At 45.5% G+C, this 144,179-nt stretch overlaps 1 protein-coding gene across 1 annotated transcript; it reads right to left on the reverse strand.

Annotated features, from left to right (window-relative positions):
• Positions 1–20,481: 20,481 nt before the first annotated feature.
• Positions 20,482–105,351, reverse strand: LOC130121962 (matrix metalloproteinase-17-like). Its single transcript, XM_056290954.1, is given in 10 exon segments — positions 20,482–20,807; positions 31,089–31,346; positions 31,551–31,703; positions 35,325–35,370; positions 35,373–35,409; positions 40,291–40,393; positions 43,705–43,881; positions 61,641–61,927; positions 104,733–104,868; positions 105,297–105,351. Coding segments are annotated over 10 exon segments (1,563 nt in total). The 5' UTR covers positions 105,337–105,351.
• Between the last annotated feature and the right edge of the window lie 38,828 nt (positions 105,352–144,179).

The following is a 144,179-nucleotide window of genomic DNA, read 5'->3' on the forward strand; positions in this document are numbered from 1 at the left end:
CTAAAGGACATTTCTGTCTTCGGTCTTCACACTTTACAACACTTAAACCATACCCATTGCATTAACCCCCGAGCATGGGACATGTAGATGAGATGAATGGTACCCTTCCATACCCTTTGGCTATACACAATCCATGGCATTGTTAAGAGGGCTATCATAATCTTCGAAAGTAGTTTTAAAATAGTAGTTTTGACAAGTGCCACCCTAATTAAATGGCTGGGCCCAGCTGCCCCCCCTCAGTAAAAAAGTCCTGGCTATGCCCCTGCACCCCACGTCAGGGTGCTCCACTCACACACTGAGTTTGGTTTCAACCACTGATGCCAAAAGGGCAATTAAAGACAATCCAACTCTCTCCAGACTGAATTATTCATCCCTAGCAAAGTGTTCAGCCCTACGGAATGCTTCGGGCAGACCAAAATATGCAGAAATACTCACTGACTTGAACAACCAGCAACTGAAGACACCCTACATTTGTAGGTGGAATTCTCTTTATGACTGTTTGAGTCAGCTGACATTTCTTCAGGAGACGCTTCCTGAGATCAAGCCTACCTTGAAACTCCCACCGTTCAAAGAGGTAGAGCTTGATCATTATTATTATTATTATTATTATTTGAGGAATACTGCAGAGTCCTCGAGCCAATTGCCACTGCAATTGACCGCCTTCAATGTCAGACCTCATGCTACTGTGGTAAGCTCATACCTGCCCTCTTTGCTGTTCAGGCTAAACTACATGACCTGCAAGCTTCAAACCTGCGGTACTGATCACATATCTTGCAAGCCACCATAGCTGAGCTTTCATAAAAGGTTCTGTAGCTTCTTACAGTTTAAGACTGATGTCAATGAAGCCATCCTGGCTACAGCAACCCACCCGTTTTTCAAGATGGGGTGGTTGCCTCCCAAACTAGCATGGTCCAATGACATAGAGAACCAAGATGATTGGGGGACCACCCTCTGCTGAAGCCTTCATCCACCTTCACTGCCATTATGAACTGGAGACATCTTCCACCACTTCTGTCGTTGAGGTATTTGTTGGATCGCGCTTTGTCTGGAACCTCCCCCTTGACCTATCCGCCTTGGGTGACCCCACCAGGAGCCAAGCTCTGGATGGCATAGCTCTTGGGATCATCAGTACACGCAAGCTTCTCCACCACGGCACAAATGATTGTACAAGCAGTCATCCCAGAACTTTTGCTGTCAAGTTTTCTGATCACACTGCCATGTTGGGAGTTATGGATACAGACACTGGCATTTCTGGCTTTAGTTTAGACGTTGAAAAGTTTGTATGATGGTGTGATGACCATCATCTCCTTGTAAATGCTAAAAAAAACCCAGAAGAAATTATTTTTGATCCAGGACACCTGGGGAATCGTTCTCCACTACTGATACATAATGCTTGTATTACCCAGGTTCATTCTTACAAATACTTGTGTGTACATATTGACTGTAATCCGTCTTGGAATGTCCACGTCAAATCTGTATGTACTAGGATCAAACAGCGACTCTACTTTTTTTGTGCAGACTCTGGGTGTTTTGGGCTGGACAGAGGGTAATAATGTTATTTTATCATACTGTGATAGAGGGTATATGACAATATGGAATTTCAGCTTGGTAACATATCATCCATCCATCCATCCATCTGTAACCCTTCTTTAATAAGGATAGAATTTTACCTCAAGGTCAGGTATAGTATGAGTTGACTGTGTGCGAATAATCTGGACAAGGCACAAGGTAAGTAGAGTTGCATGGAATTATACTGTAGATAGATGTAGATAGGGAATAACAGTACGTACCAATACTCATATGATGGTTCGCAAATAAAAAAATATATGAAAAATACAAGTATGAATTACACACTGATATGTTGCAGGAGATATCTCGTTGGGGCCTTTAACTGGAAGTTTTACTTGAATAAATCCATGAAGTGAATGGCTACTGGAACAATCTTACTTGAATAAATCCGTGAAGTGTTTCCTGGCTCACAGTTCATCGAGTTCGCCAACAGGAGGCGCTAGGCAGTCAATGATGGACGATTTAGGAAGTATGAATCTGCTGACCACATCCGGTCCCAAAGTAGAATGGCGGGAAGACGCAACCTTAATGGCTAGGTTGTGGGCCGTGTCCAAACACCAGTTCGCTAATATAAGAGATAAAAATGTTCAGGCTTGTAACCACGGTAACGACTGGTGATCTGCCAGCTCGCATAGAATGTAATGCAGAAGAATACAAGTTTAAATACGTCAACCTCTAGAAGATATTAAAACCACAGTACAGCAAAGAATTACATTCACATGTTGCGGCTAACGCTAGCTAGCTACACATAGTGTGGTGAAGGCTAGTAACCGTAGGCTAGTCACATCCACGCTGCAAATATATTTATGAACCACGACATTTAAACTTTTACTTTTCAGGGTACTTAAGATATTCAACACAAAATATGTTACACGTGGTACCGATAGGTTTACACATGCTTACCTAATATAAGAAATAAACATGTTCAGGCTTGCCGTCACGGTAACGACTGGTGACCTGCCAGCTCGCATAGAATGTAATGCAGGAGAGAACCGCCCAGCAGGCCTGACGTAATCACGGTCTCTTAAAGTGACAGTACCGAATTAGGCATACGTACCCATTAATGTAAAGGAACTATTGTAATATGACAGGGGGTTACACATCCGTCATCCGAACCGCTTATCCTGCTCTCAGGGATGCTGGAGCCTATCCCAGCAGTCATTGGGCGGCTGGCGGGGGGACACCCTGGGCAGGCCGCCAGGCCATCTCTCTCTCTCTCTCTCTCTCTCTCTCTCTCTCTCTCTCTCTCTCTCTCTCTCTCTCTCTCTCTCTCTCTCTCTCTCTTATACCTGGGGCAATGTAGTGGCCGCGTCACCTGACCTACATGTCTTTGGACTGTGGGAGGAACCCGGAGGAAACCCACGCAGACACGGGGAGAACATGCAAACTCCACACAGAGGACGACCCGGGACGACCCCCAAGGTTGGACTATCCCGGGGCTCGAACCCAGGACCTTCTGCTGTGAGAGGCGACCGCGCTAACCACTGAGCCACCGTGCCGCCCAGTAACATATCAGTTAAGTTAAAATCACAAATCAACACACTGGTCCACACAGCCAATGAACGTGATGGGGGCGAGGAAGCGTTAACACTGGGCTGGTGTAGGTGGAGAGAGCTAGCAGCACGTGGCTAGTTAGCAAGAGCCGCGGGATAGCCGATTAGCTCAGAGTCGACAGACTACGGGATGGGGATTTCCACGCCGCTACTTTACTCCACCATACATACATCGACCATGCGATGCCAGGTCCCCAGGGCACGATGTTCCCCGGTCGAACACGAACAGTAAAACACAGAAATATAACCTGCACCGACTTGTTCCGGTGGGAGTTCGTTCTTCCGGACGTCGGTCGAAGCAGCGCTGAGTGAGAACGGCGCCACTATAGTGCGTCGCACCAAACAAAAGCAGGAACCACCCTGTGGCGCTATTTGGCATTGCAGCACTACTATATTTATATTTACCGGACTCCGGCTGTTACAGGAGCGTCCCCAACCTCCAAATGTTGTTTGAGAAGACAATAGCTAAACAGGCTGGAAAATCATCACTGGCCCCTCTCATGCCCTGTATTCAGAATACCAACTGCCCCCATCAGGTAGACTCTACAGCAGTGTTTCTCAACCCAGTCCTCAAGGAACCCCTATCCTGCAGATTTTCACTGTAACCCTGCATAGGTAGCCCTGCTTGTACTTACTCAACCAGTCATCTCATAGCACTTAATTATGCAAGGTGTGCAAACTCAGACATTCATTGCTGATTGGTTGAATAACTACAAACAGGTACCTATTCAGGATTGCAAAGAAAATCTGCAGGATAGGGGTTCCTTGAGGACTGGGTTGAGAAACACTGGTCTACAGGGTTCCCATTAAGTACAGGGAAAGATACATGAACAGGTATAAAAGCTCTTTCACCCCTCTCTCCTAAACTCAGGACATGAGGAGGGGGTGAAAAGAGGGGGGGTGTTGCATGTATTTGAATGCGCTTTGTCTCTGCAACTGCCTGTGCTATGTACTTCATGTCTGTTACTGCACAATATTTGTAGGTATTTTTATGTGGCAGCTTTTATGTCCAAAACAAAGTCCCCTCGGGACAGGTTAGAATGATCTTGAATCTTGACCGTGGATGCAAGGTGACACGATGCGGTGGAGGAGGTCAGTATGAGGCTATCATACCATGAATAGCAGTGAACCACCACTGGATTCAACACACAAATACCTGAAGGGGGACTTTTTCAGTCACCATTCAAATCCAGGGCCATTGAATTTAGATTTACGTCCGCTTGCGCGCGTGCCAACAGCTTTATTGCTTAAGGCTGGAGGAGCAGCTATGGCTTCAGGCCTACTCCTTCCTCAGTGTATTTTGAATCGTCATTCCACTTTAATCTTGAAAATTCAACTTTCATCACGAGAAAGTTGAGGCTGAGGTAAATCATTTGACAAACAAAAGTCAACTGAGAGGTTTTCAAGGTAGTCTTCTTTTGTTTGGTTCTCACTCACGTACTAAGAATTGTGCAGATTGTTCTTCTCTGTCTGAAGGTCTGAAGACCTTTTAACATTTTCTAATTTTCCATTAGCCTCCCTTATTTCATGTTTACCTACCCGTCTTTGTTGCATGTGTGTGTTCGTGGGTATGTTTGTGTGTGTTTGTGTGTGTTTTTTTCCTTTTGTATTTGTTCCGCGTTGCTTTCATCTTCCGCCTCCATCCGCAACCCATCTATGACTCAGTCTGTTGTGTGACTCTCAACCCTCTCCACCCTCCACGTACAAGCCACAAACCCCCAGAGAGACCTTGAGGAAGACTTCCTGCGAGAAAAAAGATTTTCTTTAAACTTGACAAAGCATGAAGGATCCTTCCCTGTTGAATAAACGGCCCCCGTCTCCGCAGTCATTTGCACCACTGTCGATAACAACACATCACTCTGAACAGACCGATCACTTCTGAGGAAACTGGTCTGAATAGCTCTTCGTGTGACTGCGTACCTCCTCTGGGTGTTTTTTTGGCCTTTCTCAGTCATCGTTGCGCAACCTTTAAAAACAAGCAACAAAGGCGCGAACTTTGTGTCTTGGTTTGATGGCGCTGGATCGGCTGGGAGAGCCTGGTCTGCTGCGTCCTGTGGGCCCAGGGACCACGGCCCTGCCCGGAGCTTCGCCAGAAGAGAAAACACCGAGGGCGGTCTGACAGGATGCAGAAGCGGAGCAGGCTAAGCTAACTGCTAGCCCATGCAGACCGGCAGTGCCGATAATCCCGAGGGAGGTCTGGCGGCGGCCTCACCTGGCCTTGACTGTGTTTTTAGTGTCGTCGTGTGGAGTGCGGGGAGTTGTGTCGAAGGCGTCTGGCTGGGAGAGCTGGCGCCGGATCGGCTGAGGGAGCACTGTCTGTTGCATCCGGTGGGCCCGGGGACCAAGGCCCTGCCCGGAGCTGTGCCCGAAGAGGGAACACCGAGGGCGGTCTGACAGGACGCGTAAGCGGGGCCCATGCAGACCGGCAGTTCTGAAAGTCATCCTGACTGGCATCCGTTCTCCTGGACGGTAATTTGTTGTAGTTTCAATTCTTGTAGTTTTTGGATATGTTTTTGTCTTTGTGTTGCACTGGTGTGGGCTGGGGGAAACGATATTTTGTTTCGTTTCATGTACGCAAGTGTATATGAAACCAAATGACGAAGTGTTCCTGATTCCTGAAAGGTGACGACATTGCTGCATTAAAAATGCTGCTGTCCTACTCCGCGGTGGTGTAGCGGTCTAAGCAGCGGCTTTGTGTCGATGCAGTTGCCCACCGGGGACCGGGGGTTCGCGCCCCGGTCTCGTCAGATCCGACTATGGTCGGACTCGATGAAGCAGCAATAATTGGCAATGCTGTCTTCGGGAGGGGGGCGGAGTCGGCTTGTGTTCGTCACGTGAATGCGTCTCTGGGCGTGTCGGGAAAAGCAGTGGTTCGGCCTGGAGTCGCCTTGTCACGGAAGTGGCAAGGCGACTCCTTCGAGACTGCCGGCCGGAGAGATGCAGTTGGCGAACGCATGCAGTACCAGGGTGGGTGTTTGAGCTAAAATAGGGATCGATTGGCCGCTAAATTGGGAGAAAAAAGGGAAAAATCAGAAATAAATCTATGAAAAATGCTGCTGTCCTCTTTTTTGGCGACTTTGTTGATTTATAACAACTAACTTGGACTGGTTTTATACCAGACAGCAGTAGTGGGTTGTGGCGTGGGCCAGCGGATAGTTGTGAAATGAATATGTCACCATTAGCCTGTTTATCTGTCAAGTGTCATAATGCATCATAGCCAACTTGTTGTGCTGAAGTTTTGTAGAGATGCATAATGAGACTTCAGTGCTATTCCACAGTCTTCAGCCATAGCCGTTAGTCATTGTAATACACATTATAGGAAAGTATGGGCGTTGAGATGCAATCGGTGCTTATAGGGCGTTATAGATGCTTATAGGGCGTTATAGATGCTTATAGGGCGTTATAGACGCTTATAGGGCGTTATAGATGCAATCTTCGTAGAAAGTGTTACCGAAATTTCTACAGGTGTGTTTTTGTTTTTGTTTTTTGTTATAGCAAATCCATGCAAGCATGTATGTCAGAGTGCTCTTGAGCAAGATGCCGAGCATCTACGGTTGTTGCCCATGCTCTTTTCTTACATGTAGAAAATATCTAAATAAATGTGGCTCAGTTAGATGTATAGAAGCACAAGTTACTAGTAAGCCTTAACATATATGCAATACGCAGACTCATATGAAAGCTACAAAAAGGTAAATAAATCATGAGTCAGGTGGGTTTAAAACTTACTCAGAGCTCAAACCTTACACGTGTTCATGCATGCTCAATAATCCAGGCAAGGAAATCTCAGGAAGTTGGACCAGTTCTTCTGGACACAATAGCCGTCGTGGTCCAGATAAACTGATTCAACTTTCTGTGATTCAAAACTTGCAATTGCGCCCAAAAAGAAAGAAACAAACAAAAGGTCCTACGCGTGCAATGTGAACACAACTGATTGTGTTGTTTAGTTAAGTCTGGTAGTCAATATAATTAGGTTCAAGGTACAGCTGGTTCATCATTGTTGGGAAAATGTTAATTACTTTCTTTATATTGATGTACCAGTAGGGGGCAGTGTAGGACTACCGAGGAGAAATCCCGAGTACGGCTTGGACAGCCTTATTACTTTTAAAGCTCCCGAAACGACGATCTCCATAACTCATCTGCTATCTGATATTCAGTTTTCATGCGCTGCTTTCCTTGCAGGAGGTGAAGAAACCAATCAAAGGAGGCGTTACTGCTCCTTAATCAGCGGTGCTGAAACGGGGTTCGATATCCTGAAGAGACGCAGCGTCTGCTGTGAGGTTTGTTCAAGGCAATGCCACTAAACTAAGATAGCATCAAAAAAAACAAAACACGAAAAGTCAAATTTTAGTTGAATGTCACTGGAAACCAGGGAAGTCGTCTCCTCGACAGAACTTGAACTTTGTGTGAGACAAGTTTTTTTATTGCGGCAGCGGAAATAAAGCCATCCATTATCCAGTGCATCCATAATCCAAGCCGCTTAACCCGACCGGGGTCGCGGGATGCTGGATCCTATCCCAGCAGGCGGGGAGCCCCCCCCCCCCCCACACACACACACACATACCTAGGGACAATTTAATACGGCCGAGTCACCTGACCTCCATGTCTTTGGACTGTGGGAGGAAACCGGAGCCCCCGGAGAAAACCCATACAGACACGGGGAGAACATGCAAACTCCACACAGAGGACGACCCGGGACGACCCCCAAGGTTGGACTACCCCGGGGCTCGAACCCACGACCTCCTTGCTGTGAGGCGACCGCGCTAACCACTGCGCCACCGTGCCGCCAAACTACTGGTCCATACGGGGAAAATCAAGACATTGCGTTTAATTAGCTGGCAGAACCACCACAAATGTACTGAAACAATGATGACCACGTCACAAAGGGGCTTCAGAACACCACATCTCCCTCAGCTGTGGGGGTTGGTTTACTTTAGAGGGCGGCCATGTTAGATCAAAATGCCGCTGCGTTTGCTGAAGGGAGTGCTGGGCTGGTGAGACCGCTGTGGCGGGCTAATGGGGATCGCTCGGAGTGATTTGAGTCCGCGGGAAGAGTCTGATTAAACGTGCCGCCGCCAGGACAGGTGGTGCGTCACTGTAATCAGCGCGCCCCCTGCAGTCGGCTACGCCTCACTACACGCGCTCAGCTCGGCAGGCAATTAGTCTGGTCCTGAATATTTTAGCGGAGGTGCGATCCCTAAAGGGCGACTGATTGGTTCTGCCTGGCCCATGGAGCTCCCGCTGCTGACAGGTGGTCGCACCAATACCACCCCATGCGCACACACACACACACACACACACACACACACACACACACACACACACACACACACACACACACACACACGCACACACACACACACACACGCGCTGAGAAGGGGCTGTGTCAACATCAATGTTTTAACAGATTCCAATTAAATTATTTTTACGGCTTCCGGTACTTGCACGTGTCTGAGTGGGCTCGGTCGGTCAGCGTGTCAGCAGTTTCCTGCAGGTGCACGAGGATTACAGACTACATTTCCCTTTTCAGTGCAAGTGTGGCGTACTAGACATTCTCTCTCTCTCTCTCTCTCTCTCTGTCTCTCCCTCTCTCTCTCTCTCTCGCTCCTCTCTCTCTCCTCTCTCTCTCTCTCCCTCTCTCTCTCTCTCTCTCTCTCTCTCTCTCTCTCTCTCTCTCTCTCTCTGTCTCTCCCTCTCTCTCTCTCTCTCTCTCTCTCTCTCTCTCTCTCTCTCCTCCTCTCTCTCTCTCTCTCTCTCTCTCTCTCTCTCTCTCTTTCTCGTCTCTCTCTCTCTCTCTCTCTCTCTCTCTCTCTCTCTTCTCTCTCTCTCTCTCTCTCTCTCTCTCTCTCTCTCTCTCTCTCTCTCTCTCTCTCTGTCTCTCCCTCTCTCTCTCTGTCTCTCTCTCTCTCTCTCTCTCTCTCTCTCTCTCTCTCTCTCTCTCTCTCTCTCTCTCTCTCTCTCTCCCTCTCTCTCTCTCTCTCTCCCCCCCCCTCTCTCTCCCTCTCTCTCTCTCTCTCTCCCTCCCTCTCTCTCTCTCTCTCTCTCTCTCTCTCTCTCTCTCTCTCTCTCTCTCTCTCTCTCTCTCTCTCTCCCTCTCTCTCTCTCCCTCTCTCTCTCTCTCTCTCTCTCTCTCTCTCTCTCTCTCTCTCTCTCTCTCTCTCCCCCCCCCTCTCTCTCTCTCTCTCTCTCCTCTCTCTCTCTCTCTCTCTCACACACACACACACACACACACACACACACCGCACGACCCGGGAGTGCTGCTCTTTTACTCACACCGACCAGAACGAACCAGAACTGACAACAACGTAACAAGCCCCCCTCCCCCCCCCATGTCCCAAGTCCAGTCACGGTCCTACAGTCAGTCAGTCAGTAAACGGTCTCCTGCTTGGTCTGAGTCGAACCCCCAAAACAACAACAGAAGAATGACCACAACCTGAACACCACATCATTCAAGCACAACTCTAAAATCTACCACTGACAGTCCCATCAGTCATCGCGCTCCCCCAGCGCAGAGACACTGCCGACAGCGACCGCCTCCCCCGGTCGCTACAGTATGACGTCATTGTTTTGTTTGTAAGGCGCGTGTGTAGCAGCCTGGGGATGGAGTGTTTATTCAGGTTATTATTAAAACTGTTCCACTCAGCCCCGCCCACTGTTTAAAATAAAGGTATTGTAACGACGACTAGACTCGCTAGCCCCTGGCTAGCGGGTTGGACCCTTTGGTTGACTGGTTAGCGCAGTCGCCCGTGGTGCGGAGCAACCCGGGTTCGCGTCCCGGCTGCCCCTTGATTGGCTACATTGGTGTCAGAAGTGGGATGGTGAGACCGTGAGGCCATCGCGTGCGCCCTGCGCCCAGAGGCGTGAGGGAGTTGATATGCTGAACATTTGTACGTTAGGCATACTGTTGGGTCTAAGACCCTGTTTACACTTGGTTTTAAAATGTGTTTCGGGCGATCAGATCACAAGTGGACAGCGAGACACATCGCCGTTTACACCTGTGTCTATCATACATCTCCAAATGTGTCCTGCTGACCGCTTGTGGTCAGATTTCGTTACGCCGAAGAAGAAGAAGAAGAAGAAGACGATTTCCTGTTATGTCCTTGTCCGGGACGCATTAGCATTTACACTACAAAAGACATGTGGTCAAATGTATCCCAGACCACCTCAGCAAGCGGTTTGAGTAACCGGTTCACAAAACGTTTTGGTGGTCGTTGACACTTGTGTTTAGCGCCGTCCACTGGTGATCCGATCGCAAGAAAACACATTTTAAAACCAAGTGTAAACGGGGTCTAAGATGTTACACAGCCATCTGCCACTATTGGTGGGTGGAAGGCTGTACCCCGCCACTACGGGGAGCTGCAGCCCCCCCCCCCAGCTCCCCATTTCCCGCACTAATGCACACACACACACACACTCGCCGCGTGCGCGCGCACCCTACCAAAGCAAATGGAATTGCTTTTTGTTAGAAACAGTTTGGATGAAGACTACAGAGAATGAGTTCATCTACAGAAGTAATTGACATTCTGCTGCCCTTTCCTGCTGGCGGCGGCGGCTTACGTTGCCTCTCTGCCGGGACTTGTGGGAGAGCAATGGTTTTCGCTCCTTATAGACCATGTGAACAGCTATGAAATGACTATTTCACAGCTTCTTGGCGTGCTGTTCTACTTACCTGCTGTGCTTCCTGTTCCAGCTCCCTGATACTAGTGTTCAAATCTTTGTCTTTCATGGTCCGTTTTTGCCTTCTTTCCTCTTGTAAAAAGTCTGTGTTGTATTTGCCCCAATTTATGTGTCTGCTCCTGCCACTCTATGAATGAATGTCTACTGAGCAGCACTTCCTGTCTGAACTGTGACACAAATCATTTCAAACTTCGGCTACAACTGGTGTAAAATGTAATTGTGTGATCTCAAGTCTCTCTCTCTCTCTCTCTCTCTCTCTCTCTCTCTCTCTCTCTCTCTCTCTCTCTCTCTCTCTCTCTCTCTCTCTCTCTCTCTCGCTCTCCTCTCCTCTCTCTCTCTCTCTCTCTCTCTCTCTCACACACACACACACACAGATGGCAGATTTTGGTGTAATAAAGTCCCAGCAAAGCCTCGACATAGACCTTCATCTACGTCGTCTTCATTGACAAACTGTCACAAGCCATCACTGTGTCTTCAGACGACAGTCATTTCATGAGCACTAGAAAACTATTAGACCCCTCCTGGAGCCACACCTGGGACGGGACCTTGCCGGCGAGCGTCTGGTGGCTGGGCCTTGGCCCATGGGGCCTGGTCGGGCCCAGCCCGAAAAAACAACATGGAGCCACCAACCCCGTGGACCCACCACCCATGGGGATGAGCATTGGCGTAGGGTGCAATGCAGGCCGGACGGCAGGCAAAGGTGGACACCGCGGCGTGCCGACTTCCAGCACCACAGACTGGTCCAGGAGCGCCAACTGGGAGGAGACCCCGGGGTAGACCCAGAACTCGCTGGAGGGACTACATGTCCAATCTGGCCTGGGAACACCTTGGGATCCCCCAGGAGGAGCTGGAGGGCGCTGCTGGGGAGAGGGACGTCTGGAGTGCCCTACTTAGCTTGCTGCCACCGCGGTTTTGGCCAACTTTTTCTTCTTTATGCAGAGCTGCACTTCTTCCTCCCACCACCAACTTTCCTTCCTTTTTACCCCCTTCAGATTCTCCTAGTGCTCGCCTGCCTGCTCCCCTTAGTCCTCCTCCTGTTCCATCCCAATCTAGTGGCAATCTGTCACCCAACAGCTCTCTCATCTTCCTGCTGAAGCTTTCTCTACAAGGTCCCTCTGTCAGCTTCCACCAGTGACTCTCCCATGCTGCTGGTCTTTGTACTCTTGAGTTTGCTTCTTGTCTTCATTTGGCATATCAGTGGTCTATGTTGTTTTGTCACACACTCGCTTGGTATTTGCAATTTACAGCTTGACTCAAGTTCTGTTTTCTGCATTAAATGTAGTCTATTTGCATACTTCTGCCTCCACTCTTGTAGGTTGCAGTCTGGTCTTCCCTCTTTTTGAAATATGTATCAACAATAGCCATATCATTCCTCGGAGCAAAATCAACTATCGATTCCCCATCTGCACTTCTCCTTCCAAACCTGACTCTTCCCATGACATCCTCATCGCCACCATTTCCATCTCCCACTTGCCCATTTAAGTCCGCTCCAATAAAAACTCTTTCACCCGCTGCTGAATGAGAAGAAAAGAAAAAACAAAACCTTGCAGTGTGAAAAAAACTAACTCCTGCATTTAGACAGGATGACCTGTAGCTAACGATTAGCCAGCTAGCTAACGTAAATATTATCAGTCTCAGAAAGATGGAGAAAGAGCTTTTTGAATTCCTCCATCTTTCAGCTTAAAAGGGACAAGGTCAGCAAAATTGGAAAATTGAGATCCTGTCTGTCCATGAGTAACACAAACAGAATTGGAGACAATGGACAACCTTGGCGGAATCCGACACCCACCGAAAACGTGTTTGACTTTATGCCGAGAATACGGACACAGCTCTCACTTTAGTTATACAAGGACCGGATGGCTTGTAGCAACTGCCCCGGTACCCCATACTCCCGCAGTACCCCCCACAGAGTGCCTTGGGGTACACGGTCGTAAGCCTTCTCCAAGATCACAAAACACACGTAGACTGGCTGCTCAGACTCCCATGCACCCCCCCCCTCCCCAGCACTTCCTCAAGGGTAAAGAGTAAAACATTTTATTGATTTCAAAACTATGCTTCCCCGGAAGCAGGGGAAACACCAAGTTCCGGTTTCAGTCAAACACTGTGTGAACATCACAACATTTAGGCAAAATGGACACACTGTCCATGAATGACTACATCATGTCCCAAACACCGCCTTCTTTCTAGTCAAGTTTGACACTCTTCCAAATGATAAAAGGGCGGTAGATGTGTGGTGTGGTTTAGATATTCACTTCTATCAACCACCGGAAATAAAATATCAGGTTTTCATCGGTCATCTAGATGTCAACTGCTATAATGTACCCTCTTGTTCTATATATGGGGAAAAGTTAAAGAATAAAAAAAAACTCAAATAAAAACTGCTATGAGGGGAGATGAGTGTTTTTCATTGGATAGCAAACTTAATTCATAACAAATTAATTGGATCTATTTCTTTTTCTGTGCAGAGTGACAAATCGGTGCTGGTGGTGCTGACTGATCAGCAAGGGTCTGATTCTATTGGGTCATATGGTGACCGAGTGGCTGTGCTGGCCTTTTGGAAACAAAGACAGCCCAGGGTTGATAAAGAAGACCTTCTCTGAACACTGAAAGACAAGACTGGCGCAAGAGGAAAGGGATCAAAGGCCGTAAGAGCCCTGCAGCGAAGGGCTGCAATGGGTCAAAATGAAAAGAACGCAGAAAAAAACAAAAACCTGAAATTGGATGGCTTCATTTTGCGGCCAATGAGTAACATCAGGTTTGGACCAGAAATGGAGGAGGCAGAAGATGTGTATCGATAGATAAAAAGGACACAGTTTCAAATGTTCCGGAAATGGGGAAGAAACCTTTTCCACAAACGGGCCAGCCACTGAATTCACTTTTTCGGTGTGTGATTTCAAAAGAAACCCAATTCCCATAACCGACAACAACTGGCAAACATTATGAGGAGACAAAACTTGGAATGTTTAGAGTTTATATATATGCACAGATGAGATAGGAGGAGAGGAGGAATCCCCGGATGAAACAATTGCACGTGAAGGTGAAGCATGTGGAGGGAAACAAACGGTGACACACGGGGAACGGGTGCTCAGTTAGATCACCACACAGGATGTGACGCTCTGGACTGGAATCCGGAAGACTGGACAAAATATTTCGGAGGAATGGGTGATGATGTTGTGTTTGTCGGAGCTTCAGCTTTGTCGGAGCTTCAGCTCTCTCCACTGAAGGCCGTCCATTAAACCTGTCTACTGACGAGGACATTCAAATGTAATATGTTCTTTTGTGCCCGTCAGCTTTGTGCCAGCACAGGAAGCCCCCTCCCAATAACCAAGACTTATAAAGATTAAAGTACATAGAGGACATGCATTTCAAGACCCGAATGCAGCCTTTCAGAGTGGTCTTGTGTAAATCGATGACCTAGTTGAGGTAGAAATGGTTCTGCCTAATGGCTCTAGTGAGAAGAGGGAAGACAATGGCGGTGTACTTTGAGAGGCATTGAGTGAATATCGGGACACATTTATGATGACGTGTACAACGGTACGCATGGTCAGAGTTCCTATGACTCGACACAACATGAGAAACACATGGAAAGGTGCCGCTGAAGTGTTGATCCTAGGGTATAACCTTGCAGGCTACTTCCCCATTGCTTTAGCAAAACCATTCACGCTGCATTGTCTGAGGAAAGAGGCGACTCCGGAAGGTCTCTGGGAAACTTTCTTCAGCACATTCAAAACGAGGAGGCACATTTTTTTCTCCTTGGATTTCTTTCCCCCTTTTTCTCCCCAACTGTACCTGGCCAACCACCCCACTCTGCCCCACCCCCTCTGCAACGGAATAGACTCACTCACTCACTCAGCCTACCTGTTTGAGTTGGTCAGTTGTTCTGGTCTTCTCCACTAAACAGGCTAATATGGACCGAGACGTACTGAGTTTGGAAGCCTGTTCAATGGGAGTGATTGTGCTCTCTCTCTCTCTCTCTCTCTCTCTCTCTCTCTCTCTCTCTCTCTCTCTCTCTCTCAGCCTGTTTGATTTGTCAACTTAATCCTGGTTAGGATGCATGAAGAATGACCACGACATATATGATTTGGAGGCCTGTTCAGTGTGAGTGGCATCTTCAAAGACTTGTCATTGTAATTGCTGTTTCCTCTCTCACCAACACCCTTTCACCTATTCACTCAGTACTGCACCGATGGAACACAATAGTTTTGCGTAACCAAAGCAATGTATACGTTAAAATGATGGCACCCGCTACTGGGGGTGATTCTGTCTCATAACAAGCTCTCCTCCTCTCCTTTTCCTCCACTCTCCCCTCCTCCATGGAGCTAATGTTATTCATGGCCGATGACTCTCCAGCTGTGTGAGGTGGATCGGCCAACACTCATCTGAACGGTGCCAACGCTCACCCACCACACAACAACAAACCCCCACCCCCCCCAACATGTGGTTCTTCATGAACATTTATTCCATCGAAAATAAAATGTTTGATTCGCCTAAGTTTATTGGTTCATGTAGCCAATTTATGCTGCAAAGATATGTAGATTTTACTGACAAATAGCGGCCGCGCACGACTCTGGCCTCGAGAGTTTTGGGGTAGACTCCCTGTGCCAAGTTCTGTTAAAATCAGTGAGCTGGCCTGAATCACGTCTGCCTGGTCTTTACATGGACCTGCTCTTAACGCCACAGTATCAAAGGGATGCAATGGTGGCATCTCTTAAATACATGTATATATTGTAGCGAATTCGGGGGACGACGCAACCACAGGAACTGCCGCGGCCGGGAAGCGAACCCGTGTCGCCCGCACCGCAGGAGACGTCGCTAACCGCTCGACTAAAGGGTCAGACCCGCCAGCCGGCGGCCGGCGTGTCTTCGTATCCATGCACGTTACAATGTTAACAGCTTGGTAAGGGTCTCTGGGAAGATTCTAACGAGACTCGGCCATAAGAACACTGCATAACTCGTAAACAACTGGGTCTTATGGTTATGGGTAGGCGGAAAATGCATTGATTCCTGCAGAGCTAAAGATCGTCATTTTGAACTGGGGCAAGGAAGTCTGGTCCTGGAGAGTTCAGGCAATGCCTACTTCACATTGGGCTGACCACTGGGGACAGTGGCCTTCTCTGATGGTCTGACGGTGTGTGCATCCTCCAAACCCTTACCACGTCACAAGGCCCATCACGTGAAAGCATTCAACAAAGCAATTAAAAGCTCTTCTGTGCAAAAATATCAATGCATTAACAGTCACAGCAAATCATTTGCATTGATCCCTCCTCTCCCCCCCCCTTCTGACACACTCCAGCGCCAGCGACGCGGCGGGCGTTTCCCACACGTTTTTAGACGCAACATGTGGACGACCCCTAACAAAACCAACATTTCAGGCGACATCCAGTCTCACATCACAATGTCGATACATGGATATACTGGCCAGCCCCCCCCCCCATCCCACCCCCCAGGCCCACATAAATGTCAACGTCTTGTTGTTGGCTTTCTGAGCAGTCCAAGGAAATGCACCAACTTACCTGCACACACCATTTTAACACAACACCCCCGCTCCCCCTCTTCATTCACCTTGTAAGGTCACCTGGACCCAAACTGGCAGAATTAGTTTGTCGTCAATCACAGCTAGACTTAATCGCTTCGTTCAAGAGACATAAAAATGTCCTTTTCCAGGTCTACCTTAATCCATAAATGGTCTCTGATCGTGACTATTACCAGTTTGCATTAGCCAGTTTGATTTACTTCATCTTCCATCTCATTTGCATCCCCTCACAGCACTGCTGGTGATCTACCTGCACACGTGCGCGCCTATACAATTCGCTGTAGACATGCATCCTGGCTGTGACATGCCTGAGATACCGATTTGTGGCCTTGTCCATTTAAGTTGTAACGTGATTCTTGTTTTTCATATCACTATGGTTTATTATTCATTATTAAGAACTGATTGCACTTGGCATAACGTGCACTCTTGGCTATCATTTCTATTTAGTGCTCTAGGAAGTGTGTAGGCTGACACAGTATTTGCTAATTGTTGTCTGTTGTAAATCGCTCTGGATTAGGTTGGCCGGCACGGCGGCCCACTGGTTAGCGCTGTCGCCTCACAGCAAGAAGGCCTTGGGTTCGAACCCCGGGGTTGTCCAACCTTGGGGGGTCATCCCAGGTCGTCCTGTGTAGAGTTTGCTTGTTCTCCCCCTGTCTGCGGTGGGGTTTCAGCGGGTGCTCCGCTTTCCCCCACCATCAAAAAGAAACATGCATGTTAGGGTTAATACTCCTGTCTGTGCCCATTACACCATGTTAAAATGGTGTAAAATTACACCATCTTTTCCCCATTTCCAAGGCAATGAGAAAAGAAGTGGAGCTGGTCCCCGGGCGCAGCATGAAGGCGGCAGCCAACTGCTCCTAGCTACACACATCCCAGCTAGGACGGGTTCATCTGCAGTAACTACATTTCCCCAAGGGGATCAATAAAGGAAACTTCATTAATTAACTCAATTAATTAAGGTGTCTGCTAAATCTGAAAATAGAGGGAGAAAGGACTACAAAGCAAAAGGACTTAATGGCATTTTAACTTACAATCTTTGATTTACCTCAAAAGAAAATGAAGTTTTTGGTGGTCTGCATATTTTGGCTGGGCTGGCTGTGTGTGTGTGTAAACTGTTGATTGAAGGTAAATCTTGTCAATAACACATCATTTTGCTCAGGTGTAAAGTTTGTATGTGTGTGTTTGTACTTCTATCATGGTGAGGACCAGTTTGAGTGTTTAACCATCAGAGTGTAGATGAGATCTCACAGTGAGGACATTTTGGCCAGTCCTCACTTCCTTAAGGGTGTATTTTAGGGTTAGGACTTGGGTTTAGGGTTAAGGTTAGAATCAGGATTAGGTTAAGGTTAGGGTAAAGGTTAAGGTTACACATGTAGACTGGGCGGCACGGTGACCCACTGGCTAGCACTGTTGCCTCACAGCAAGAAGGTCCTGGGTTCGAACCCAAGGTTGTCCCAGGTCCTTTCTGTGTGGAGTTTGCATGTTCTCCCCGTGTCTGCGTGGGGTTCCTCCGGGTGCTCCGGTTTCCTCCCACCATCAAAAAGACATGCATGTTAGGGTTAATACTCCTGCCGGTGCCCCTGAGCAAGACAATGGATAGAGGAAATGGAGTTGGTCCCCGGGCGCTGCAGCTGCCCACTGCTCCCACACAACAGGGTGGGTTAAATTCCTTGTAAGAATAAAATGTCAAATAAAGTGGTTTTCTTCATCTTCTTCATGTAGTTCTGATGGTTAAGGTTAGTGTTAAGGGCTAGGGAACGAATGTAGTTAGTGAGGGGTCCTCACAAAGATGGACGTACAAGGATGTGTGTATGTGTGCATCCAGCTTTTGCACAATATTATCCTTAATTTTGGTCAACAGTATCTAAATGTTTGTATCAGATAAAAACAATTCTCTCATGACAAAATGTGGGTAAGCGATATCATTCTTTTTTTTGGGGGGGGGGGGGGGTTCCCCCCCTTTTCTCCCCAATTGTACCCGTCCAATTACCCCACTCTTCCGAGCTGTCCCGGTCGCAGCTCCACCCCCTCTGCCGATTCGGGGAGGGCTGCAGACTACCATATGCCCCCTCCGATACATGTGGAGTCGCCAGCCGCTTCTTTTCACCCGACAGTGAGGAGTTTCACCAGGGGGACGTAGTGTGTGGGAGGATCACGCTATTCTCCCCTGCCCTGACCGACCAGAGGAGGCGCTAGTGCAGCAACCAGGACACACACTCACATCCGGCTTCCCACCCGCAGACACGGCCTATAGGGACGCCTGACTAAGCCGGATGTAACACGGGGATTCGAACAGGCAATCTCCGTGTTGGTAGGCAACGGAATAGACCGCTACGTTACCCAGATGCCCAGCTTTGTCATTCTTACTCAGCAAGTCTGATCACGACCCAGAAACTGGCTTGGAAGAACAAGTAATGGCGTGATTGACATGTTGAGATTCATTTGGGATGAGTTTCATTTGGGATTAGCTTCATTTGGGATGAGTTTCATTTGGGATACCATGACAAAAACCGGACCGGGAACATCAGAGAGGAAAGCGGTTGAAATTAGGTGCCTGGGAGTTGTCAAGTTCCTTTACAGCCCAGATCCTCAGCTTCCTTCGATCGACAATAAATCACTACTGTGTCGCTGCCTCTCTCGCGGACATTTTCAGGGTGAATTGTGAAACGTTATGTCGACATTGTGCAGCTGCGAACCAATGTCACCCACACAAATCTACAGGCACTGATTGTACATGTGAACTGATGTATGGATTTTTTTACAAAAATATTTCACATTAGAAAACACAGCTTAAAATGTACACGGCTGAATTGTTTTTGCAACAGCTAAGGAATATTTCAAGGTCAAATATATTTGCTTATTTGTGTTGTATGTAAATATATCTTAACAATAAGAACAAGTTCGGTTGCCATGTGAACTCTATAAGACACCCCGTGGTCTTATCTCTCTTATCCTGTCAATCATCCATCTCTCATCTAGTCATCAGGGGGGTTTGGGTGGAGAGGGGGAAACAATCCAGTGTTCTCTGGTTATGGTTTTGTTGGTCGAAGCATCACGAAATAAGCTAAAGCCCCAATCTTCCATTACCTGGCGATCACCTGTGGATATTATAAAAATACAACAAAATCGATGCTTGTAGCCGCCACCGTCTCTGATGGGAGGAGGAAACAAGCGGATGTCCTCTGAAAGGCTTTGGGGTGCAGTCCAGAGGCGAAGGCATCGAGAGTCCATCTCCTATTCACTCGTCCGTCCTTAGAGAGCCCTGGTATTACGGGTTTAAATGAGGAGAATCATCCATGAGAGCGGACATGTCCATCCAGCCGGTCCAGACGTGAAAGCAGCATTTCAGCCAAGCTCCCTCAGACCTCACACTGAATATCTAATGAGTCTGTCTGTTGTGTAAGTGTGTATCTCAGCTGATTTAAAAGCACTTGTATTTTCAAGATAGGCAACAGGGCTTGTGGTAATATCTGGAGAAGCTATTCACCTTTCTACATGTCTACGTCCCAGGATGCAATTCACCTGTCTATCTGTCAGCATCCCTGGATTCTACTGACCATGTCTATCTAGCTAGCCGTCTGTCTCAGGATTTCACTCCCCTGTCTGTCTGTCTATCTACTCAGTGTCAGTACTGACGTTTTTTTGCTGTATACTCGGTCTGTATAAAGAGAAACTTCACTATCGATGCCGTTGTCATACTCAGCCATTGCAGTTTAACATGACTCCGATTAGTGCCGTTAAATTATGTGTTCATAACAAAGATGATTTACAAAGTATCTTGATCCAGCTAAATGTAAATTAATAGACGCAAGGTGTTGCACTGCGTGAACTCAACTGGTTGGCATTAACAGTTTCATGATGAGGGAAATGCTCTGCTCTCGGGACGACTGTATTAAAAATGTCTTCACTCTCCCGGTGGCAGCGTCCACCAGAATGAAACAGGGAATAAATAACAGCCACATGAGAAAGAAAAAAAGATTCCAACTGAGACATACTGAGACTTAAGTGCAAGAACAAAATCTTCCAGTTGGCTTGATTCAGAGCCCACCGGCCGTCCGCCACGGAGTCTCAGATGGTCCGCTCACCTGCCGCCAGCCGAGCGGCCGTCACGCCTCCCGTTTCAGCTCAACACTTGTCTGTCTTGTTTTGGCATCAAAGTGGTGCAGAGTTGAGGACCAGAGAGAGCATCAGGAGGAGCGGCAGGAGCCAAGGGGAGGAGGGGGATGGGAGCGCCCCCGCAGGCGAGGCGGTGTCGGAGGTGCAGGAGCAAACCTCGTAGCCGTTCTCGGCGTGGTCGGGGCGGTGCTGCCCATTGACCCGTGTCTCGGTGCTTTTGGCCTCCGTGTCTGGAGAGTCCGACTGCATTTCAGTGCACACAAGCCAGTCTGTGGCGATAAGCCTTGGGTACCCGGCCTCCACCTCCATATCACTGCCCAGCACACGCCAGTACTCCTTCCCTTTGAAGAAGTAGGAAGAGCCTGAACAAGGAGGGGGGGGGGGGGGCGAGAGAGAACGAGAGAGAGTAGGTGTTAGTTTGTACGTATGTAAGAGAGGCAGAGAGAATGCAGAGTATATCAGAACAATGAAGGGAATCGAATCAAATCAAATCAAATCAAATTCAATCAAAAAGAACAAAACAGAAGGGAACAGAATAACAAAACCATCAATAACAACAACATTAATAATGATACCAACTATAAACTTCATTTCTCCAACACCTTTAAAAACCAGGTTACAAAGTGCATTACAAAGCAATAAGAAATCAACACAATTCAATTCACATAACAGTGACATTAGCAGGGTTTCCATCAAGCCAGTTTATGTGACATTTGACATTTTGAATGGGACAATCCTGAATGGAAACACCAAATTTTGGAGAAAAAAAAAAACCCCTCCAAGTATCACAAAAAAGTGTATACGCCAGCCTGAGGTGTTGTTGTTTTTTTTTTGTCTGATTATTTTATTGTGTTTACTATAGTACTATTCATTATGTTTAACTAGCCTAGCAGTACTGTTAATTATTTATAGATTTTATTCCACATTTAGCTTCCTGGAGTGTTACTATTCCTAGTTTGTGTTGTTTGTTTCTATGTTACTGTGTTTGGTGTACAACAAGCTGGGGCATGAAGGACTGTTGTGTGTTCTGCTTTACAGAGAGTTGGCTGGGCCGCAATGCACCTGATAGGGCTACACAACCGCAGGGTTTTTCTGTGCACCGCGGGGACCATTCCATGATGACTGCTGGCAAGGTAAAGGGAGGTGGTGCATGCTTCCTTGTTAACTATTCATGGTGCACTGATGTGGAAACAGTCTCTCAGTCCTGTTCACCAGTGTTGGGAGCAACTAGGGTGCAAACCATTCTATCTCCCAAGGGAATTCCCATGTGTTTTGGGAACTGCTGTCTACATACCACCACAAGCCACTGCTGCAGCCGTGCTGGATGTACTGGCAGGAGGACAGGCAGGAGACCTTACACGCTGAGGCAGGAGAACTTGAGCAGGCAGGAGAACTTGCATCCTGAGGCCATTCCAATTGTGGTGGTGGACTTTAACCACCATGACCTGAAATCTGTGCTATCAAAAATTTACTAACATGTCACCTGCCCAACCAAAAGCAGTAAGACTCTCTACTACTGTTACCCCACAGTCAAGGCAGCGTAAAGGTCTATCCCATGACCTCACTTTGGAAATCTGACACCTATCAGTGCTCTTGCTTCCTGCCTATAAGCAGAAAGTGAAGTGCGTGGAGCCCACTGTGAGGAGAGTACGGCGCTGGACTACAGAACATGAATCCAAACTTCAGGAATGTTTTGAATCGGCAGACTGGTCAATCTTTAAGGATTGAGCCTCGAGTGTGGATACGTATGCTGAATCGGTCACTGGCTGTGTTAGATTCTGTGTGCATAACTGTGTCCCAATACAGACTATTAACTCCTACCCCAACCAGAAGCCTCAGATTAACAACAACATTCGCCTGAGGCTGAGGGAGCCTACCACTGTTTTTAAATCAGGGGACAAGTATTGCTACAAAAACTCCAGGTATGACTTATGGAGAGCCATCAAAGCCGCTAAAACACAATATAGGGACAAACTGGAAAATGACTAAAGCGGCTATGACTTGTGGTGCATCTGGAGGGGGCTGCAGGCGATTACGGATTATAAATCTAAACCCAGTGTGGCTATCAACACCTCTGCCTCTCTTCTGGATGAGCTTAATAACTTTTATGCCCGCATAAAAGCAGAGGCACACAACTTGGACCCAGTGACAGCAGCATGGTGCCCACCCATTGAAGTCAATCTACAGACGACAGAGGTTGATGTGAGAAAAACTTTTAAAAGGCTAAGTTAAGGCTCGTAAAGCTGCTGGCCCAGACGGCATCCCTTCCAGTGTCCTCAAGGCATGTTACACTCAGCTAGGTTTTATTGACATTTGGCAGTACGTTGGCCCAGTGGTTAGTGCTGTCGCCTCACAGCAAGAAGGTCCTGAGTTCAAACCCCGGGGTTGTCTAATCTTGGGGGTCATCCCAGGTTGTCCTCTGTGTGGAGTTTTCATGTTTTCCCCGTGTGCTCCGGTTTCCCCCACCATCAAAAGAAACAAGCATGTTAGGGTTAATACTCCTGTCTGTGCCCCTGACCCATTGCAGTTACTCCTGTTGATACTCCTGTCTGTACCCTTGACCCATTACAGTTTGCCTACTGTTCCAATAGATCTGTAGATGATGCTATCTCATTTGCTCTGCATAATGCTTTAGTACACCTTGAAAAGAAAAATACCTGTCAGAATGTTGTTTATTAATTACAGATCTGCTTTTAATACAATTGGACCATCCAAACTGGTGTTGAAACCCAAGAGGTCTTGGTCTGGGCAACTCTGTCTGTAATTGGCTCTTTGCTTTCCTGACAAGCAGACCCCAGACTGTGAGAATAGGTAAAACATAGTCATCCATTTTAGTTCTTAGGATCGGCGCACCTCAGGGCTACTATCTCAGCCCCCTATTGTGCAGTCTGTTTATACATGACTGTATTTCCAAATATGACAACAGCATCATTAAATTTGCAGATGACACCACAGTTATTGGACTAAAAAGTGACAATGATGAGAGGGCCTATAGGAGTGAAGTGGAAGATTTAACCATATGGTGCATTGATATCAACCTCTCTCTAAATGTCAGTAAGACAAAATAAATAATTGTTGCCTACAGAAAGGTCTGTGGAAATCACAATCCTATTTCCATCAATGAGTCATCTGTTGAATTTGTGGACAGTTTTAAGATTTCTCAGTTTACACATCACAGACACCCTCACATCGTCTCTCAAAACCAGTTACATCCTCAAGAAGGCACAGCAGAGACTGCATTTTCTGAGGCGTCTCAATAATTGTAGTATGCAGTTGCCCACTGGGGACCGGGGTTCAGGCCTCGGTCTCGTCAGATCCGACTATGGCTGGATTCAATGAAGCAGCAGTAATTGGCAACGCTGTCTTTGGTAGGGGGGCGGAGTCGGCTTGTGTTCGTCACATGAATGCGTCTCTGTGTATGTCGGAAAAAGCAGTGGTTCGGCCTGGACTCGCCTCGCCACTTGCGTGACAAGGTGTCTCCTTCGAGACTGCCAGCCGGAGAGATGCAGTTGGCGAACGCATACAGTTACGAGGGTTTAGTGTTTGAACTAGAATAGGGAGCGATTGGCCACTAAATTGGGAGAAATCAGAAATAAATTTATAAAAAAAAAAATAATTGTGGTATGAGTACCAAAACCCTTGAACTCTTATCACAGTACCATCGAAGAGTATCTTGACAGCTCAGGACTGCAGCCTGCTTCAAAGAACTGTAAAGACAGCAGCAAAACACCACTGGCATGGAACTACTACAACTCTATAATATTTACACCTCTCACTGCAAATGAAAGCCCAAAACATCATTATGGACACCAGCCAACCTGCTCATCTTCTGTTCTCACTCCTTCATCTAAAAAATGCTACCGGAGCACCAAATCACACACCACCCATCTGAATAACAGTTTTTTTCCACAGGCAGTCAGGTTGCTGAACAAGTGATGCACACATATGCACCTTACATTGTTGTGTTATCGTGTACTGTATATTGTGTACATAATGTATGTGCTCACTGTGTATGTAGTCTGTGTTATTTTTCTTTTTTGTTTGGGGGGTTGGTGGTGGTGTGTCCTTGTGCTCTTTGCATTAAGGCAGAGAGAGACAGAGCACAACAATCTCATTGTATTCTAATACATAGGGCAATAAAGTTGAGCTTGAACTTAAAAAGGCCTCAAAAAAGTACATTTTAAGAGGAGACTTAGAAGAAGAATCTGATTTTGAAGCCTGGGTTCTCCACAGCTGAGTAGAATAGAATAGAAACTAAACATGACGCGACTGAATCTATTACAAAAATGCAGTTTTCACATAGGATGGATTGTGTTATATATGAGACACTGCATATTGAAACTGTGCAAGCATACAGTATAAAAAAGGTAACACAAAGAGAGTGAACTGGGGAAGATGACCCACGTAAACATTGTGGACATTTTTTTCTTTTATCCCTGTATGCTCACAGTATCTTTTCCACCTTTTCCACCCTCCGGCCCTTTCCCCTACACACACATCCTTGCTCTCTCCCTTTCATCATCTTCCCATTCTCTCTCTCATCCTCAGGTGTTACCGTATCTTCTCCCTACATGTCCTTTCTCCCTCTCTTGATCTCCCCTTTTCTCTCGCTTCATCCTAAGCTGCTAGAAGCAGCCTGAAGACAGCGAGCGAGGGAGACAGAGAGAGAGAGAGAGAGAGAGAGAGAGAGAGAGAGAGAGAGAGAGAGAGAGAAGGGGGGGCTTTGTGAGGCTTTGATGAGGCTCCAGATCCTAGGCTCCAAGGTCTGTAAGTGAGCATACTTGTATGTGTGTGTGTGTGTGGGGCGGGAGGGGTGTCAATGTGCAGACCTCAAGGATTTGTTTGGATTGCCCCGTTCTCTTGTATTTGTCCTGTTCTCATGAGCATTTTATTTCAAATCATGTGCACGACCTGTCGGTTTACATTAATCTGTCTTCCTAACTGAATGTTTACCATGTGTTTACTTTTCCTTGAGCAAAAAACCAAACAAACTGCAATACAATACAAGAACACACTGAAAGAAGTAAACGTGTCTCAGCGTGTAGGTATTTTTGCGGGTTGTGTGTGGATTGTATTCACAGTAATGGAAAGAACCCAGGGAGAAAATCCATACCAAGAGCCACCAAGGCAGCAACATTTAGAAGAAATCATAAACAGCATGTGTAGGAAAACGAGCCATATCCCTCATGGTCTGCTCATGAAGTCGTCATGATTGTCAGACTCTTAAACTATTTTTCTTCTTTTTGTTCTTTGAATTGTAAAAAATCAATATCTAATTTACACTAATGAATTACATTGGGTTTATTTAGGTTATTAACAATTAAATTAATTAATAACTAAATTATAATTACATCAAATAATTAATACTTTATTTAATTACTAATTCAATTTACTCTTAAAAAGATGAAAGGGGAGAAAAAACAAAAAAAAAGAAGTAGAAAGACAAACAAAGAAAAGTGTGATATTAAGGTAAAAAAAATATAAGAACAAAATATAGCCTACTTTTGTTTTAATTTGGTCTGCATACTAAGCTGTGACACTCACACTTCTTATATATATATATATATATATATATATATATATAATATTATATATATATAATATATATAATTCTTCTTCATCACTGAAGAAGTTCATTCAAACACTACACGCAGCAAATCTGTCCTTAATGTTAGGTTAAGTTACTGTATGAAAGGAGGTCTCTCGTAAATATAAATCTGTATAACACGAGTTTTCATTAAAACAATCATATTGACGTAACACTGACAGTGACAAGCTGTGACAAGGATAAAAGAGGGGGAAATGAATAAATAAGAGAACGAACACAAAGTACACCATGAGAAGGCCTTCGTGTAATTTACTTGAACATGATGTCAAAGTAAATGAGGAAATCTTCTATTTAAATGCCTGAGCTGGAGTAATGTCTTGTGGGACACTGGCTGCTCTGGAGGATAGAGAATGGTGACACAGGTACGGATATATAAGTTTTCTAGCTAATCAGAAATGCATATTTGAGTAAACGGAAACTTACACGACATATTGAAGATGTGTAGATCTGAAAAGTCTACTTCAAAATCACCCCACGTTTAACAATAATTTTTGTGACCACGACACATACCCGCATCGGGCTTCCCACCCGCAGCCAATTGTGTCTGTAGGGACGCCCGACCACGCCGGAGGCAACACGGGACACCACATCTCATGTTACTGTCATTTTGGGTTCCTTGTTTGGAGTATTTTGGAAAATCGGCATGGACGTTCAAGGAAAGGGAATAGTGAAGAACAGATGTTGTTGAGGTTGTCAAAAGGGCAACAACCCCCATCACATCTGTGTCAGACTGCAATGAATGAAAGAAGTAATCTTACATTTTGTTCAAGTGAGTAGAGCACAATTTCTGTATACATAGTAAGCTGCTTTTAGTAAGAGATCCATCCATCCATCCATCCATCCATCCATTCATCCATCCATCCATCCATCCATCCATCCATCCATCCATCCATCCATCCATCCATCCATTATCCAAACCACTTATCCTGCTCTCAGGGTCACAGGGATGTTGGAACCTATCCCAGCAGTCATTGGGTGGCAGGACGGGGAGACACCCTGGACAGGCCGCCAGTCCATCACAGGGCCAACACACACACCTAGGGACAATTTAGTACGGCCGATTCACCTGACCTACATGTCTTTGGACTGTGGGAGGAAACCGGAGCCCCTGGAGGAAACCCACGCAGACACGGGGAGAACATGCAAACTCCACACAGAGGACGACCCCCAAGGTTGGACTACCCCGGGGCTCGAACCCGGGACCTTCTTGCTGTGAGGCGACCATGCTAACCACTGCACCACCGTGCCGCCGAAGCTGCTTTTGCAGAGAGATCCATAACTCGTAAGTTTTAAGCGTCCTCGATCGTACTCGATATAAGAACATGTCCCACTCCCTTAATCTGGTTCCCATCCTAAAAAAATATGAATACATTTTGAAGAGAGCAACCCCCATCCTTTACTTATTTATAGCAAAGACATAAGTAAGTATATGAAGCGAGGTACCGACAGGGCATTAACAAGACCAGTGTTCACTATTATTAAATCCTGGCCCTGCTAGGATATTTTAAGTACACATTTTTCTACCTTTTTATTGAAAGCAACTGCCAACAAGTCGTTCACGCGCTTCAGAATACAAACGCCAAGTATATTAACTGGTCCATCTGTCTGTGTAATTGGACGGCAATACGGCATACGAGGGTGAACTGGCACCGAGGAGTCAGAATACAAATAACACAGGTTCAGTATCATCAGAAGGTCGAAACAAAAAGATCAGCTCGTGTTAAGACTAAAACCATATGACTGTATGAGTTATGGATTCATATCGGTGTGTAACTATGTGCACTGAAAGCAACTAGTACATTTTACTGTTATCCTCATCTTTAAAATGCCACATCGGTGCTCTTTGTCAAACCATCCATTCTGAATTCGGTGGGACTCAGATACTCTTATCGGGACTAATCCTCCAGCTCACGGGGCTGACAGAATTAAAGCGGCAGGACCTCCGCCGACATATTTACCTTTACACTACATCTCTTGTTACTGTTATTTCAGGTTCCTTGTTTGGATATTTTGGAAAACTGGCATGGATGTTAAAGGAAAGAGTATAGCCAAGAACTGATGTAGTGGGGTGTCCGGGTTGCGTAGCGGTCTATTCCGTTGCCTACCAACGCAGGGATCGCCTGTTCAAATCCCTGTGTTACTTCCGGCTTGGTCGGGCGTCCCTACAGACACAATTGGTCGTGTCTGTGGGTGGGAGGCCGGATGTTTGCTTCCTGGTCGCTGCACTAGCGCCTCCTCTGGTCGGTCAGGGAGCCTATTTGGCAGGGGAACTGGGAGGAATAGCGTGATCCTCCCACACGCTACGTCCCCCTGGCTAAACTCCTCACTGGCAGGTGAAAAGAAGCGGCTGGCGACTCCACATGTACTGGAGGAGGCATGTGGTAGTCTGCAGCCCTCCCCGGCTCAGAAGAGTGGGGTAATTGGCCAGGTAGAATTGGGGGAGAAAAAGGGGACAGGAAAGAACAGATGTTGTTGAGGTTGTCAAAAGCACAGCCCCTGCAGAGGACTCCATAGCGAGTGATGAGCGTCGACCTGACATGACCTGCTGAAGATGCAGCACACAGCAAGGGGAAAGGAGAGCAAGCCTCAATGACCAATGTGCACGGTTGTGTTTCATAAGACTGGACTTCAGCTTTTAGGACAAAAAGGCAAAAACATGAAGGGGTAAAAACAGCGGCCATGGACTGGGAGAGATGGAGAGTGATGCAGGGATGGAGAGATGCAGCAAGAGGTGTTGCATCGAGGCTGCTGAAATGGATATTTTGTCACTTTTCTTCTACGCTACACTATCAACATCCACCATGTCAAGTATGACCACCACATGGCCAGCATTTAGTGAAAATGTAAATAAAGTTTAAGTTATCAAATCTTTTTTTTTATAATGATAAATTATCTGTGATGAAGAAAATATAAATGTTTAAAGGTTCCATGAAACTTCTGTGATTTAGAATATATGCGAATAAAAAAAGTAGTGTGGGGCGGGATTTTGTGTGTGTGTGTGTGTGTGGGGGGGGTTGTGGTTTGACTAACAGCCGATAACAGTCAGTCATTTTTAGAAGAAGGAGGATATCGATATGCTAATGGCTCAAATCAATGGTCTTCTCTCAATTTTGCTCTCTTTCGACATTTTTTTCTAGTGTGTGCCAAGTGCATCGCTTCAGGTAGAGAAAAATATTCGAATAAAAACAATCCCTAGTTTCTAATTTCTAGCGGTGAGTGCTTCCAGGTGCTTTCCGGGGCCGCTGGGTGGTGGCTTGTCGTCATGAGTGTGGGCTGCTGAGCCGGGGGCGGCTGTCGGAGTTGGTCCTGCTGTTTGGCTTTTCTGTGACGGTTGCTATGGGTGGGGATGGGGGCGGGGGTGGGGTGACACATGTCTGGCTGACTGTGGGTGCTGGTGGAGTCCTGTCCACCCTGGGAGGGGTTGCTGTCAGGTGGCCTGGCCCAGCTGTATTCGGCTACGTGGGTATATGCTCGGTACGTGCGGCCATGGGGGGCATCTATCTGGTGGCAGCACAGCGGGGATCACCCCTACATCAGGCATGGATGGGCATGCCAGCCTGCTGGGTGGGCGGCTCCAGCAGTCTTCAGCAGTGCGTTGGTCTGTTGGTTGCAGTTGGCAGCTCATGTCCCGCGCCTGTGGGTGTACCGTTGTAGGGGTGTGGGCATGGCTTGTGCTTTCGGGGACTGGCTTGTGCTCCTAGGGGGTGTGCAGGGCTGTTGTTCTGTGGGCTCCTGGGCCCCCTGTGGGATCGATGTTCCTCTGGGGTTGCCGTGCTTTGGGCTCCAGCTGTTGTCTTGATCTTAGGGTGTCTGCGGGGCCCGTGGGTGGCTGCAGAGTCTGTCTGCTGCTCGAAGGCACTAGGATAAGTCCTGGATCTCAGCTACCAGAATTTATTGGGATTAATCCCCACGCACTCACAGGTGGACACCACACATACAAATACACACTGCTAGCAACTGCCACGCACACTCCCTGGATAACAACGTTCTTCTTAGTCCTTTCTCCTTTTTTAACATTTTTTCCTTTTTCTGTCCTCTCCTTTACCGCTATAACTGCTATCCTAAACGGATACTGATGAGCTCAATTTATCAATGTCTATTTCTATGTCTGTGTTTTATCACATACATGCTGTCATTTTTTGTTTCTGAGGCTCCTTGTTTCACTTGTTCCCCCCTCTTGGAAAAGCGATGCTGACTGGTTGTTTAGCTGATCAAACATGTGGACAAGGGGGACCAGCTGCGGTGAAACTGTAAGTAAAGTTTAACTTCCAGTTGCAGAACTCCTCAACCGCCTCCCTGGCTGGTTCGCCAAGTGTCTTAGCAAGTGCCCGCACCTCGTTTTCTCCATACAGGAACAATGCATTGTGGTCTTGTGGCCAAAAGTGCTTATCCAGAGGTTCTGGCATTTGCACAAGGTCTGATTCTGGCATTAGCTTTGTGAGGCTGTCAAGCACAGATTGATAAAACACTCCGGATAATCTTGCCCGTGCCCTCAAGGAGTTCAACATCTGTAAATAGGCCCAGGGACGTGCGCTGTTTGGCCTTCAGTGTGGATTTACCTCCACTCACTTTAATGGCTGTCAGTATATCAATAGTCTGCTGAATGTGGCGACTGGCGCCCACTAGAAACATGTCTCTTTGCTGAAGTTTCAGTGTGAGGTCCTGCAGCTTCCGGAGTAGGTCTTTCATGTAAGCCAGATCCAGTAAAAACCTAGAGTTTGTGAGGCGTTTGTGTAGCCCCAGGAATGTCTTCCTCTCGGCGTCACCGCGAGATGCGTCCTCGCTTGCTGTTTTGAGGTGGCGCGCTAAAGCAGGGCAGTTATTCCAGACTGCTTTTACAGTATTAAAACTACTCGCCACCCCACCTGATGTTGAATATCTGTCCAATTCTCAAAATCTGCATAGGCTTTGCAGACTACATGTATAACCAAAAACCCTGCGCTCTTGTAATACCACAGATCATCCAAAGGACAGAGTTCTTCAACAAATAGGGGAAACACAATATACAATTGTACATTTGTTGAGGACCACTTACCATCAGACCACCTCATGGCATCATCTAGATGTGGTGGTATCCCTTTCCAAAGCGTGGCGTCTTTAGGGTAGCCCAGGTCCATTCGTCTCAGGTGGTCATCGTAGCGCCAGTAGCGGTTGTCCTTGAAGAAGTAGGTCTTGTCATTGTGCAGCCAGACAAAAGCTGCATCCACGCCCTCCATTGGCAGGCCGAAGTCACTGATTGGACGAGGGTAGCCCTCCTCCACGTTATTGTCTTTAAACACCCAGTACTTTAGACCTGCAGGAGGCAGGACATGGACATGTCAATCAAAGAAGGGAATGCGGCAGGGATGCTGTGAAATCATAACCGACCAAAAAGTACAAGTATACATAAAAAAATATCCCGAGTTTGACATGAATATGTTCTAATCTGCTTGAAAAGTCCTTAACTGGTCCTGGTCCTGCCTGGACCTAGTGTCAAAATAGGCTGTAGATTTTGTACCTTTGAAGAAGACTATCTTGTGGTCACCAGGCCTTTCATAGACAGCATCGACACTGTCCAGGTTGGGCGGCAGACCTCTCCAGAAACGATGGATCTGAGCGGGACGTAGAGACACCAGGTGTTTTTCTCTCGTCAGCCGCCAGAAATACTTCCCTAAAACAACGAGACAACTTGGAGTCAGGACACACCCACAGACAATCTACACAAAGTCCCTAAGACGCCTCGGATAGCAACAACTATGGTATTACACAGGCTCTGATTTGCATACTTTGCAAGTGCAATGATCTATCTACCAACCCTCCTTGGCATGGGGATTATGTCGAACCTGCTGAGTAGGCCTTTAAAGGCTTAAAAGAAATTGGAAACTAAATTAAACTTGCATTGTTGTTGTTTTCTTCATCATATGCAGACTATGTTTTCATTTAATGTGATTTAGCAGTAATCTGGCTCTCAATCTACAGAGGACTTAGAAAAACAGGTGGTTATTTGAAAATGGAAAACTTTAATTAACCGGCAGATGTGGCGCTTAAACGGCATCGTGTTAAGATTTCATTCATTCATTCACTCACTCACTCACCCATTTGTTGGTTCATTTGTTCATTCATTTATTTTGTTAATTTATTCATTCATTAATTCAAATGTGTTTGTTGATTCATCTTTCTTCTATCCATTCTTTATCTCTTTCTTTTGTTCAATAACTAAACACAAAAAGACATTTATGTTTGCAGGTTCTTCCGGAGAAACAAGTCAACAAGCTGTCTTTATAGGCGTACACATAGTGATACACAAACACTAACACATATTGGCATATACAAAGTTTGCAAATGTCTTGATGCAAGCTTAATAATCCAGGTAAGGAAATCCCAGGAGGAGTCTGAAAACTACATATTGTTCATAATAATTTGACAATTTGAAATATAAAGACCGAACGCATTTTTTACTGAAATCTGTACTGTATTTTGAATATAACAGTTTATTAACAGGAGGCAATGCCAATTGGCATTGGCATGCTGTAAGGTGGGGCGGATTGGGTAAGTGTGTTGGATATTTAGTTATCTGGATGCTTGCCACATAAAAATAATGTCTCATCATCTTCAATCAGTATGAAAAAAATATTGGCATGAAAAACAAAAAGCTGACTTTATTTTGAGCAATTTAACAGACATCCTAGATTTTAGCATTATTGTTATTGCCAAGAGGCGGCACAGTGGGGCAGTGGTTAACGCTGTCGCCTCACAGCAAGAAGGTCCTGAGTTCGAACCCTGGAGTTGTCCAACCTTGAGGGTCGCCCCGGGCCGTCCTCTGTGTGGAGTTTGCATGTTCTCCCTGTGTCTGTGTGGGTTTCCTCCTGGTGCTCCGGTTTCCTCCCACAGTCCAAAGACATGTAGGTCAGGTGAATCAGCCATACTAAATTGTCCCTAGGTGTGAATGTGTCGGCCCTGTGATGGACTGGCGGCCTGTCCGGGGTGTCTCCCCGTCCTGCCACCCAATGACTGCTGGGTTATGCTCCAGCATCCTGCGACCCGACTTGGGAAAAGTGGCTTGGATAATGGATGGATGGATGCTGTTGCCAAGTGAAAACCAGGGGGCACATCCCTCGAGAGGGTTAAGATGTACTTAACGCCCCACTTTCAACTGGATGACGGGGCCAAAAACTCGATGACTGCTTCGCTTTGTTTTGACCACGAAGGTCTGACGCACCCACTCTAAAATTAGACCTAGCCTGCTATGAGGGTGTATGAGTGATACCTGTTCTTGCTTGAAGCTTAGTTTTGGTACTGAGTCATATGAGACTTGTTCCAAATTGACATAAATATTGAATATGAAACTTTCTCTGACTCACACATGATATGTTCCTCTTTGGTTATTTTTTCATATAATCAACTCACTCTTAAAAATTGAAGAGGGGAGTCAGGGTATAAATTAATCAATATATTTATTAATTTATTTGTGCAAATGGGCAGGCATCTTTGTGTTCAGAATTTCAAAACACATGAGATGAACAAATTTATGATTTTAAAAAAAACATGTTTTTTTAACTTCAAGCATCCATCCATCCATTATCCAAACCACTTATCCTGCTCTCAGCGTCGCGGGAATGCTGGAGCCTATCCCAGCAGTCATCGGGCGGCAAGCAGGCAGACACCCTGGACAGGCCGCCAGTCCATCACAGGGCCCACACACACACACACACACACACACACACACACACACACACACACACACACACACACACATTCACACCAAGGGACAATAGGCTCGGTGCATTAATGTCACGCTGCGGAACTTCCGGGTGTGTCTGTTTGTATAAGAACTTCCGGTACAACCGGATGCTCACGTCCCTACTGAATTATTAGTTAGCTGCTAACTTGTCCGTCTGAAAACGTAATTTCGTCCGAAAAAATCAATGAATCAAGCAGGGCAAAAAGGGATGTGCAAGTATCAATACCGTGACTCAGGCTCCACTGAGCACTGTTGTGTGCCACAGTGTACGAATTCGGCGCGCTATAATTCTCTTTTAAGTTTCCATTCATTCCCTGGTAACTGCGAGGAAAGAGCTAAGTGGCTAGCGAAGATTTGGAGGGATGCATCTACCATCACCAAGAGTACAAAAGTGTGTAGTCGGCATTTTCAACCGTGTGATTTTGCTGTGCCAGCTACAGGTGTGTTAAGGAGGCTCAAGAAAGGAGATGCCCCCACACTCTTTGCGTGGAACGAGTACTCCAAACCTGCACCCAGGCCATTTAGTACGGCCGAGTCACCTGACTTACATGTCTTTGGACTGTGGGAGGAAATCGGAGCACCCGGAGGAAACCCACGCAGACACCGGCAGAACATGCAAACGCCACACAGAGGACGACCCCGAAGGTGGGACTACCCCGGGGCTCGAACCCAGGACCTTCTTGCTGTGAGGCGACCGCGCCTAACCACTGCGCCCACCGTGCTGCCCTATGAATGGCCAACTCATTCATAATAAACTAGTTTCCAAATCAATCATTCTCTACCTTTAGCATAACGGAATCATAATCCAACAAACCTTGAGTAACATTTACCCTCCCCACTTGCAACAAGGTGGTATTTATTACAAGAGAGCATTCCCACTGCTTTGGCTCCATCATATTAGATGACATCCAGCTTCAGCAACTTGCCCTACAGACAGAAGCTAGCCTAACAGTAAAACTTAAAATAAAAAACAAAAAAACTCAAGTACTTGAATCATTAATCACTAAATAAAAAAAAAAACCTACATTTTATAATCAAACGTTTACACAGGTAAACTTGATTTGTTTCACTGCGTTTTGTCATGTAATGAACGACCTTTTGTTCAGGCTGAAAAATGTGTGAAGCCGCACGAATCGATTAGTAAAGCGTAGGGGAGCCACGCATGACTCTTTTTTATCGATTACCCCCAAAATACACCCTAGGTCTTTTCCTCATCCTCTCCCTTTCTCTTTATTTGATTCTCTCTTATTGTCTTTCATCACCTCCCTTTCTGCTCTCTCATCATCTCCCTTTAATAACCCCCACCACCACCTCAACTCACTCCTCTCTCTCTCTCTCTCTCTCTCTCTCTCTCTCTCTCTCTCTCTCTCTTCTCTCTTCTCTCTCTCTCTTCTCTCTCTCTCACTCTCTCTCTCTCTCTCTCTCTCTCTCTCTCATCTCTCTCTCCTCTCTCTCTCTCTGCCCTTCTCTCTCTCTCTCTCTCTCTCTCTCTCTCTCTCTCTCTTCTCTCTCTCTCTCTCTCACTCTCTCTCTTCCTTCGGGTGTTTGTACCTTTGAAAAAGAAGGCCTCTCCGCGTATCTGGGCCACTGCATCAAAAGTGACTGGTGCAATCTGTCTGGGGCATCTCGCGCTAGCCTGAGGAAATGACAACAAGAAGAAAAAGTAAAGGGCGGAGGGAGAAAGGAGGTGGGACGAGAGAGAAGAAAGAGGGGAAAAAAGTAGTAGGAAGGGAAAGGAGAGGGCAAAATGATTCATGAGGGGAGAAGACAGAAGGAGGTGTGGTGAGAGGAGAATTTGGGACAAGTTTCCATGTAACATCAAATGACCCTAGCAGATAAAACATCTAGCCTTTTACACCCGGTACTACAATGTGACCTGTATCTGGATACACTATCTGGATAAGGAAAAAAATAGGTGCTATATGAAAGTGTAAACACACACAGTGCTGTTAAAATGGGGCTGAATCTGTGGGCGTCTGGGTAGTGTGGCGGTCTATTTCAATGCCTACCAACAAGGGGATCGCCGGTTCGAATCCCTGTGATACCTCTGGCTTGGTCAGGCGTCCCTAAAGACACAATCGGTTGGAAGCTGGATGTGGGTATGTGTCCTGGTCGCTGCACTAGCGCCTCCTCTGGTCGATTAGGGCACCTGTTCCGGGGAGGAGGGGGGACTGGGAGATTAGCGTGATCCTCCCATGTGCTACGTCCCCCTGGTGAAACTCCTCACTGTCAGGTGAAAAGAAGCGGCTGGCGACTCCACATGTATTGGAGGAGGCATGTGGTAGTCTGCAGCCCTCCCCCCCCCCCAGATCGGCAGAGGGGGTCGAGCAGCGACTGGGACGGCTCGGAAGAATGGGGTAATTGGCCAGATACAATTGGGGAGAAAAAGGAGGGGGGGGGGAGATCTTGGGTAAAGTGCACTGACTGAGCATTTTCTGGAGAACTGCTGAAACTCATAAATAATTTTTCTGATATCTAACCGTCATGGCTGATGCCTGGAGGGGGGGGGTTTAAACTAACTGTCCCTTCACACCTCTCGAATCTATCTGTGACCTCTTTTGGAGTCACAAATATCTTCTAAATTTGGGCAACGGGGCCTTTAGCATGTCGTGGTGTGTTACATACATGTGACATCATTCACAGCCACGTCACATACAAGCAATATGTACAAACACACTCATCAACTTTAGCAAGGTATGAATCAGGACGAGGGACCCACCAACCAGAGAACTTGCGTGCACAGCAACGGCTGCTATTCACACGAGCTCTCCGACTGGTGGGTCAGCAGACCAATCAAAAGACTGACAACAGGTCACCTGTCCAGATTTCAGGCGTGAAAACCGAACATGTCTGATATCATGGTAACAGCTCCGCGTGGTCACATGCTCAACTGGGAGGCAAGCGACTGGAACACTGAATCCCCAAAATCTACCAGATGTGTGCCGACTGTCCACGGTGACGACACTAGTTTACAGACTGACGCCGAGTCTCCAGAAACTCGATAATCAGTTGTCACGGTCACAGTGGGGACGTAATCAGTCTTTAAATGGTCTACCAGCTTACGTGTCATCATGAAGTGTTTTATTTCTGAACCTGTTAGTGCGTCCTCTACCTTGCCCATTCGGCACTTAGTAAATGCTTATCCATCTCTCCTCTAATGAGTTTTGTCCCATTTCTATAATGAAGAGATTTTCTGTGGCGTTTTCCCTCATCCAAAATCCAGCTTCTAACTCTGGAGGGTATTGTTTATTGTCATTTACTGCATTGACCCGTTTTTCATTGTGTAAATGTAAATGAGAACGCGGCTGGGATTTGAGGCAATGTAAATAAACTCCACTGTCACGCCCGCCGTGACAGTGAAAAAGTGCCATTAGTTTTTATTGACAGTGGACAGACATGCTACCTCTTCGCCTCCTCATCTGCTCTGAAGGGATGTAAAATTAATGAAACCTAATCAAGGTAGCCTATACAAATGCATGATCAGATTATCTATTACCCAGAAGCATACCTAGATACAGGTCACATGGTAATGTTAGCCACTGCTTTTGTCCTTGTACAGTTGTTTTGGTTACAATACATTTTGTTCTCTGCATTTAACCCATCCTAGCTGTGTAGCTAGTAGCAGTGGGCAGCCGCCATGCAGCACCCGGGGACCAACTCCAGTTCTTCTTTCCATTGCCTTGCTCAGGGGCACAGACAGGAGTATTAACCCTAACATGCATGTCTTTTTGATGATGGGGGGAAACCGGAGCACCCGGAGGAAACCCACCACAGACACGGGGAGAACATTTAAACTCCACACAGAAAGGACCTGGGTTTTGGGGCGTCCGGGTAGCGTGGTGGTCTATTTCATTGCCTACCAACATGGAGATCGCCGGTTAGAATCCCCGTGTTACCTCTGGCTTGGTTGGGCGTCCCTAAAGACACAATTGGCCGTGTCCGCGGGTAGGAAGCCAGATGCGGGTATGTGTCCTGGTCGCTGCACTAGCACCTCCTCTGGTCGGTTGGGGCACCTGTTCGGGGGGGGGGGGGAACTGGGGGGAATAGCGTGATTCTCCCACGGGCTACGTCCCCCTGGCGAAACTCCTGGTTTCAGGAGTCAGGTGAAAAGAAGCGGCTGGCGACTCCACACGCATGAGAGGAGGCATGTGGTAGTTTGCAGCCCTCCCCGGATCAGCAGAGGGGGTGGAGCAGCGACCGGGACAGCTCAGAAGAGTGGGGTAATTGGCCGGATACAATTGGGGAGAAAAAGGGGGGGGGGGGAGTCTAACTATTTCTGAAATAAAGATAGTTTATGTGTTTAAATCGAGGATATCTTAACTGTCACTATAACCTCATTAATCCCTATTTTTATTTATTGCACAATAGTATTTGTTGATCCAATGTATGATCGATTTTGTTTATCCCAACTATTTGTGACATATTGTTTTTGTTCCCTGTGATTATAAACTTGCATGTGGACCAATTAAACCTGGCCAAACATCAGCAAGGATGCTATCGACTTGACGGCGAGGTCTCTTAATATATTCATGCTCAGGGCTAATAAGAGATTGAAACCACTGACGTGGACAGCCTGTCAATAACGAGGCCATTAGCACCACAGGGCCGCCACTGTGAGTGGGAGCCTGCCAGCCCTCATATCAACAAAGATCTCTATTCAGAGTATTTGGACTTTTAACACAATGCTTAATGCCTCGTGGTCAATATTGGCAGCCATCGTCGGGCGCTGATTCACCTTTTCCACACATCCCTCCCAGATGGGGGTGGATGAAAAATGAGCGGCGACTGCAGTGACTAGCTGATGGGAGATAAGACAAAGAGGGTTAAGTGTCCCGCTTGTTCTGACTCAACCGTTAAATCTACTCTCTGTTTGGCACTGTCTCTCTCTCTCGCCCTCCTTCTTTCCTGTGTGTGTGTGTGTGCTTATTGTCTTGATGCATCCCCAATAATCCGGGTAAGAAAATCAAAGATGGTTTACTCAGTTTATCTGGATACAATGTTTATTGACAGATACGTTCTATCGCTCAACTAAGTGACCTCTTCAGTCCAACAGAAGATGTCGCTGGCTGCGTTTACATGTACAGTTAAGTCGAGCTACAGTTACAGCTCAATTAGGCCGTGTAACTGGACTACGGCCATTGTCCCAGTATACAAGAACCGGGGGAGAATCGATTTATTGGCGGAAGTACGTCCGACCCCCGTATGGTAGGTGGCGACATGCCCCCTTTCAGCTATTGGATCGTGGGAACTATGGATCAGGCGCAGAACGCCTAGGCCAGTTCGGGGCTGATTGAAGCATATACATGCCAGAGTAAATCCATCCCAACTGCATTATCTAGGTGTGATAGTCCGACTTTGAGAAAATCGATTTAGTACGAGTTCAGTCAGACTAACACGTTTACATGTATTTTAAAAGTCCAGTTTTAGTCGGACTAACACAATAAATCCACTTTTTCTTACATCACGTAAATGTACTGACTGAAGATGCCACCTCAGTCAGTATGTTTACATGTACTTACGTCACTTTTTCTCGACCAAGCCAGAGGTAACACGGGGATTCGAACCGGCGAGCCCCGTGCTGGTAGGCAATGGAATAGACTGCCACACTATCACACTACCCAGATGCCCCTTTTAACTTGCACTTTTATACTTCCCAATATGTGATTTACATGACGGGGTTAAACTGGACTTGCTGAAAGAAGTCTGTCAAGACACGGTTGTAAAAGTTTAGCAGTGGTCCCGTATCCAAAATCCTCACAGCGAAGCCAGCGAGAAAAATAACACTATAACCAATGGAAGCCCTGAGAGGCAAGAGAGGGGAAAAAAATCTGGTGATCCATTTTCTAAGTCTGCTCTAAATTGTTTTTTCTCCTGTGTTTATGACTTAAGAACTGAGGGGAAAAAGGTTTTGCCAGGATAATCTTTCTAAGGTACCTGGTTTTTTTCGTCTGTGAAACAGGTGGGAAAAGGATTATGTAAATGCAGTCCATTTATCTTAGAGCGTGAGCTGTGGACTGAATGTAAATATGTCGAACAAGTCCAAATCCTCCCCCTTCTCTTTTTTTGGGAGGTTTCTCGAGGCAAAAACTTGCTATCATTATTGCAACTGCATGGTTTGTCTTTCTATGAGACCATTTTGAAATTGACTTAGTCACATCATTCAACCCAATATATGAAGTGACAGTCGTCTCACTTCAACTCGCGCAGTCTGTCAAGAGGAGTGTATCAAGATTCTACAGTTTCTTCAGCAGACGCTTTTATCCAAGGCGACGTACATCTGAGAGCTAGTTGGCTTGTATAGCATTAGGAGTCTAAGCCACGGACTCTTACCGGAGACTCATCCCAGCCAGAGTTTGAACCCGATCTGCGGTGGGAAAGCCGGCGTTCTTACCTACTGAGCTATCCAGCTGCTAGAGTTTACTTTTTTCCCCATCATTCAAATTAGATGTACAATAAACATTCAAAACGGCCACAGCGATACTACATAACCATGGATCCGTGTTAATATTTTACTTACAAGACGGTGGATCTGTTCTCAGGAAGGTCCAACAGGACGGGTGGTTCAGCTGTCTGAGAGGGGTTTCCTGGTGGACTGGTGTGGGACACTGACTCTCTGACCCCTAGGAGGACAAGGGGTCAAAGGTCAGCTCACGTGGATCTACTATATGCATACCAGTCTTCTACTGCTTTCCATCAACATGTTTTGTGCTAAGGTGTGAGTGAATAAGAAACACTACGCAGAAATACCACATTTCTATGAAAAAAATCCTACATACTGCAAAATAATTTTTTTTTATATGTTCTTGAGGTGGAAAAGTTAGCATGACCATAAAAAGAAGATGCAGCAAAGGTAATGGAAACTGTATGTATGACTAAATGATGATGAAGTAGTTTAAGTCAGTAGCCATTGATTTAGCACTTCGCATGTTGGATTTCTTCGTCTTCGTCTTCACGGCGTGCAGTAAGACCAGCTGACATAAACATAAAATGATAACTTTTCTATTGTAAGTAATGATAAGTCTTGACAGCTCTCCCCTCCTTTCTCCTTGGGATTTAGCGCTTTGTTAGCTTTTGTGCTAGCTGTTGTTGTAAGCAACAAGTACCGGTGCTCTTTTGATGACATAGTCTCGTCGCACCCGGCACAAAGGTGGACTGTGTATTCATATAAATCTAATTGATAGAAACCCACAATCGAGTTGCCATTTGCATTTTCTTTTCCCCAGTTGTATCTGGCGAATTACCCCCACTCCCCCTCTGCTGATCCGGGGAGGGCTGCAGACTACCACATGCCTCCTCCGATACATGTGGAGTCACCCGCCGCTTCTTTTCACCTGACAGTGAGGAGTTTCGCCAGGGGGACGCAGCGCGTGGAAGGATCCTCCCTGCTCCCCCTCCCCCCCGAACAAGCACCCTGACCAACCAGAGGAGGCGCTAGTGCAGCGACCAGGACACATGCCCATATCCGGTTTCCCACCTGCAGACACGGCCAATTGTGCCTGAAGGGATGCCTGACTAAGCCGGAGGTAACACGGGGATTCGATTCGGCGAGCCCCGTGTTGGTAGGCAACGGAGTAGACCGCCACGCCACCCGGACGCCCTGCTATTTGCATTATCTTCCGTTGACTCTTCAAAACTAACCTTAACATTTGTTCATCATTTGAATGGAGGCACAGTTTAATTCCTTTTTGTGTTGTTGTTCTCTGTCTTGCTCCCCACATCTCTGTTCACTTTACACATTTCAAATTCTGGTTATTTAACAGGAATTCAATTCAGCTGAATTCAAGTTACTTTAGAAGACAACTGTTGACTTTGCTCAGCCACCCCGTGGTTTCTGTGTCCATCGCTCCATCCTTATTTCCATCCCCGACTGTATTTACTATCTCACTTTCCTCCCGTCACTCTCTGTCGCTCTCTCTCTATTTCTTTTTCCATCTCTATTAAACCTCAGTATGATATGCAGGTCTTGTGCCATAGGGATGGGCAATTAACTCCACTCTGACCCCAAATGGCAGGGTAATTAAATCAATAACCCTCCTCTAGAGTCCTCATCAATTCTCACTTCCTGCGAGGAAAGGCCTGTGTTCTCTCCATCTGTACAACTCCAGTTCAAGTTCAACTTTATCATTTGTATTGAAATACAATGAAATTCTTATGCTTTGGCTGTCTCTGCCTTAACACAAAGGACACAAGGACAAAAGACACAAAGGCACACCATCCCTACACCAGACTATGTACACAGTGAACTTGTACATTATATACACAATATAAAAAAGTATACAATAACACAACAATGTAAGGTGCGTATGGGTGCGTCAGCTGTTCAGCAACCTGACTGCCCGTGGAAAGAAACTACTATCGAGATGGGTGGTGTGTGATTTGATGCTTCACTAACGTATTTTAGACGGAAGGAGCAAGAACAGAACATGAGAAGGATGGGTGGTGTCCTTAATGATGTTTTGGGCTTTCCTTTTGCAGCGAGTGGTGTAAATATTGTGAAGTTGTGGTAGTTCCACGTCAGTGAATTTTGCCGCCGTCTTCACAGTCCTTCGAGGCAGCCTGTTGAGACTCTATTGATGGCACTGTGATAAAAGTTAACAAGAATTTTGGTACTCGTACCAGAACTCTTGAGACGCCTCAGAAAATACGGTCTCTGCTGTTCCTTGATCAGGATGCAATTATTGTTGAGAGACCATGTGAGGGTGTGGGCAACTGACACCAGCAGGGAAGATGGAGTACCGGCACCTCGCCAGGAATCATAAGCATTTACAGCACATGCTCATGGGGCAACGGTGAGCGGGGTAAAGGGGAATTTTGTGTACATAGCCAGTGTGGGTCTCAGGATGGCACTTCGTTTTTTATGGGGACGTACGTGGCAGATTGGCAGGATGCCTGGAAACGGATGATTTGGAGAAATGTAATGATTGTGTGAGAGGAGGATGTGGACGGAAAGATAATGGAAAGGTTTTCAGATGAAAAATAGGGTGGACCGAAGAGTCGGTGGGGGTATAGGGCAGAGAATGGTGGAGGACATGCTTGAAAGGAAGGAGGAGATGGAAAAGAGAAGGAAGGGATGGGTGCTAGAAAGGAGATGTGGGAGTACAGGAGGACTGGAACAGGAACACACACACACACACACACACCCACCCACGCACACACACACACACACTGAAATACACACAGACAGAGGTGCCTATCAAGCAGTGTTGTGTATGTTTTTGTTTGTATTTGTATTTAGATGGATGGACGGTGTTACTTCATACCATACCATACCATACCACACACACATACACACACACATCATCATCAGCGGTCACTTGGGGTCGAGTATGATCATCCCCCCTTTGGGTCCCTCTGGGTCCTCAGGTGGACGTAGAGGCTGATCCTGGAGCCGCATAACAGGAGGACACCTGTGCATGACAGCTTTTTGCGTGAAGTGGCTGATGAGCCTGCGGCTATCACACAGGCCTTGGCAGGGAGTGGCCAGAGTCCAATGGCATGGAGAACCAAGACAATTGGGGACCACCCTCTATTGCAGCCTTCATCCACCTTCACTGCCATTGTGACCTGGAGACATCTTCTGCCAGTTCTGCCATTTAGGTCTTTGTTTGATCTTTGTTGGATCGTGCTTGACCTGGAACCTCCCCCTTGACTTGTCCACCTTGAGTGACCCTACCAGCAGCCAAGCTCTGGATTGAATAGCTCTCGGAATCATTGGTACACGTAAGCTTCTCCACCATGGCAAGGTCCAGGAGAAGCCACACACACACATGCACAAATAAGCACACATGCACAAATATGTACACATGCACAAACACGCATGCATGCACGCACACAAACACACAGACACACACACAGACTTACACACAGACAGAGGTGCCTATCAAGCAGTGCTGTGTTTGTATTTAAGTGGGTGGACGGTGTTCCTTCATACCGTAGAGCTGCCAGACGCGGACTTTGTCTTCGTAGGGTAAGTCGTATTTCAGAGGGTCGCCTACAGGACCTTGGTAGTACGGTCGCATAATGGACTCCATGGCTGAGGTGTGAACCAGGCCGATGGCGTGACCAAACTCATGGACCGCGACCGCGAATAGATCCATTCCATGAGAGTCTGAGAGAGAGAGAGAGAGAGAGAGAGAGAGAGAGAGAGAGAGAGAGAGAGAGAGAGAGAGAGTGAGAGAGAGAGAGAATGACACTTGATTTTAAATGTGAATACCGTCTCATTAGAGAATAGTAACTAAAACGCCTTACAAGAAGGAAAAAGACAAGGAGAGAATGATGCAGAATTTGTAAAGACAGATGGAGGTGTGACGGTGGGCCGGTTAGACGGGACAGGAGAGAGATGGAAAAGAGCAAGCGATGTTGGCATTTCACTAATGATAATAATAATGATAATATTTACTTACGTAGTACCATTCTTAACGAGATTACAAAGTGCTTTACAATAAAATAAAGAAAATTAAGACAAATGATAAAATAAGACAATAAAACACCAAATACCAATAAAAGATAAAATAAAACAAAGCTGGAATGTGGCAGCAAACGCAAGATAAAAGAAAGGAGCTCAAAGGCAATTCATAACCAGTAAAGAACAGTCACACTAAGATTAAGACATTTAAAAGGGCTTGATGTAAAAACAGATCTTTAAAAGACATAATTGGAGATGACAATGTAGTGATTTCATTGGGCATCAAAGTATCCGCATCTATCTCATTTCCTCTTTGTAGTGCTTTGATGCTTGAAGTTTGTAACATGTGTTAATTCGGCCTAGCCCCCTCTCTGTTGCGAGGAGCGGGCCTGTGATTTATCCCCCTCATGACTTATTGCCATATTGTGAGTTCAGAGGCAAGGCACATGACTCTGCAAGTTTTAAGCACTCTTAGGCATGCAGTGCTTAGCGATAACTATGGTAATTTTGCTTTAGCCCCTGAACTGTCAATCAAAAATCTGAGTACAGAGACACACCTAGAGAGACTGCAGGCTATTAGAAGACATCCCCCCTGGTATTTTGCTAAAATAAGAAAAAAAAAAAGGGAAAAAATCCTCTGGAAACCTCTGATCTGGTTCTGCTAACTAGACAAAACCTGTGGCTTGGAGATTCAGATATGCAGAAAAGTGGAGCGCTAGCATGTCACGGCAGGCTAGCTTAGCGTCCCTCGGCGGGAAGGCTCAGGTCCACATGCTGTCAGCCTTCGGCTGGACTTGGCTTGGGAACATCTCCGCTGTGCCCCGTCAAAGACACATGACAATGGACCACATGCACACATGGTTACAAGAGTCACCTGGGATGTTCGCAAGCCAAATGCCCCCGCTAATCTACAGGAGCACATGGTGCATGGTGTTAGGGTGAATGAAAGGAAGAAAGAAGAGAGATTTAGACGGGAGGAGGTACAGTCCATCACCAAGGTGCCAGCTCTGAGGTGACAGGGGAGGACTTAGTGCCTGTGGCCAAAGTCAGAGCTCAGAGATTTGGGTCGACAAACTGAATTCATTTAGAAAGAAAGACAGAAAGAGAGAAAAGAAAGAAAGCAAGCAAGAAAGAAAGAAGTACATGCAGAAAGAGAAATTGAGATAGAGCGAGACTGCCAGCAGCATCTGTTTTGCAAGGCAAATGCTATTATTGTACGTGGGATGGATGGAAAATCATTTATTCTAGTCCAGCTGGTAGTTTGATTGATTGAAGGCTTCAAAAGTACCAGTATTAAAAATTCGGAGAGGCTTCAAGGTTATTACGATGTACTCCCAGTTTTTCATGAGACTTATTTAAAGCGCAACTGAGCATCTTGTGAATTCCTTTAGAAACAAAGAGAGAATACAATCAGTAGTAGTAGTGGTAGTAATAGCAGTAACAGCAGCAGCAGTAGCAATAATAGCAGTAGTAGTTGTAGTAAAAGTAGTGGTAGTAGTAGTAGTAGTAGTAGCAGTAATAATTGTACAAAGAGAGAATATAATCAATAGTAGTAGTAGTGGTAGTAATAGCAGTAACAGCACTAGCAGTAGCAATAATAGTAGTAGTAGACCAAATGCTGGACCTCCAGCACAACAGAATCTGTTTATATACTTAGCCTATTTTAGTCTTTTATGTATTTACTCGTATTCTGTGTATTGAGTGTAAAGCACTTTGTAACCGTATGTTTTTAAAAGTGCTATGCAAATAAAATTTTGCTTGCTAGTTGTAGTAAAAGTAGTTGTAGTAGTAATCATAGTCACAGAAGCAATAGTAGTGATAGTAGTAGTAGTAGTAGTGGTGGTGGTGGTGGTAGTAGTAGTTAGGCATAGGTGCCGAAACCGGTATTTAACGGGCACTGGTGCTGAAATATTAAAAATTGTAGTGTTGACAAACTCCGACGTTAACGGTTCTGCTATAGGTATTGGAGAAATTAAGAAAATAAACTTCCTATTTATTTAGGCTACATAAACTTTACCTTGCACCTTTTATCTCGCCAACTCCCTTTCTAATTCGCGATAAGATTAAGACATTTGTCTACGGTGTATTTTCGCTAATATAGAGATCCGTCCCTCGGATCCTGTCCTATGTGCTCGCTGGGGAGCGGGGCCTACTATCTCTGTCGCACGCTCTCAGGCATGCGCACAGTCTGCTCTTAGTGACAATGGCGGAGAGAGAACAAAACGGTCAAAAGTCTGGTTATACTTCACTAGTCGATGCTGACGGTGCTCGCTGCCACAAGTGCAACAAGTCTTTAGCATGTAAGGGTGGAAACACAAGTAATCGTTTAAAACATTTAGCAAATGTACACCAAATACAGGCGGAGAAATGCACAGTTTTCGACTGTCTAGCTCGTAGTTCATCTCGTTGGCCCATCCACCTCAGTTATGTTATGTATGCTAGCAGCCTAGAGCCCACACAGAGTTAATAATAATAATAATTATTATTATTATAATAGTAATACATTTTATTTGTGGGCGCCTTTCAGAGCACTCAAGGACATCTTATAGAACACAGTTAAAAAACAAGCAGCACTGTATCGACAGTATTAATTCAAAACAACGCAGGGTAGGCATTAAAAAGTTAATACAACAGATAAGTATAAAATCATCATCATTACAAAACTCAGTGAAGCGTGGATCAGACTGAATATGCCAGTTTGCTCGGTTGGTAACCTGTGTGTGGTGTGTTTGTGGGCAAATCAAATTCTGCTCAGGACCCCAAAAAGGATTGGGCCACTGGGCCGGCCCTGAATTTTCAACCACATTATTACCTGTCATTAGACTGCACCTCAGGTCACCAGGGAAAGAGATAATAAAAGCAATGTGCTACCTATTAAAACAAAAAACAGTGATCCTAGGCCTCCATTTATGTGACAACCCATCAACATCCCGCCCTCATGTACAGCAGTGGATACCTGAACCATCAATCAACCAGCTAGGGCGAGTTGGTTCGCTTAATGGGGCGTTTAACAACACGCTGGCCTCGCTGTTCTCTAAATGCCCAGTTTAAACTCAAGGTTAATTATTCATATCGCAAGATGGCCTTGGAAGTCCCAGATTTTGGGTCCTTCTGGAGACAATGCTCTGTAAAATGGGGGATTGGGGCACCGGTGGGGGGTGTTAAATCATTAGTGGAGGAAATTACTCAGCTACGTATTGGTCTGATAAGGTCCATCCTCCCTAAGAAGATTATAACACTCCTGCTGAAGCACCAACATTTGCTTTTTAACTCCTGAGCTGACTTAACTACACATCTTCTCAAGAGATCATCCTAATGTAGGAAAAGTCACTAAGAGCAACAGTTGAGCAATCTGAAACCTTTCTAGGAGCAGAGTTAAGCAGGACAGGACCTAAAGAGTATCTTGTCTTAAAAGCCGAACAATGCAGAGAGAAGCTGGCATTCACATCAGCTTACACAACGTCTTATTTAGAGACAAAACGATGGTACCTTCCGTCTGGAAGGTAGGAAAGACAGAAAGCAAAGTCACTGGGCAAACAGCAGGAGGGCTATGAATTAAATTCGTCAAACAGGAGGTTGGGCCGAATTCCTCATTATAACCTAAACTACTGAAGAAGACAAAATTCTACCAGGTATGTGGCCAGCGAGATCTTTGGGGAGCTGATTAGTTGCGTAAAAAGTGTTTTCTTTAAAAATTTAAATGAAATGGATTCTGCATCCATTTTCAGGCGTATTATAACCTTTGAGGTTTTTCTCAGTTTGACTGATTAAGAGGAGGAAGAGGACCATCAACGATTCTCTGAGGACTGAATAATCCTAATGAAAACAGCCCCTAGGGGCTAATAGTTATGGGCCCGAAAATGTATTGCTGTCATTGATCACCAAATTAGCGAATATTTTTGTGAAAATTATGCAAAATTCTTTTGTGAGAGCTAAATTTGGTCGTGATGGCAATTCCATAAGCCAAAAGTAAAGGAGGAGTGAGTAGAGGAGGCTTTCCTGAGTGAATAGAGGTTCTCAGGGTTGCACAGGGATGTCTTTGTAGCACACGGTGGGTGAGGCAGGCAATAAAAGAAAATAGTAGAAAGGGGAATTATCAGTCAGTGTCCTTGCTCCATGGACTCACACAGATAGACTAGCAGGTCTTTACCCAATTAACACAATGAGTGCTGACACTTCTGCTGACACTACAGCACAGCTGCGTGTTTAAATACCAGGAAGTACCACAGTATACACCTTAAGATTGTTGTATTATATAGTGCTGTTATTCTATGTTAACTACACTGAAAGAGCCACAAAACTGGAGTCAAATTCCATGTGTGTACCAACCTACACGGTCAACAAACATGATTCTGATTCTGAAAAGACTAGCTTTATTATCTTAGTCACCCGCTTGTTGTATTTTTTCATCATTATCTCCAGACAGAGATAAATGACTTCTTTCCGAACTTATCATAGTCATATGTAGTGTATTTATTTAGTCACTCTTTTAAGTTTTTTAATTCCCTTGTTGTGTTGTTCTTTTGGACTCTGGTATTTCTCCAATTCCTCCATGTCTCTGATGACCAGCACTTGAGTCTCTTCTGGAGTTCTGTTCAATTTTATGAAGACTTCGCAGTTTCTGACCATGTAGATTGGATCTCCCTCTGCTTTCTCAGGAAGCGTGCCTTTCTGGCGATGTCCTCATTCCTTTCAGTCAAATTTTTTGTTCAAGTAGATATTTATCCCTTCAGCTTTTTTCCTTGCCTTAACATTGTTTTTATTCGTTCTGTTCGAAAACCTTATCATTATGGCTGTTTTATCACTCTTGTTTTTCTGAGGGCAAGGGTGACATGCCTCACTGTTGTTGTTGTCCATTTAAATACCCTCAGACTGAAGGAAGCAGTCACTTGCTGCTTAAGAGTTTCAGTCCCGCTCACTGAATTCCCTACCGTTCATTGTCATCACTGCCCGGGCGTATGACTGGGATTTAGTCTCCAGCCCGGTGACAAGGATGCCGTTCATCCGCATGTACTGCTCCAAATCAGCCATCCGGTTCTCCAGGAAGACGATCCCCTTTTACTCCACAGGGTTTTGTAGCCTCAGGGCCTTGACTTCTTTCACCAGGTCCACAATCGTTTTCTGTTGTAGTCAGACCGCTACAACCTCCTCCGTCAGAAAGTCGAGTGACCTTTTTATATTGTTGACTTCCTCAGCTGCGGGATTCTTTTTTGGTACCATAGCGATTTGTTTGTGCCAGATAGTTAGCTTAGCCAGCCACTGGCTCAGCTGGTGTCTTTTTCAGTCTGGCTTCTAAAGATCAGCGTCGCAATCCAGGCAGCGGTCAAAGCCAAATATATCTGTTGTAGATAGTCCGAGGGCCGTAACCCAAAGTCAGCAGTCAATCGCAAAATTATTTTCAAAAACCAAGGACAAAGAGACACAAGTGAGAGAATTGTTTCGGGAAGTGATCAAACACAACTTGACCCAAATACAGATGTCCAAAGGACAGCTTCATATAATTCAAAATGAAAGTTTTTATGGCGTCTTTCTGGAGTAATTTCAGATGTCCGTGTTGCACTCCATTTAAAGCAACTTTACTTCTTTAATTGTAAATAAGGACAGAGTCCCACCCTGCCTTCACTTACTATCAGCTTTATTGAATACCACATTTTTGTCATCAAACCTTCATCATATAGGCTATTGTTCCAAGGTTGGATGACCAAAACATGGTATTCGATAAAACTGATTCTGGCGAAAGCGTTGCACTTCTTTTAAAGGTAAGGTAAGCTAAGACATATTGAAGGTGTCTAGCTGGGAAAGCTGGCGTTGATCGGCTGGGGGAGCCTGGTCTGCTGCATCCGGTGGGCCCAGGGACCACGGCCCTGCCCGAGGAGGAAACACAGTCTGACAGGATGCGGAAGCGGGGCAGGCGCCGCTAACTGCTAGCCCATGTAGACCGGCAGTCCGACAGTCATCCTGGTGTTTGCTTTCTTAGACAGTGATTTTTTTTTAATATGTTGGATATATGTGTTTTTGTAGGTTTTTTATGTTTTTTTTTGGTTTGGATATATGTGTTCTTGTACTTTGAATTTGTTTTTGTCTTTGTGTTGCACTGCTGTGGGCTGGGGGAACGATATTTTGTTTCATTTCATGTGCGCAGGTGCATGGAATGAAATGACGAATAAATATTCCCGATTCCTGATTTAACACTTTAAAATAAAAAAATAAATAAATGAAAAGATACCTACCCGCCTCAGCTGCACCTGTTCAAGACATACAGGTGTGCTAAGACTTTTTATTAGCCTTATTTAACGACATATTGTTTGAAATGGCAAGCGAATATTTCCTTTCATCTTTGATGAGTTTCATCACTTTGAAGAATTAGTGTTTGGTGGGAAATGCAGGGGAGAAAAAAAAATTATAAAGTCCCCTAAACAGGAAATATTCAAGTACAAATGTATTAAAATTGTACAGTAATCATGCAAAATAGTTACTTTCCACCCATGTACGCCCTCCACCTCCCTTCCTCCCTGGCGCATGTTTAAAATGTTCTGCTGCATGATGCTTCATTGTAGTCTCTGTAGCTTCTTTATCCCATTTCATTAATGCCACTGCAAGAGTTGAACAAAAACAACAATTATAAATAGGCAAAGGCAACCAGTGTAGTTACATCGCAGTATGTATCTTCACATATGTGTATGTGAAAACATCCAGATTTGAAGTTTCTTATACTTATTATTGCTCCAGTCAAATATCAAGTGCCGATACTGCACAGACCCATGGCGACTGGTCCCCAGCATACATGTGACTTTAAGACAGTGTGAAGATGGTCTCTTTTCACTCGCATCGCTGTGTGTTAGGAAGGGCTAAGACTACAATAGATGGTGGCCTTGGGTTACAAGATAGCAGTTGAAAATTGACAGAACCGTCACAGCGCTGTCACTACAAAATAAAATGGCTCATCAGACACAGCCCTAATGTAATGGTTTTGGGTACTCTAACTTCAATTTTAGCAATACTAGCTACTTGTAAATGACTTTAGACGGAGGTAAGACTGCTATTTTTTTTCTACTAAAGTGAAACATCCTTTTAAGATGCTTGAATAAAGCCCCCTCCCCCAAAATTTTAGTCATAAAAATCCCATGTATTTGAATTAAAGTAATTTCCATGCTGCTCAAATTCTATAGCTCCATTATAATATCATCATGTCAAATGGCCAAGGCTGATTATCATAACACATCATACATATAGTCTGCTGCTTGACCAGTTGATTCCAATATTCTCATTCAACAAGCAAACTTAACCAACTTTCATCAAACAAAATTCTATCAACTGAGCAAACCGTTTTTCCTTCAATAGTGAGATTTTTGCTCCCGCCGACCTTTCGTTTAGAAAATGTAATGCATAATTCAGAAAGCGTTGAGGTAGCGAATATGAGTGACAGTCGGTAGACTTCAATGACATGGGGAAAATGCTGTGTACCTTTTACTGCTTCATAAGTTTTACTTGTCTCCAGAGGCAGTTTCTGCTTCCCTTCCCCTTCATATTGAATTTTGCCATCAGCCGGTTGGCGAAGAGCCAGAAGAGCCAGAAATTGCACCATTTAGAAATGACGTGTATGTGGTAATTTACAGCAACCGTAGTGTGGGTGAGAGTGGATTAGAGGTAAGGTTCTGGGACATCGTAGTTTTCTGAAAACAGTTAAACAAAACCTCTCATGGGAGGTGACCGTTCAATAGCTCCAATGACATACTGTCCCTGCCCCTGTCAAACCCCCTCCTCTTTACCATCCAAGTCAGGTTTCTATGCGGCCAACGCACCTTAGTTAAATTTACTTTATTCACATGCCTGCCATTTTGGTTGACTGTGAGAAAATGAGGTAGTAGGACAGGAGCACCTATTCACTTCAACATTCATTTCAGATCATCGACAATCTGCTCATCTTCAGATCGATCTAGGAACACAACAGTGGCAGAAAATATTCAATCATGGGTCTCATGACTTCAGAGAATTACATTTCAATTTTAGGATCTGTGATTTTTTGATCGATTTGGTTTTTCATTAAATATAAAATGCCAGTCAATGCAGTTCTCCGGACCGCTTCCTGTTTTTTCCGCAGCCATCTTGTTTCTGATTTAAGGTGGTACGCCAGGTGAATAGTGAATAGAACAAGGGATAGATATGTCACATCCTGTCTACTGGCAAACTGTGACAAGAAATGTAATGTTACCGGTTTGACAAGGTCTATATGTAGGGATAAGGTTTAAAATACCTGTCAAGAATTTTGCGGACACAGTCCCTCACTTCTTCCCCTCCAATTCTTGCAACTGCAACACCTTTAATGGTCACACAGTCAATAGTGGAAAAACACTAGACTATAACAATTTTCACTGACATACCCCAGAATAATACTGACAAATAAAACAGAGCATACAATTACACCACTTCCAGAGTGTGACTTGCAAATCATACCAGGGATTCAAAGGTTTGCTTGTCCTCGAGGCATTGCTCCTCTCTTGAATTCCTCCGTTGTCTCCAGCTGCTCTGTATGGGTGGGCGGAAGGGAAGGCTCGCTACCTCCCAGCCTTCTAACCTCGGTGTGGATATCCACCAATTTAGTCATGACTTGTTTACTGAAACTCTGAAAACAAAAAGAAACATGTTTGTGTTTGCCTTCAGGTTTCCGTCCCTCAAACTTCAGGGGGGAGGAGGAACTGGGGGGGGAATAGCGTGATCCTCCTATGTGCTACGTCTCCCTGGCGAAACTCCTCACTGTCAGGTGAAAAGAAGCGGCTGGCGACTCCACATGCATCGGAGGAGGCATGTGGTAGTCTGCAGCCCTCACCGGATCGGCAGAGGGGGTGGAGCAGCGACTGGGACGGCTCGGAAGAGTGGGATAATTGGCCGGATACAATTGGGGAGAAAAAGGGAAACCCCCCCCCCCTCCAAAAAAAAGAAAGAAAAATGTCAGCAATATTAACTTTTTGGGATAATTCATCTTCTTCTTCAATCTTCCTTTTTGCAATGATGGATTATGCCTCTGAAGTGAGAAGTATGCCTTAGCAAGTTGATATGGCGCTAATGGCGGTACTGACTTCTGGAAATGCAAAAGACAAGAAACGGAGGAAAGAAATATGTATATAAAAGTCACCATGACAGTTTAAACTGCTGGCAAGGAGCATGTAGGAAAATGATTGTTATCCTTAAACAGTTGTATAACCTTAAACTTGCTAGTGCTCTATGTCCTGTTCAGTTCATTTTGGGTGCTTTTAGATACTAGCTCCAACACTTCAGCACTTACTTGCTGTGGGCATTGGAAATCTTAAGTCTGTTTCCCTCCGAGACCCTGCACAACTGGATACATATGCAGAGGACCTCTCATTCTGCTGAGAGAAAGACCTCCCAGAGTATCCTGAGATTTGAACACTTCCAGAATCTAAATGTCAAAATTTGTCAATTAGTTTTTTGAACGCTTGATCTGTGTAGAGAAACAGGAAGTAGATCTTACATAGAACACTACTTTTTGCAGTCTGTTACTGTAAACAGCCAAAGTGCTGAGTGATGTGACACAGACATGAGTGAATGGTATGGCTGTCACTTTTTTCCAAAATCAAGTTTGAACAAATCCAAAGTAAAAGATTTCGTTCGAAGTAATTCAAACTGTTATGTAATCTGAATCCTCTATTATACCCCCCCCCCCATAGACCCATGCCTTTTTATAATCGCAAGAAAGAGAGCGAGAGAGAGAGCTACTAGCAGGCACTTCATAATTACGGACACTGTTTTTTTACAGTCTATGGAACGCACTCATTTCTGGTGAAAGAACGCCATGATTGATGACAGACATTCCTTTATTTGCAATGGTGGATGCAGCTCTTGTAACGAGTTTTGTGCCCATATGATTTAATCAGTTTAGATGAACTCGTGCAGCCCCAGTGTGCATGCAGATCCCGCCTCTGCTGCGCTCTACAGTCAGTCAAGCTCAATCAGTGCAGAGAGACCCATCTATTTTGGTCACGGTGATGCTTGAGAGACAATAAACTGAGCGGTCAACCATGAGGCTGTCCGAATGTTAAACACAAAACCAGTTGTTCAAAATGTGAACTACCTCATAACACGGCCACTACTGTAGAACATTTATGCTTTTGCCACTGTGAACTGCACAAGAGATATTCGATCTTTTGTAAATGGTGTAGCCTAGTTGTGTCATACGACATCGGCGACCTTAACCACGGTGAATCTATGGAACAACAAGAAGGATACAGCGATCTCTAGTGGTATAGCACCGACATACTTTCAAAATTCACAGAAATCCTGAAACGTGTACACGTTTAAACGGCAAACATCGCACCGTGTAAACATGTACAGATTTTAGTACACGTTCACATCCCTAATATATATATATATATATTCAGTGAAGACTTTGATACTCAAGACAGAGTCAAGAATTTTCATAGAAGCACAGCAAGAACATAGTCATCAAACCTGTTTTTAGCCCTTTTCCTCTTAACTTTCTTCCTCTTCCTCCTCGACATGGCTCATCATGTCATAATCATCACATTCACGAATGTTAACTGCAAGGTCAGAGTCACAGACAATACATTTACAATAAAAATGATCGTACTACTAGCATTTTGACTTGATTATTCTCATTTGGCTGCCTTGCAAATTGTATTTTTAACAAAGAGGAATGAACCTTATTAGATCATTAACAAAAACTTACTGGAGGTCATTTTACGTTTTACCATGTTGAATGTCATTCAGTAATCCTGAGGGGGGTGTTGATTGAGGAAAGCTGTCGTTTCCCTTGTTTTTGGCCATCTAATAGTTTCGTTGTTGGTATAATCCAGTTGTCTGGGGCAGTTCGCTCCACTTCCTCGCCATGCTTCACCCACACAGCCCCGGCATACACCATGATCTGGAAAGTAGAAGCACGGTCACAAAATGTCAGCATGTTTCCACACTACGTATCTATGAAATTGCTACAAACAGAAACATAAATCGCACCAGAAATGGATTGTGTTTATAATATATCTGCCATCAAGTCACAGAAGTGGATTTGCATCAATTACTATCTGCAGAATTTGTGCCAATCCAACTGCTGAGTACTCAGATCAGCTGTCCCGATTCAATTTTTCTCCTATCCATTTTCTATTTTATCTATTTACCCCCCCCCCCACTATGGCCAGTGAATAATTTCATGAAATCAATAATTTAACGCAATTGACACACTCCTATTACTTTTTTATAATACACCAATACTCATCATTAGTCATTATGAATTGCTACGCTCACCAATCTACTTAAGTGCTCTGAATCCATTAGTTATGATAAATTGGTATCAGTGGCACCGTTACATGGAAGTTACTTAAGATAATAATACCCAGTCTTCAAATACTTTGTTCTGTACCATGGAGGAGGGTTGTGCAGACAGAGCCACCATTTTCATGAGGGAGGCAGACCACCTCGTGGAACAGATAGCGTTCTTATGATACATGGTGTACACGCTTTATTTCCAGGGGTGGCAAATAACTATATTCAAGTACTTATGCTGTACTGAAGTATTGTACTTATGTAGGCCTACAGCCTATTTTTGAGGTAGCCTACTGACATTACTTCAGCATTTCTTTCCATTTTTGTGAAATCCTACTTTTTACGATACTATCTATAAAAGAGTATAGTCCACTACATGTATCTGAACCCTGTAATAATTACTTTGAATAACTGGACAACCCACTTAAGCATCATCTTTTGGGGTCAATGCATAACGGTTTGAATTAGCCTAAATAACAGCATGTAGCTATACTTTTACTTTTAATGAATGCAGTTAGCTGAAAAGAGACATTGCGAGTTGGGCACACTTAGCCCCGTTTGGGACTACACAAGCGCACAAACCACTTGGCCTAGTCCCAAACGGGGCTAGGTCACATTCCTTCTGAGAAATTTAAGGCTGCAAGCAAAGCATGCCCCAGTGTCCCGCGTGCTGCTAGCTAGCTAAAGGTACCTTTCTGAACGTTATTTTTAGATCACAGTACACATACAGTATATAAACAGTATATTATTATGTCAATCATTTACAATATGATATTATTGGGCTACAAGCAGACAGAGGACACATGCAAATAAAACAAAAATGAAATTCAAATCCTTATCGTCAACTTAGCTAATGCTTGTCAGCAAGACTAACAAGCGAAAGTCACGAGATACCTAGACGTAGCAAGCTAATCTAATCTACTGCGTTATGGTGGCTATGTGCTGGTACTTCATAAAATAAATACCATGCCTCACTTTCAAGTAAAATTGGAACAGAATGAATTCAGTCTTACCTTTTTGCTAGCTACCTCGTGCGAAAAATGAAGTCTCTTTCCTTGTCGTCTGCGTTCTTCACCACCGGAAAAGACAGGTGTGATCATGCAGCTTCTCTGCTTTTGATTGGGTGATGAGTGCATGAACTGGCAAGTAGTCACGAGATAACGTAAATGAAACTTTCAACAGAACAAGACTTCTATATGGCCGGACCTACATTTAAAAAGCAGGTGCTTTGACATCGGTTCCGTGAACAGTGGCTGTACTGGACAGCCATTTTCAAACCGTGATTAATATAGGTAAATAGCGTGAACTTATTTTTAATATGAAATAATTACCTGACTGCAATCACTGCTGCCATTTTCACTAGGAAGTCTGGGCATGACACCCCTTATAGTAAATGCGCTTCAATTACCACCAATTGTGTGAAGACGCCAATAATTTTCACTCTACTGTGTGGCTATTATTAGCACTGGTGTTTGTGAATTGGATTATTTCTTTGCTTTTGTTTTTCCGCAACGAGGCTCAGTAGTTTCCACAAGCAGCAGTATATTACTTTTGTTACTGTGCAAACCGCTGCACTGATTCGTGGCCAATAAGGAAACTCCCACTTGCCACATTTATCACCGGATTGGCAGAGGGGGTGGAGCAGCAACCGGGATGGCTCGGAAGAGTGGGGTAATTGGCCAAGTACAATTGGGGAGAAAAAGGGGCAAAAAATATTTTTAAAAAAGAAAGAAAACTATAAACGAAAGGACGCAATGTAAATTCAAAAGTTTGAAGTTGAAAAATTACATGCAATAAAATTATACTTATTATAGAAATGTAAATGTTTTTATTAAATATAATAATGAAAAAAATAACAATACTGATTTTATGGAGGGGTGTGCTAAAATTTAAATCAATATATGTCTAAAGGGCTGCAAAATTTTGGGTAAGGTGGGAACTTTGCATGGGAATTAATGATAACATGGTAATGGGAATAAAATGGAAATCTAAGGGTTATTTTCACAGGCTGTATGTACCATGTCCTATGCAGATAGAAAAGGACAGAGGCAGACATAATCGCCAACTCTTGTAATAGAAATTTAAAAAATGTAACAATTAATTTACTTGAGTTAAATTTAAAGGAACGCCTCATTGAAAAACAATGCTGATTTATTTAGCACAAAATCTCATACATGTAAAACATTTTTTACACCCATTAATTTAGTCTGACAGTTATTCAGATTTAACGAGTTTGAATATGTCCTCCAGCGATGTCATCGGAGGGCAATCCCTATTGCAAAAACACATTCCCCATGAACCCACTCCAAAAACATAATTTTCAACAAATTTGTAGACCTGAATTTATTGTGGGCTCAATAGCACTGCACTGGTGTGCAAATCCTGATCCCGAAGATCTGTACATGGGATGGATGAATGCTCTGCACAGGTGATGGAAGAGTGCTTAAATTACCTTTAATCCACACTGAATGCACAAGGTTGCAATTCTGAATTTAAATGGGGATATTTTAACCAAAACATACCACAAGACAGTATTATCTCATATGTATTTCCCCCCTAAAAATGAGTTCCCCATCATAAGCTAAGAGTTTTATTGAAATTGGGTAAAATTTACAAAATGCCTGAGCTTAATTTCCTATGGATAATTTGAGAATTTCCCGTAACGTTTCCGCCCCTTTGCAATTCTAAATATATTTGCTGTCACACATTAAAGATCTTTCTTTTTTAAATAAAATTATAATTCTCATTGGTAAGCATATTGTGAAAATTTATTTTTTCTGCACCCCCACCACTTTTCTGTGTTAGCCTCTCCCTTGTATTCTATCACTTAGTATTGTCCGTGCAGTTTCATTCAAGGTAGGATTTCACAGAGACACTGTCGACAGAGATGACAGTAAGATGTGCCCTATCATCTTTAACCTGCTCTAACAAACTAATCTTTAGATAAAAGTTTTTATGTGTTTCTGATGTCAGCTTGATTTTCTTGGTTGTCGGTTAGCTAAGAACATGACTCAGACGAGCGAACTTGAGCTCATTTGAACCACTGCAAAAGCATCTATTTTTAAGTGTCAATGTTAAGCATCCAGTCCAGGATATGATGTAAAGGATATGTAACGTTAGCTACTCAACTGAAAATGTGCCATCAATACTAGACCTAATTCCAATTACAAATGATTGTGTCTCGTTCTAATCACAATAAAGTCACACAACAGTTGTGATTCACATCTATAACACAGTCCTTGTTTGTGGAAAAAACGTGTGGACTGCCATTTTATTCCACAAACTCTGAAACAGTTTGTGACAGGAAAGAACATCGAATATTGAATACAATAATCTGTGTGACCAGACTGAGGACATCTATGAGACTAGAAACAGACATTTCTTTTGGCTCTACAGTCTCTGTGGCCTCCTGTTTAACTCGGCTGACTTCATGGAACTTGTAGGTTAGAATCACTGACCCTCAACTGACCACTGGACTAGACAGACGTGACACACATGCAGTTCAATGGATAGGACCGTCCATTCACAACGCTGTGCCGAGGGCTTTGACTCAGACTGGAGCCACAACAATCCATGTGTTACACATTAAACCTTGCATGTGAACTAAGGCTCACTTTAAATTCAATTATTGAAATTAAATTCAAGTTTGCGTACAGACACATGTATTAAATAGAAACAAAGGAATTTGATATTTTGAATAGATACAGACTTGTGACAAATGAAAGGAAAATCCTGAATACTTAACCCCTACAGTGAGGGGGTCCAGGGGTCTGTTATGCTGTGGGGGGAATTTTCCTGGCACGGATTGGGTCCACTTGTCCCCTTAGAGGGAAGGGTCACTGCAAATCAATACAAAGTTATTCTGAGTGATCACCTTTACCCTATTATGAAACATTTCTATCCTGATGGGAGTGGTCTCTTCCAGAATGACAATGCCCCCATCCACAGGGCAGGAGGGGTCACTGAATCATTTGATGAGTATGAAAATTATTTAAACTGTATGTCCCCAGATCTCAACTCAGTTGAACACCTATGGGAGATTTTGGACCGATGTGTTAGACAGCGCTTTCTACCACCGTCATCAAAACACCAAACGAGGGAATATCTTTCGAAAGAATGTTGTCCATCCCTCCAGTAGAGCTCAGAGACTTGTAGAATCTATGACAAGGAGCACTGAAGCTGTTCTGGAGGCTCGTGGTGGCCCAACATCTTACTAAGACACTACATCTTGGTTTCTCCTTTCATTTGTCACCTGTCTGTAAATATATGTAGAATGACAGAATGCTGAATGTGTTGCAAGAATTATGAGAACTCTAATAACAAAATTTGGTTGAAAAGACATAATCAGAGTTTCTACTCATTTTAGGAAGTAGTTTTCCAGGAAGTTTCAAGGATATTTTGCCAAGATATGCATGACAGCTGTTTCTCACAGTAGGTCAGATTATTCAGTATATGGAGGTCTTAATAGTCTCTAATTGGACTGTGTAACTTTTAGCGGGTCACATAACGTACCGCCCAAACTGTAAACACTCGTGCACAACTCAGTGGCTGAAAATACGGCTAAAAATATTTCTTTTTCTATTGATTTTTCCATGACCTCAATAATATTTCCAGACCATTTGATCAATGTGATCATTTTCCAGGAGTTTTCCATGAATGGAAAAGTACATTCCACATTTTCTAGGATGTGTGGGAACCCTGGATAGTAGCGTTTTGTAAAATGCAGGCAAACAATGAGCCTGATCGTCCAGGATGTGCATCTTTCACTAATAAATCCTTCTGGTTTACCATCTCTTCGACCCTGATGCCCACTTCCCCACAGAAAACAGACATCCCTGTTAGACAAACTAATCACTGGATAGGCCTATATTTAGCCTTGAAATTTAAGACACTTTTGAGATGTAAATTCAAATATAAATTCGAACTTGTCCACAATTCTGTTCCAAATATAACTATTTCTCAGGCCAACACGTGCAGAACCTTAGAGCGTCGACTAAACAACCTTTTAAAGACACTAAGCCATCCAAATTTTAAAAGATAGGTGTCTCGCCAAATTGTTCTTAATGGTGTCTTTATTCTATTTTATTCTGCTTTTCCAGCTGGGCTATTTGTAAGGCCTAACATGCCGACAAACATTTCGACTTGACCTGAAACACTTCTAGTTTTTCCTAATCCGGCTGTAAAAACAAAATAAAAATAACATTGTTGAAAATATCTGAAATAATAAATTAAATTGTACAATTTAAAAGAATTTTGCAAATATCATCTAAGATTTTTTTTTTCCAGCTGACGTGGCTAGCCTAAATTTCCTCAGTTTTGGTGGATTTGTCATAATCTGGTGGCTAAAAATTTTCTTTTTTTTTTTAAATTCACAAATCCAACCATTCCTTTCCAAACGAACCTGATGATGAAAATGCAGAAAGCATTCAAGTGGAAGTAACGATTTTCAGTGGTTGCGGATTTTGATGTAACACCGACAAGATAAACCAGCAGTGGTGAGCGCATGTTGGAGAAAGAGGACTTATCAATACTGTAATCCAACACGGTAATTTTGGCCAACATAAAAAGTCATATCCAACATTAGCTTTGTATTTTAGCGTTATTCTTGCTCTTCCGCAAGTGACATGCAATTCCATTCTCCTTATTCTTTTCTTCTTTTTTTTTGAACACTTGACACGTTCTCTTTATGTGTGTCATTATGACTGAACTGGCCCTGTCAGGTTTTGTTAGTGCGGAATGTTGTGTGCTGCAGTAGTGCAGTATAGATAGAGTGTTGAGTGCACCATGCTTGTTGATATATTTTGTTCTTATTTCCATTTCTATTGCTTATTTTATCTTTTATTTCTATTTGTTTCCGTTTTCTTATCTTGTATCTTGTTAGTTTTTAGTTATTAGAGCGCGAGTGTCTGTAATAGAACCCAATTTCCCCTGGGGATGAATAAAGTATTATGATTCTGATGCTGATTTGGTGGAACCCCACACGCAGTAATGATAAATGCATTTGCAGGAGCAATAACAGAATTCTCATACATGGAATAGCTGTTTCCACAAAAAATGCCAGTGGGAAAGAAGTCAAATATGGTATTTTTCAATACCCTCCTCCTCAAAAAAATACACGACCACAAAAAGATAAATTGATTCCCTTGTCGACTGTCAACATCCCTCACCTGGTGATCTGAAGGTCCAGGCCTCATCATCATCAAAGTGTGTGTCCCCCGCTGTGAACCTCTCACCAGGAAAAAAGGCATGAGCCACGGTCCCCCCTGGCCCATCAAAGGGGTAGCCGTCATTGTGATCCGCCTTGGTGAAGTCGATCTGGATGTCTGCATCGCTGCCGGCCACCTCATGGAAGTTAAGGGGAGCAATGTCGCTCCAGACCTTCAAGGCGTAGTACATAAGAGCTCGGACGGTGTCCCTCCCCAACAAGGCCGACTCCTTAGGAAAGGTCCTGACTCTGTGAGAGGACAGCGAGAGAGAGAGAGAGGAGAGAGAGAGAGAGAGAGAGAGAGACATAATGAGTGAGAGAGAGAGAGAGAGAGAGAGAGAGAGAGAGAGAGAGAGAGAGAGAGAGAGAGAGAGAGAGAGAGAGAGAGAGAGAGAGCGAGACATAATGAGTGAGAGTGAGAGAGAGAGAGAGAGAGAGAGAGAGAGAGAGAGAGAGAGAGAGAGAGAGAGAGAGAGAGAGAGAGAGAGAGACAGTGAGTTTACATTTTCATGTTTTTGTTTACAAATAAATGCATTTATCAACACTGGCCATACAAATGTTAATTTTGTCATGCCAATAAAAGCACAATGACATGGAAAAATGAAAACTGACAGAATGAGACTTATGACTTTTTAAAACAACTTTAATAAATAGTCACAGAATCACAGCAGCTTTGAAACAGAGTCAGAGAAACAGACCATAAATAATATATAAATAACTTTGTTTAAAGAAACACTCAATGGTAGGGAAAGTGCTCAAGAAATAAGGAGCAAAATAATCCAGTAAGTCAAGTAAAAAATGCATTTCCTTGAGTAGCTTTGAAAGCTGATGATTGCTTATGGCATGAAACAGGCTTGTACTGTCTCATAAAGAATTTACTTGACTCACTGAATTAAATAATATATAAATAACATTATCTAAAAACTCTACTAAACATTAATTCATCATCCATCACTGAACAAATTACATCATTATAACACCACTGATTTACAAACACAACCACGCCATTCATTAATTTATGAAAATTAAAATCAATTAAAACTGGCTTTTACATGAGAGGTGAACACAGGGTCTATTTCTTCACAGTTTTCCTTCTATCTTGTTCTTTCTTGTAATATATATAGACAGTTTAGCTCCACCAGTAAGGAAGTTTAAAAGTTGCCACTTTGTTGTATTGTCTTGCACCCTGCTACGAAAATAAAAGCAGTCTAGACCACACTTCATTAAAGGAAGTAAACAATCTAAAACACCAAAAAGTTCCCTGAGTCTTCTGCAGTCTAAAATAACAATGAAAAACAGTTTCTACCAACCCACAGAAAGGACATTCATTAGAAACGGTGTGATTAATTACAGAGATAAAATAATTCACTGCAACAGCTCCATATGAAATTCTCCACTGTAGGTCACCTGTTCGCCTGATTAAAGGCAGTTTATAGAGGACTCTCCAAACTGGATTCACAGTGTTGCTGCTGTCAAGTTTTTCCCTCCAAACTGCAACCATCGTACCATTCACCTTATTCTTATTTACAACTTTTACAAAACATCTGTAGATTGCTTTTCCATTCACAATATGCAGGTCTAAGTCTTTTCTCTGTTTGACATCCAACAATAAACCAGAACAACAGTCTAAATTTGGTGACAGTCCCAAATCTGGAAAAGGGTCCTCTTCATCTGGAAACGCCTCACCTTCCCAAAGCATTGTCAACAGTTCATTATCTGCCTTTGTTCATTTTGCAGTCGAGCCATTTAAAATGGTCCTGAGATGGCAAACAGATTCCAATCCAATCAGTGCAGCCACAGCTTCAGTGTTCATAAATCCAGGTCCAGCTACATCCTCTATCCATCTGAGAGCTGTAGCACCAGGACAGCTGAGAGTGTGATGGAGGCCTGGTGTTCCACTGTCCTGTGTGCCCATTCTGGATCCACCAATAAGAGGCTCCTCCAGTAACCAGTACAGCGAGACTGATGGCTCCAAATGTCTCTTTTTAAAAAGGTGCCAAGCCTTAAAAACTATCTTACAAAAGTCAGGCAAAGAGGACACATTTAAAAACCTAGAATCCATTAAAAACAAAGCAGTGTCATGACATAACTTAGCGGTTCTTCTCAAAATGCTACTTGCAAACTCCTTCCACACTGAGGCAAATTTGTAATTTGTGATATTGGGCTATACAAATAAAATGACTTGACTTGACTGGGTATTTAAACCCAGTCAGCTATTTCTGTGCAAGTCGGAGATGAAAAGTGGCCACTCTACTTACTAGGTGTATCAAGCCTATCCCCCCTCTTCCTTTTGTAAATAAAGAACACTTTGAGGTACCCAATGCATCTTATCCCAAAAAAAAAATCTACTAAAACTGATTGTAATTTTGGGAGTAAACCGGTAGGTGGCTCCATACAAGCTAAACGATGCCATAGTGCTGATGCTACAATATTATTGATGACTAGAGTTCTGCTTCTAGAAGACATCTGAGAGAGCAGCCATTTCCACTTGTTTAACCTTTCCTTCATCTTCTTTAACATGCCCACCCAGTTTCTCTTAACCATATCTTCATTACCAAGATAAACACCGATATCTAGTACCCTATTTTTTCCATCCAAAACCTCCCAGTAAAACTGGAAGACCACCAAACCAGTTTTCAACTGCCAGTGCTTCACTTTTTCTCCAGTTTACCTTTGTAGCAGAAATAAGACCAAAGTCAAACACAATTTTTTCAACAATATTCGTTTCAGATTAGTTTCTAATCAGGACCATGATATCATCAGCATAAGCAGATAAAACATGAACAGTATTAAAACCTGGTAAAACCAAACCATCAATACAGAACCTCATTTTGTGTAACAAGGGTTAAAAAGATAATGCATAGAGTATTCCAGATAGAGAGCAGCCCTATCTGACACCTTTGTGTACTGTGAAGAGAACACACTCAGCAGCCCCCCCCCATTTGTCTTCAATACACTCTGAATGTCTTAGTACAAAACCTTGATCAGAGCAATGAGATGCGGGCTGAGACCAAACCGCTCCAATAACTTCCAGAGATAAAGTACTCAACCCTGTCAAATGGTTTTACTTGGTATAATGAGATGAGACCAAAGTCTGTCCCCCAAGGAACTAGAGACATCCAAAGCATCCCTGATTAAAGACATATTGTCTATGATGGACCTACCAGGCATACAGTAAGTCTGGTCCAGGTGAATTACTTCATCCATCACGTGTTTCAACTGAGTGGCCAGAGCCTTGGACAAGATTTAATAATCTGAACAGAGGAGGGAGACTGCTGCCAGTTTTTTAATGTCCTGATTGTCATCTATCTTCAGCAGCAGAGTAATGACTGCTCTCCTGCAGCTCAGAGGCAGAGGCAGATTTTCAAAACTTTCATTGAGAACTTCCATCAGGTCTAAGGTCTGTGAGAGCAATTCATATTTGATGTTTGCTTACTTTTAATTTTTCACCATGTATAACCTATACCATGTTTAACTTTATTTTATATTGATTTGATAGATGCTTGAAGTCCATGTGTAACAGAACAAAGTTAGTCCTAAAAGGTGTCTTCTCCAGGTGCTGAAATAAAGGCCTATTGTTAACTGTCGGTTGATAGCAGAGGAATGTATGGGAGACTCACTGAGTGTAACAAGTCTGTACACACTAACTGGAGAAATGGCCTTGGTGGGATGAGAGCTGGAAGACATGAGATAAGGAGGGGAAGAACAGATAACTGCCATAAAAGAGAGACTGTACTGTATTGATCAGCATATGTTCAAGCATCTAGGCTTGAGAGTGTCCGTTCATTGAACATATATTAAAATCGTGTGACAATATTGTAAGAGATTTTTGTCTCGCTCCTTGTTTAATGTCAGAGTGGAATTAAATAACTGGCATGACAAGGTCTTATAACACTCCATAGGAAGATCGTCAATGCCCAGGGATTTTCCTCCATCCATCCCCTGCAGGGCTGCACACAGCTGCATTATAACCAGTGGCTCCTCCAGCTCAGGATGTTCATCTCTGGTGACTGTGGGTAAACCCTCACAGAACCACTCAAACAGCCTTTCACTCTCCACATACTCTGTTATGTATAGCTCAGAGTAGAACTGCACTGCCCGTCATCAGATTCCACGAGGTTCTGTGAGTGCTTCTCCATCACCTTAAAGTGCTGCTGTACCTGCTCTGCCCAAGAAAAACTTGGATGGCGCATCCATCTGGTTGATGCTCTGGAAACATGAGCAACCAGTGCTCCCTGAGCTTTAGTGCCTAGTAGGTCAAGTAACAAAGCTTTTTTGGATTTGAGAGCTTCAATATGCTCTCAAGTTTCCTGTGGACTCAATTAAATCTTTGAGTTCCACTATTTCAATCTCTAGAGCTCTCAATGATCTAGTAATGTTGTGAGTGACACTCATAGTGTATTGCTGACAGAGCTGAATGAGTTTAACCTTCGCACAGTCCCACCAATGTCTCGAAGAAGCAAAACTGTTCTTTTCAGACATATGAACCCTCCAGAAAAAAAGCTAAGAACATCTTTAAAATTAGCATCACACAGTAGATTGGCGTTAGAATGCCAGTATGAACTGTTTTTTTACTTTTGTAATAAAAGCACTGCAGACTACTAAAGAGTGATCACTAAAATGTACAGGTGAAATGCTACACATCTTAAAAATGCTACAATGATGTCTGAAACAATATCTCTCTAGTCTAGCTAGGGAAATAAAATGTTCCCCTGTATGAGCCCAAGTGTACTTTCTGTCTTCACTGTGCAACCTTCTCTTCTTCTCTTTCCAACACTTCACCTCTGGTGAGCGGGGAGACATTAGACAGAATCACCTTCCTGGTTGGTGAAGGCGGAGGCAGCACCAGCACATACATGTCATTCATTACAACGCCGTTTGTGATGACGGCCATAGCCTTCTCCACCTCATCCACAAAAATCACCACCGCTCTATTCATTCTGGCCACAGATCTAACAGTGCTGGCCCCGACAACCTCCGCCACCACTAACACTCCTCCAGCGAACAAGAGAAACTCGGACAGAGCTTTAAGACTGTTTCCTTTTCAGCTTGGAAAGAGCCATGATGCCGACACAAAGTACACAAAACCAACAAACCTAAACAACTAACTGATAAAAATACACACCACCATAATAAAACACAGTACGAAACGACGTGAAAAAAGAAAGTTAGAAAAACTCACTCTGCTGACCAAACACTCGCACCACTCTCCCACTTCCACTCCAAGCATGCACTCAAAGAGAGAGAGAGAGAGAGAGAGAGAGAGAGAGAGAGAGAGAGAGAGAGAGAGAGAGAGAGAGAGAGAGAGAGAGAGAGAGAAGGGCAGAGAGAGACATGTGAGAGACATACAGACAGTAAGAGAGAGACAGAGAGACAGATAGCAGCAGATGAGTAAAATGAAGAATGACAGTTTTTCAGAATTTACATTTAAACCAACGAAAAGGTCGACAAAACATTAGAACCAGTCGGACACTGGGACTAAACCTGCCTACTTATTGATGACAAGCACACATCCTGTTTGCATGTTTTCTCAGATTTCATCAGCTTTTCTATTTCACGGCCAGGTGAACCAGCCCCTCCTGCGAGGAACCGTATTGACAAATGGCTTCAGAAGACATTGTGCATTGGTTTGACCTAAGCACTGGCGACAGATTATAAACTGAGCTTTCAACAGCACGTTTCCATCAATTCACACTTTCTCGATGCAAACTTTTTATCGTCTCTCTATATTCATCTCACCTCCTCTCCATCTCTTACACCTCTCTGGGTGTCTCTCTGGACATCTACCTCTCATTCTGCTGTGGCAGTGACCCGGATTTCAATGACTACAACAGCTTATAAGCTTCATGCTAGTGCCATTTTCCAAATTCCTCTTGCTATTTGTATGTGTGTGCATGTGTGTGCCTCTACTTTTCTCTTAAATCTCTTTCAACTACCATTTTCTCCCGTTTTTCGACCACTCCTCAGCAAATCTCTCCTTTTTTCTGACTGCGTTTTCCTGCCAGTCTAATACTTTTCCTTCCTTTCCTTTTCTGTCTCCTATTACTGTGCAGTGTATTTGAAAGTATGAAATAACTTCAAAAAAGAAAACACGGGCGAACATAAACCCCTCGTCATCATACTCTATTTCAATCAGAAAAGACACACCATAACAGTGTAGCGGTCTATTCCCTTGCCAACCAACACAGGGCTCGCTGGTTCAATTCCCCGTGTTACCTCCAGCTATGTTCGGCGTCCCAACAAACACAATTGGCCGTGTATGGGGGTGGGAAGCTGGATGTGGATATGTGTCCTGGTCGCTGCACTAGCCCCTCCTTTGGTCGGTCGGGGCACCTGTTCGGGGTGGGGGGGCGGGGGGAAGAGTGATACTCCCACATGCTACGTCTGGCTGGTGAAACACCTCACTGCCAGGTGAAAAGGAGTGGCTGGCAACTCCACGTGTATTGGAGGAGGCATGTGGTAGTCTGCAGCCCTCCCCAAATCGGCAGAGGGGGTGGGGCAGTGACTGGGACATCTCAGAAGAGTGGGGTAGTTGGCCTGGTACAATTGGGGAGAAAAAGGGGGAAACCCCCCCCCCCAAAAAAAGAAAAGAAAAATACACAATTTACCGTACAAAATCTAATTTATCGAACATTGATGAAAACGTTGAACTTGAATCTTCCTGAATTATGTTTTGGTGTTGACCTCGACATGAAAAGACAAAATTTTTAACTTTAAATTCACAGGGAAGTTATGATCCTACAAGTGTAATACTGAGGTATCCCCCTGAGACATCTTAGCATTGCTAGTGGGGCGCAGACGGGGCCATGACACCGGTGGAGGTGGGTTGGTGGATGGGTGAAAAAAGGTGCATAGCACTGAAATGACACCAGCAAGAAGGTATTAAGTAAGCTGCTTTATATAGACAGACAAATAACATCGTATGCTGATTGGCAAGGATGTGACTGGGTGGAAAGAGTATCCGTTGCCTTATTATAATTTAAGGAAGTGCAAAAAAAAGCATTAAAACAGAACTGGCATGCCATTAGAATGCCGTGAATTACATGAGAATATACTATATAGATACAGGATGGTAGTGATGCATTCGACTGGTGTGTTCAATGTTTGGAAATACACTACTTGGATTACCAATAGGATCGTCTGTTCCATACATTTTATCTTTATGAAATTGCAGAACAACTGACAGTACCGCCCCACGGTCTAAGACAGGGATGGGCAACTCTGACGACCGAGCGGGCCACACAAATGTTATCCTCACTACCAGAGAGCCATATTGTGACCGTGTACTTCCATCAGTGGGATACTGTAACCCCATCATCCAATTAATCAATTATAGCTACTAATTTAATGAAAATAACAAAATATATACGGTAATCGAAGTTTATTATACCAACATTTCTATTTAATGAGCTTAACACTGAAACAAAACGTCCACATTCCTGAGTGATATACCAATATTTCAGTGCAATTGGGTCTCAAAAATCATCATGCAATAATGGTACAAAAGCTAAAATTCACACTAAGTATGCCTCACATTCACCCATTCACATGCACATTCATACACTGATGAAGCCACTGAAACTCACCCACAGTTGGGTCTGTGTAAAGTTCTGTCTTAATGAGATACTTGTGGCCTCTCCTGCTGGCGTACAATAGACAACGTCAATGTCAATGTTTTTGCATCCAGTCTGCACGAGCTGGAACAGAGTTTCATCTGTTAGCCAGCTTCTCTCTTTTGACTTGATGTGCTTCACTGTTGAGAAGTTGCTCTCGCAGACGTAAGTGCTACCAAACATGCCGGCCACTGAGAGTGCAAAATCCCTGAGGACTGGAAAGCGGGACTCGGGCAGGAGTCTCCAAAATGAAATTCCTCTCTCATTGTGCTTTGCTTGAAAGAAGGAGTCTGGGTGTAGTTCGCAAAGTTCAAGCTGCAACTCTGGGGGTTGCTCACTGACAGCAGCAGAGAGGGGGTCAGTGAATAATGCAATTCGTGGCTGCATGACATGGAAATCTTGAAAGCACTCCTTGAACTGCTGCTGCAGTGTTTCTATGTCTGCTCTGTACTTGAGAAATGTTTTCTCACATTCGGGGGACATCTTTGCGCATGTCTTCACAGGCGGGAAAGTATGCCGAATTTAGATGGTCAGACGAAAAGCCTTCTTTGAGCAGGGCTCACTTACGCTTAAATGCGTTAATGTGTGCATAGAGATCCGACATAGTTTTGCCATGTCGCAGAGAAAATCTGCATTCCTGAGTTTACAACAGTAAGCACTTGGATCACATCGAATGCTGTCCACCAAGAACACTGGGATTTCAGTGAGCAGCGCCAAAAAAAACCAAAACTCTCCAAGCACTTCCTGCAGCTCATCCATTTGATTTAAGTGTGCATCTGTAAACCCCCAGAAGCGGCGCTCATTTCATTTCACTTTGTCGAAAGTGTGGCTTCATTTTGCCTTGAAAAATGAAGGGTTGGCACAGTGCAACGCCTGTGGCAAAATTATTTCGCGCAAGGGAGGATGCACAACAAATATGGCCAAACACCTTTGCCTACACAGTGTACAAATTAACCAGTGTACTGTGTTTGACATGTTGCGCCGGTCTCAATCTCCTGCCTCTGCATCCTCTTCAGCAACCCTGAGCAAACAGCAAGCAGCATCTCGTCGGGTAAGTGAAAATTAATAATGGTTGTCTTATTCGCAACAGCCAGACAGAAAACAACTTATACATGAGCGAATCGCTATAAACTGTATACAAATACTGAAATGTGACATTTTGTCAGCAAGTCAGCAATAAAACGCTGGGCCTCCTCATCGCTAATTTGTGGTATCGTAGTAGATTTCAGTAACGACAGCAGGTAATGTTAAGAAAAAGTTTACTGAGATGGCTAAGCATTCAACGTTACATGCGTAGCCACCATTTTATATTCTCTTCTTCTTACTGTATTAACGTAGAACACACATTTCATTATCCAGCAGTGTAGCTCGGTATCACGAGATTTTGTGTCATAGACATGAAATCTAATCTATGAAATCATGCTGAGGGACACGATGTCACTGAAATTTTCTTGTCCGGCACCACGAAGTTGTATCCAATGCATTCCTATGGGCCACGTTTTTCTTGTGCAAGTCACATTATCAAGATGCAGGCTCTGGCGGGTCTGGCCGCCTGGGAGAATAACGGTCACTTACATTTATTTGAAAACACAAAGACTACCCTAAGCCTAACCCTAACAGTCATATAAAGCTTGGCTTGTATAAAGTTTTTTCAAAATAATTTTTTCTTCTGTGAAATAAGCATGTGACTAGTTTTGACCCCGCCTCTTAAAGAACCAGAATCGAGAATCGTTAAGAACCGGAATCAGAATCAGAATCGTTAAAATCCAAACAATGCCCAACCCAAATGTCATCAAATTTACACCTGCTAAATTTTATTTTATCTATTTTATTTAACCTTTATTTAACCAGGAGGATCCCGTTGAGATTACAAACCTCTTTTTCAAGGGAGACCTGGCCAAGATAGGCAGCAGCAATTCGGAAGCACAGATACAAAATCACACAGTTGCAAAATTACATATTTGAAAACACAAACAAAAGACAAAAACATTTAGAAAAAAAGTAAATTACAAGCAGATTATAAAAGACAAGCACAGGTTGTAAAATCAGCTTCAAGTACTCTCAATTTGGATTTAAAACGGGTCAGTGAGATTAACTCTGTAAGTTTCCAGTCATTCTGCAACAAATTCCAGGTTAAAGGTGCAGAATGAACAAAAGCCTTTTTACCCAATTTAGTGCGGCATATGGAACAAAAAGCAACACATAGTCAAGACAACGAAAGGAGTAAGGGCCAGCACTGCTCAGTGCAATTAAGTCACAGATGTAGGAAGGCAGTAGACCGAGGACTGCCTTATATATAAAAGTATACCAATGACTGAGCCTTCGGGTGGCCAAAGCAGGCCATCCCATCCGAGCATACAACTCACGACGGGCGCGGCCAAACATTGGTACACAAAAGAGCCACTCATTTCTATGGCTCCGTTAGCGACGGGCGTTGGTAAACATCGGAACACAAAGAGCTATGGACATCTATAGCACTGACAACGACTCCAAAGAGGATACATTCTGAGTCTCATCACCAGCCAGTCAGACTAGCTTGGTCTAGTCAGAAAGGCACGAACTGAGGAAGCCTCTTGGATGAGAGGCGAAACGTCTTCACGGATATATACCAAGTCCAGTTGCACTTGATTCAACTCCTTTGGATAACCATGACCTGGATGAATGAAACATTCACAGACAACTCACAGTGATGTGTCAATGATTTGTAATTAGTAATAATTGTGGTGTGGTGTCTGCCTCCGCCTGCTGTCTATCCGGACATGCGAACTGCTTATAGCCGACATCGCCACACTCAAAACATTTCAACTGCCCCAAACTAGCATACACCACAATGTACAAGCAATTACCGTGTTTAACTCTAAAGGTAATCTCCAAACTCTGCGTTGGAGAGTCCAAAAACATAAACACTCCTGAGTGACTGAACATGCTTCAGCTTCGGATCTGTACATCCGAGACTGAGTTTTGAAAGCACTGGCGAATTTACCAAACCTCCACGGCTTATTTTCCAACAGATCGTTGGAGATAAATCGCGGAACACCCGACACTGTGATTCTGGAAGAGGGAACCAACAATGGGGAAACAGCACTGTAAATATCCCTGATAACTACACAACTCTCAATCATCTTACTAACACGACGCTCCTCCTTCAAAAATATCACCACAGCCTTGTTCATCCCGGAAGCAAAGAGTAGATTGCCATGTCCAACTTGCTCTCCTACGGCCAACAAAACCTCCTCCACTGTCACACTGGGCTCTGGCGGGACTATCCGAATCCGTTATGCATGGACGGAGGTGGCATCCTGGCCATTCCTCCCAAAAACCACCCGACAAAACCACTGAATACTCGATAAAAAGTATTAAGACAGCTTTGCTGATCATCCATATAGGACAGAGGAAGAACACACGGGACAATCCGAAAAAAATAAAATAAAATAAAGCAAACAATTCAAACTCCGGGCCAATCTCACATTCACCACCCTCACTCATGCTCACACACCCAACCTCCCAGCATGCGATGCAGAGAGAGAGAGAGAGAGAGAGAGAGAGAGAGAGAGAGAGAGAGAGAGAGAGAGAGAGAGAGAGAGAGAGAGGGGGGCAGAAAAAGTCCTCCATGGTGATCTGTTTCACTGACTTTAGGAAATGATAGTTACGTATGTATTTTTTTCCCTCCCAATACCCAAAAGTTATGTTATTGGGCAGAATTGAATTACCTTTCCATGATTTTCTTTTCAAACGAATTATGTATTCTGAATGATTTGGCAAGACAAATGTCAATTTTGTCATGACAAGGACCCACAATGAAATTGAACTGAGAGAAAGATGGACAGAGAAAAGAGACAGAGGCACTTTTGCCAGTGTGGATCTAAGTGTGTTTTGTGTGTACTTTTGTGTGTGTGTGTGTGTGCTTGATTGTATGTTGGTGTGTGTTTTGCATGTGTGTGTGAACATGTCTGCGTGTCAAGCAGCGAGGTAAGACCCACAAGGTCAGAGCGTGCCTGCCCTGCATGGCAGATGAACTGCAGAGTCCCATGGACAGGATTGTGATTATACAGACAGACTCCAGGTACAGGAAAAATGCAGCAATTATCATGACCTCCCAAGTGGCTGTCTCACAACGCCGACTGACATTCACAGCGAACACAACAGGAACGGGCAGACTGAGTTAATCCTCTTCCAACAGTCTCTTTAATTGTATTTTCATTTAACACAATTAGTTCCTTAGTTGAAAGTATTGGATTTTTTTTTTTTTAATTTGGCGCCAGGGATGGCAGACTCAGTAATGTGCTCTCTAGTGCTTTTTTTTTTTTTTTTTAATTCTCAGTGTCCGGTTATTCAAACCTGATTACTTTCATTACAGAAGAACTGCTTAATATTAGGCAATTAACTCCAGATAGTATGTCACCAGTTTTAACAAACCCGGAAAGTTTTATGGGGCTCTTATTTGGAGGAACAGCAGGGACATGGATCTGCACTCCTAGCGATTCACCTGGCAAATCCCCGCTCGATGCCCAACAAAATAGACAAGCTGCTTCTCCTCAATGGGACGAACAAGGACTTTTGCAAGTTCTGCTGCCAAGCCTGAAGCCAAACTGTAGGCCTCAACATGTCCCTTTCCAAACCACAGGCACTAAGTCCATGGTTTTCATACAGTCGATATACAGTTTTTTCTACAGTCAGTTGTGTTGTGTTGTGTTGTGTTGGTTTTGTGTTGAGTTTTGTGCTGTGCTGTGCTGTGTATGTTGTTGCACCGTGCTGTGTAGTGTTGTGATGTATTGCATTGTTGTGTTGTGTTGCATTGCACTTAGCTGTGCTGTGTCGTCTTATGTTGTGTTGTGTTGCGATGTATTGCATTATGTTGTGTTGTACTGTACTGTGTTGTGTACTGTTGTGATGTATTGCTTTGTGGTGTACTGTGTAGTGTTGTGATGTATTGCATTGTGTTGTGTTGTGCTGTGTTGAGTCATGTTGTGTTGTGCTGTATTGTATTATGTTGTGTTGTATTATGTTGTATTGTACTGTGCTGTGTTGCGTTGTGTAGTGTTGTGATGTATTGCATTGTGTTGTGTTGTAATGTGCTGTGTTGAGTCATGTTGTGTTGTGTTTTATTGCATTATGTTGTGTTGTGGTGTGCTTTGTAGTGTTGTTATGCTGTGTTGTTGTGTTGTGTAGTGATCTATTGTGATATATATAGTATAATATATATATATAATATAGTATAATATATCGTGATATATTGCATTGTGTTGTGTTGTGTTGTACTGTGCTCGAGTGTTGAGTCATGTTGTGTTGTGTTGTATTGCATTATATTGTGCTATGTTGGATTGTGCTTTGTAGGGTTATGTTGTATTGCATTATGCTGTGTTGTGTTGTGTTGCCTTGCACTATGCTGTATTGTGTTGTGCTATGTTATATTGTGTTCTGGTGTGTTCTGGTGTGTTATCTTGTGCTATACTATGCTGTGTGGCATGGTATGTAGTGCTGAGTGATTAACCAACATTTTGTTTAATTTTGAGCGTTCAAAAAACTAATTAATAGAGATCAGTTCAATTATTACAAACATTGAAACTCATCTTCAGTTTTTTTTCTGAATTCTTTAATTCATATTGATGTGTTTCCATTCAGTAAGTTTGCAGATATGGAGTACAGTTGGTGGTATTTCGATGGTCTTTGGATCTTCTGAATGTCGTTTTAACTTAAATAAATGGTTGATCTATTTTTGAAACAGTTTTACTGAATGCAGTCAAATGAAAAAAAAAAAAGACATTTATTTTCAAAACAGTACCAAACTCAAAGAAAGTGAGAACACTTATCGCTCAGCACTAGTGTTCTGCTGAGTTGTGTGCATGTGTGAGAGAAAGGGAGGGGGAGTGTGTGTGATCGTATTTATAAGAAATGAGGAGCGAGAGAGCGAGAGAGAGAGAGAGAGAGAGAGAGAGGAGAGAGAGAGAGAGAGAGAGAGAGAGAGAGAGAAAGAGAGAGAGAGAGAGAGAGAGAGAGAGAGAGAGAGAGAGAGAGAGAGAGAGAGAGAGAGAGAGAGAGAGAGAGAGAGAGAGAGAGAGAGAGAGAGAGAGAATTTATTTGGCCATGTATATTTACATATACATGGAATATTACTCTGGTCTACTGGCTCGCCATGTACTTACACAGAATGAAAACACACCAATCTTCAGCAATACAATGCATTCGTAAAGTATTCACACCCCTTCACTTTCCCCACATTTTGTTATGTTACAGCCTTATTCCAAAATGGATTAAATTCCTTTTTTTCTCATCAATCTACATACAATACCCCATAATGACAAAGTGAAAAAGGTTTTGTAGAAATTTTTGCAAATTTATTAAAAATAAACTGAAATATTTCATGTACATAAGTATTCACACCCTTTACTCAGTACTTGGTTGAGGCACCCTTGGCAGCGATTACAGCCTCAAGTATTCTTGGGTATGAAGCTACAAGCTTGGCACACCTACATTTGGGGTATTTCTCCCGTTCTTCTCTGCAGATCCTCTCGAGCTCTATAAGGTTAGATGGGGAGCGTCGCTGCACAGCTATTTTCAGGTCTTTCCAGAGATGTGCAATGGGGTTCAAGTCTGGGCTCTGGCTGGGCCACTCAAGGACATTCACAGACTTGTCCCGAAGCCACTCCTTCGTTGTCTTGGCTGTGTGCTTAGGGTCGTTGTTGTATTGAAAGGTAAACCTTCGCCCCAGTCTGAGGTCCTGAGTGCTCTGCAGCAGGTTTTCATCAAGAATCTCTCTGTACTTTGCTCCATTCATCTTTCCCTCGATCCTAGTCTCCCAGTTCCTGCCGCTGAAAAACATCCCCACAGCATGATGCTGCCATCACCATGCTTCACTGTAGGGATGGTATTAGAAAGGTGTTGAGAGGTGCCTGGTTTCCTCCAGACGTGACGTTTGGCATTCAGGCCAAAGAGTTCAAACTTGGTTTCATCAGACCAGAGAATCTTGTTTCTCATGGTCTGAGAGTCCTTTAGTTGCTTTCTGGCAACTCCAAGCGGGCTGTCATGTGCCTTTTACTGAGCAGAGGCTTCCATCTGGCCACTCTACCATAAAGGCCTGATTAGTAGAGTGCTGCAGAGATGGTTGTCCTTCTGGAAGGTTCTCCCATCTCCACAGAGGAATGCTGGAGCTCTGTCAGAGTGACCATCGGGTTCTTGGTCACCTCCCTGACCAAGGCCCTTCTCCCCCGATGGCTCAGTTTGGCTGGGCGGCCAGCTCTAGGAAGAGTCCTGGTGGATCCAAACTTCTTCCATTTACGAATGATGAAGACCACTGTGCTCTTTGGGACCTTCAAAGCTGTAGACATTTTTTTGTATCCTTCCCCAGATCTGTGCCTCGATACAATCCTGTCTCGGAGGTCCACAGACAATTCCTTTGACTTCATGGCTTGGTTTCTGCTCTTTCATGCACTGTCAACAGTGGGACCTTATATAGACAGGTGTGTGCCTTTCCAAATCATGTCCAGTCAATTGAATTTACTACAGGTGGACTCCAATCAAGATGTAGAAACATCTCAAGGATGATCGGTGGAAACAGGATGAACCTGAGCTCAGTTTTGAGCATCATAGCAAAGGGTGTGAATACTTCTGTACATGCAATATTTCAGTTTTTTTATTTTTAATACATTTGCAAAAATTTCTACAAAACCTTTTTCACTTTGTCATTATGGGGTACTGTGTGTAGATTGATGGGGGGAAAAAGGAATTTAATCCATTTTGGGATAAGGCTGTAACATAACAAAATGTGGGGAAAGTGAAGGGGTGTGAATACCCTCCAAATGCACTGTAGTATATACAAGGAATGACTATATACAGGTGAAACAGGAAGGCAATAGTGCAGAGTCCAAAGATGCTGGAATAAATATGTCAGCAGGTTACATATACTATACATGAGGTAGGTGGCTATGACAGAATACGCATGTATATGTACAATATACAACATATACAGTGTGCTTAGATGTATTATGACAATGTTAAGTGCTCATCAGCGTGACAGCCTGTGGATAGAGACTGTTCTCGTGTCTGGCTGCTTTGGCGTACAGTGCTCTGTAGCACCTACCAAAGGGGAGGAGTTCGAACAGGGTGTTACCAGGATGTTATGGGTCTGCAGTGATGTTGCCTGACTGTTTCCTGACTCTGTAGATGTATAACTCCTGAATGGAGGGCAGGTTGGCACCAATGATTTTCTCAGCATTCCTGACTGTCCGTTGTTGTCTGTTACTGTTCTATTTGGTGGCTGATCCAAACCAAACAGTGATGGATGTGAAGAGAACAGACTGGATTGTTGCGGAGTAGAACTTAATCTGTAGTTCCTGAGGAAGGTTTAACTTCCTGAGCTGATGGATAAATACATTCTCTGCCAAGCTTTTTTGATGACTGTGTCTGTGTTGGACACCCACCTTAGCTCCTGGGAGATTGTGGATCCCAGAAACCTGAAGGTTTCTACAGCAGACACACTGGTGTTGAGTATGGTTGGGGGGGGCTCCTCCTGCCTGAAGTCCATTGTCATCGCCACAGCGTGTTCAGCTCCAGGTTGTTATGACGGCACCAGAGGGACAGCTATGCCACCTCCTATCTGTATGCAGACTCGCCACTGTCCCAGATGAGGCCAATGATTGTTTCGTCATCTGCAAAATATAGGAGTTTAACAGACCAGTCTCCTGAGATGCAGTCATTTGTGTAGGAGAACAGCATTGTCCAGGTGCTGGATGTCATTTCCCCAGCCTCACCTGCTGCCTCCTGTCTGTCAGGGAGTTTTTGATCCACAGACAGGTGGGGGCTGGTACGGTGAGCTGGTTGGGTTTGGAGAGGAGGATATCTGGGACAATGGTATTGAACACTGAGTTGACGTCCACAAATAGGACCCTTGCATATGTCCCTGGGGAGTCGAGGTTGAATGCATTATCCACTGACCTGTTTGCCCAGTAGGCAAACTGCAGGGGGTCCAGTTAAGGGGCCTGTGATGTCCTTCAGGCGGGCAAACACCAGTCTCTCAAAGGATTTCATAACCACAGACATCAGGGCGACAGGCCTTTGGTCATTTAATCCTGAGATACAGGGTTTCTTGGGGACCAGGATGATAGTGGAGCTTTTGAAGCAGAAGGGGACTTCACACAGCTCCAGTGATCTGTTGAAGATCAGTGTGAAGATGGGGGCCAGTTGGTCAGCACACTTTCAGGTAAGAGGGAGCTATGTCATCTGGGGCTGGTGCCTACCTGATCATCTGTCTCTTGAGAGCTGACTCACATCCTATTCACAGATCCTGAGTGTAGATGGGGGGTCAGTGAGAAGGGGTGAGGGGCTGGCAGGGGGTGCAGTTGGTTGTGTGATGTGGCCAGAGAGGGTAAGGGGTACGAGAGCTGGCTTATCAAACCTGCAGTAAAACACGTTCAGGTCATCAGCTAGTTGATGGTTCTCTGCAGTGTTGTGAGATGGTCTCCTGTAGTTGGTAATGTCCTGCAGGTCTGTCCACATAGACGCAGGATCATTAATGGAAAACCAGCTTTTCAGCTTTCCAGTGTAGCCCCTACTGGCTACTCTGATCTCCTCTTTCAGTGTGTGTCTGGGTTGACTGCACAGGATCCTATCTCCACTCCTGTAGGCTTCCTCCTTGGCCTGACGATGCTGAGTTTTTCTATGAACCAGGGCTTATTATTACTGAGGGTGTGGGAAGTTTTGGTTGGCACACACGTCCTCACAAAAGCTGAGGTAAGATGTCACAGTGTCAGTAAAGTCGTCCAGGTCTGTAGATGCAGCCGCAAAAAGACTCCAATCAGTACAGTCAAAGCAGGTCTGACGCTCCAGTTTTAACTCGTCCTTACAGTTTTAACTTCAGGCTTTGCAGATTTTAGATTCTGCTTGTAGGTTGGGAGATGAGGAACCAGACAGTGATCATAGAGTCCCAAGGCTGCATGGGGGACAGACTGAGAGGTGTCCTTTAATATCATGTAGCAATGATCCAGTGTGTTTTTGTCCCTGGTGGGACACTTAACGTGCTGTCTGTATTTTGGCAGTTTGTCTCCGAGGTTTGCTCTGATAAAATCCCCAAGGACACAATATAAAACATGGCACAATGAGAAACAGATCAAACTAAAGACAAACCAAAACAAAAGACAGGAATGGGGGGGGATCTATGAAAAGGCTTGCTTATATAAATGGGTTTTCAGAAGCCACTTAAAACAGCCCAAAGATTCAGCAAATCTTATAGATTGGGGAAGATTATTATTATAAGCTCGGGGCTATAACTGCTAAGGCACTTTCACCTTCTGTTTCGCAGTGGAGCACAGGATGGATAAAAGGCAAAGATTTGAGGATCAGAGTGGTCAAGAAGTGGACTGAGGAATGAGATCAGAAATATAGCTGGAGGCAAGGTGCTTTACAAGTGCTTTACAAGTCATCAATAAGATCTGTAATTTACCCTGAATTTTACTGAAAGCTATTGGAGAGATGCAAGAATGGGAGTAACGTGGGACGTATGGGTAGTTCTAGTTAACAGTTCTGAACCAACTGTAAACGATTTACAGCAGCCTGTCTGATCCCCTTAAACCGTACAATCCATCTCTAGCTCACTGTTCGAGATGGAAAAATACAGGGCTCCTGTGTGTACCCAAAGTTAAAAAGAAGTCAGCCGGTGGCAGGGCCTTTTCCTGTTGGGCCCCGTCCTTGTGGAATAACCTGCCTGCTGCCATCAGACAATCTGTTGAGTCCCTTAAATCCAAACTTAAAACTCATCTTTTTGCCTGAGCCTACATTTACTTTCCTTTAAGTTGAGCGCTTCACAACCTGTACTGCATGGCGGGTCAGTTTCTGTCTCAATGAATTTACCAAGCACTGTTCTGCCGACGAGATTATAGCGTATAGTTACCGACTATTGCAAACTGTTCTCTTCTTTCACACGTTTTTTCTCTCCGAATGATGTCTCCTCCTTTCCTTCTTCCGTGTGTGAATGGTGTGATATGAGTCTCTACTGTGTGCATGTGTAGTCTGTCCTCCTGCCAGGTCTACATAGTGATGGTGGTCGCATGGCTCAGGTCCTGGGCTGTACCAGAGGCATTTGGACACTGCTTGGCATCCTCCTTGTCATATTCTTCATATATCTTATAATTCCATAATAATTCTGTTATCCTCTTTCTTTTATGATTGTACAGTTTGTGTTAATACATTTTGGCAACATTGTATTGTGCGCACTCATGCCAATAAAGTCAGTTGGGTTGAAATTGAATTGAGAGATAGAGAGAGAGCGACAGAAGCTGCTGTTGTTTCCCAGCCTGCAGTTGTGGGTTACTTGACATTTGACTCAAATGCGGTCATCATGACTCACGAGTCATGTCACCAAGTCCTTTAGCAATTTTTGAGTGTGTGTGTGTGTGTGTGTGTGTGTGTGTGTGTGTGTGTGTACTCAACACAGAGTGATAGTGAGCAATGATACCCCATGCATAATTCAACCAGTTTGTTTCAAACATGTTCACACACACACACACACCAAAAAAAAACATACAAAAAAGTTGCCTTTCCCCAGTATTATAATATTATTATTATTATCATTAAAGAGAATTAACAGTATTAGAGTGTAGGCTGAATTCTACCTGTTATGACCTATAGGACAATGAGTCTGGCCAGAGAAAATCCTGTGTCCATTTTGGGTCACAAACCGTGATTGAGGAAATACTGATTTAAGGTCATTAAAGGTCATTAACGAGACAGAGAGAGGGATGATAAAGGAAGACTTCATTTTCTTATCCCATTCAAAGTGTCCATTCCAGGGTTACTGTGCCATGAACACCCTCATTTGACGGATGACTAAGTGCAATCTTCTTCTCATGGCTCATCATTAGTCTTTGTGCGCATGCCTGCATGTGTGTATGTGTGTGTGTGTGTGTGTGTGCATGTACCTGCACATTCCTGTGTGAGCAATGGTGTAATTGTGTGCATTTATGTGTGTATAAATGTGAGTGCATAACAAAATGTGTGTATTTGTGTGTGTAAGTTGATGGAAATGTGCATGTGTGTCTATGTGTGCGTGTGTGTGCATGAGATCTGCTCCTTGTATTCAGTTTAGATGGACGCATGTGCACATGTGTGCGTGCACCCACACTATCATGCATTTTGCCCATCATCCCTCCGCTGTTTGACATTCATTATACTAGTGTGAAGAAAAAGAAGAAAAACAATGGACAGATGATAAATGGAGAAAAGAAGAAGGCTACGGTCACACAAGCGCGAAATTAACACTGGCGAATATTTAACTCCTGTTCACTTCCATTCAATGCGAGCAAAGGAGTGAATAAAACATTCGCTTCCGGGGCGTCCGGGTAGTGTAGCGGTCTATTCCATTGCCTACTAACACGGGGATCGCAGGGTTGAATCCCCGTGTTACCTCCGGCTTGGTCGAGCCTCCATATAAACACAATCGGCTGTGTCCGCGGGTGGGAAGCCGGATGCGGGTATGTGTCCTGGTCGCTGCACTAGCACCTCCTCTGGTCACCCGGGGCGCCAGTTCGGGGGCAAGGGGGAACTTGAGGGGGGGGGGGGGATAGCGTGATCCTCCCACGTGCTACATCCCCCTGGCGAAACTCCTCACTGTCAGGTGAAAAGAAGAGGCTGGCGACTTCACATGTATCGGAGGAGACATGTGGTAGTCTGAAGCCCTCCCCGGATCAGCAGAGGGGGTGGAGCAGCGACTGGGACGGCTCAGAGGAGTGGGGTAACTGGACGGGTAAATTGGGGAGAAAAAGGGGTAAATAAAAAAAAATTTTTTTTTTTAATTTGCTTCTGGTGGCGAAAGAAATTTGCGTCTTTGCTTCACATGGAGTTCAACTTTGGTGAACTTTGACTGGCGAATCCGCAGTCTCAACCAATAGCAAAGAGGTGTGTGTGGTTGACCCCACTTGGCTTTAACTGGCTGTAGTTTTCTTAGTGAGCCAGGATGGAGGGGACTTTGATTGTTGCTGAGTCTAACCAGCCAGTACTGTTCGACATTGGTCGTGAAAACTACAAACTGCCCCACAAGAGATGCTGCCTGGCTGGCAGTGGGTCGGGGGACAGGCACTGAACGTAAATAAATGGAAAATTTAATATTAACACCAATTCACATTTCACGGTATACAAATATAACTTGTACACCAATGTTCTTCCTCCGTATTTGTCCATGAAACTATGATAACATGTACAAGTGAGACATCCATCCATTATCTGGAGCCTATCCCAGCAGTCATGGCAGCAGGTGGGGACACACCCTGGACAGGCCGCCGGCCCATCACAGGGCAGACACCTAGGGACAATTTAGTACGGCCGATTCACCTGACCTACATGTCTTTGGACTGTGGGAGGAAACCGGAGCACCCGGAGGAAACCCACACAGACACGGGGAGAACATGCAAACTCCACAGAGAGGACGACCTCGGATGACCCCAAAGGTTGGACTATCCCGGGGTTTGAACCCAGAACCTTCTTGCTGTGAGGCAACAGCGCTAACCACTGGGCCACCGTGCCGCCCACAAGTGAGACAATTACATTTTTCCGTCGCAAAACCAACAACCACTCATATGTGACTGACAACCACAACTGCTCAAACGGACTACAAACCAGTAAACTGATTTCCATGTGCGTCACATTCTGCACTGCCCACGTTCAGCAGGACAAGATAGAAATTTCGTCTCGGCAGGTGGTGTACATTCACCTGCATTCGCGCATGTGTGACCGTAGCTAAAGAGAAGAAAAGAGAGAAGTTATAGAGGCAATAAACTGTAAAAAGAAAGAGAAGAAAGAGGAACAGAAGGTTTAGGAGAGTAATGGGGAAAGAAAAGAAGTGATACAGAGTGAGATGATGTGATGTGAGAGAAACCGATGAATGGAGAGAAAAAAACTAATAGACGAGAAAGACTATCTCATTTCCCTTTCTCTACAGTCAGACTCTGAGCAGGCTCTCACCTCCAGCAGTGCTGGTGTGTGCTCCACAGAGACTCGAACTGTGATCAAAACTGACAGTGAAACCCACACACACACACCACACACACCACACACACACACAGACACACACACCTTTGTTTCTGTATACTTGTGGGGCACCCATCATTAGGCATTTTTACACAGAGATCTCACAATAACGTCATAATGAGGACTCGTCTTTATGCTGGCTTTGTTCTTTAACACTGAACCAAACAAAGTAGTACTGCAAAAGTTATCTATAACAATTCAATCTCAGAAACAAAAATTAAAACCTTAGTCCAGCCAAGGCAATGCAAAAAGCAAATAGCAAGGAGAGTGAGAGGTATCACAAAAACAAAAAACAGCTAACCAATGAGCCAAGGAAGGGGGGGGGCTATTTTATATATATATATACATATACATATATATATATATACACACACACACACACACACACACACACATATAAAAACCTCCCTCTCACCCTTTTACGGGTGGTGTGTCTTCCTCAAGTTCGGGTCCTCTACCAGAGGCCTGCGAGTTTGAGGGTTCTGTGCAGTGTCTTAGCGCTTCCTGTTCCTAGGGCCGCAGTCTTCTGGAAAGAGACCTCAGATGTTGTTCCTGAATCTGCTGGAGCCACTCTCCCAGTTTGGCAGTCAATGGCCCTAGTGCTCCCATTACCACTGAGACTACTGTGGATTTCACCTTCCACATCTGATCTAGTTCTTCCCTCAAACCTTGGTATTTCTCTAGCTTCTCATGCTCTTTCTTCCTAATGTTGCTGTATCGCAGGAGTGCTACATCGATCACTACTGCTGTCTTCTGTTCCTTGTTGACAACCACAATGTCTGGTTGGTTAGCCAGCACCTGCTTGTCAGTCTGGAACTTGAAGTCCCACAGGATCTTAGCTCGGCCATTCTCAACCACCTTTGGCCTTGGGGACTTCCAGTCTGTATTCATTATAGATATTCATGTACACTATTCCAGCAACTTGCTTATGCCTTTCAGTGTACATTTTCCCAGCTAGCATGCTACACCCTGCTACTAAGTGCTGGACTTTCTCAGGGGCATCTTTGCACAGCCTACATCTTGGGTCTTCTCTGGTATGGTACACCCCTGCCTCATCTGATCTGGTCCTGAGTGCCTGTTCTTGTGCTGCTATGATCAGAGCCTCTGTGCTGTCCTTAAGTCCAGCCTTTTCTAGCCACCAGTAGGATTTCTCGATATCAGCTACGTCTTCTATCTGTTGATGGTACATCCCATGGAGGGGCTTGATCTTCCATGATACCTCCTCTTCTTCTTCCTCTGCACTCTGTCTTCTGCTGCCTGAGGTGATCACTCTGCATGTCATCCTGGGGGACCCTCTTTCTGATGTCTCATGGATGTTCCTTGTTTGGATAGTGGCCCTGACACTCACTAACCCTCGGCCCCCATATTTTAGTTTATTGTACAGTTTCAGGCTGCTGGACTTTGGGTGGAAACCTCCGTGCATTGTGAGGACTTTCCATGTCCTGATATCTGTGGCCTTTATCTCCTCCTATTATTCCAGCTGGGTAGCTGATGACTGGTAGGGTATACTATGTGTTGATGACTTGGATCTTATTCTTCCTACTGAGCTGGCTCCTAAGGACATGCCTTAATCTTTGGTGGTATGTGGCTGTAGTTGACCTCATTGGTGCCTCCTTGTGCTTTTCATTTGCCTGTGGAATACCCAGGTACTTGTAAGTGCCCTGTATGTCTGTTAATCTGTCATCTGATAATTCAATCCCTTCAGTACTCACCACATTTCCTCTTTTTCTCACCATTCGACCACACTTGTCCAGCCTATGCAGAACAGCAGCTTGCATGGTATATCACCTTGGTATATGCCACATTTGACTGTTACCTGTGTGATTGTCTTTGAGTTGGCCTCTAGTGTTGTTTTTCACTGCCATATTGAGTTCTTGATGAAGGCTATTAGTGTCCTATTGGCTTTGTATAGAGCCAAGCACTTTGTATAGAGCCAAGCACATTGAATCATTGAAGATCAAGCCCCTCCGGGTGTGGGGCATTGAATCATAGGCTTTCTTATAGTCAATCCAGGCTGTGCTCAAGTTGGTCTGTCTGATCTTAGAGTCTTGGGTGACTGCTCTATCAACCAGTCGATGATGCTTTGACCCTCTGGTGTTGTTCCCAGTTCCTTTCTGAGTTTTGCTCATGTATTAAATCATGTGCCCATTCAACTTAGCTACTACGATGTCTGACAGGATTTTCCATGGTGTGGAGAGGCAGGTTATTGGCCGGTAGTCTGAAGGTGTTCTACCTTTGTGGGGATCCTTCATGATCAGTATTGCTCTCCCCTGTGTTAGCCAGTCAAGGTGAGACCCTGATGTTAGCAACTGGCTCATCTGTGTCACCAGGCGATCATGGAGTGCCATTAGCTTCTTCAACCAGTAGGCATGAATCATGTCAGGACCTGGTGTTTTCCAGCTCTTCATGTTTGAGACTCGTCATTGGATGTCGACCACTGTGATGATAACTGGTTCTTGTTCTGGGATATTGCTGTGGTCTGCTCTTAGGCCCACCAGCCACTGGGCATTGGTGTTGTCTGATGCCTCCTTTTCCCATATATTCTTCCAGTATCGCTCAGTCTCTGCTCGGGGTGGGTCTGATGTTTTTCCCTGGTTACTCTGCAGCTGAGAGTACACTTTGGATGGTTCTTTGAGGAACAGACCATTTACTCTTTTGGCTTCTACTTCTCTAGTGGATCTAGTGTTCTACTTCTCTAGTGTACTCTTCAGCCTAGCTAGCTACTTGCTTATGAGTCAGTATGGCAGTAAGTCTCCTACTGGTCCACAGTTCCCACATTCACTTCATATAGCCCGTCTTCAGGGGTTTGCTGTTATAGTAGCATTCCGTTCCAGGTTCTCGACCCCTGTCTATGAACGTCTTGTTCCAGTAGCCAATTTCTCATCAGGTTACCCTGGTTCCCTCAACACTTGACCTTGTCAACCCGGGTGACGTCCGCGCCGGTATGACTTTATCCATGTTATTCTCACTCGTATCTGAGGTAGCAGGCTTGTATAGCATTAGGAGTATAAGCCAGAGACTCTTACTGGAGACTTGTCCCAACCGGGTTTGAACCCACGATCTCTGGCATGGAAATATATTTGCGGCGTCACGTCACATGACACACACGATGACAGGCAAATTATGAGCCGTCTTTTTGACCATTCATGGTCGTTTTAGGTAGATCTTATAACTTGTGCAATTGATCTAAAACTAATTTTAATGCAAATATATGCAATTTTAGGAGCATTCAGGGAGTGGCAGGTCTGTATCTTTTTTCCCACAAAGTTATTAAACTTTGAAAATCCAAAACCGTCAAAATGGTGGCCTTGGTCATTCTAGTGTAAACTTTCTAGTTGTAACAAGCCCTCTAAAATCACTTTACTTTTTAAATTGATTTATTTTTAGCGAGTTGTTCCTTATCCGATGCAAGGGTCTAAGGACAGGACGTTGTGTTGTTGTAAAGCCCCTTGAGGCAAATGTAATTTGTGATATTGGGGTATACAAATAAAATTGAATTGACTTTATATATGCAATTCCATTAAGCGATTTACCTTTCCTCTGACATCTCTCTTGATTGGATCAACAACTGGGCATATTGTTGAGTGCAGCCAGTCTGTGTCACCCTTCATTGATCTGAAAAGACGACAGAGGCTTTTGCCATTTGCCATCGAACTGGACACACGGCTCCACATTTAAAGAGATATAACAGGATGAAAGGATGGACTTCATCCCCCCTGACTTGAACTCACTGGAAGAGAGGTCTGTCAATCTCGCACTTGATTATGGAGTCGAACTAGAAAATGAGGCCAGTAGGTAATGAGTCGAACTAGAAAATGAGGCCAGTAGGTAATAAGAAGGGCATGAGGAGGGAGAACATTTTCATCCCACCTAAATGATACCGCGCTCCTGTCATTCACTTGTTATATGTCTACATTGTTTTATGTCACTGCTTGGAAAACACCATCCCAAATGATTCACGTTTTACCATTACTTCTGACACTTTCATGAATTTTGTCCTCCCTAATGATTCATAGGCCGAATTTGCTGCGCAATGACTCCTGGGATATGCTTCAGGATCCCCGCGACCCTGAGAGCAGGATAAGCGGTTTGGATAATGGATGGCTGGATGAATATTGGGTTTTTGTGTGAAATTAGAAAAAAACACAGTCCCTAGGTGGGACTGTGTGTGTGTATGTGTTTGTGTGTGTGTGTGGGGGGGGGGGCTGTGATGGCCTGGCAGCTTGTTCAGGGTGTCTCCCCGCCTGCCGCCCAATGACTGCTGGGATAGGCTCCAGCATCCCTGCAACCCTGAGGGCAGGATAAGCAGTTTGGACAATGAATGAATAAATATATGCGACACGGTGGCCCATAGGTTAGCGCTGTTGCCTCACAGCAAGAAGGTCCTGGGTTTGGATAACCCCGAGGTTATCCAACCATGGGGGTCATCCCAGGTCATCCTCTGTGTGGAGTTTGCATGTTCTCCACGTGTCTGCAGTGGGTTTTCTCCGGGTGCTCCGGTTTCCCCCACTATCAAAAAGACACGCATGTTAGGGTTAATACTCCTGTCTGTGCCCCTGACCTAGGCAATGGCAACACGAAGCGGAGTTGGTCCCCGGGTGCTGCACGGCGGCTGCCCACTGCTCCTAGCTACACAGCTAGGATGGTTTAAATGCAGAGTGTATTTTCCCCACAGGGATTAATAAAGTATCTCAAAATCCAAAAAAAAAAAAAAAAAGATCCCGAGGCTGTCAAAGGAAGGAGCCAGATCCAAACTAAATGACTCCTCACGAGCCTCTCACTGCTCTCTCCATCTCTCTCTGACTCTCTCTCTTTTTCTCTGCCTGCCTTTAATTTCTCCCATTCAGTTTCCGATAGCCCCCTCTCATTTTAATGCTTCTATCTGCTCTGCCTTCTATGGTCCCCAGCCTGGTGATTTTTGCCGTGGGAACAAAAGAAAGATTATAAATTGGTCCCTAATAAGACACCACATTCAGACACAGCCGGGGTTACTGCTACGTCTACGCTCCGAACTCTCAGTTCACTACACACAAGTTATTTCACCCACTGGTTTGGCTTTGGCAAAAACCTCCACAATGTTTTGGGATTTTTCTTCCCTCACTTTTTAATACTGTTTTTGACAACTATTATTTTCTCTCACCATTAGGGGGATTGATTTGTCTTCCTTAGCCCACATTTTAAATCCTCCTCTACAGACCTCTGAAGTGTTTCTGTCAATGTGGAGCTCTCAGGCGACATCTGAATCCATTAGTTTTTTTGCCTATGCTGCAAATGAACAACGTGTTTGGATCCTGTTTATCAATAAATCTGCTTTGGAGATATATTGGGTATTGTATATTTTATCACGTTGGTGAATTTTCAAGTTATGTTTCTAAAAACCATGGCGCTAATAAAGTGTCGACAGGCTACAAGAGGGACCACTAGTAGCATCGTGTATGTGACGCTGGTAGACATCACGGGCTAATACAAATACAGCTTTTTCTAAGCTAACTACTGCTAGTGATTTCTTAATGCAGCTTCAACCCCGATCAAAATCACACCAATATGCAAATACAAAAGAGAGCAACACTTAGAACAAAAAGAGTCGATATTAGTTTTGGACTTAGTTAGAGGCAACTACTTTACAACCCTTTGGATTTTTACGTTTGATGGAAACGGTTCGATCCGTAACTTCGCATTTGGTTGAAAATTTTACTTTTCATTTTAGAAGTCTTCGTATTGCATAATGACCCAAAGCTTGAAGACACCTCTGCTCATGTGAGATTGTACTTAATCCAGGGTTAAATTGTAATTTGATAAGATTCAATGGCTGGAAAGGGACAACTGTGGTTGGTTAGTGACCAGCACATGTCTTTATGGTTATTAATTCAACCTAATAGCCAGCTAGGTCGGATGTGCTTTCATTTGGCAATAGCAGAATAATGTTACTGATGGTCTCATGCCATAAGGGTTGCTTTAATACCATATACCACTGAAAAAAAAAAGAGAGAAAAAAACACCTGGGGAGGTCCAGGTAGCGTAGCAGTCTATTCCATTGCCTACCAACACCAACACAGTGATCCTGGTTCCAATCCCCGTGTTGCCTCCGGCTTCGTCAGGCGTCCCCACAGACACGATTGGCCGTGTTTGCAGGTGGGAAGCTGGATGTGGGTACGTGTCCTGGTCGCTGCACTAGAACCTCCTCTGGTCGGTCAGGGCACCTGTTTGGGGGGGGGGGGCACTGGGGGGGGAATAGCATGATCCTCCGATGCGCTACGTCCCCCTGGCGAAACTCCTCACTGTCAGGTGAAAAGAAGCGGCTGGCAACTCCACATGTATCGGAGGAGGTATGTGGTAGTCTGCAGCGCCTCCCTGGATCAGCAGAGGGGGTGGAGCAGAGATCGGGACAGCTTGGAAGAGCGGGGAGAAAAACAGGGAAAAAAATCCCCCCAAAAAAGAAAGACCTGATTTTTTTGTGAGTTTCTGTGGTGGTGTTGGGTTGCTGACGTAATCACATTGGTAAACATTTCATTTCAAATGGATTTCTGTGATTTTAAGGGCTACAACAGCGTTGTAATCACCAGTATCCCCAAATGTGTTAGAGAAAACAAGACAGTCTTCAAGGTTGCAATTCCAATACCCTACATTTTGAAGTTCTTAAACAAAGGAAAAAAAATGATCTGATGATGATAAGACATACATGAGGATGGGTGAGTCTGAAATGAGGGCCGTATCAGCCAGCATACACAGAGTCTCGTCTGAGCTAAATTAGAGATAACAACGGCACTTCTCTTCTCCTCCTGCTACTCGTCTCCTCGTCATCCTTCAGTTCTTTTCTCTCCTCCTCCCAGCTCCCCACACCTACTATGTGGTTGAATAGTGTTTGAGACTGCTAATGAGTATTAGGCAGTCTGCTGTGTGATAACAGGCTAACATTGTATGATGGACTGTACTGGTGTGCGTGTGTGTGTGTGTGTGTTTTTGTAATTAACTCGGTAGTGTGTTAATGAGTATGAGTGCCTGTGCATCCCCCAGTGTGTGGAGATAATACATGGCTAAGATCTAAGTGTAAATGAATGATGGAGTATCAGAGAGTAAAAGAGAGAGAGAGAGAGAGAAGAGACAGAGGGAGGGAGAGATATGGAAAAGGAGGCATTTTAAGATTAGGATTCGGTTTCCTCTCGGCGTTAGCGTTAATGCCAAGTCTCGGGGTTCATACTTGACAGCTAAGCCCCATTAATGACTATTCTGAGTGGGCCATTGAGTCTTTGCCCTACATCCATCACATCATTAATTCCACCAATCGTATGATTTACACAGATCATTTAAACTGGTTAGGACCCATCACAGGACCATATACATCATTCTGGAGGAAATCTTTACCCCTCGGACCTGGTGCTCGAAGCTGTGCAACAGCCCCTGCTCTCTTAAATCCATTTACCACAACGTGGATCAAGCAAAATGATGATGTGAAATAAACTACATGGTTACCCAGGACAAGGTAGGAAACACACCGCATGGTGTCCACAAACTACCGTGTGTGGAAACTATCATACCTGGCATTCAGATGAATCTTGCTGTGTGGGAATGTTTGGCAATAATAAGGAGATGGGAAGGGTTGCAATTCTTTTAGATTACCCAAAGTGCACTGAAGATGAAGAAGGTCAATCTAGTCCCCCCCCACCCCTTTTATCTCCCCAATTGTGTCAGGCCAATTACCCCACTCTTCCGAGCCGTCCCAGTCTCTGCTCCACCCCCTCTGCCAATCCGGGGAGGGCTGCAGACTACCACATGCCTCCTCCGGGAGGATCACGTTATTGCCCCCAGCCCCCCCCCCCCCAGACAGGCACCCCGACTGACCAGAGGAGTCGCTAGTGCAGCGACCAGGAGACATACCCACATCCGACTTCCCACCCACAGACACGGCCAATTGTGTCTGTAGGGACTCCCGACCAAGCTGAAGGTAACACGGGGATTCGAGCCAGCGATCCCCGTGTTGGAAGGAAACTACGCGACTCGGACACCCATGGTCAGTCTAGTTTACATGGTCATATTTCTGGGAAGCATGTTACACTTTTTTTTTCTCCTTATATGTTCACCAGGTTTTTCTTGTAAAAGCACAGTCCTGCTTACGTGATGCTAGTGTTTAGCTAACATACTAACGTTGTCGGGAGCCTCGTGATGCTAAAGTCATGGCTCTGTAGTTGTGCATCAGTTTCAGATACACTGAAACATTACATACATATGATACACATAAAACTGAAACAGAGACATCTGAACTCTTCAAAGTCTTTAAAAAAAGCTCTTTAAAAGTCAAAGCTAGGCCTGAATTATTTACACATTATTATCATTCACGTGAATATGCTGATAACGTTAAGTTAGACGCTCGACTAAAAATGTCAGATACCCTCTATTAGTTTATCCTCTTGACAAAAAAATACAGCAGCTGCCATCCAAAGAACTGTTGGCAAATTAAATGGAAATTGATGTACAAGATGAAATGTTGCCTTGTCCTCCTCTTGCTTACAGAACTATACAAGCTGCGGGGCGTCTGGGTAGCGTAGCAGTCTATTCCGTTGCCTACAACAAGAGGATCTCCGGTTCAAATCCCCGTGTTACCTCCGGCTTGGTCGGGCATCCCTACAGACACAATTGGCCGTGTTTGGGAGTGGGAAGCTGGATGTGGGTATGTGTCCTGGTCGCTGCACTATCGCCTCCTCTGGTTGGTCGGGGCGCCTGTTCAAGGGAGAGGGGAAACGGGGGGGGAATAGCGTGATCCTCCCGCATGCTATATCCCCCTGGTGAAACTCCTCACTGTCAGGTGAAAAGAAGCAGCTGGCGACTCCACATGTATCGGAGGAGGCACGTGGTAGTCTGCAGCCCTCCCCGGATCGGCAGAGGGGGCGGAGCAGAGACCGGGACGGCTTGGAAGAGTGGGGTAATTGGCCAGATACAACTGGGGAGAAAAAATTCCAAAAAAAAAAAACCACACACACAAAAAAAGAACTACACGAGCTGTAATTGTATTGAAAAATTATGCAAATTTTGACAGCAATTTGAGTGACACCACCTAAAAATCACTGGTTCATCTCTGGCGACCCCATTCAAAACTTTCTGCAGGCGCTCTGGCCTCCTTGGCTTTATAATAACTTGACAGAGGAGCTCGGGAGGAACAAAATTAAAATCATCTGTTTGATTCCTTCTAGAAACATCATTTCTTGTTAAGTATATCATTTTGGTTTTTTTATGTTTGCTTTTTTTTTTTAGATAACCTATTTTCTAAAAGAAATATACATTTATTCTGGTTTCCTCATTTTTTTGTGCTTGGTCTATTGTGTTTATCTTTGGCTAATAAACACTCTCGTTTTTCAGAGGGGCTACATAAATTAAGATTATTATTACTATCTGGGCATTCACTCTATTTCAGCTACAGGTTCTTGGTATTTACATGTCTATCGCATTTTCTTGGTTTTTTTAATTCTTCTTCTTCTTCTTCTTCTTCTTCTTCTTCTTCTTCTTCTTCTTCTTCTTCTTCTTCTTTCAGCCTTTTCCCATTTTCAGGGGTCGCCACAGCAGATTTTACAGTTTCCATCAGGACCCTGTGAGGGCACAGCACCGACGCTGGCCATTGTTAATGCGGGCCTCGACCGATCCAATATGGTCTTGTCAGTCTGCACACTGATTTGGCAAAATGTTACATCGGCTGCCCTTCCTGACACAACCACTAACTCTATGGACGGGGGCACAGGTAAAGCGCTGGATGCCATCTCAGTATTCATGGACTTGCACCCTTTCTGCTTTACCCATCCCTGGATTTAATTTAGATGTGACCTGCTCAAGGTCGGATTACCAATTCTGACTGTTTTCAGTCATGGGCAATATAATATTAGTCTCTCCAATAAGTCGCTAAACCTCTGTTCGCCATCTGAGTGTGCAGCCTGGCCACCATGGAGCTGGTTGCACAAAGGTATGTTAGTGTCACAACGTCCACCAGTTCATCAACCAGTCCATCTAGTTCATAACCTCAGCCATAATCTCTTCTTTACTGAATCACCAGTTATTGCCAGATCACTAATCTCCCTGTCATTTCAGATCCCGTCTCCCTTTCCGACTTGGCCATCACACCACTCCCCTCTCCCGGTTTTCCCTTCCCAGCTCCTAACCTACAGCTCATTCCCACCAATCAGCCCCCACTACTTATTCCAGTCCCTTTTCACTAGTCCCCTGCCAGATTATCTAGTGTGTTTTGCCGCCTAGCTAGCCAGCATTATCTCTGTATTTGACTCTTTTGCCTGATTTCTGGACTATTTGCTTTCAAACCCCAAAACACACTGCGCCAGAAGTTGGTCCACCCCAAAAACTGGATCCCCCTCGGCACAAACAGAGCAGTATAGTGTACGCTGTTAAGTGTCGGGAGGATTGCCGTGACTTGTACATTGGGGAAACTAACACAGGAGCGCTAACACGTCAGGCCAGGACTCTGCAGTCTACACCCATCTACAGGCCAGTGGCCACTCTTTCAAAGATGAGGATGTGCAAATCCTTGATAGAGAGGAACGATGGTTTGAACGGGGAGTCAAAGAGGCCATCTATGTGAAGAGTGAACGGCCATCCCTGAACGGGGCGGGCTAAGAGTACATCTGTCACCATCTTACAATGGTGTGATTGCAAACATTCCCAATTCCTCTGTGAATAGTACACATGGCCATTGAAACTCGACTTAATGGTCACGCCCATATTTGCACATGAAATTGATCGTTGGTTTCGGTCGTTATGCACCTGTATTGTTTATAAGGGTGGGGATACCTGCACCTAGTTTAGACTGAAGAGGTCACTTAGATGAGTGATGAAATGTATCTGTTAATAAACGTTGTATCCAGATGAACTGATTCAACCATCTTTGATTTTCTTACCCGGATTATTGAGCACGTATAAAGACATATCTGGACTACGTTTCTTCTGCCTGTCCCTTGTCTGCTCTGGTTGCCTGTTTTGAACGGACTCCCCTGTAACCTGAACTGTGTATGAACGTGTTTTCCCAGCTGCCCCCAATCTGCACTGGTTGCCAATCGAACTGATTTCCCGGCATGCTGACCTCTGCCTGACTCTTGACCAAAGTAAACAGTTTTGTGACCTACCGCTGCTTGTCTGTGAGTCGTGAATCTGGCTCTCATCTGCCAGCTTCTCCTAAATCATTACAATTAGACTGGTCTATGGATAGACAAGTGTTCATTTTGCTTTTAGACTTGTCTCATATAAATTAGAGTTGCGCAAAAATAAGGATGGACTAAATGTAAGGCTAACAAATTAGCCGCTCGAACACCAGGCTAGCTCACAGGCTAACTAAGAGGTATTTTTCCATGGGAACAATCAATTACACCTGCTGGAAACTGACAAAAAAGAGGAAAACATGGCTTATAATTTTTGCTTTTTGATACCAACATTATAGAATGAGCAATGAGAAAGGAAATAGTTTTTAGACACACTTATCACTAATTTTCCTCACAAAATGGTTTTTTTGCTGGAGTGAAGAGCTCAGCAGCTTAAAGTTGTTGCTTTGTCGGCCTTTTTTTTCTTTCTTTTTTTTAGCTTGAAAAGAGTCTTAATTCAGGGGCATCTGGGTGGTCTATTCCCTTGCCTTCCAACATAGAGATCGCCGATTCGAATCCCCATGTTAACTCAGGCTTGGTCGGGCGTACCTGCAGACACAATTGGCCGTGTCTGTGGGTGAGAAGCCAGATGTGGGCATGTGTCCTGGTTGCTGCACTAGCACCTTCTCTGGTCGGTCGGGGTGTCTGTTCAGGGGGGGGGGGGGGCTGGGGGGAATAGCGTGATCCCCCCATGTGCTACAGTCCCCTGGAGAAACTCATTGTCAGGTGAAAAGAAGTGGCTGGCGACTCAACATGTATCGGAGGAGGCGTGTGGTAGTCTGCAGCCCTGCCCGGATTGGCATAGGGGGTGCAGCAGCAACTGGGATGGCTCGGAAGAGTGAGGTAATTGGCCAGATACAATTGGGGAGAAAAAGGGGACGGGGAAGAAGTCTTAATTTACCCAGCATACAAAGTGAATTAGTCCAACTACAAAAATCAGACAAGTTAGACGTCTAGCCAAAGTCTGGTTATGTGCGGGATCTAAGCCAGAGTCAAATCTATCTTTGTGCAATGACCTATATGATGACATTGAGTATAGCAGCTGAACCTCCTTTACAGAGCTACAGTATAAAATAACCAATAAAATACCTATAAAATTGTTAATGTCTTTAAAGAAAAGGTATTGTGGAGGCTTCTCCCCTTGTAGGGCATTTTTGGCATTCCTACCTGCTATGTCAGCCTTAAAGGTTTTGAGTTTGTTCGATTTTTTTTCTTCCTGTTAACTCTGGATTAAGATTAAATGGCTTTACATTAGTTACACATTAGCTGTCTTCAAGGGTACTCTCCAGGCATCTAAGAGCGGGCGATGTCAGTGTGGATGTGATAAACTTGTGCGAGCGTATCTGAAGGCCTTGAAGTCTGCAGCGCTGACGGAGCTCCTGACCTTATTGATTTGGTGCACGTGTTTCTTTCATCGTTTCAATACATATGCATGCCCTCCACTTGGGGCTGTCTGGAAACCATGTGAGGAGGTAAAAGTTCGTTTGAGTCACAGAATGAATTGATCTTGCTCCGACTTTTCTGACTGTGATGACAAAAGCATTGAAACAGATGAAATAGGGAAAAGGCGGGAAAAACAAATGTGGCAGTGATGTGTGCCTGCTAGTGCAATTCAGAAAGCATTATCAAGAGTGGACATATAACTGGAACTGGCAGCGTTTAAGCACAATGATTTATTGGTGTAATCAATGCCAATGTGTTGTGCCAATACATCATTTTTAATGTGGTGTGTCAGTGACACTTATTTTATAGTTGGTGATGTGCCGCCTTTCTCCACTGGGTATTTAAATGTTTTTGATGTTCAGCTTTTGTTGGACGCACACTTTTCTCTTCTCAAATACAATTAGACATCCAGCAATTATCCATTATCCAAAACCGCTTATCCCAATTAGGGGATGCTGGAGCCTATCCCGGCAGTCACTGGGCGGCAGGCAGGGAGACACCCTGGACAAGCCGCCAGTCCATCACGGGGCTGACACATTCACACCCAGGGACAATTTAGTATGGCCGACTCACCTGACCTACACCGCAGACACGGGGAGAACATGCAAACTCTACACAGAGAACAACCTGGGATGACTCCCCCCCCCCAAGGTTGGACAACCCCGGGGTTCGAACCCAGAACCTTCCTGCTGTGAGACGACCACACTAACCGCTGCGCCAGCGTGCAGCCCCTAACGGGCCCGAGCCAGATGAGAACCCAGGCCGCTGTGGTAAGGACTCAGCCTTATGTGGTACGCGCTCTACCAGGTGAGCCACTGGGGCGCCGGTATTGAGCCAATTAGGCATTATATATCTTATATTAATACCTATTGATACCTGAAATCAATACCTGGATTTGCCTTCAGATGTGCCTTTTTTTTTTTTTTTTTGATTTTCTCCGAGCCGTCCCAGTCGTTGCTCCACCCCCTCTGCTGATCCGGGGAGGGCTGCAGACTACCACATGCCTCCGCCGATACATGTGGAGTTGCCGGCCCCTTCTTTTCAACTGACAGTGAGGAGTTTCTCCAGGGGGACGTAGCGCATGGGAGGATCACGCTGTTCCCTCCAGTTCCCCCTCCACCCTGAGCAGGTGCCCTGACTGACCAGAGGAGGTGCTAGTGCAGCGACCAGGACACATAACCACATCCGGCTTCCCACCTGCAGACACGGCCAATTGTGTCTGTAGGGATGCCCGACCAAGCCGGAGGTAACACGGGGGTTCGAACTGTTGATCCCCGTGTTGGTAGGCAACAGAATAGACTGCTAAACTACTCAGACGCCCAGATGTACCTTTTACGATTTCAGCTATGTCCATTTTCAGTGTCTGTCACTTGTTGTGCTTGTTTTGGTAAACTCTATCTGCCCCCAGGATCGACTCTCGCTCATTGTCTGTGCTGTGTGTTATCGCCACCGTCACTGAGTCCTGATATTCCCTTATGCACACTTCATTTAAAACCATGAAATATTCAATAATGACGGCCGCGACATTGGCTCAGAGGTAGAGCAGGTCGTCTGGTAACTGGAGGGTTGTCGGTTCGATCCTCGGCTCCTCCTTGCAAAAATGCCGAGCTGTCCTTGAGCAAGACATTTAACCCCTAACTTCTCTCGATGAGCTGGTTATTACCTTGCATGTCTGTCAACACTGTCAGTGTGTGTGTGTGTGTGTGTGTGTGAGTGGGTGGGTGGGTGAATGTGAAGCATTCATTGATTGTAAAGCACTTTGAGTGGCTGCCGCCGGTAGAAAAACTCTACATAAATGCAATATATTTACCATGAAATTAATTTGCTAAACCCTAGAGGGGAGTGCCCTGAGAGCAGGGGGTCAGCATCAATATGCAGGTGGTACTACGTCAGTGGCTTTTTATCAAAGCACACAGACACCAGCGAAGAGGCAACGCTGGGCAGAATATCAATGTTCAGCCGCGGTGCTTTCTACCGACAAAACACACTGGGTATGAAAAGTCGTCGAAAGTCAACAGATAATCCACAAGTGTTTATCATAAACAAACATGCATCTGTTTTTTAGGCATCAGCCCTACGGTGACTGAATGTACATGAGAGGTTTAGAGGTCTGTATATGTGTAATGCATTGTGGGATGCAGCTCCTATGCAGCGTAACACAAATCTGACTTCAGCGGACCGATCAGGCCGTTTGTTCCACACAGCTGACTGGAGGCAGGCTGACAGCAGCAGGCTGACAGCAGCAGGCTGTATGACTGACACCTACAGGCAGGTGAGGGAGCAAGACGGACGGGGAGAGGAGCGAGCGAGGCAGACAGACGGGTGGTGCAGCATCTGTGGATGTGTGTTTGTGGTTACGTGTGTTTATTTGCTAATGTGTGTATAACACATGTGAGTGTCCATGTTTGTGTATTTGTATGTGTGTGTGTGTGTGTGTGTTTTTGTGTAGATGCAAAATTGCATAAAAACTACCAAGTGGGGTGTTTGGGTAGCGTAGCGGTCTATTCCGTTGCCTACCTACACGTCCTGGGTGCGACGTTAAACTGCAACCGTCGGGTGCTCGGCGACTAAACCGGCACCCCCACTACAATCCTTGGGTTGTGGTGAGGAGGGTGTGTGGACACCCAGCAGGACTAACAACAAAACCTGTCAAAGGTCGGATGAGTTCCTCTATGAACCAACAGCCATCCATACCTGGAGAGGGGATAGGGACCACCACGTACTCCCCCCTACTGAAACACAATGATGACTCGGCCGTTGAGGCATCAGCTGTGCTCCTACATCCTCCATAGGTTACAGAACTGATGATGATGATGATGACCTACACAGGGATCCTGGTTCGAATCCCTGTGTTGCCTCCGCCTTGGTCAGGCGTCCCTACAGACACAACTATCTATGTCTGCGGGTGGGAAGCTGGATGTGGGTATGTGTCCTGATCGCTGCACTAGCGCCTCCTCTGGTTGGTCGGGGCACCTGTTCGGGGGGGGGAGGGGGGACTAGGTGGAATAGTGTGATCCTCCCACGCGCTACATCTCCCTGGCGAAACTCCTCACTGTCAGGTGAAAAGAAGCGGCTGGTGACTCCACGTGTATGGGAGGAGGCATGTGGTAGTCTGCAACCCTCCCCGGATCAGCAGAGGGGGTGGAGCAGCAACGGGGATGGCTCGGAAGAGTGGGGTAATTGGCTGGATACAATTGGGGAGAAAAAGGGGTGGGGGAGTACTAAGTATCTTTTCAGTGGAACGTACTGAAAACATAAATACTGGTCCAAAGATAAAGTACCAGAATCAGAATCATGTTTATTGGCCATGTAGGTCATAAGTCATATAGTGTTACACAAGCAGTCAGCCAAACACTATCTCTCTCTCTCTCACTTTCACTCTCTCTAACACACACACACACACACACACACACACACACACACACACACACACACACACACATCAGCTTAGAGCAATTTATTTGTCAGTCTCCTCTTGTCAACTGGCTGGTTCTGGCTCATAGCGTGAGTAAATCAGCATGGAGACCGACCATATGCTCCCCCCACCCCTCCCCCTCGTCCCCACTTAACTCCATGCTGGGCTTTACCACTCTATGTGACAGATGATGTGGCTGCAGTTCACCAAACCACATTGTTTCATCATGAGGAAGCTACAGAACCACTGGCGGTGGCCTACATGGCTGCGCTCTTCACACACCAGACACACGTCTCTCTGCTGCAATTATGGAGGCGGACCATTTTATTACAAGTCTAACCGATGTCGACGATTACTTTACTATGACCATACATTTCAGCTGATGTAGACAACGGCCCAATTATTGACCTTCAACTCTAGTTGGTGTAGACTGGTTATATTTTCATGACTGGTTAAAACTATCATACTTAAGAATAATGTACTGTGTACTACACGATGCATTTGACTGTCTTACCTCTGGGACAGGAATAAAGTATTATCCACAGTGTACTCTACATACTGCATACTACATACCATTCACACTGTCCCCTTCCAACAGGACAGGTATATGTATTACCCACAGTGTAATCTATAGACTGTGTACTAACTACCATATTGTACTGTCTTGCCTCCAGGACAGGTATATAATATTAACCACACTGTATTGTACATACTGTGTACTAGATACAGTACTCATACAGTATATGTACTCTGTATTACTTACTAGGGCTGTGTATTGGCAAGTATTTGACGATACGATTCACATCACAATACAAGTGTGACGACTCAGTATAATGATATATCATAATCCTACAAACACTGAGATATGATGCAAAATTTGTCCAAATTTTAGAAAAAATTTTACATGTTAAAATTTTCCAATATGTATTCCAATATGGCGACAGGCATGGATGTAAGTCCATGGATACTGGGATGGTATCCAGTGCTTTACCTGTGCCCCTGTCCATAGAGTTTGTGGCTATGTCAGGAAGAGCATCCGACGTAAAATTTTGGCAAATCATTACGTGGATTGACAAGACCATACCGGATCGGTCAAGGCCTGGGTTAACAACGACCACCATCGGTGCTGTGCCCTCACAGCACCGATGGAAACTATCAAATTTGCTGTGGCGACCCCTGAAAAACAGGGAACAAGCCGAAAGATGAAAAAGAAGAAATTTTCCAATATGCATAAAATGTTAGTAATCAGAGCCATAGCTAGTGTGTCACTGAAAACGTCTGCTGTTGTGGTTCTTTGAAGCACTGTTACAATACTGCACCCACCACCTAGTGTTTAGAGATGTGAACTCCAAAATGACGCTGTGCTGCCATGTCTCTGTGCGTAAATTGATACAATATTGTGAAAGATAGTATCGTGATAGTCGAGTGCAACAATATTTTCTTACACCCCTAGCAAACACTATATTCTTCTGTCTTACCTACGGGACCAGTATATAGTATGGTAGCGTTCACCGCTATTAAATAAAACACACTTCGAAACTTACAACTGAGCGTTGCTTTAGTCAGGGGCGGCTGTTGTAGGTCACAGCCACGCTGTAAACACCGCCATTAAGCCCGACTCACAGGTCCCCTCTCTCTCCCTAGTGCCCCCACTAACCCTCGACCCTGCACCAGTGCACGAACCCCCCCGGGAACTGCAAAACATCTCCCCCAACTATGTATAACTAACACTTATACCCCCCTGGTGAACTTGAACACACTACAATATTATCCCCGGTTTATTGCGCATACTGTGTACTAGGGGTTGCACGGCTTCAGATTTTTTTTAAATCGACTGTTTTGTGATGAAAGTCGAGTCGAACCTGACTAATCGCTGATGGCGTCATGAATAAAACCACGGGTGAAGGGACTGCTTTGCAACAAGCAACAATCTGTATTAGCAAAACTCAATGCATATGTTGACAAGACAGCTCATACACATCATTTACACGGAAGACAAACAACAACAGATTGCAACTCAGCTGCATCAGTGTATGCAAAAATAACCTTTAATGAGCTACAACTCCCTCCCTCCAAACACATGAGGACACAAAACTCAGACAAGATCTAGCCTGTAAGCCTACACAGTCATAGCCCTGCTCAGTCACAGTTTTTGCTTTTTGACCCTGCAGCTAAAGGTCTAATATGTTTCACAATGAAATTCAACCAGGAAATTGGTGATTTGCAGCCATCTTTCCTCTGTCACGGCAGGGCATTGGGTGAAGTTGCCAACTGACTGCTGTGGAGAGGATTTGAGTCGTTCCTCAGCAGCTAGCGTTACCGGATCCCTTTTCAGATGTGCATGGCACTTGTACTTTTGTTGTAATTCAGAAAGGACTTGCATATTTTACAAGTGACAGTAGGACAGGTTTCATTCTTTAGTGAAGTATTTCCACACGCTCGATCAACTGCTACCGCAGGGGTCGGCAACCTTTTGATGTCGCCTGCCACTTGACGAAGTAAAAAATAAAAAATCACAGACCCGAGGGCCAGTTCATTTTCATAATGAACATTTATTGATTTATCTATTTACTGCTGCTGCTTGTCTCCCTGTCTAATTCCTCATGCCAAAAGATATGTCACACACACACACACACACACACACACACACACACACACACACACACACACACACACACACACACACACAAACACACACACACACACACACACATACACACACACACACACACACACACACACACACACAAACACACACACACACACACACACACACACACACACACACACACACACACAAGCGGAATTCCACATTTCCAACCCTGGGCACACGTTACCGACACCTGCGCTACTGGTTTGCTGCGATAACCCGCCACAAGGTTCCTTACCTGTTGTCTTCTCTGAGGTGTTGTTGTTAATATCATAATCATGTGATCAGCGACCAGTTGACATCAAGCTTAAAGCCTCATCACAGAGCAATAAAGTCAACAAGTCGACTAGTCTGTGCAACCCATACATGTACTATGTAGAGCAGCGGTCGGGAACCTATGGCTCGCGAGCCATATATGGCTCTTCCGGTGACGGCATATGGCTCCCAGACAATTTTGAGTTGAAAATTTTTTTTTTTTTCAAAAAAATCAGTTTGGAACTGATTTTAAAATACTTGTGATATTTCTTAATAATACTGTGTCATTTTAAAGTAAACAGAAATTAGTTTTGAAGATAAATTTCACGGGTCACCCGTGGGTCGGGTCGGGCACCAATGGCTCGCGAGCATGTCCGGGTCATTGTAAAGGTGAAGAAATCAATTTTATCAGATAGCCAACTAGTTTATCCGCTTCAACCCTTGTAACGGAAAAGATGGCGGAAAGAAAAAAAGACGATGATTACCGTGCATTCCAGGCTGCGTGGACAGAGGAATTTGCATTTGTGGAGAGAGCAGGATCTGCGGTATGTCTAATATGCAATGATAAAATTGCATCGATGAAACGGTCAAATATAAAGCGGCACTTCGATACGCACCATGCTTCATTTGCATCGAAATATCCAGCGGGGGACAGCAGGAAAAGCGCATGCGAGGAGCTACAGCGGAGAGTGCAGACGAGTCAGCAGCAACTACGTGTGTGGACCAAGCAAGGTGACGGGAATTCCGCTAGCTTTGCGGGGGCTTTGGCAATAGTAAGGAATGGAAAGTCATTCACAGATGGCGAGTATGCCAAAACATTCATGCTTGATGTGGCCAATGAACTGTTTGATGACTTCCCAAATAAAGACAAGATAATCAAACGAATAAAAGACATGCCCCTGTCAGCAAGAACTGTGCACGATCGTAGCATCATGATGGCAAATCAAGTCGAGGAAACACAAATTAAGGACATAAACGCCGGGACATACTTTTCTCTCGCGTTAGATGAGTCAGCAGACGTTAGCCATCTATCTCGGTGCAGTATAATTGCCAGGTATGCTGCAGGTGACACACTGCGTGAGGAAAGCTTGGCTGTTTTGCCAATGAAAGGGACAACAAGAGGAGAGGATTTATTCACGTCTTTCATGGAGTTTGCTAAAGAAAAAAAACTACCGATGGATAAACTTATTTCTGTCTGTACTGATGGTGCACCCTGTATGTTGGGGAAGAACAAAGGATTTGTAGCGCTTCTCCGTGAACATGAAAAGAGAGCCATCCTAAGTTTTCATTGCATCCTGCACCAGGAGGCGCTTTGCGCTCAGACGTGTGGCCAGGAGCTTGGCGAGGTGATGTCTCTGGTCATTCGAGTGGTCAACTTTATTGTTGCCCGAGCTTTAAATGATCGCCAGTTTAAAGCTCTGTTAGAAGAAGTTGGGAATCATTATCCCGGTCTGCTTTTACACAGCAACGTGCGGTGGTTGTCAAGGGGGAAGGTGCTCAGCCGTTTTGCAGCTTGCCTGAGTGAAATCTGGACTTTTCTTGAAATGAAAGGCGTCAAGCATCCTGAGCTAGACAACACTGACTGGCTCCTGCAGTTTCACTATCTCGTGGACATAACTGGCCATCTGAACCAGCTCAATGTGAAAATGCAAGGTATTGGAAATACAATCTCATCCCTTCAACAAGCAGTGTTTGCATTTGAAAGCAAGCTGGAAGTCTTTCTCAGGGACATTGAAACAGGTCGTCTTCTGCACTTTGAAAGACTGCAACAATTTAGAGATGCATGCTTAGCAAGTGACTCCACTCAACATCTGGATCTCCAGCAGCTAGCTGGCTTTACGTTCAATCTCCTGCAGTCATTCAAAGCACGTTTTGGAGAATTTCGTGCGCGCACTGGTCTTTTCAAGTTCATCACTCATCCACATGAGTGTGCAGTGGACAAAATCGACCTGACATGCATCCCCGGGGTCTCTATCGGAGACTTTGAGCTGGAAGTTGCTGACCTGAAGGCATCAGACATGTGGATGAGTAAGTTCAAGTCACTTAATGGAGAGTTGGAAAGTCTTGCGCGACAGCGAGCAGAGCTGGCGAGGGAACACAAGTGGACAGAAATTAAAAATCTTCAACCTGAAGACCAGCTGATTCTTAAAACTTGGAACGAGCTTCCTGTGACATACCACACAATGCAGCGTGTGAGTATTGCCGTATTGACCATGTTTGGCTCTACATATGCATGTGAACAGTCTTTCTCGCATATGAGGAACATTAAGACCAACCTACGCTCACGTTTAACTGATGGAAGCCTCAACGCCTGCATGAAGCTCAACCTCACCACGTATGAACCAGACTACAAGGCCATCAGCAAAACCATGCAGCACCAGAAGTCGCATTAAAAGTAAGACATATTTAATTTATTATACGTTAAAAATACTATATGGCTCTCAATGAAATATATTTAGAAATATTTGGCTTTTATGGCTCTCCCAGTCAAAAAGGTTCCCGACCCCTGATGTAGAGCATTGTACTGTGTCCCTACCTCCAGGACAAGTGTCTCTTGTTCCACTTGCTCTGAGGGGTCAGGGCTCGTCTCCTCCTCCCCGTCATCTCTCCTGTTTCTAAAACATCAGGTAGAGAACACCTGGGAGTCTTCATTAGACCCAGTGTGGCCTGGTCTGGAATAGAATAGAATAGAATATTTCTGTTGATACCTGGTGTGGTCTGTGGCAATCACAATGAAAACAGTTAATGAATATAATATAATATAATATAAAAGTTGTGAGTTGGATCAGAGGACAGATGTAAAATATCAAACGTTAATTAAAACATAAATACATATCATTAGTTGCAGGTGTGAGCACATTATAAAACTCTTGCTTGCATTTTGCCCTCATCATACATCACTCTCCTTAAAACTGATAGAATGCATATGCATGACACATACACACATTTTTCACTCTGATAATCAACCCCCCTACACACATACAGACACACACACACACACACACACACACACACACACACACACACACACACACAAGCAGAATTCCACATGTCCAACGTGACACCTCCCCTCCTCCCCCCAGCACACACACCCACATACCGAAGACGCCGGTCTCCTCCAGCCCTCCAAACTTCTGCATGGCTTTAATGGCCTTGGTGAGCGCCTCCTTGGTTTGAAGTTGACCAGTCACTGGGTCAGGGGGCGGGAGGTAACCAAACTTACTCAGCCAATCCTGAGGGACACACAGACGACACACAGAGACTTACAAAATCATCCCAGACATCCCAAAGCCATCTCAGACATTCCCAACATTGCCAGTGTTTAGACCGTGTGACACCTGTTCATGTTAACTGTCAGTCCAGAGAGCCCCCACACACAAACATACATGTCCTGTAAGGGCTTTGGCAAATCCACACCTGTTAGTATGTTTGAGAGTCTGTGCTATACGCATATGGCTGACAGTGCATGAACATGTGCAGTTTGATAAACCCCAACGATGAGTGGGAATAAGGAAAATGTCCCTCAATACTCAAAGTAGCATATGTGTTGTGTTAGGGGATATGTATGTATATTTCTTTGGTTCTTGGGTCTAGATTCCTCATGCCAAAAGATCTGTGTTCCACACACACACACACACACACACACACACACACACACACACACACAGTGTTATGCAAACACTTCCATATAAGCTGCTTGTTAAACTAAATACTCTAACACCTAAATGTTGACGGTTCGAACAGGACACGTTTGGTTCTTTCAAGTTCTTACCAATCAGCCGACACAGTCAGTGACTTTACAGCACAATAGATCGTACAATGTGTATGTTGTATTACTACGTGAATTATCATGAATGAACTGAGAGTGGGTGTATGTATGAGTGTATTTCTTGGTGTGTGTGTGTGTGTGTGTGTGTGTGTGTTAGGGTTGGGACTCACAGAGTAACTCACGATACGATAGTATCGCGATACGTTGCCCACGATAACGGTAGTATCACGATACAGCGGTTCTGCGATACTCGATACACTGCAGGACAATCATCTACGATACATCAACATATCTGTGTAACTCTAGAAAAGATACCCCTAACAAGGCAAAAAGCAGGAATTGTGTATTCACTGCATTGTGTTGTCAAGTTTCACAGAATTTGACAACTGAAATGAAACAATGTACAACAAAGTGCATAGTCTGAGTTTAGTACCTCTTTAACGCACAAACACTCCGTGTGTGTGTGAATGGGTGAGTGTGAGACATACTTTGTAAAAAAAAGCGTTTTGAGTTGTGGTAGACTAGAAAAGCGATATATAAAATGCAGTCCATTTACACACACACACACACACACACACACACACACACACACACACACACACACACACCAGCAACTTGTCCATGTCCACGTGTGCCATCATTCTTCCTTCATTCAGCTTTTTCCCTGTTTTTCAGGGGTCGCCACAGCAGATTTTACAGTTTTGGCAAAATTTTACGTCGGATGCCCTTCCTGACACAACCACTAACCCTATGGACGGGGGCACAGGTAAAGCGCTGGATGCCATCCCAGTATTCATGGACTTGCGCCCATGCCTGTCGCCATACCACGTGTGCCATCATTCCAATGTAAAATAGCCATGAAGTGGTAAAAGGCCTAATTGCCAGAAAGCATAACAGTTCTGGGGTTAAAACGTTTAAAGGAAGGATACAACTACACCTCACTAAAATATTTTCATTGTGTAAATTAACTTTACAGAAAACTAAAATGAAACAAATACATTAATGAAAAACACACATTTATCTCTCAAACAACAATAAGCACGTTAAAAAATCCACACCTTTGCCCTCATCTCTGCATACAACGCGGTTACAGCGTTTTCAGTGACACATTTTCGACTCGGCACGTCCAGTGTTTAAAGCAGTGGTTCTCAACCTTTTGGGGGTCCTGGACCCCCTGCGTATTTTTGATCTACCCTGAGGACCCCTCCACCTGATCTTGGGGGAGGGGGGTTGCAATTTGATAGAAACAGTAGAAACTGCATTTTAAATTGCATTATAGCATTTCTTCACTCTTTGGGGCAAAAATAAGAGCTTTCAGTTGTAACTTAGATATAGCTAACAAAAGAGAATTCTTATGCAGTAACTTTCAGATATATGTAACAAAACAGAATATGTGTTCAGTAACTTTCAGATATATGTAACAAAACAGAATTTGTATGCAGTAACTTTTAACAATGCAAACGGGAGCGAGAGCTCTTATTAAAATACAATAAATTACACTTGTGAAACAGATGTAATTAGAGAAAAAAGTCCTGTTACCCTCTATAGTTTAGATAGATAAAGGTCTCAGTCACATCTGAGTAAAATAATCCTATTTCTATAAATGTCATAGGGATCTTTTTTTAAAGATATTTTATTTTCACGGACCCCTTGCAATTACACCACGGACCACTAGGGGTCCGCGGACCCCCGGTTGAGAAACACACTGGTTTAACGCATGCGGCGAAAACCTTCCATTTCCGCCTGCACGGCGTGGGTGAAGGTCCTTGTGAATAAAGCCGGCGACAGACTCAGTAATACCGGCAGCCCTCGGGAACGTAAAAGGAAACGTTGCTTTAACCATCGTATTTTATAGAAATAGAACTGATTTGACTCGACTATTTATTGTAGGCTAACTTCCGGTTGTGGTCGTTAGCGGTTTTGTCTACGACGAGATCAGGATGACGACGAACAAGGCGGCTACTTAACTCTCGCGGGACACCTCTTGAACATCGTATAGTCTTTTGGTCCCATCAGTTCTGTAAAAGCCCAAGTGGGCCCAGACTTCCCACTTGAAAGACGACGACGCCTCCGTTATTCGCTTTCCCCCTGCTGTCCGCCATTTTCTCCCTGTGAGTTTCTTCTTCTTCTTCCTCGCCACAAGTTTCCGCTCATTCGTCTGATGAGCGCCACCACGAGGAATCACGAAGTACTGACTCTGGTAAGTCAAATGGGTGGGGGGGAATCCGTTTAGAGCGCCTGCGTATTTTAATAAGAAATATCGATATTTGACACCAGTGTATCGATAATGTATCGAAAGAGGAAGTAATAACATATATTCTCGTATCGATATTTTGTCATACCCCTATTGTGTGTGTGTGTGTGTGTGTGTGTGTGTGTGTGATAAAGCCTTGAGTATTCAGGTCCTCAATAGTTTGCTAATAATTTTGGGCATAGGCTAATTCTCAGACCTCTTTTGTACTCGGTCTCAGCTGTTTCGCCCTCTTTCTTTCTCCATGTCATTGTCTCTATACATCTATTTTTCTCTCTATCTTGGCATGTCTGCACCTCTGCATGTCTCTTTCTCGCTATATGTGCACAATTCTGCATATCTCCTACTGTATCTCTGCATCCATTTCTCTGTATCTTTGTATATATTTGTATCTCTGCACATCTTCCTCTCTGTATATCTGTGTGTTTGTCTCTGTATCTCAGCATGTCTTTTTCTCTTTACGCCTGCATGTGTTTCTTTATAGCTCCTCCCAAGAGGTTGTCAGCCTCCTACTGACTTCGGCCTCCCCCTGCCTCCTTCTCTCTTCAAGGTCCAAAGAAGCTGTACTCCAGTCTCCCCTCTACCCCCCCCCCCCACACACACACATACACACCGGCCTGCCAGCCATCTACTTCTCGCACAGGCACTCAAAGGCACTTTACAGACTCTTTTATTCATTACTACATTACTATTCTACTTATGTCAGACATCGAACTGAACATTTGGTACTGTCCCCGTCATGTCCTTTACTGGCTCTCACTGTTTTAGGATCATTGTCCGTGCCGTCCTCGTGTCCTGGTTGCACCGTCTTTACTATAACTGCCTCTGCAATTACCCCACCGGGGATAAATAAAGTTTTCTGAACTGCACTGAACTGAACTGAATTATCTCCCAGCAGTGTCTCTGCATCTCTGCATGTCTCTCTCTCTCTCTCTGGGTTTCTGCACATAGTAAGTCCCTCTGTGTCTCTGCCTCCCATCCATCTCAGCTCCACAAGCCCCGTCCTCCGTCATGATCACTTAGCCAGTCAGATGTGGCTGATTTTAAAGCGGAATTAAAAGGAGTCTTTTTTTTTGGGGGGGGGGGGTTTCCCCTTTTTTCGCCCCAATTGTACCCGTCCAATCACCCCACTCTTCCGAGCCGTCCTGGTCGCTGCTCCACCCCCTCTGCCGATCCGGGGAGGGCTGCAGACTACCATGAGAAGTTTTCGCTATTCCCCCGAGCCCCCCCCCCCTCAAGCAGACCCCCCAAATCGACCAGAGGAGGCGCTAGTGCAGTAACCAGGACACATACCCACATCCGGCTTCCCACCCGCAGACACGGCCAATTGTGTCTGTAGGGACGCCCGACCAAGCCGGAAGTAAGGCGCGGATTCGAACCGGCGATCCCCCGTGTTGGTAGGCCACGGGACAGACTGCTACACTACCCGGACGCCGCCTTTAAAAGGAGTCTTACTGACGTCACAGAGGATTAGCGGAGTCGTTGATTTCATCAAGCAGCCGTGAATGGGAAGCCCAGGTCAACAGATGTAGTGGACCCGTTATAGACACGTTAAACTGGGTCGACGTGATGAGCTGCACAGGAGACGGCATCGATTTAAAGGGTTCTCCATCCCCCCCCCCACACACACATCTTCAAAATATAACATAAAAACATCTGGTATAGTGGGTAAATCCTCCAGCGAATCACCACCCCGCCCCCATCTCTATGAAATCACAATGAATCAGAGCCATGCAAAACCAACAAAGTGTGGAACCGGTCTGCATGAAAGCTGCGCCACATCAGCTGCAGAAGTTGCAGAAGAAGTGTCCCGTCCCAACGTTCAGTAGCTGAGATAACGACCTTCCCTGCTCATTTGATCGCTTGCGGACTAGACGGGACTGCAGAGCAAGTTGTGTAATGTGGAGTTAGAAAACAACGAGACAGGAGACGTGAGAGTAGACGTAGTCGAGGTAGCTTGCTAGCTCCAACTTAGCATGTCATACATTCGACAACGACACTGAACTGTGAACCGGAAGCGGAAGGGCATTATCTGACCCCTCGCCTCTTCCCTTAAAGGTACGCCGTCCTCTTAGGTGAATGTCTTTCGTTATATAGATGTGGGTCACCACAGTGACTAAATAAACACACACACATTGTGTTAAAAAATGCGAGCGGGTTTTCAACTGCTTGAGCGGGGAGAGCAGTCGTGACTGGACTGGAAACCGGGCGACGTGCAAGGCTCGCCGATGTTGCGTGTGCTGCATTGTTTTTAAACTTGCACGTGGTCTCTCGTGAAGGGCTCGAGACGCGCTGAGGACGCCGGCACGGAAGTCATTTCTACACAAGTTGTTGGTCTCTTTTACGAGTGATACTGCATTGCTTATGGAAAATTGAAGAGAAATGCGTCATATCAGTTTTTTATCACCCCCCCCCTCCTTTTTCTCCCCAGTTGTACCCGGCCAATACCACCCCACTCTGAGGGGGCTGCAGACTACCACGTGCCTCCTCCCGTACATGTGGAGTCACCAACCGCTTCTTTTCACCTGACAGTGAGGAGTTTCGCCAGGGGGACGTAGCGCGTGGGAGGATCATGCTACCCCCCCCCCCCCCCCCCGAACAGGCGAACCGACCGACCAAAGGAGGCGCTAGTGCAGCGACCAGGACACATACCCACATCCGGCCAATTGTGTTTGTAGGGACCCGGAGGTGACACAGGATTCGAACCGGCGATCCCCGAGTTGGTAGGCAAGGGAAAAGACCACCACGCCACCCGGACGCCCTACATCACATGTTTAATGACGACACTTGAGCCAATGAGATCTGGGTGCAGCAAGAAAACAAGAAATGGGGACGTGACACAAATGCAAGCTGGAGAAGAAGGATTAGTCGTCTCTAAAATAGCCTGTGGGGAAAAAACACAACTGCATAGCGTTTGCTCTCTTATACCCAGAGAGCACCCGGATGTGGGCCACTTCAGGCAGTGATGCGGCACTGATGGCCTTCTTCTGGCCCTGACAAAATGGATGTGAGCCTGAAGTGGCCCGCATGTATGATAGCAAATCTGGCCCAAATATGCCAAATCAAACGTGGGCCTCTTTTGGTACCATGTGGTAAATAGTGAATACGGCAACAAATATCACTAAACAAATATGGCTCGGTTCTGACCCAGATCTGGCAAACGGGAGCGGACCGCCCGAGTGCCAGTGTCGGGGGTGGGACGGGTCCGGGCCGCAGCAGTTTTGCTATCTGGGTACGGAGAGAGAGAAACCAAGGGAGGGAGGATCTAGTCCGACCAACGTATCGGGGGGGGGGGGGGGTGGACAGAAGTTCTTCTTGTCTCCATCGTTACGTTCAGTGAAAGGAAGAGGTGGCGCGTGAAGAGGATCCAGGCTGCCTGCGCGGAAAATTAATACTCTAAATCTGTGATTAACGGTAGCACGTGCGGCTCGATGCAGATGGCCGAGACACCAGTCTTCTTTAATCACTTATTAACACGCACGCGCACACAAACAGAGTACTGTTGTGTAAATGAGTTGTCACCAGAAGACATGGTTTCCTCTTTGCTGCAAGTGTATCTATTATTTATTTATTTATTTATTTATTTATTTATTGTGTATCCACATCCGGCCTCTTTTTGTAGCAATGCCAAGTGTCCGATTTGCATGTTTTGGGCTACTAGAAAATGTAATCTGAGAATATGTTACCTTCTTATTCCATGTAACACAACCACAAATACCCCCAACAAAGGACACAATCCACTGCCACGACCAATAATGACCTATGTATGTTTTTTTTTCTTTTTGATTTTTTTCCCGCCTTTTTCTCCCCAATTGCATCCGGCCAATTACCTCACTCTTCCGAGCCGTCCCGGTCTCTGCTCCGCCCCCTCTGCCGATCCGCGGAGGACTGCAGACTACCACGTGCCTCCTCCCGTACACGTGGAGTCACCAGCCGCTTCTTTTCACCTGACAGTGAAGAGTTTCGCCGGGGGGGACGTAGCGCGTGGAAGGGTCACGCTACTCCCTGCAGTTCCCCCTCTGACCAGAGGAGGCGCTAGTGCAGCGACCAGGACACATACCCACATCCGGACTCCCACACGCAGACACGGCCAACTGTGTCTGTAGGGACGTCCGACCAAGCCGGAGGTAACACGGGGATTCGAACCGGCGATCCCCGTGTTGGTAGGCAGCGGACTAGACCGCTACGCCACCCGGACACCCGCCTCTCTGTTGTTACAGTAAATGTCCTGACACAAGTCCTACCATCGTAAAACAACCACACCTTGCTGAAACAAGCAACAATAACCGCCGGCGGGGTAAGACAAGTTCACCATTAACTGGAAATAAACTTACGAGACTTTAAACAAGATAAGATCCCTCGATCAGCCCGCCTTTCCTAACAAACACCCCCCCCCCTTCAGGGAAAACACCATCTGTACAAATAAAAACCTCTTAGACGTCACAGTCCTCTTCCAGGTACCGTCTCTTCGATACTTAACCGAGCTCCCAGAGGGGGTATTTCTCTGCCCACCCCCAGGTTCACGTGCAGGTTACTGCCCTGCGGTCGAGGACACGTTTGGCTGCAGGGGGATCGAACACACGCGGCCAATGTGAACGGGGGAAGCCTGGCTGCCCGCTCCGCCACTGGCTGCCGCCCACGCGCTTTCTAGCCCCTCATAACGTCTGGTCTGGAGCTCGTTGAGCATGAAGCAGCAGCTGTAGGAGTGACAGTAGCCGCGGGGGGGCGCGACGCTTTGCAGAAACAGAGCAGAAAGTGTGCCTCTAATAAAAATAACCGGTCTAAAGGCCACACGTCCAGATTTCCTTTCTTTACTTACCAGTGTTCAGGACTGCTGCTGTCTGGCTTCCTGCACTGATGCCCAGGCTTACACCTGCTTCCGTTCAGCACGCAGCGCCTCCTCGTTTGAGAGTTTACTTCTGCCTCTTTTACTGGCCTATTTACTTCTTCAGTTTTGCTTAACTGGATCTCCTCTACTCTGTAAGACACTTTCTTTATCTGTTTCCATATCAGAGATGACATGTACGTTGATGCACAAAAATACTCCCTCATATATATATATATATATATATATATATATATATATATATATATATATATATATACAGTGCATCCGGAAAGTATTCACACCCCTAAACTTTCCCCACATTTTGTTATGTTACAGCCTTATTCCAAAATGGATTAAATTCCTTTTTGTCCTCTTCAATCTACACACAATACCCCATAATGACAAAGCGAAAAAGGTTTTGTAGAAATTTTTGCAAATTTATTAAAAATAAAAAACTGAAATATTGCATGTACAGAAGTAGTCACACCCTTTGCTATGACACTCAAAATTGAGCTCAGGTTCATCCTGTTTCCACCGATCATCCTTGAGATGTTTCTACATCTTGATTGGAGTCCACCTGTAGTAAATTCAACTGATTGGACATGATTTGGAAAGGCACACACCTGTCTATATAAGGTCCCACTGTTGACAGTGCATGTCAGAGCAGAAACCAAGCCATGAAGTCAAAGGAATTGTCTGTGGACCTCCGAGACAGGATTGTATCGAGGCACAGATCTGGGGAAGGGTACAAAAAAATTTCCACAGCTTTGAAGGTCCCGAAGAGCACAGTGGTCTCCATCATTCATAAATGGAAGAAGTTTGGATCCACCTTCCTAGAGCTGGCCGCCCAGCCAAACTGAGCAATTGGGGGAGAAGGGCCTTGGTCAGGGAGGTGACCAAGAACCCGATGGTCTCTCTGACAGAGCTCCAGCGTTCCTCTGTGGAGATGGGAGAACCTTCCAGAAGGACCACCATCTCTGCAGCACTCCACCAATCAGGCCTTTATGGTAGAGTGGCCAGATGGAAGCCTCTGCTCAGTAAAAGGCACATGACAGCCCGCTTGGAGTTTGCCAGAAAGCACCTAAAGGACTCTCAGACCATGAGAAACAAGATTCTCTGGTCTGATGAAACCAAGACTGAACTCTTTGGCCTGAATGCCAAACGTCACATCTGGAGGAAACCAGGCACCTCTCATCACCTTGCTAATATCATCCCTACAGTGAAGCATGGTGGTGGCAGCATCATGCTGTGGGGATGTTCTTCAGCAGCAGGAACTAGGAGACTAATCAGGATCGAAGGAAAGATGAATGGAGCAAAGTACAGAGAGATCCTTGATGAAAACCTGCTCCAGAGCGCTCAGGGCCTCAGACTGGGGCGAAGGTTTACCTTTCAAAAAGACAACGACCCTAAGCACACAGCCAAGACAACGAAGGAGTGGCTTCGGGACAAGTCTGTGAATGTCCTTGAGTGGCCCAGCCAGAGCCCAGACTTGAACCCCATTGAACATCTCTGGAAAGACCTGAAAATAGCTGTGCAGCGACGCTCCCCATCTAACCTTACTGAGCTCGAGAGGATCTGCAGAGAAGAATGGGAGAAATACCCCAAATATAGGTGTGCCAAGCTTGTAGCTTCATACCCAAGAAGACCTGAGGCTGTAATCGCTGCCAAGGGTGCCTCAACCAAGTACTGAGTAAAGGGTGTGAATACTTATGTACATGCAATATTTCAGTTTTTTATTTTTAATACATTTGCAAAAATTTCTACAAAACCTTTTTCGCTTTGTCATTATGGGGTATTGTATGTAGATTGATGAGAAAAAAAAGGAATTTAATCCATTTTGGAATAAAGCTGTAACATAACAAAATGTGGGGAAAGGGAAGGGGTGTGAATACTTTCCGGATGCACTGTATATACACACACACACACACACATAAGTAAATGTATGTATACTACGTATATAAATAAATAAATATCTATATATAAATAAATATAAATATAACATATACACTACCGTTCAAAAGTTTGGGATCACCCAAACAATTTCGTGTTTTCCATGAAAAGTCACACTTATTCACCACCATATGTTGTGAAATGAATAGAAAATAGAGTCAAGACATTGACAAGGTTAGAAATAATGATTTTTATTTGAAATAAGATTTTTTTTACATCAAACTTTGCTTTCGTTAAAGAATCCTCCATTTGCAGCAATTACAGCATTGCAGACCTTTGGCATTCTAGCTGTTAATTTGTTGAGGTAATCTGGAGAAATTGCACCCCACGCTTCCAGAAGCAGCTCCCACAAGTTGGATTGGTTGGATGGGCACTTCTTTGAGCAGATTGAGTTTCTGGAGCATCACATTTGTGGGGTCAATTAAACGCTCAAAATGGCCAGAAAAAGAGAACTTTCATCTGAAACTCGACAGTCTATTCTTGTTCTTAGAAATGAAGGCTATTCCATGCGAGAAATTGCTAAGAAATTGAAGATTTCCTACACCGGTGTGTACTACTCCCTTCAGAGGACAGCACAAACAGGCTCTAACAGGTACTATTTAATGAAGATGCCAGTTGGGGACCTGTGAGGCGTCTGTTTCTCAAACTAGAGACTCTAATGTACTTATCTTCTTGCTCAGTTGTGCAACGCGGCCTCCCACTTCTTTTTCTACTCTGGTTAGAGCCTGTTTGTGCTGTCCTCTGAAGGGAGTAGTACACACCGGTGTAGGAAATCTTCAATTTCTTAGCAATTTCTCGCATGGAATAGCCTTCATTTCTAAGAACAAGAATAGACTGTCGAGTTTCAGATGAAAGTTCTCTTTTTCTGGCCATTTTGAGCGTTTAATTGACCCCACAAATGTGATGCTCCAGAAACTCAATCTGCTCAAAGAAGTGCCCATCCAACCAATCCAACTTGTGGGAGCTGCTTCTGGATGCGTGGGGTGCAATTTCTCCAGATTACCTCAACAAATTAACAGCTAGAATGCCAAAGGTCTGCAATGCTGTAATTGCTGCAAATGGAGGATTCTTTGACGAAAGCAAAGTTTGATGTAAAAAAAATCTTATTTCAAATACAAATCATTATTTCTAACCTTGTCAATGTCTTGACTCTATTTTCTATTCATTTCACAACATATGGTGGTGAATAAGTGTGACTTTTCATGGAAAACACAAAATTGTTTGGGTGATCCCAAACTTTTGAACGGTAGTGTATATATATATATATATATATATTTCCTCGTGTGCGTGCATGCGTGCGTGTGTGTGTGTGTGTGTGTGTGTGTGTGTGTGTGTGTGTGTGTGTGTGTGGAGACACAGAGCTACGACGGGTTTGCCCTGTCAGGAATCCCAAACTGTGTCATCTGTCTGGCTGTCAGACTTCGCAGCCTTCCAGTCTCCCCCCCCCCGTCTCCCAGCTCCTCTCACCCAGGATTTCCTTTTCATCGTCCGTCTCTGTCTGCTGTACCACTCCGCTGCTAAACGCTGCTGTCGCTCATCCTGCAGGAGGGTCAGCTCGTCTGCCCGACACACCTTGGTCTAAGTAGGGTTCAAGCCCACAGGGTGTGAACTCTGTTGTCTCTGCGCTGCTTTATTCTTACCCTTTCTTCTTCGTCAGAAATGTTTGCCCGAGTTCCCGCGAGAGGAACGTGGGCACGGTGTGGAAGGAAGAATGGTAGAGACGTGAGACTTTGCCCATTCACTGGAAGCTGCGCTCAGCTGCCGCCAAAGAAATATGACCCCGTCGGCCTGAAGGGGGTGCTATAATTAAAGGTCAACTTTGCAAAGCCATAACTGCTGCGCCTTAAGTCCGATTTGCACGAAATTTGATGAAGACACCCATCTAGCCACACTCTAAAATTTGCCCCAAGAACCACGAAAGTCCGCCTGACTGGATACACAAGTTTGTAAGCATCTGCACACACACACACACACGCTATTCCCCCCAGTTCCCCCTCCCCCCACACCCCGAACAGTTGCCCCGACCGACCAGATGAGGCGCTAGTGGAGCGACCAGGGCACCTACCCACATCCGGCTTCCCACCCGCAGACATGGCCAATCGTGTCTGTAGGGACATCCGACCAAGCCGGAGGTAACATGGGGATTCGAACCAGCGATCCCCGTATTGGTAGGCCGCAGAACAGACCGCTACGCCACCCGGACGCAAGTCTTCCTTTGATACAGCCACTCATCCATATTCTGTTGCACAGAATATGGATGAGAAGGAGAACTTCCTCCACACGGTACACCGGCGGCCTGTCCAGGGTGTCTCCCCGCCTGCCGCCCAGTGGCTGCTGGGATAGGCTCCAGCACCCCACGACCCTGAGCAGCATGAGCGGTCTGGATAATGGATGGATGGATGGATGGTTCCCCCCAGCCCACAGCAGTGCAACACAAAGACATCTCCAAAACAGGAACAGTGGGTGGGAGCTGTCCAAGACGTTGTTGTTGTGGAAAAGTGGACGTACATGTTGAGAGTCCAAGAGAATATGTTTAAAGAGAACTGGGGAAGTGGAACATTTACAGGGGAAATGACACCGAGTAAAACGAATACCCAGACAACTACTTATTGTTATGTTGGTAACACTTTAGTATGGGGAACATAAAAAAACTTAATTACTAGTGAATTAGTAATGATCAAGATGTCGCTTTAGTATGGGGAACATATCCTAAGTAACAAAAACTTAATTTAGAGTAATTTAACACTATGAACACTTGTAGTTTTGTGTGTTGTTATGTAAGAACAGAGCATATTCATTAAGTGTTAGTAAGGGAGAATAACTCTTCTTGTGGTACTACCACCTTATAAAGTCCATACCAAGCAAAGCATATTGAGATGGTACTACTAATAAGCAATACTTCTGAGGTTATAGAGGGACAACTCATAGTTAATGGCTTACTGGTTGTATAATAAGGCCATGCAGAATAAGGCATTAATGAGTACGTAATAATGACCAATTAAGAGCCAATATGTTGCTAAGTTGCATGCTAATAAGCACCTAATTAATGGTGACTACGTTCCCCATACTAAAGTGTTACCGTTATTTTTGATCTGTTTGTATATTTTACCGTATTCTTTCTTTGTGTTGACGTTGTTGTAGTGTTCTGTTTATATCTTTTTGAAAACTTAAGTGAGAAAAAAAACACATATCCGAAAAACACAAGAACACATATATCCAAACGAACCCTAACCCCCCAAAAATAGAAATCACTGTCCAGGAGAGCCAGGATGACCGTCGGACCTGCCGGTCTGCGTGGGCTAGCCGTTAGCTTAGCCTGCCCCGCTTCCGCGTCCTGTGATCTAAAGTGAAGCTGTTGGCTCAAGATGTGCGCACGTCCCCAACAGAAGAGGTCCCGGCGTTTCTCTATTCTATGGTCCCGGCCATGGAAACAGCGTTCCCACATTTCTGCGGCGTGGTGTGGATGTGCTCTACATCTCTCCGCTTCTGAACACTAGTCACTTGTAATCCTATTGGACGGCGGCACCTGGACCAAGTTAGGATATTAAACTCATAAATAAAACGAGAGACTGAGCTGAAGGCAGAGAGGAGAGAGAGAGAGGAGAGAGAGAGAGAGAACAGCGCTTATAATAGCCCCTGAATAAGAGCTGTCAGTATTCAGTTGCAGTCTTGTTCCGGTTTACAGATTAGCATTCCGCAAAAAATAGATCCTGTCTGATGGGACAAGCTGCGTTTCTTGTTTCCTAAAGGTTAAGGTTCATAACAAATCACTTTGTTCTTCTTGAATAGGAATCCACCGTTCACTGCAAGGCTTTGAGCTGGGTGCCCCCCACCCCCACGCACCCCCCCCACGCACCCACCCACCCACCCAATCACTGTGGTGTGGTCAGTCGATTGCCACTCTGCTGTCACCACAGCAACTTGGAACAAGGGAGATGGAGCGTGACCCCCGCTCACGACCCGTTGTGGCCCACAATGCTCGGCTCTGTGTGACCCCAAGAAACAGCTGCTGAGTCCCTCTCTGCTCTTTCTGAGAGGAAATGAGTCATCGGTGGACATTTAACCCCAACAACCCTCCTCCCCCCCGCCCCCATCCCTCAAAGGACCACGAAGCAGAAACTTGAGCGTTTACCCTGTCTCTGCATCAGCCCGCAGTGGCCGGAGAAGGTCAGCTCCTCTGAGGCCCAGCCAGACAGAAGAGTCCTTATGGACAGGACCGTGTTACACTGGTCACTGTCATCTCAGCTGTTTCACACCGGGATGGTCAGGAGTGATGACGTCAGAGTAACACCGCGGTATTTCCCCCCATCATGGGCATCAGAGACGCTAGAGCTGTTTTTCAGTCTGTTGGTGCAAGTCCGAGTCAGTTGGAGGTATCAGTCTCAAGGCAGCGTGTCAGGTCTGTGAATGCTGACCATGGCAATTAATCAAAAGCGATTAAAACAAATCGAATAATTGAAAGAAATTAATTAAAAAAACACTAAAAATGCTACATTTTTTTCCTTGAGCCTTGGGGGAGGGGGGGTTCCTACATACGTTCTATATCTTTTATTTGATTGTTGTTGTTTTTTTTACTTCTTTCCCTGCATTTAACCCATCCTAGCTAAACAGCTGGGTCGACCGGAGCTCACAGAAATACGTGAAATGACCAGCACCTCCTAACACTCGCATTACGTGCCACCACCACGTAATGCGAGTATTAGGAGGTGCTGGTCATTCCACGCATTTCCATTAGATCATGCTGAGCTAGGAGCAGTGGGCAGCAGCCGCGCAGCGCCCGGGGACCAACTCGGGTTCGTCTTGCCATGCCTTGCTCAGGGGCACAGACAGGAGTACTAACCCTAACATGCATGTCTTTTTGATGGCGGGGGAAACCGGAGCACCCGGAGAAAACCCACCGTAGACACGGTGAGAACATGCAAACTCCACCACAGAGGACGACCTGGGACGACCCCCCTCCAAGGTTGGACAACCCCGGGGTTCGAACCCGGGACCTTCTCGCTGTGAGGCGACAGCGCTAACCACTGCGCCACCGTGGCGCCCAAATGAGTGCGTTGAGCGGGAAAACGTTTAAATTGGATCGAGTCTTTCCTTTCAAGTCTCGAGGCAAGTCGGGTCAAGACGCTGGTATGTCGAGTCACGAGGCAGACGAGTCCAAGTCGAGTCACGAGTCCCGACGTTCGCGACTCAACAAGTCCAACAGGTTTTAAATCTACAGCTCTGAGAGACAGTACAAGCACAGACCCCCCCCCCCTACACTCCATATGTTCAAACGCAATAAAAGCCCATCTCTAATCATCCCCGCTCATCGTTTATAATTATTCCCGATATCCCGGTTCAACAGAAGACCTAAACAATACCAACAGCTCTCCCCCAGATCAGGGTTGCGTACCCCAATCAGACTGTCAACACAACACAAATCCGCTGCAGTATTGTTTGCTTTGAGTCGAGGAAATTTATCCAAAACCCAGTCTTTAACATCCAGGGAGTGTTTGCATTAGCGGCAGAGATGCTATCATCCTCCAAAGCAGCTGCAGCGGCCATCCAGCATCAGCAGCTTAGCCAGAGGAGAGGTTTACTTAAAGCATTACGCAGCCATGATACATAAAGCAGCTGGGGGAGGAAAATGCGTGTCTGCGTTTGGTGGAGAAGCTCCAGATGCAGTTTCCACGGCCCACTTTGAGAGTAAACACAATTTAGTGAAGGATGTGCAACCGGAGGAGGAGGAGGAGGAGGAGGAGGAGGGAGACGGAGAGGGACGGAGATTGCAGGGGGGCAGGCATGGACGATTTCACCACCTTCCAGACACGTTTCATCAAACCTGAAACTGGAGCTGGATTACCAGAGGGTGGGAAAAGTGGGAATTAATCCTGGAATCCTTGTTTAGATATTATCTGTCATCTCTGATACATGCAGCACCCATTAACATATGCCTCCCCCCCCCCTCTCTCTCTCTCTCTCTCTCTCTCTCTCTCTCTCTCTCTCTCTCTCTCTCTCTCTCTCCCTCCTTTATATTTACCTCTCTGTCTATTTGTACAGTCACGCACTTGACTTTTTCATCAGCCAGTCGGGACTAATATCACAACTGAGACACGTGTTAAACATTGCAAACTTATTTTCTTTCTTCTTCTTCTTCTTCTTCTTCTTTTCTTGCACTCTGCCGATCCGCGGAGGGCTGCAGACTACCACGTGCCTCCCCCGATACCTGTGGAGTCGCCAGCCGCTTCTTTTCCCCTGACAGTGAGGAGTTTCGCTAGGGGGACGTAGCGCGTGGGAAGATTCCCTCCAGTCGCTCCCTCCCCCCTCCCAAACAGGCGCTCCGACGGACCAGAGGGGGCGCTAGCGCAGCGACCGGGACACACCACCCAACTAACTTGACACTAACCTTGTTTTCTTTGAGGCCAAGTCAACATAAAAGTAAAATTCAGCTTGGTTGTAATTCATTTTTTAACTGATTAAAATCAGTTATTCATCGCCAGCGTTCTTGAGATTGATTTGCAGGCACTTGATCTCCTATTTTTTTTTCTTCCATCTTCTTAATTTTTCATTATGTAAATCTTTCCGATTAAAATTGGATGCCCAGGCTACAGCCAGTGGATGTTTCCCTCAAAGGGTAAATAATATAGAATACACAAGGAGCTCGGCTTTTTGAGAAAATCAGTTAAGAAAGAAAAGTTTTAATCAAGAAAATGTCATTTCTAATCTACACTTCCTTTTCCTATTTGCTGTCACAACTTTCCCATTACCGTTGCAAACAGAAGATAATTCGCTTCAGATCATTTGCTTCTAGGTCATCTGGCACTCATCTGAACGTGTCTCAAATTCAATTCCTATTAATGTGGAAACAACACAAGTTGTTCTGAATACATCCACAATCAGCCAAAACATTACAACCACCTGCCTAATATTGTGTAGGCCCCCCTCGTGCCGCCAAAACAGCTCTGACCCGTCGAGGCATGGCCTCCACAAGACCTCTGAAGGTGTCCTCTGGCACCAAGACCTTAGCAGCAGATCCTCCAAGTCCTGTAAAGTTGTGAGGTGGGGCCTCCATGGATCAGACTCCCCCCCCCCCAGCACATTCCACAGATACTCGATCGGATGGAGATCTGAAGAATTTGAAGGCCAAGGCAGCACCTTGAACCTTTTGTCATGTCATGTTCCTTAAATCGTTCCTGAATGTTTGTTTTTTTGCACTTAAGTCGTGTTGTGTTTGGTCACCGTCTGAGTCCGAGTCTTTACAAGTCTGAGGCGCTTTTCTAAAGCAAAGCGAACTGAAGATGCTGGTCTGGTCTGATCAGCATCACCGGCCTTCATCTGAACAGTCGTGATGCCAAAGCCTCCTGTGATCACCGAACAAATGGATGGATATTAAAGGGTTTAACGAGCAGAGTACTGACGTCACCCAGATTGGGTGGGGTGGGGAGTGGGGGGGGTCGTTACATGAAATGCCTCTTGAAAAGATGAGTTTTTATGTTATGATGGGAGCTGGGGCACGGCCCCTGTTGTAAGTGTGCGTCCATTACTTTCGGTTGCCTCTGAAAATTTATGCATTTTTCTTTTTTAGATGTTCCAATTAATTAGCCTCTACAAACATGTGGGGACGTCTGGTGTGTAGCTGCTCAGTGTGTGTAGCTGCTCAGTGTGTGTGCGTGTGTGTGTGAGTTTCCAAGAGTGTAAGCAAAACATATGAATGCTAACCACATGTGTTTATTATATAGAATATGACTAACAGGACATAGGGCAGCACGGTGGCCCGCTGGTTGGCACTGAGAAGGTCCTGGGTTCGAACCCATTCACACCTAGGGACAATTCAGTATGTCCGATTCACCTGACTTACATGTCCTTGGACTATGGGAGGAAACCGGAGCCCGCGAAGGAAACCCACGCAGACACGGGGAGGACATAAAAACTCCACACAGAGGACGACCTGGGATGACCCCCAAGGTTCGAACCCAGGACCTTCTTGCTGTGAGGCAACAGTGCTAACCACTAGGCCACCGTGCCGCCTACACTATGATAACACTGCTTAAATAATCCAGTTACTATGATCAAACAGTCCAATTAGTGATGGTTTTGGGTCTTTTTTTTTTAAAAATAATAATGACTGATAGGATGGGCTCCAACATCTCGCGACCCTGAGAGCAGGATAAGCGGTTTGGATAATGGATGGATGGATAATAATAATATTAAATATGACATGTATATAGCGGTTTTCTAGACACCTAAAACGCTTCACGTTGCTTCACGTGCACAATGCACGATGCAGAGGCAAAGAGCATTCACTTATTTTTTGTTGAACATTGTGGACTCAAAATTAAAGGTTATGAAGCAAATGTTAGCTGCTAAGCTAACTATGAATGTTCTATGTGCTTGCTACTGAATCAATAATTCAGTAAAATAATGAGGGGAGCCAGGCAAGGAGACCTGCATGGCTGAACATTGTGATGTAAATGTTTTGTGCCATACTTCTGTTTTCACTTTAGAGCCCTTTAGAGCTATACGGCTATATTATAATTTCAGAGCCCCACTCTCCTTTGATGCTTATTTGGGAGGCTTTTTATTGATTGCAAGAAAATGTCAAATACGAGTTAGATTTATGAGGTGTAAACAGGCTGCAACTGTTTTGGTTAATGTTGAAAATGAAAACTCATTTTTTCCTGACCACTTTCTTTTAACTGATTTAAATGTGGAAACTGGGGTAGTTCGTGAGAATTTTGCATGACTTGACTTGTGACTTGCCTGACTTGAGCAATAACTTGACTTGTCTTGATTGACTAATAGCAGGGACTCGACCTGACTTGCTTGATTCTCACCACAGTAACTTGGTACTTGCTTGACTTGAGCAATGACTTGACTTGTCTTGATTGACTAATAGCAGGGACTCGACCTGACTTGCTTGATTCTCACCACAGTAACTTGGTACTTGCTTGACTTGAGCAATGACTTGACTTGTCTTGCTTGACTTATAGCAGGGACTCGACCTGACTTGCGTGTTTCTCACCACAGTAACTTGGTACTTGCTTGACTTGAGCAATGACTTGACTTGTCTTGCTTGACTTATAGCAGGGACTCGACCTGACTTGCGTGTTTCTCACCACAGTAACTTGGTACTTGCTTGACTTGAGCAATGACTTGACTGTCTTGCTTGACTTATAGCAGGGACTCGACTCGACTCGCTTGATACTTGGTACTTGTTTGAGACTTGGAGGTTAAGACTTGAGACTTGCTTGTGACTTGCACATATCTGACTTACCCCCACCTCTGATTTTTACACCAGGAGATCCGTAGTTGCATGGCTGGTGGCCACACAACGAACCCGACTTTTTGATTGATTATCCACCACTACTTAACAATTCATCTCAACCACGGTTGTATAACACACACCTCTGGGGGGGTCATCGGTATAGGACAGAAGCTACTCTCTAACAGAGAGCAAACACGCACGCACATACACACACAAACGCGTACAAGTTCAATTACATTCATGAATGCATGTGGTCAGTATCGAGGATACAATGCCAACGTGCATGACATCTGTATTACAACCAAGAACACAAACACAATCACACATGATTGGATGCCCAAAAAGAAATGATGCGATAAATCAATGTGAAAGAGTTGCAATGTATCCTGAACATACCACAGGGTTAACAAGGTAAACCTGCACCCAATTAATTGTGTTTTATATCTGCATGTGCGGACAAATGGGATGACACGTCGAAAGTTAGGGACCGAGTCTCTGTGATTTCTAAAGCAACATATTCTCATAGACAAAATGTGACCGCCAGTGTTTTGTCACATGTCTACAATTGTGTGTCAACAACGCAGCAAATGTTTTGTAATTACTTTATGGATTGCTAAGTTTAGGTATTTGATCGGAGATGGTTAGGCTTATGTATTGGTTTGGTGTGGTTAAGGTCGAGTGAGACTGATCACCAATCGACTCTGTGCATAACTGTAGACCACTGACTTCCGGTTTCTACTGCAGCGGTCATACCAGTTTCCTGTTTGTTGGCGCGTGCTACTGACAATGGCACATTTTTTTTGCGATGACTGAGAGATTTAGCATGGATAAATGTCAACGACATGCACAGAATCGTCGACCAACATTCACCTGCACCTACCAGCAAACGGGTAAAAAGTTTCAAGTTGTACATATCAAGTTACGTCCACAATTATGAGGATGAGGATACTCGTCCTCATAATTGTGGACGTAACTTGGTTTGTTTGGCAGTTTCCAGGGCCTCTCTCATGGACATCTTGCTGTACTTCTTCAACCAGGGTCTATCTGTCATCACACCTTTCTGCAACTCTGTTAACTGGCTAACATCGCTCCATGCTGCTTTGAGCTTGGCTTCCAGCCTTCTCTTCCATGTAGGGTACTGTTGGTGACCTGTGTTCCTAATCCTGTAACCAAGCATCTCCGGGATTACGGTTGCAGAGGCATACACAAGCTCGGTGGTCTTTGTTATGGCGGCAGTCGAGAAGTTGTGTAAGGCTCTGTTCACGTCCACAGGCAGGTGTTTTGGTGGTGCTTTGTCACTGAGTCATGGAAATTGAGGCCAGGTGTTGACTGTCTTTAGTCTGGCCATGATTCTCATTTGAACCTCAAAAGCTTCAGCAGTCATGGCTGGCAGGATTGTTTCAGCTGGATGGGGTCTGTTCTTATGCATCTCCTGCCTACTCCTGCTGAATTGGATAGCCCTCCTGTTGGAGCCTCTCCATCTCAAGTTGTGTTATTAGCTTCCTTCTATTGATGTTCGAGCATTGAGCCACTAGCTGCTTCTGAGTCAGTGTAGAAGACGGTCCCTTACTTGTCCGCAGTCCCCACATACACTTCATGTCTGCTGTTATAGTAGCGCTCCATCGGTTCCAGGTTCTCGGCCTTTGCATATGAGTGTCTTGTTCCAGTATCCTATTTCCCAGCATCCCACTGTTCTTGTTCCTCAACACCTGATGTGGACCTGATGTGGACTCATCCCAACCGGGGTTAGTTTGGGGTTGGATCATAGCGGTTGCGCCATCAGTGAAGGCCTGCGCCACGGTATCTCGCACGAGCATAAACAAAGCTTTAGTCTAGAGCGGGATTTTCAAACTGTGGAGCATAGCAGGGGGGGCCAAGGTGGGTGGCAGGATATCATGATAACCATTTTGTTATGAGCTAGAGATAAAAATGCATGCGACTGTATTGCTTCAAATATACATTTGAGCCTGAACAAAACGATGCAAAGTTTTAACTATGTTCCAAAATATCAACAGAAGTATGTTTAATGTTGACATTCTTTGCCTGTTACATTTGATCATTATTTGGCCGTGGCCAAACACCGAAAAACGGAATTCTGCATCGATGAACAATAAAGAGAAGCGTTTTAATCATCTTGCTTTTGGACAGGCAATGAGGATTTATTGCTTATTTTACTGCAAAAACTATTTGGTGGGGTCCCAGGGCAAAAGGTATCTTAGCAGATGAATCATGGAGTGAAGGAGTTTGTGGAATCCCTGATCTTAATAAAACACGACTTTTTCCGACTCTGAGTGGCTTGACCTGTAAATGAATCTGCCTCTCGTGAGCTCAAGTTGGACACATTAATGATAGCGGCACTTTCACAGGGGCTTCAGATATATCCTGTGTGTGTGTTGGGGGGGTGGGGGGGGGTCTCTTGTCTCTCTCCAGTGTTGACTCGGCCTCTCCCTCTCTCATCTCACTAAGGCAGGGAACAGTGGGCTCGGGGATAGTTTGTCTCACCGAGTAGAGGAATTGGACCGTCTCAGGCTGTACATTAGCCAAAAGCTTTCACGGCAGGAGCCACAGCCCACCACGGGAGAAAGGGAATTCTTTGCTTTTAAATGAGCAACCCTCACCGTCTGCAGCCATGTCCTGGAGTGCCGGTTCACGCTTCACTGCAGTTGGCACAAGTAGCTATGAAGTTATGTCCTATTCACCAAAATGAACAATGCATCATACAGTATAGTAAAGAAGTCCTCATCCGTGGCGTAACAATGCCGGCTTTGAGTTGGAAGTTGGGCCAAAACTGAAACATGAGTATTTTCAAACATCACCCATTACTTTGTTATGCCTTTTGTGACAACCCCCTCCTCCTTCTTCTTCTTCTTCCAGCTGCTCCCATTCTTCCTGTCTTCTGCATCTTCCTCTGTCACAGCAGCCACCTGCATGTCCTCCCTCACCACATCCCCAAACCTCCTCTTTGGCCTTCCTCTTTCCCTCTTGCCTGGCAGCTCCATATTCAGCATCCTTCTCCCAATATACCCAGCGCCTCTCCTCCACACATGTCCAAACCATCTCAATCTTGCCTCTCTTGCTTTGTCTCCAAACCGTCCAACCTGAGCTGTCCCTCTAGCAATCCCGTGATCTCGAGATCGATGTAGCAACAATAGGGAGAAACATCAGGAAGAAAGAGCACGAGAAATACCAAGGGCTGAGGGAAGAATTAGATCGGATGTGGAAGGTGAAATCCACAGGAATCCCAGGGGCAATAGGAGCACTAGGGGCTGTGACCCCCAAACTGCGAGGTCTCTGTCTCGAGGAGTGCGGTCCTAGGAACAACTAAGATACTGCGCAGAACCCTCAAACTCCCCTCACAGGCCTCCGGGAGAAGACCCGAGCTCGAGGAAGACACACACCACCACCTCCTCACGGGTGGGCCATATTAGAATTCAGTTTTCCTATATTTCTCTTTAAAAACGCTCCCCTCGGTTCACCCTCTCTCAGCCAGTCGTTTTTTTTTCTGGTACTCATCAGACACGTTTTTACATCCAGCCAATCAGATCAAACCATCCAACCAGGAAACCCTGCCAACCCTTGTATGCACTTGTCACTCAAAGGTCAGCTCGTGAATATCAACGAGGCCTAGACCTTTTCCCTCGCAGTTCTTGAGAAAATTAAGTACAGGTACAGATAAATGTAGAGAAAAAAAACCAGGATATATGTCATCTAAAAATGAAATAAATTGTTGCGGAAAATTTCATTATGTTGAGTTTGAGGTTTCTAGACATCAAAGGCTAAATCTGATTGCTAATCTCGGTTCAACTTTAAATTAATATCAGTTTGCATTTGTGTGAACAGATATGTCCCAGATCCATAATAATAAAAAAAAAAATCAGATGTCAAAGACCTCTCTTTGCAAAGTTAAATTTCAATTACTTTTCTTTTTTTGCTATAGAAACAGCAGGGGCTCTGGTTAACACCGGAAGACGGCTGTCAGATCTCAGATGTGATTTGAAGGAGACTGAAAATTAATTTCATATTCTCCTTTGCCCTTTATGTAATAAGCTGATAAGTCTGTTTCTCTGCAAACGTGCCTCGATTGCTGCAAGTAACGTTTGGTGAGGCGGTTGTGGAGGAGCTGGAATACGTTCCTCCAAACTTTAGAGTCGATCCCAAAGACTTCCCCTGTGGAACTTGTGAAAACTGCTCATCTTAAACACGAGTAACGCCTAGGATTTATTGTTTGTCATGCAAACAGACTCCAGTGTAATATATGTGTTTCGGTAGACCGTTGGCATCCTGTATCCGTGACGTAGCATCCCCCCCTCCCTTTTTTCCTCCCTAATTGTACTTGGCCAATTACCCCACGCTTCCGAGCCGTCCCGGTCGTTGCTCCACCCCCTCTGCCGATCCGGGGAGGGCTGCAGACAACCACGTGCCTCCTCCGATACGTGTGGAGTCGCCAGCCGCTTCTTTTCACCTGACAGTGAGGAGTTTCGCCAGGGGGACGTAGCACGTGGGAGGATCACGCTATTCCTCCCTTCCCCCGGAACAGGCACCCCGACAGACCAGAGGAGGCGCTAGTGCAGCGACCAGGACACACACCTGTGTCTTGTATCTGTAGGGACGCCCGACCAAGCCGGTGGTAACACGGGGATTCGAACCGGCGATCCCCGTGTTGGTAGGTAACGGAATCGACCACTACGCTACCCGGACGCCCCCGACTTAGCGTAAATCTAACAAACCTCAGACCTTCTTGTGTTTATGAACGCTATGAAGCTCCACGTGACCACCTGGCAAGGAGTTTGTAACGCAGTAAAAGGTCACGCGCGAGTGTTTTCCTTTCTTTTCACCGGGGGCAAGTCTTCTGCCCACGTGCGCCCCCGAGAGCAGTTACTATGTGTCTTATTGTTTCGAGTCTTCCCATCTCCGACACGTGTTTCTATCTTCATAACGGGGCACCAGCACTGCCGCGTGTTCCTCGTGAAAAGGTTCAATATCCCTTGTCAGAGACCCCCCCTCCTCCCATCCCCCCTCCCCCCCGCCGCTTGCCCCAGAGAGGAGTCAGGTGCACCGAAATAAAAGCGGATCTGAAGAGATAAGCGTGCCATGTAATCAGAACCACGGTCCACGACTCGAGTAACCGTGCCAATTTCCGTCCTCTCTTGTGCGTCTTCACCGACGTGTGCCAAAATCTCCCCCCACCGATTCAGACGTAATAAAGCATAAACAGGATAAAAAAATAAACTTTCAGGTTGAAACGCGGCAGAGCCGTAAACGTGTCATTGTGGGGATTTGCATAGAAATCCCCACAATGTGCTTGTTTGCACATCGTGTAACACAGAGTAAGGATAATATCCCCCATTAGGTGTGTCTCCCAAGGAACTACTGCAGCAGGGCGGGTATGCACAGAATGCTGATTGTGTCCACGCGCGCGCGCGCACACACACACACACACACGCGCGCGCGCATAATGATGAGCAGACTAACACATACAGACCTACACATATTATATATAAGTCCACCCCCCCACCCCCCACACACACTCGCAGCCTCTGCGCTTCAATACACAGTGCGCTCGTAGCAACTCTCTGAGAAGTGTCATTGCGTAATAAGCGCCATATATCAGACAGAATACACATAAGCGCTTATGCACTTCTGTAATTGAACACCAGAGAGGAAGTAATCACCGGCACAATGGCGCAGGGACACTCTCGCCCTCCGCGTTGCAGCGAGCGAAATGGAAAAAAAAGGGAAACAAGAAAACAGGACCGCGCACCCACGTGCGTGCGCGTGGATCGGCGCTTCTTCTGTGCGGGGGGGAGACGGCTTGGCTGTGTTGTGCAGCTGAATAATGAAGTTACCGCTGTTTATTTCCCGAGACGAGCCTGCTGTTTACAGAGTAACCCCGGGAACTGAGGTGTGTTTCACGGGCGTCCGGGTAGCGTTGCGGTCTATTCCGTTGTCTACCAACAAGGGGACCCGCCGGTTCGAATCCCCGTGTTACCTCCGGCTTGGTCCGGCGTACCTACAGACCCAACTGGCCGTATCTGCGGCTGGGAAGCGGGATGTGGGTATGTGTCCTGGTCCCTGCGCTAGTGCCTCCTCTGGTCGGTCGGGGCGCTTGTTCGGAGGGGGAAGGGAAAGGGGGAAGGGGAAGGGGGGAAAGGGGGAAGGGGAAGGGGGGAAAGGGGGGAATAGCGTGATCCTCCCACCTGCTACATCCCCCTGGTGAAACTCCTCACTGTCAGGTGACAAGAAGCGGCTGGTGACTCCACACGTGTCAGAGGTGGCATGTGGTAGTCTGCAGCCCCCCCCGGATCGGCAGAGGGGGGTGGGGCAGAGACCGGGACGGCTCAGAGAGCAGGAGCAGGGAGATCTAAAGACGGGTCATTACATGTAATATGAGTTATCGGCCAGATTCCCACCATCGCGATGTAAACAGACGCAAACCTGAAACTGTTGCATCACTTCCAAAGTATTTCGTATGTTTTTGGGATTTTTGTTTCTCCCTTTTTCTGCCCAGTTGAATCCGGCCAATTACCCCACTCTTTCGAGCCGTCCCGGTCTCCGCTCCACCCCCTCTGCCGATCCGGGGAGGGCTGCAGACTACTACATGCCTCCTCCGATACATGTGGAGTCGCCAGCCGCTTCTTTTCACCTGACAGTGAGGAGTTTCACCAGGGGGGGGCGGGGCGTAGCGCGGGGGAGGATCACGCTATTTCTCCCTCCCCCAGCCCCCCCCCCAAACAGGTGCCCCGACCGACCAGAGGAGGCAGCGACCAGAACACAAACCCACATCCGGCTCCCCACCTGCAGACACGGCCACGTGTCTCTGGTTTAAGCACAGATACAGACAGGTTCGTGTTAAGATGGATGCGTTCACACTGACCCCAGGTCTGCCTGCGCTGCAGAGGCGCACGTCTAATTTCCAAGAAATTTGAGAGGATATGTTCTGATGCATGCGCTTGCAGATTTGTGCTCGTGTGCATGCGTGCAAGTGTGTGTGTGTGTGTGTGCGCGCATGTGTTTGTTTGTACATGACAGTCTGGATTGAACTGCGGCTGGTAAGTGAATCATTTAATCCCTGTTTTAGAGACAGCTGGTAGTAACTGTGACAGAACCCCTGTCTGTTCCTGTGGACACACACACACACACACACACACACACACACACACACACACACACACACACACACACACACACACACACACACACAGAGCGAGAGAGAGAGAGAGGGGGGGGGAGAGAGGGGGACAGAGAGGGAGAAGGAGAAGGAGAGTAATTTGGAGCGTGGGGGGGAGTTAAACAGAAATAACGACAGTAAAATAAGAAAGAAAAAGGGCGAGAAAAACGGGAAACAGAGACAGGAATAGGGTGGAGAGAAGGAGAGAGGGAGGCAGAGAAACAAGAGAGAGACTAATCATGATATCTTAATTTAGCTGCCATCTGATTGGGTCTGTTAAAAGGGGATCAGTGAAAAGGAGCGATGGAAGACAAGATGTCAGCTGTCCTGCTGGATGACAGGAGGGAGCCACACGACCATCAGTGATTCATTACATTTCCCATGAAACTAGCAGAGTGCCATTTGATTCCACGTATGTGAGTGTTTCCTGTGAAAACAGGAAGCGAGGGCGGGATTTGTCCCGGATATTGATTGGCGTTTACAGTAGCCAGCAGCACTGAACGTGCCAGAGATGAAATGGAGACCCACAATATGGTGGAAGGCGGGCCGGCGGAGGGGACTGGGTACGTCGGTGTGCAATGGCGACGCTAGACGAATGCCGGGCCCTTCTCATGGATCGACCCCAGGCGAGGCGAGCAACTGGGAGGGGAAAACGTCGCAGGAGTTAGGACAACCAAACACCCAGCGATGACCCACAACGGCTAGCTAGCTCGTAGGTCCTGTGCGCCGGGGGAGGGGCATGGAAATTCGAGAAAGCGTTTCATTGGACCAGGCGGCCACTGCGGTGATAACTGGTTCTTGCTCTGGGATATTGCTGTGGTCTGCTCTTAGGCCCACCAGCCTCTGGATATTGGGGTTGTGTGATGGCTCCTTCTCCTGAATGTCCTTCCAGTATCGCTCAGTCTCTGCTCTGGGTGGGTCTGATGTGTTTCCCTTATGACTCTGCAGCTGTGAGTACGCCTTGGATGGATGAGGAACAGGCCATTTACTCTTTTGGCTTCTGCTTCTCTAGTGTATCCCTTCAGCCGGTGGCCAGAGCTGTGAGGGGTTTTTTTTTGTGGCAGTTTCCAGGGCCTCACTTATGGACAGCTTGCTGTACTTCTTACACCAGGGCCTGTCTTTCATCACACCTTTCTGCACCTCTGTTAACTGGCTAATATCTCTATGTCCTGCTTCGATCTTGGCTTCCAGCCTTCTCTTCCATGGATGGTACTGCTGGTGAACTGTGTTGTTAATCCTGTAACCAAGCACCTCCGGGATTACAGTTCCAGTGGCGTATACAAGCTCAATGGTCTCTGTTATGGTGGCAGTCGAGATGTTGCACAGGGCTGTGTTCACATCTGCAAGCAGGCTTCATGATGGTACTTTGTCACTGAGTCGTGAAGCCGTTCCCAGGGGTTGACTGTCTTTAGTCTGGCCACGATTCTCACTTGAACCTCAGCAGCTTCAGCTGTCACGGCTGGTCGGCTTGTTTCAGCTGGTTGGAGTCTGTCCTCACCTATCTTCCGCCTACTGGGGTGGCCATTCAGGATGCTGAACTGTATAGTCATCCTGTTGGAGCCTCTCCACCTCAAGTCGTGACAGTAGCTTCCTTCTATTGATGTTTGAGCACTGAGGCACTAGCTGCTTATGATCCAGTGTGGAAGTAGGTCTCCTACTGGCCCACAGTTCCCAAATTCATATAGCCCCTCTCCAGGGGTCTGTTGTTACAGTAGCGTTCCATCAATTCCAGATGTTCAGCCCTCGTACACGAATGTCTCGTTCCAGTAAGCCCATTTCTCATCAGGCTGCCCTGGTTCCCCAACAATTGACGGGGACCTTGTTAACCCAGGTGACGTCCGAGCCGAACTCTATTCATGTTACTCTCGCTCATATCAGGGGTAGCTGGCTTGTGTAGCATCAGGAGTTTAAGACATGGACTCTTCCTGGAGACTTGTCTGAACCCCCAATCTTCTCCGGCATGAAATACACATACATACACACACACACACACATATACACTCACTGGCCACTTTATTAGGTACACCTTGCTAGTACCGGTTTGGACCCCCTTTTGCCTTTAGAACTGCCTTAATCCTTCGTGGCATAGATTCAACAAGGTACTGGAAACATTCCTCAGAGAGTTTGGTCCATATTGACATGATAGCATCACGCAGTTGCTGCAGATTTGTCGGCTGCACATCCATGATGCGAATCTCCCGGTCCACCACATCCCAAAGGTGCTCTATTGGATTGAGATCTGGTGACTGTGGAGGCCATTTGAGTACAGTGAACTCATTGTCATGTTCAAGAAACCAGTCTGAGATGATTCGAGCTTTATGACATGGCGCGTTATCCTGCTGGAAGTAGCCATCAGAAGATGGGAACACTGTGGTCATAAAGGGATGGACATGGTCAGCAACAATACTCAGGTAGGCTGTGGCGTTGACACGATGCTCAATTGGTACTAAGGGGCCCAAAGTGTGCCGAGAAAATATCCCCCACACCATTACACCACCACCACCAGCCTGAACCGTTGATACAAGGCAGGATGGATCCATGCTTTCATGTTGTTGACGCCAAATTCTGACCCTACCATCTGAATGTCGCAGCAGAAATCGAGACTCATCAGACCAGGCAACGTTTTTCCAATCTTCTATTGTCCAATTTTGGTGAGCCTGTGCCAATTGTAGCCTCAATTTCCTGTTCTTAGCTGACAGGAGGGGCACCCGGTGTGGTCTTCTGCTGCTGTAGCCCATCTGCCTCAAGGTTCGACGTGTTGTGCGTTCAGAGATGCTCTTCTGCATACCTCGATTGTAATGAGTGGTTATTTGAGTTACTGTTGCCTTTCTATCAGCTCGAACCAGTCTGGCCATTCTCCACTGACATCTGGCATCAACAAGGCATTTTCGCCCACAGAACTGCCGCTCACTGGATATTTTCTCTTTTTCGGACAATTCTCTGTAAACCCTAGAGATGGTTGTGCGTGAAAATCCCAGTAGATCAGCAGTTTCTGAAATACTCAGACCAGCCCGTCTGGCACCAACAACCATGCCACGTTCAAAGTCACTTAAATCACCTTTCTTCCCCATTCTGATGCTCGGTTTGAACTGCAGCAGATTGTCTTGACCATGTCTACATGCTTAAACGCATTGAGTTGCTGCCATGTGATTGGCTGATTAGAAATTTGCGTTAACGAGCAGTTGGATGGGTGTGCCTAATAAAGTGGCCGGTGAGTGTATATAGAATATGTGTGCACACACACATATATATAGTATATGTGTGTGTGTGATATATGTGTGTGTTTGTGTGTGTGTATTTATAGATTTTTTTCCCCTGAATGCAATTCATAGGCCTGCAGGTAAAGCCAAGGGACAGCTGTCTTTTGTTGCTATAACTATCAGCACCGTGGAGGCAAATATGTCTTTCCATTTTCAGCTGATGAATGCTGGCAACTGGCCCCGAATGGCGGTCGAGGTCGAGTATGTCTGTATGACTGTCCTCCTTCTGGGTCTTCAGGTTGTCGTAGAGGCCGATCCTGGAGCCGCATGATGGGAGGACGCCTGCGCGTGACAGCTTTGTACGTTGAGTGGCTGATGCGCCTGCAGCCACCACACGGTCCTTGGCAGGGGGTGGCCAGAGTCCAGTGGCACGGAGAACCAAGACGATTGGGGACCACCTTCTGTTGCAGCCTTCATCCGCCTTCACTGCCGCTGTGACCTGGAGGCCTCTTCCTCCAGTTCCGCCATTGAGGTTTTTGCTGGATCGCGCTTCGTCTGGAACCTCCCCCTTGACCTATCCGCCTTGGGTGACCCTACCAGGAGCCGAGCTCCGGACGGCGTAGCTCTTGGGATCATTGGTACACGCAAGCTTCTCCACCACGGCAAGGTGGTGATCCAGGAGAAGGAGCACCGTGGAGGCAAATATGTCTCTCCGTTTTCAGTTGAGGGATGCTGGCAACTGGCCCTGAACACAAACACACACATACACACACTGTTAAACCCCCCCCCCCAGCACCCACAAGCCGTGTTACCTGACAGAGTGTACAACTTTTCCAAACAAGGTCGATAAACAACAGAGAAACGCAAAGAAAACATGCAGGAACAGCCAGCAGCTGTGAAAAGTGCAACTCTTCCACTAAGTGACGAGGATTTGTTGTGAGTGTCTGACAGGTAACCTGCACAGAGGAGTGGTGCCATGGGGTAAAATGGGCGGGACGGAGGGGGGCAGTTGGAGAACAGCAGCGCCTTAGATAATCTTCAAACTGTCTGCCTAGATGTGTGGTGTTCGGCTGATAAAGAGCCGCGGACAGCAGCTGTATTGTACCCAGAGCCGTGAACAACCGCTGGGGGAAGATGGCCCCGACGTGGATCAGCATCAAACAGAAGCAGCCGAAGAAGAACAAGCTTTTTTAAACAGCCACAAACTCCGACCAGCAGCACCTCGGGAAATCAGGTGGAAGTAGAAACGCTGCTGCTGGGTAAACAAGGGCAGCAGAATTGGACAAAACGAGGTGCACGGGGAGGTTACACACTTTCCTGTTTGGCATTGCTATAGATTGAAACGGGGTCAAGTTTGCAGCTCCAGAGATGCTCCCTGAAATAAAAGGGCGCCGACTCTGCTGTGGAACAAAACCAGGTCAGCTTGTGTTTGTGTGGGTGTCCCCCCCCCCTCTGACATCTGTTTATCCAGGCTGTTGTGCGTGGTCCTACTGGCCCTGTGGTCTTAAGTATTTCTTCTTTTCCATGCTAAGTGTAGTTTAGCAGTATGTTAGTAGTGTTTAGTAGCCTCCATGGTCTTGTATACTGCATCTCATATCACAGCACGTCACTCACATTGAACATGTGTCCTGTCATGATGCTGTTAAAGCCCTCTGGTCAGAAACATCCACTGGATATATATAAAAAAAAAGTTTAAATTTGTTTTGGGGGGGGGGGATTTTCCCCCTTTTTCTCCCCAATTGTACTTCGGCCAATTACCCCACTCTTCTGAACCGTCCCGGTCGCTGCTCCATCCCTTCTGCCAATCCGGGGAAGGCTTCAGACCACCACGTGCCTCCTCCGATACACGTGGAGTCACCAGCCGCTTCTTTTCACCTGACAAGTGAGGAGTTTCGCCAGGGGGACGCAGCGCGAGGGAGGATCACGCTACCCCCCCCCCAGTTCCCTCTCTCCCCCCCCCCCTCGAACAGGCGCCCCGACCGACAAGAGGAGGCGCTAGCGCAGAAACAAGGACACGTACCCACATCTGGCTTCCCGCCCGCAGACACGACCAATTGTGTCTGTGGGGACGCCCGACCAAGCCGGAGGTAACACGGGGATTTGAACTGCCGATCCCTGTGTTGGTAGGCAACGCAATAGACCGCCACGCTACCCGGACAATGAAACCCGTCCACCGGATAACATTAGTCACCAGGGGACTTTTTTACGCCTCAGCACGACATGTTTAGAAATACACGATAACGGCTCGACTTGATCACGCAGCACCTTTGCTGACGACTGTTGAAGGTAACTTTCCTCTGCATTACGCACGTGGAGGACGCTAGCAGGCTGTATGAGCAGGAGCCGCTCGCCCAGCCAAGCACGTAGCACAGCCGGACGGTGGAGCCTTCTGTGAAACAGGATCCCCGGGACCGTTTCAGGCAGTTGTGGCGCCGAGATCAGACGGGAGCTCCTGTTACGCCCGCCATAGCTCGGTGGTGAGAGAGCTGGAGGATGACGGGAGGATGCTAAGAATGACTTCAACTGAACACCTGTCGTTACACACCTTATTTACCACGCGCACTGAGCACGCGCGGCAAACTAAATAACAATCGTTGGTGAGCTAATATGTTCCTATAATTAAACGACAACAAATGACCCCGATATAACCGGCGAACCAGTCGAGAATAAAACTAATAACCCAAATTCAATCGAATTCCAGACTGCTTACGTAGAAACGTACGTGCGCGTGCGCGTGTTGGATTTCTTTTTTTGCCCGCTTTTTCTCCCCAGTTGTATCCGGCCAATTACCCCACTCTCCCGAGCCGTTCCAGTATCTGGTCCACCTCCCCTCTGCCGATCCGGGGAGGGCTGCAGACTACCACGTGCCTCCTCCGATACATGTGGAGTCGCCAGCCGCTTCTTTTCACCTGACAGTGAGGAGTTTCACCAGGGGGACACAGCGCGTGGGCGGTTCACGCTACCCCCCCCCCCAGTTCCCCCTTCCCTCCGAACAGGCGCCCCGACCAACCAGAGGAGGCGCTAGTGCAGCGACCAGGACGCATACCCACATCCGGTTTCCGACCAAGCCGCCGGAGGCAACACGGGGATTCGAAACGGCGACCCCCCGTGTTGGTAGGCAACGAAATAGACCGCTATGCTACTCGGACGCCCCCAGTGGCCAGTAGTCCTCATGGAGACCAAAGCCCGGTCCCAATGAGGCAAAACAGTATTTCCGAAGTCCTGGTTAAAGTTAGGCGTAAGGTTATGGTTAAAGTTAGGATCAGGGTTTGGGTTAGGCTGTCCACAATGAACGGAAGTCAGTGCAACGTCCTAATAAGGAAAACCGAGCTAACTTTTCAAAATGCTTAGTGGTCAAAAACACCAACCCAGTCGCACGGACTTTCGTGATGGCATCACGTTAATTAATCTATCGTGATACCATCACGATTATGACCTGATTTACCTAACCCTAACCCTAACCCTAACCCATGATGTGGTCATGATCTGATAGAACCCTAACCCTAACCCTAACCTTCGTGACCACATCACGTAAATCAGGTCATAATCGTGATGGTATCACGATCGAAAGTCCGTGCGACTGGGTAGTCAAGAACACCGGCTTACATTGAACCACCAAACAATAGAAAAACGCTGAAAACTCTCCTGTTGGGGAAGTGCTCACATCTTGAGCCAACAGCTTCGCCTTAGATCACATGACCATCACGCATCAACTCCAACCTACAACGCCAGACTGGCATTTTCAAAATTCATGCACTCTGGAGAGCTCTGCTCAAAAACAGTGTCTTAGTGTAGATGGAAGGCCAACCCGGAGAGGAACATATGCGGGGGGGGGGGGGTTTCCCCCCATATTAGTGTGGAAGTACTCCTCGTAAAGAAGATGTCCTTCTCATCCATAGTCTGTTGCACAGAACAGTAGGACAGAATATGGATGAGTAGGCGTATTAAAGCAAGACTTGGAACGATCTAGAGGATATGTTCGCACCTATGTGCATGAAAACTTGATTTTCTGTGTGTATCTTCCAAGTGGGTGTGTAGACGGGTGTACATTTTTACACATAATTTAGTGTGTGCGTGTGCGTGTGTATGCATGCATGCTTGTGTGTATATATGTACAATACAATCTCGGTACATGCATAATGCACAGATATGAGGGGCCGTACAAGCCATAATATATTATGGCCCTCTCATATGCAAACATTTCACATTAATAAATATTTTGTGTCAGTGTTTGGGTGTTTTGTGTGTGTGTGTGTGTGAGAGAGTGAAAGTATGTGTATGTGAAAGGAGAATGTATGCATATGAGAGAACCAGAATAAATTCTGGCTTGGACAGCCCCTCATACATTCATGTAACGCATGCATGCATGTATGTATGTATATATATACATACATATATGTGTGTGTGTGTGTTTATGTATGTAGGTATGTGTGTGTGTCTGGCCAGATATAAGCCTACCATCTGTTAGCTGCTACCGTAAGAGTGAATGCCAGGCCTAAATATGGTGCGTCGGTCCAGCCAGCAGCTGCTAATGCCAAATCTTTGGTTCATTAAAACGACCAAATCAGAAATGAGGTGGAGACTGTGAGACCCCTGATGGGGGAAATACCATCAAAGGGTGACGTGACTGCAAATCATCCACTACATCCAACTCCATTTCTAGACTCGTCCTGACTCCGATGGACCCGGACGAGAGAGAGAGTGAGGTCGACTTAGATCCAACAGCACCAGTAATCTCTCTCTCTCTCTCTCTCTCTCTCTCTCTCTCTCTCTCTCTCTCTCTCTCTCTCTCTCTCTCTCTCTCTCGCTTGCTCTCTCGCTCTCTCTCTCTCTCTCTCTCTCTCTCTCTCTCTCTCTCTCTCTCTCCCTCTCTCTCTGTCTCTCTCTCTCACACACAGAGTTGCTGAAATGGAGCTGTTTAATTGCTAAATGCTGCCAGACCTGCAGGGGTACCAGCAGCTGGGGGAGACAGTTGATCAGGGTTAATTGATAATAACACAGTCCTGTCTCTGCCTTAGGCGCGCCATCTTTAGTTTGCCCATTTAGATCAACATTTAGATGTCTGTCTTAGGGCATCCTGGCAGGGGAGCAAACAGGAGAATGACTGTGAATGAGGCCCTGTATTCACGGCTGGTCCATACTGAGACACATAAAAGACGGATGGAGGAACCTCCATATTCCTGGAGTACCATATATGTTTTGTGTGGGGCGTCCGGGTAACGTCGCAGTCTATTCCGTTGCCTAGCAACACGGGGATCCCGGTTCGAATCCCCGCATTACCTCCGGCTTGGTTGGTCGGCTGTGTCGGCGGGTGGGGAGCCGGGTGTGGGTATGTGTCCTTGTCACCGTGCTAGCGCCCCCTCTGGTCGGGGCGCTTGTTCGGGGGGGGGGGGACTGGGGAGTCTGCAGCCCTCTTCGGATTGGTAGAGTGGGTGGGGCAGAGACCGGGATGGCTCGGAAGAGTGGGGTAATTGGCCGGATACAATTGGGGAGCAAAAAAGGGGGGGTGTCTTGTATCATGATAGAAAAATGAGATGAGACGAATTGACCTTAAACTAAAACAGACCTTATACTTAAAATACACTCATAAAGCCTCTTGCAGGTGACATAGAGGCTATTTAGCATATCACGTTCACCGATGCCGCCCCCCCTCATCCAAACCAGGTTTTGTTTCCGTGCTGCAGTTTCTTTCATTTCACTGTTCATTTTCCTCTTTCCCATCTAATGATGCGAAACGCATCTCTTTTCCAAACTGTTTCAGAAAGGATTCATTGAATTGTTGTGAAACACTGTGAACTTCATTGGTAATTGTATTAAAATGCTCCATCAATATCCATCACCGCCCTCCTGCAGACTGTCTCCTCCACAGACAGCAGCCCCCAGCAGGATCTCATCCGTGTTTAACAGGGATGTGACGCTGTTCGTTCACTCATTATTACTCACTTTCCTCCAGAAGAACTGCTGCTTAAACACACCTGAACCTGGTGAGGCCTGGAACTTACTCATGTCACGATATAGCTAACAGATCAAACCTGCAGCAAAACTCATAACCATGATATCAGTAGAAAGAACAGGTGGTACAGCATGTAATGTCATGGCATGTAATGTAATGTAATGTAACGTAATGTGATGTAATGTGATGTAATGTAAAGCAATGTAACGTAATGTAATGCGATGTAATGCAATGTAATGCAATGTTATGTAATGTAATGTAAAGCAATGTAACGTAATGTAATGTGATGTAATGCAATGTAACGTAATGTCATGTCATGTAATGTAACGTAATGTGATGTAATGTTATGTAATGCAATGTAATGCGATGTAATGTAACGTAATGCAATGTAATGTCATGTAATGTAACGTAATGCAATGTAACGTAATGTGATGTAATGTTATGTAATGTGATGTAATGCAATGTAACGTAATGTCATGTAATGTAATGCAATGTAACGTAATGTAACGTAACGTAATGAAATGTGATGCAATGTAATGCAATGTGATTTAACGTAATGTAATGTGAAAGCCAGCCATTTACTTTGGTTGCTAAACAAACAACATGTATATCCAAAAGAAGAAAGAACGTTTTTTTTTTTAATTAAAAATGTTCATTTTAGAAAACGGTCAACAGATATTCATGAGGATCGGCCCATGGATTATGAGATTCACTAATCATGTGAACGACGTGTAATTTTTTTAACTTAATGCGGAAATGAAGGACAGCGACGCCATATTGATAACAGCAATGGAAAGTGGTGGGGCCAGCAATGCAGCACACAACTTAATGAAGAGTCAGTCTTTTAAGTCACATCGACCGGCTGGTTTAATAAATGGACCAGCCGGTTTCAGCAGAACAAGGGATCTTCAGAAGGAGAAAGAGGAGAGAGAGGACCAGAGGAGAGAGAAGAGGAAGCGAGGAGAGGAGAGAGGAAAAGGAGGATGAAAGAGCGGCAGGAGGCGAGAATGAAAGAAGACAGAAAAAGGGAGAGGAGAGAGAAGGAGGAGAAAATAAATAAGAGACGAGACAGCGATGGGAAGAAAAGGAGGGAGGGGGGAAAAAGAGAAGAGAGGAGGCGATAGGAGAAAGAAGTACACAAAAGACAGAGAGAGGATGAGACAAGGAGGAGAGAAAGGGAGGGTAAGATAGGGGAAAAGAGGAATGAAAAGAGCAGGAGAGTGAAAAAGAGGAGAGAGAACTTGAGAGAGGAGGGGGGATGGAAAGAAAAACAGGAAAGAGAAGAGAGGGAAAGAGAAGAGTGAAGCAGGGAGAATACGGGAGGAGAGACAAGAAGGACGGAGAAAGTAAGAGAGGGGAAGAGCGATGGGGAGAGGAAGGCGAGAGGAGAGAAGGAAAGAAGAGAAAAGAGCAGAGAGAATAACAGAAGGAGATGAAGAGAGGGGGAGAGAAGAGTGAAGCAGGGAGAATACGAGAGGAGAGACAAGAAGGACGAAGAAAGTAAGAGAGGATAAGAGCGATGGGAAGAGGAAGACAAGAGGAGAGAAGGAAAGAAGAGAATAAGAGGAGGAGAGAATATGAGGAGGAGATATATAGATATAGAAGAGAGGGGGAGAGAAGAGTGAAGCAGGGAGAATACGAGAGAAGAGACAAGAAGGACGAAGAAAGTAAGAGAGGATAAGAGCGATGGGGAGAGGAAGACGAGAGGAGAGAAGGAAAGAAGAGAATAAGAGGAGGAGAAAGGTATGGAGGAAGAGAGGAGAGAAAGAGAGAGGGGACAGAGACGGTAAAGGAAAAGAGAGAAGACAAGAGAAAGGGGCGAATGAAGAGAGAGAGAGAGAGAGAGAGAGAGAGAGAGAGAGAGAGAGAGAGAGAGAGAGAGAGAGAGAGAGAGGGGGAGAGAGAGAGAGAATGAAGGAGGCGCTGCATCATGTTTTATAGGCTGTACAGAAGTGGCAGCGGTTTGCTGCTCCACACTCTGCTGTTGGCTTTTAAACAGGGGAAGACACACAACACTGTACACATCATTGTGTCTATAACAACAGCTCGATCCGACCGGTCGTCCTGAACAACGCCCTCCCTCATTCGCTGATATGCCTGCGAATGTTTTGACATGTTGACATGTAGTCTCGCGAGGAAAGACACGCGCCTTCTTGGCACAAAATGGCGCAGTCACATCTGGCGCCGTTAAACTGGCTGACACACGCATTGTATCCACGCCACAACGCGTTTTTTTAATCAACGTATCTTGGGAACGGTAAACACGTTTTATATGAGCGCTTTCCTGGCTGGCTCTCGGTGTTGCCTTCCACATATACTAGAAATCCTCTTTTGTTTTGGACAAAGTACAAAGTAGAGACACATTCAATCTGTGGCCTGAATCTATTGTGTGATTACTGCTACCTCCAAAAACAATCTTGCTTTTTTTTTTGCCAGTTTGCAGCAGTCCACACTAGAGTCCACTTAAAGTTTACTTTGACTTTGTAGAAGTCTTGAGGATTTTACTTATTGACTCACTCACTGAAGTGGTTTAATTTATTTGTCACCGAGGGACAACTGTGCTAGGAATAAACCCGGCCGTCTCCCATGGCGGGAAAGAGGGGAAAGACTGTAAATGACGTCAAGATCATCATCATCATCATCATCATCACCATCAGCTGCTTCTCCGGGATCGGGTCTCGGTAGCAGCAAGCTAAGTAGGGCACTCCAGACGTCCCTCTCCCCAGCAACACCCTCCAGCTCCTCCTGGGGGATCCCAAGGCGTTCCCAGGCCAGATTGGACATGTAATCCCTCCAGCGAGTTCTGGGTCTACCCCGGGGTCTCCTCCCAGTGCCCGGAAAACCTCCAAAGGAAGGCACCCAGGAGGCATCCTAATCAGATGCCCGAACCACCTCAACTGGCTCCTTTCGATGCGAAGGAACATCAGCTCTACTCTGAGCTCCCTCCAGATGTCCGAGCTCCTCACCCTATCTCTAAGGCACAGCCCAGACACCCCACGGAGGAAACTCATTTCAGCCGCTTGTAGCCGCGATCTCACCCTTTCGGTCACTTCCCAAAGCTCATGACCATAGGTGAGGGTTGGAACGAAGATTGACTGGTAAATTGAGAGCTTTACCTTCTGGCTCAGCTCCCTCTTCACCACAACGGTCCGGCACAACGTCCGCATTACTGCTGATGCTGCACCGATCCGCCTGTCAATCTCCCGCTCCATCCTACCCTCACTCGCGAACAAGACCCCGAGATACTTAAACTCCTTCACTTGAGGCAACAACTCATCCCCAACCTGGGGGGGGGGGGCAATCCACTATTTTCCAGTAGAGAACCATGGCCATGACGTCAAGATAACATCTTGATTTAAAGAATCATCCTCCAAACTAATATGACTAACAGATTGTTGTACGAGACAAACTCTCACGATGGCAACCTGATTTTCCACCCTGATACTACCAGAAGATCATCTTTAATTACAGGTAGTCCCGGGGTTACGAATTTACGAACGCCCGTACTTACGAACCTGATGCAAGTGATGGTGACGCATTGGAGAAAAGGAGAACGATCATGATTGACTCGAAAGTGGAAATAACAAAGCGTTGCAAGAGCAGTGAAATGCTCTTCTCAT

This window comes from Lampris incognitus, chromosome 12 (genome assembly GCF_029633865.1).
Source record: "Lampris incognitus isolate fLamInc1 chromosome 12, fLamInc1.hap2, whole genome shotgun sequence".
In the NCBI taxonomy this organism is placed as follows: Eukaryota; Metazoa; Chordata; class Actinopteri; order Lampriformes; family Lampridae; genus Lampris; species Lampris incognitus.